The sequence below is a fragment of the Equus asinus genome, chromosome 25 (assembly GCF_041296235.1).
Source record: "Equus asinus isolate D_3611 breed Donkey chromosome 25, EquAss-T2T_v2, whole genome shotgun sequence".
In the NCBI taxonomy this organism is placed as follows: Eukaryota; Metazoa; Chordata; class Mammalia; order Perissodactyla; family Equidae; genus Equus; species Equus asinus.
In genome coordinates, this window is record NC_091814.1 from 7,795,147 (window position 1) to 7,938,467 (window position 143,321).

The following is a 143,321-nucleotide window of genomic DNA, read 5'->3' on the forward strand; positions in this document are numbered from 1 at the left end:
ATGAATCACTTTCATTACCAGAGTTTGAGTAAATACTGTCTTCCCTATCCAGAACAGATACATAGAGAGATAAGAAAAATTTCTTCTTTTCAGCATCCTCCAAGACTGAGGTCATTCTAGCCAATTGTTAACCTGAGACTACATAATGCATACAAAACCCTGAACTCATTTATCTCTAAAAAGACATTTTTACTTATCTTCATCAGTTTAAATACTGCTTCACCTGGTATAATTATATACATCTATCTCTTTAATGATTAGGAGAAATTCATCACAACAGCAGTTGTTTCATTTTTACATCAACAATTTTATTCAAAATAATTCAATACAGAACTTTACTTCCAACACTCTTTTGTGTATGAATCACACTTCAGACATTAACTAAAGATTAGCCTATGAATTGGCAATTTCCATGAATTCTTACTCCACAGTTTTCTCTAAATTATATGTTATTGTTTTGCTGTATTTAATCCAATAACTAAAGGCACCATATCATTATCATACTCATCCAATTCTGTACTATATACTGTTATGAGACTAAGACATTATATAATGACAAAAGGATCAATTTACCAAAGAGATACAATAATTTTAAGTATGACAGACCAAACCTCAGACCTCTCAAATATATGAAGCCAACATTGACAAAATTGAAGGTAGAAATAGTGAACAACATAATAATAGTAGGAACATCAATGCCCCACTTTCCATGATGGATAAAACAACCAAACAGAAGATCAATAAGGAAATAGAGGACTTGAACAAAAGTATAGACTAATTAGACACACCAGACATATACAGAACACCCCACCTAAATGAAGAATATACATTCTTCTCAAGTGCACATGAAACATTTCCTAGAAGAGACCATACATTAGGCCACAAAAGCAGTCTTAAAAAATTCAATATTGAAATCACACAAAGTATATTTCCAATTACAGTGGAATGAAATTAGAAATTAATAGCCAAAAGGAAGCTGAAAATCTACCCATCTGTAGAAATCAATCAACATACCCTAGAACAATCAATGGGTCAAACAAGTCACCATGGAAATTAGAAAATACCTTATGACAAGTGAAAATAAAAAACATAACACCAAAACTTATGGGATGCAGTGAAAGCAGTGCTAAGAGAGAATTTTTTAGCAGTAAGTGAGTACGTTAAAAAATATATCAAATCAACAACCTAACCTTAGACCTCAAGTGATTAGAAAAAGAACAAACTAAATCCAAATAGAAGACAGAAGGATATAATAAAGATTAAAGATTTTTAAAAATGGAGAATAAAGGGGCCGGCCCCATGTCCCAAGTGGTTAAGTTTGAGTGCTCTGCTTTGGCAGCCCAGGGTTTTGCCAGTTCAGATCCTGGGGGTGGACATGGCACCACTTGTCAGGCCATGCTGAGGTGGCATCCCACATGCCACAACTAGAAGGACCCACAACTAAAAATACACAACTATGTACTGGGGGGCTTTGGGGAGAAAAAGGAAAAATAAAATTTTTTTAAAAAGTAGAGAATAGAAAAAAACTGAAAAGATCAACAAAACTAGCAGTTGGTTTTTCTAAAGGATCAACAAAATAGATAGATCCTTGTCTACATTAACTAAGAAAGATTCAAATAAAAATCAGAAATGGGAGCATCACACCTAATACCATGGAAATAAAAATGAGTACAAGAGAATACTACGAACAATTGTGAAACCAAGAATGAAAAAGTTAAAAAATCTCCCCTAGAGCAGAAAACTTTGAGATAAGCTTTGCTAACTCCAGCTTTGCATAATCAACTATTGTTTAAAACTAACCAGATTTTGATGTCCCTCCTTAGTAAAGGAAGGAGCTGTCTTTCCCAGGAACTCAAGACCCAGATGTCAAGATTCAGCTTCATAAGGCCAAATGTAGGCTGAAGATGAAAACTAAACAGAAAAGTCCAGTCAAGGGAAAAGAAATTCAGTCTTCAAGGCCAAATGCAGGCTGATGAGAAGGTACCAACCAGCAATGCATTATGCTCCCGCTACCCCTACTTAACACTCCAGCACATGCTCTCCCTTTCCTACCTAAAACCCCAGATAAAAACCCCTCCCTTTTTCCCTTTAAGGAGGTGAATCTGAGTTCTAACTCCCATGTCCTTGTCTGACTGCCTTTCAATAGTAAACCTCTTTCCTTGCCACAAGCCTGACATTTCGCTTATTGTGCCTACAATGCATCAGGTAAATGAACCTGCATTTGTGTTTCATAACAACTGTATACCAACATATTTGATAACCTAGAAGAAATGGAAAAATTTCTGGAAACACTCAATCTACCAAGACTAAATCATGCAGAAAAAGAAAATCTAAACAGACTAATAACAAGAAGACTGACTCAGTAATCAAAAACCTCCCAGTAAAGAAAAGCCTAGGACAAGATGGCTTCACTGGAGAATTCTACCAAACATTTTGAGAAAAATTAATGCCAATCCTTCTCAAATACTTCCAAAACATTGAAGAGAAGAGAATACTTCCAAACTCATTTTATGAGTTTTACCCTCCATTATCCTGATAACAAAGGTAGACAAAAATATCATAAGAAAACTACAGAACAATATCTCTGATAAATATTGATGCAAAAATCCTTAACAAAATACTAGCAAACCAAATTCAACAGCACATTAAAGTGTTTATACATCATGACCAAGTGGGATTTATACCTGAAATGTAAGGATGGTTTAACATACAAAAATTTCAATGTAACATACCATATTAACAAAAAGCACAAAAACCATATTATCATCTTAATTGATGCAGAAAAAGCACTTGACAATTTTCAACACCCATTCAGGATAAAAACACTCAACAAACTAGGAACAGAAAGAAAGTACCTCAACATAATAAAAGCCATTTTTGAAAGACCCACAGCAAATATAATACTCAGTGGTGAAAGACTGAAAGCCATTCCCAAAGCACTTGCTTGGAGGACTTCACATCCTACAGGCACTGTGATTGAGCCATCATTGCTTTGGAGTCTCTCTGTTGCAGATTTTTGCCTCGAGACAGAGATGGTGATGGGAGCAGTGGACTCCTGGGTCCACCATACATAGTTCAGGAGCCTCTGACAAATGAGTCACATATTATTCATTGAGCACAACACCAAAAGATATAAGACACAGTTGGAGCAGACCACAGAGCCTTCTCTCCTCAGTTAAGGTTCTTCTAAAAAAAAAAAATCAAAGCCAGAACACTGATATTTTGTGATATCTACCTTCTCAAAGAACAAGAGTGTCAAGTCTCTTTCATACCCCAAGCTTGGAAAGTTCCAAGTTATTTTGAATTGCACAGAATATCAAATCATTTGGGAACCAGGGGGGAAAAAATCCCAGGACCACTTCAGCAATTCTTCCAGGATAGCTCTTTAGGTTTGGGAAGGTTTTTTTTTTAACTTTTTACCCTGTTAACTTTTAAACATGCATGAAAAGTAAGAGAGAAGAGAGGAATGAACCTGATGATCAGATCACTGACTCAAATAAATGGCACTACATAGCCAGTCTTATTTCATCCACTCACCTCCTTGACACCCCTTCCCATTACTCTGAAGTGAATCCCAGACATACTGTTTCACCCAAAACTACTTCAATATATATCTCTAAAATATAAGAAATATTTTTTATAATGAGTTCCATATTGTTGGATATTTATTTAGGTTTGTTCTCATTTCTCTTTTTTATTCCAGTTTTATTGAGATACAATTGACAAGATATCCCTTTTAATGTAATCAAAACTTCATTTTCAAATACCTGAGCCTCTCAGAAAGTCCTAGCACCCAATTCCACTGTTCGGCAACCACAAACAATTACATCAGTGACATGAGCTGTCCTCAGCCTACAAACCTGCACTTTTAAAAAATGAAAGCTCAATCCCTCGGAAAGCACTAGTACATAAGGTAGGTTGCCTCTCACCAAAGAAACTCACCGTTGGAAGACATGTTGAATCTCTAGTCCAGGGTCTTTTGGAGTGACAAAGTGATGAGCTCTGGAGCAGCAATAATATACCCCTGAGGTGCCCACCCTAGACACACCTTAGACACAGCCCTAGACATGGCTCCACCCTAGGTGGGGCTCCACCCCAGATACACCCTTGGATCACCTTACCTAATCTACCTCTTCAAAACCTGGCTTCCATTCATTGAGCACCAACTAAATCCAATTTTCTTATTTATCTTTGTAATACCCTGACAAAGTAGGTACTATTTTACCCCCACTTAGACTTAGAGGACACCAGGGACAGAGAGATTTAGACCATAGAGGAAGCCTCTGACCCAGACAGTCTGATCTCTGACCTCATGCTTGTCACTACCATCCTATTATGTTGTAGACTGCAGGATATGTGAGTATGGAAGGCTTGTCAGGCTCACAGAGGATCCACATTGCTTGATATATCATTCGACTAAGGAATACTGAGATTGGGAGCAGAAGAGACCAGAGACTAATATTGAATAAGGATTATAGACATTAGATCATTTGCTAATTCATCTTATCCTTGAAACAGTCCTTGAGATAACCAAACCCTCCATTTTACAGATGAGGAAACTGCAGGCCATTGGAGTTTTCTTCACAATTCTAGGACTTTTTACCTTCCCAAATGTGTGGGAGAAGGTTTTTATATACTCCAGGTCTGAAAAACATAACACATGCTTGACAGTTCTTTCATATTAATTCATCTGAATTCAGAGGGATCCACATGTGCCCCTTTCTATTTAAAAAAATTGTTACAAATTTATGTGACAAACCCAACGAATTGATCTCTCACACATTATATTACTTAAGTCTTGTAATAGCCCTACGTGGATACATATTACTCATACCTGTGATACATATGAGGACACTGAAGCCCAGAGAGATGAGCTAAATTGCCTGAGGTCAAACTCTAAGAAGAGGAAAATGCCTAGAGGAACATAAAGCAGGTGGAAGTAAGGTTTAATTAGGCATGTTAATGGCAGAGGTGCAGGCAGAGGGAAAGCCCGTGTTTCTGACTTGATTTCAACAGAGATCACACCTTACCAACAAATGAAGATAAAGCACAAGGAAGAGACTTGGTGGGCAGATGAAATCATGGGAGGTCATGTTAATGAGTTATGACTGTAGATTGGTCCTCTGCTGTCTGCTTGGGGTCAGAGGCACTGATAGCCAAGCCAGTGCATTTGGGCAGTACCAGGTGCTCTGAGGTAGTTGAGGGGAATATTTTGGGAGCTGGAAGTGTTGGAGGAGTTTGGAGGCTAAGAGAGCAGAGCAAACCAAGATAAGGTTGGACCTAAACTGATTTCTCTGCTTTTTTTTTTCTTCCCAGTAATTCAAAGTTCAAATCAGCTATTCTTGGCTTTATTTTTTCTCTCAGTACCTTGAATTCACACTAGGTGGTGACCTTTCCTGTGCCTCCTCCATCAAGCTGCTTCCAAAATACATTCTGCCAGACACGTTCACTTCCTTGCTTCAGGTTCTTTCCCTAACTCCAGTCAGTCTTGCCTCTGGTCCCATTCCATCATTTAGATGTCACTGACAAAGGTCAACAAATCAGCCTCTAAATTGCCTAATCGTATAGTTAAACTTCCTCCCTAAGGCCTCAAACATCGTTGGCCAATCCTTTTTTTCTTGAAAACTCTCTTACTTCAGATTCTTTATATTGATAAATAAATGGCAAGCAATAGGATATTGGAGTATATGAGGAAGCCATTTGGTGCAAAACTAATTTGGCCTAACCTTGTTTTTTCCCAAAAGGGCCTGAGGTGGCCATTGAGCATACATTGTATATCTGCTTTAAGCATCGGCTATGTCCCAAAGACAAGAAAAAATGCCCTTGAGATAAAGATGCACCTCCTGGTGCATTGGCATTTCCTTAAGGATAAGCATCTCTCCCTAGACTAGGAATTGATTGCTGCACCCACTTGTCACCACCCAGCTCAAGACAACACACCTGCTACTTTCTGTGTCCACCAGTCATGACAGGGCAATCTCATCACTATTGTAAAAGGGGCATTTCAATCATATTGATGTGGATTAAGGCTGCCCCAGCTAGAGAAGCCCAAGGTGACCTGGCCTACATGCCAAACTATACGACCCAGTGGACTTTTTTTATGGTATAAATTAGGACCGCCCCAGGGAGCGAAGCCCAGGGCATCCTCACCTACATGCCGATCTGTATGGCCAGATTCGTATCTAAAGTTATATGACCGCACAATAACCAGACCCCATCTGCACTGAAATCATTTAATGACTTTTTACATCATCTTTTCTTTTCTCCAGTAAAAATAAGTCCCGTACCCATGCCTTAGAAAATTAGCCCTAACCCTCAACTCGGGGCAGCAGCAGGAGCTCTGACCGCCCATGGGTCCTGTCCCCACGCACCAGCTCTGCCTGCCCATGGGTCCTGTCCCCATGCCAGCGGGGGCAGCAGCAGCTGCTCTGCCTGCCCATGGGCCCTGTCCCCATGCCAGCGGGGGCAGCAGAAGCTCTGACTGCCCATGGGTCCTGTCCCCATGCTATTCCACACTATTCTCTAAATAAAAGAGCACTACTGCCAGATCTTGAGAGTCTAAGAAATCTTTCTTTCGACTCCTCAGCTCACCGACCCCGCATCAATATTGATGAGGATTTTTAGGCTGCTTAATTTTAAAACAGTTTATGATGAGGATTTTTAGGCTGGTTACTTTTAAAACTACAGATAAGAAGCAGGCTCCGAGGAGTGGAATTTGTTTGCCCTTTGATCAGAGACAATTGCATTTGCGAAGGAAATCTCCATGCCTCCCTCTCTGCGCCAGGAGGAAGGGGGGATGGCTTTATCTCTGGAAACCCTTAATGGGGAAGGCAAGAACTTAAGTTGTTTACTGTCTGGCAACCTCATGTAACTAACCCCCCACCCCAAAATCCTCCTTTGTCTTTAGCTGAAGATAATATTTGAGCGGTGACTTCTGCCATTTACTCAATCCGGTTTGATTCTTATCTAAAAGTTGTGGGGTCGCCCCATGGCCGGACCCTACCGGCACTGGTACCATTTTAACTTTTTTTCCCTTTGTCTTGTAAAGAGATGACTCACATACCTATGCCTTAAATTTAGCCCTAACCCTCAACTCGGGGCAGCAGCAGCAGCAGGAGCTCTGACTGCCCGTGGGTCCTGTCCCCACGCACCAGCTCTGCCTGCCCATGGGCTCTGTCCCCATGCCAGCAGGGGCAGCAGAAGCGGCAGCAGCAGGAGCTCTGACTGCCCATGGGTCCTGTCCCCATGCTATTCCACACTATTCTCTAAATAAAAGAGCACTACTGCCAGATCTTGAGAGTCTAAGAAATCTTTCTTTCGACTCCTCGGCTCACCGACCCCGCATCAAATATGACACATATTTTCTGGTGGTACACAACCACTCTGTGCACCCCTACTTCTGTGGAGTGCGCCATTCCTTTGTGGAAGGACTCTCCTGGGCTATATGGCCCTCAAATTCTGGCTCATAATAAACTCACCCCAATTTTGATTTATAGATTGGTTACGGATTATTTGCATCAACAATATTAAGCTTGGCTTCAAGGAATATCCACTTGAGTCCTTTATGCTTTTTAAAAATACCTCATAACGTGAGAGCCCAACATAGACCAGGTCCTGTGTATTGAGCCCTGTGACACAGCTGTGCAAAAGCACAAATGCAGTCTCTGCTCTCAGAGAAGCAACATTAGAGTGAACTTTTAGAAGTACTTAACTCCCAATTGTCACCTGCAAGGAAAAGCCAGAACTTACTAGAATGCCTAATAAGGAGTTTCATGACCTGGCCACTACTTCCCTTTCAGCCTCGCCTTTGAGACTCTGTGACTTCCTGCAAACTCTTAGCTCCAACAGGCTAGGCCACTTCCAGGTACTGAGATACTCTCCGCCCTCCTGGCCTGTACATCTTGACAAATAAAAATGGCAAGTAATAGGATATATTGGAGTATATGAGGAAGCCATTTGGTATAAACCTAATTCACCCTGATTTCTTTTTTTTTTCCTCCAAAAGGGCCTGACTGGCTATTGAGCACGCATTGCATATCTGCTTAGACATTTCCTATGGCCAGAACAAAGGCCCTTGAGATAAAGATGCAACTTCCCCCCACATTAGCATTTTTCCTTAGGCTAGGAACTGATTGCTGCACTCACCTCCCAGCTCACCTGTGACCACCCAGCTGGAGACAACAGACTGCCACCTGCTGTGTTCACCTAGACAGAAGACCTACCTGCTATTTCCATCAATCGCTGTGCCAACAGAGCAGTCTCGCGACTATTGTAAAAGGGACATTCCAATCATATGTGAAACATTCTCTTTGAGGGTATATAATGACCCTGTATACCCCCCCCAACTCTTTGGAGTGATCTGTTCCTTTGTGGAAAGACTCTCCCGGGTTATAATCCTCAGATTTAAGCTCAGAATAAACTCACCCAAATTTTCATCTATAGATTGGTTATGGATTATTTTCGTCGACAATCTGCTTCAGGTGCTGCAAAGAAAAGTCCCAGGTGACATTAGAAGAAAATACTTTAACCAAAAGCAAGTTGATCAACATGGCAATTTGATTAAAATAATCATCTGGTTAAAAAGAAAAAGGCAGCAATAACAACAAGTGATTTAAGAATTTGGTGCTCTGTAGAGTAATTTTGTTTTCCTTAAGTGTTTTCCTCTGGGTTTTTCCCTGCCTGCAGAATTTGGGGATGTTTCCTCTACTTTTTGCATCCAGTGAATTTTTAATTTATTTTCCCCATTGTTTTTGTGATGTTAAAATTTAAACCATAAATGCACAAAAATGTGGTTAGTCCTCAGTTTGCCTACTGCAAAAATATAACATTTGCCTTCTACACAGATGTTGGAAACAGAATATTTCGTTCATTCACTTATTAAATAAATATTTCTGAGCCCCTCCTGTGTGCCACAATTGTTCTATTTAGCGATTAGCAATAATGTGTTTGTTATACCAAAGTTTGGGTCATTTTTTCATTGTTTTTATTTAAACAAAGCCTTTGGCTTCACCTTTAAGTGATACTTTTCTTTTTGTTTTTCAATGTACATGCTCAAAGGGAAATTATTCAGCATTGTGGACAGATTTTTGGGACCTCTCTCCGTAGTATAATAGGTAAATCTAGCAAGAAAATTTCATGGGCTTTAAGTCAGTACAATAACGTCTGTGCTGCACTGTGAAACAGCTGTGCAGGCCATCTTCAGCCTGTGTTAAAATGACCTTGCAACCCCACACCTCATGACTGAAGATGCCAGCTGGACAGATCCACAACAGGAAAAGAGAAAGGGGTACCTCACTCTCACATCTCCCAGCTGCATCTTAGAGATTGAGGGAATAATTAATGACCCTGGTCCTTGCCTCCCTCCCCACATAGATAATGTCAGTATCTCTGAACTTGTTTGATATATAATCAAGAAATTCTTGTTTATGTTACCTTTATTATATAATCTAGAGAAAAGCCGCGATGTGCTCTATCCCTTTTGTTAAGATATGTGAACTCTAGTTGTAAGGGGTTTTTTTCCTCTTCCCTGCATGTACACTGTTTGTGAAAGAGACATAAACTGCACTTAATCTCATACCCCTCAGAGCAGTTCCATCAGAGCACTCTCTTGAACAGTTTTCCTGGGGTCTGAACTCCTCATGCTGATTATTGAATAAACTCCTTCTCTAATATCACCTAGACTCTTTATTTCAGGCAACAGTAGTTTCACTTCCTTCCATCCCTTACCCTATGCTGAAATGTTGGTTATTCATGAGGAGAAGTTGATCTCTGTCAAACTGTATGCAATGTGCTACAGTATTCCAAGAGGAAGAGTAAAATTATTCACACAGGCTTAAGGATGCCTGGGAGGGTTAACCACAAGGCCACAAGCCTAGTGGAAGTAAACTGAGAACAGGCCAAATGTCCTGATGGGGTTCAAAGCAGGCTGCCCCAGCATATGCCACTCTGTTATGCAGATTATTTTGAGCTGAAGACAATAAAGATTCAGAAGACTCAGGAAGAACATTTCACCTTCCCCCAAACTGCCTAAAAGGATTTAACATAGAAGGCCTGATCCAGGAAGCAGCTAATACCATGAGATAACTATAGTATAACGGAAAATAGGTGTGATAAGAAAGGCACCAATAAGCTCATCTTATCAAAATTCTGTCTCTTGGGCCACATTCTCTATAGGGGGCCCAGCAAACAGATGTCTAACAAACATTTGCTTTCCATTTCCATGTGAATTGTCTTCCTCCCCTTTGAAGTCCCAAACGGATACCCCCAACATCCTCCTTTGCCTTTAGCTGAAGATGATATTTAAGGTGACACCTTTGGCCATTCTGGCAAGTTGTTCAGTTTTCCTGGGTTTCTCCCATGTACACGTTATTAAACTTTGTTTTACTTCCTCCTGCTAACCTGCCTTTTTAATGTTTTTTAAAAGATTTTATTTTTCCTTTTTCTCCCCAAAGCCCCCTGGTACATAGTTGTATACTTCTAGCTGTGGGTCTTTCTAGTTGTGGCATGTGGGACGCCACCTCAGCATGGCTTTATGAGCAGTGCCACGTCCACATCTAGGATCTGAACCAGAAAACCCTGGACCACCCCAACAGAGCACGCAAACTTAACCACTTGGACAGGGGGCCGGCCCCCTGCCTTTTAAATTTTTTGACCAGCCATAAGAACCAGAGGGAAATGGGTATGGGGGAATTCTCCCTAACCCCCTACGGGCTCTATGGGGACCCCCAAACTGTTACTGGCTACAAACATAGGTTCTTTACCCGCCACACAAGAGGGGACAAATAAAAACTGGAATGCCAGGCTTATGGCAAGGAAAGGATTCTATTTTGGGTGACGTCAAGCTGGGAGTTGAGACTGAGCCCTCAAATTCATCTTGTTTCATCTCATCGCCCCAAAAGATCAGAGGCAAGGGGTTTTTAAAGGTTGCAAGGAATGTGTCTGCTTGTGGATGGGGGGAGTCAGTGGCCTTGCTGGTTGGAGCTTTCTCACCAGCCTGCATTCAGCCTCAGGAAGCTGTTTGCAGGGAGGAGAAAGAGATGATAAGGAATGCAGGTGGCTGTCCTTGGTTGTCTGCCTCAATCAGTGATGGCGGATTCTGGTGCCAGGAAGCCAGGGAGTAAGCAGGGAATAAGTGCTTTGCTTTTAACCCCATATATGCTTGGTTTAATGTAGGGAAACTGATATCAGGGCCAGTATCAAAACTAGCCCTAGAAGTCAACACCTGGATTTGTGGGAGGAAAATAAAAGTCTAAAGCCATATGTAATCCTAACTAGTACAATACGCTATCTGAAAACTTGGCTCAGAAATCCTTAAAAATTCCAAAGTTCAACAAAACAGGAAATTACATGTTAAAAGATTCACAAAATATCAATATAAACAGAAAAGTTACTCCATGACCAAAAGTAAACATGCCTGACAAAGCTATATAACATACCTATTGAAGTATTAAAGCTACACTCCACAAATCTGGTGAATTTGGCAAACTGACAATTCAAATTCGCTTTGAGCACTTTGGGTTTTGTTGAGATGATTTTATGTAAATTGCCCATTCAATGAATTGTATTTTCTCAAACTGAATTTTATCCATTTGCTTGCCTCCTCCTCCCATATCACAGCACTCAGTTCATGGAAGTATAAACAATAGTAAGAACAACAGCTAACATTTATTGAAGATTTACTTTATGCCACTTCTAAACTAACCATTTCCCAAATACACATAATAAATCAGTGTCCTATAGGCCAAAATCCTGCACAAAATCTGATTATCATCATCGTCATCATCAACCATCATCATTATTTGAATTTGAAGATTTTTAGGCAGGACAAACCCACCTTGGTTTCCCCAGAGTTTCACCACACCAAATTGGATCATCCCTATCCCTTTCATTCATTTGTTAATTTAATGCCCTGAGGACATTTCTGTTTGCAACCCATGAATGTAGGATCTCATACCTTAAGGTCAAATGGTCAGTTGTATTAAAATATTAAGTTATGCTGCCTCTAGTAAATCCCTATTGATTTGCCTGTCATCAGAACTACACTGTACCCAACCTGAAGCCTGGACTGTATTTGTCTTATTCACAGCTGTATCTCCAGGACCTAGCACTGCACCTGACACTAAATGAGTCCTCAGAAGGACTGACTGAATATTTGAGTGAATGACATAACCTTTTCTCCATTCACATTATACTTTGTCAACCTTTCATCTTTCCTAGTTTCCCTGATTCCAATTTAACTCCATCCAACGTACACCAGAAATTTTCCCCTCACTGATTAAAAAAATAAAATTGGGGGGCCAGCCCCATGGCGTAGTGATTAAGTTCACTATGCTACACTTCTGCATGCCAGGTTCGCAGGATCCCCAGTGCAGACCTACACCACTTGTCAGGCATGCTGTGGCGGCAACCCACATACAAAATAGAGGAAGACCGGCACAGATGTTAACTCAGGGCTAATCTTCCTTGAGCAAAAAAAAAGAAAAAAAAAGTTTTTACTGACTTACCTTGGCTAAGGGATCAAATCAAAACTACTTAGTTTGATACCTAATGACATTCATGATCAGGACCCTACCCACCTTGTGAGCCTCAACTCCCTTCACTCAACTTCACAATGTTCCCACATTGTTCCTTCTTGCAACAACAAATTGCTCTTAATTCTCTGGACACAATGCTGTATCCAAATTCCCATAAATTTGTTTAGATTGCTCTCCCTTCCTCACTCCCCCATGATCCTGGAAAACTGGGTTGCTATATTAGCACATGCCCATCCTACACTACAGCCATCTCATCAGAAATCCCCTAGGGGTACTATTATCTCTGGACGTCATGATACTGCATTATTGGTATACTTGTGTTGGGGGAGGGTAGAGTTTAAAATATTTTTTCCCAAATAGATAACGAATCATCATAAAATAATTTAATGAATAGTTCATTCTTTCTTCCTTAATTTGAAATGCTACCTTTATCATAAATGCTTGTGTATATGTCAGATCTCTGGAGTATCATTTTCCACTGATTTATTTGATTTACATATCAAATATCAAATGTTTTTAATTATTATAGCTCTTTATAGTGTGTCTCAATACCTGGTAGACCAAGCTTATAGGAAAAAACTATCTTTTTTTGCTTTATTTTGCACATCCCAAATTATCATTAAGGTTGAACGTCTTTTCATGTTTCTTGGCCATTCAAGTCTTCTCTTTAACAGATGTCCAATTCATATCCTTCACTCATTTGCCTATTATATACATTGAAGAATTTCTTCTTCCAGGTCCTTCAATGTTACTTATGGTGCCTTTCATAAGAACAAAGTTTTTAATTTAGATGCAGTTAAATTTTTTTTCTTGCCCTCTATGGCTTTTCATTTTCATATCTTGCTAAATAGTTTCTTTCCCCTCTCTCAAAGGTTGTAAAACTCTTCTCCCATATTTTCTTCATTGTTTTCAATGTTTAGGTCATTAATCCATCCAGAGGGGAAAGAAAGAGATAAAGTGTAAAAGGGTAAGAGATTCCTTTGCCAACCCAGAGGGGATGGCAATATAGGATACAGAATTTAGTTGGGGGGCCAGCCCCATGGCTGAGTGGTTAAGTTCATGTGCTCCACTTCGATGGCCCAGGGTTTCAACAGTTCAGATCCTGGGCATGGACCTAGCACCGCTCATCAAGCCATGCTGAGGCAGCATCCCACACAGCAGAACCAGAAGCACCCACAACAAGAATATACAACTATGTACTGGGAGGACTTTGGGGAGGAAAAAAAAGAAGACTGGCAACAGATGTTAGCTCAGGTGCCAATCTTTAAAAAGAAAACAAAAGAATTTAGCCACCTCTGGCATGTGTGGAGAGGGTAACTTAGGTAGAAGAGAGGAAACCCATCCGAATTTCCAGTTGATTGTGAGTTCCTTGTGGATTGACATAAACTACTCATATCTGAGTAAAGATCTTCTGGTACCTTCTGAATTCCTTATATGTGCATGACAGCCTAACCATAAAAGAGAAATACTGAAAAATAGTCTAAAATTAGAGAAATTCTTGAAAAGTTCTGTTAAAGGCTTAATCAGCAGTGTACTTGAGGAGAGTTACCCTGTCATTTGTAGGACAAATTCGATAAACGGATTGCATGTGGGTTGTTGAAGTGGTAGAACATAGGAAGGAATGACCCAGGGAGGCAACAGAAATTAAACCACAGTTTAATTCAGAGGATGAGATATCATGTTAATCAATAGAACACTTGACAGCAGACTAGATATGAGGGCAGCCCAAGGGGGGAATCTGGGTACCTGGAAGAAGGAAGATGCTATTAAAATAAATAGGGGAGCCTTGGTGAGGACTGACTTGGTGGATAACAACAGTGGACTTGTCTTTGAGGTGTGGTGCGATACTTAGTGAAAGTTACCAGCAGGAAACTGAGAGAGGCTAAGGCTGGAGAGATTGTTATAAAGTTATCCAGATGGAGGTGAAATTGAATCTCAAAGATACTATAAACACAGAGAGAAGACAATAGGGAAAACCTGTATCTAGGGGACAGGTAAAAGGAAAGCTGAGAAAACAGGTATTCAGAGAGGGAGAACCAAGAGGGTGATATGATGAAGAAAGATTACGACTAAGACAAGCTGTTTAGCACTGGTAACCCTGATAGTGACAGGCACTGTGGTTTACCTGGGAAAAGGATTTTGTCACATATTCTGGAAGTCATTAAGACATAACCGAATACACTCATGTAAAAAACAAGGAAACAGAACCTTAGCTGTTTCCATGTCAACTGAAGAAGTTCTGGAAATGTGCCACACCTCATATAGCATGGTCCTTAAGAGGACCAGAGCATTCGGCTACCACTGGCTTCCAATATTCCTACCCACTTGCAGGACTTTAGGCACCTCTCTGTGCTGTCTCCTCTTCTTTCAAATGAAGGACAATAGTCTACTGCATAGAGTTCTTTAACAGTACTTTAAACAATGTCTTGAACGTAGTAAGCACTCAATAAATATGAGCTATTGTTTTCACTCACTTTTAAGGTCCCAGCGAAATGGTCTTCCTCTCATGAAGTCTGAGAACACGCTTCTGTCTGATATGTCTCCCACTGCGCACTGATGACACAGTGCTTAGCACAGGCTCGGCACACACGTCGAAGGCTCAGTAATATTAATAATAACCAAAACTTATAAAGCACTAGGGGCCAAACACTTTTGTGAGTGTAATACACGCATAACTCATTTAATCGACCCAAAGCCCCGGGGTAGAGAAATCAAGGCACAGACAAAAAGTTAATGGCAGAGCCAGGACTTAACCCGGGTGTCTATCCCACAGCCCCTGTTCATAACTGCTGTGCCCTAGGGTTCGATACTTCACTAATGAAGAAGCATGGCATGATTTCTCACCGAGCATGGCAGAGCTGAAGTTCAAAAATTAGACTCATGGTTATTAGAGACGGAAAGCACCATCTATTCCAACATCTTTTTCTTAAACCCAGGAAAGTGACACTGAGAGAGGGGTCTCCCCTGCAAGATGACCAGGGCACCAGACCAGAGCTCTGCAAGATTCGCTCCCCAAGGTTCCGAATCCTTAGACCTTCACCCTCCCGGAGGTCCTGCCTCCAACCTCCAGCGGAGCAGTGTGCCCCGGCAGCGCCTTCCGGGGATGTGCTGCAACGATGGGGAAGGCCGCCGGCGACGAGGCGTACTTCCAGAGGAGCAGTCTGTTCTGGCTCACCGTCATCACCCTCTCCTTTGGCTATTACACCGTAAGGGCAACGGCCTAGCGTAAGATCCGCGCCTGCGGGCGAGGAGAGTCCGCGCAGGCACATTCCGGCTCTCAGGCGCTTTGAGCCAAGTGAAAGGGGTGCAGGCCGACAAGAAGACGCAGGCGCACTCCTCTGCCCCTGCCCGTCGCCGGGGCTCGAGGTCCTGAGAAACCGGCTATTCAGGCTTTCCCTCTATGGGGGCGGGGACGGCTTCCCACCCCATGACTCAGCGTCTAGCTCTTTCAAGATGGTGGTGGCGAAGTCAGAGGGCAGCAGAGCTGCTACGGCCTATTTCCGTACGTCCAGAGCCTTGCCCTCGCTGGTCACGGTCGTGGGGCTGGGATATTTTGCGGTGAGGTATAGGGCGGGACGGGGCATCTATTTTGGCCTGCCAGGCCCTTGTACAGCGGGGGGGAGGGGGACGGGGAAGTTGTGGAAGGGAGGTCTTGCGCTTGCGTGCCCGGTGGTTGCCTAGGTTACTGGCGTAAGCGGAAGTTAGGTTGGCTCTTTGGACGGTTTCTGCTTTAAGAGTGTTCATGCCTTTGCGTCCTCGCACATCCACGGTTGCTAGACTAAACTGAGTGTGAGGAGAGCTGACGGAGGGGGAATCCAAGTTGGCAGACTCCCGTAGGCCTGCCAAGTCAGGATAGGGCTTCCGACGCAGAATGCTTGAGGCAGTTAGAATTGCTTGGAAAATGGGAATAGACCTAAGGGATGGGTAGGATAGTTGTTAAGAAGGGATAGAAAGGATAAAAATGTATGGCATAGATATGGAATCAAGAAGACTGAGGATCTCTACTAGAAGAGGAGCGACTTTTGTCTTGAGTTCCTTTAAAGGATAATGGGATAGATGCCTGGAAAAGTAGGTTGTGGACTAAGTTGGTATAATTTTGAAGGAAGGCAAAGCTATTTGGATATTGCTCAGGAGATTGTGGTGATTGGGGATTAGAAGTGTGTTTGTCCATGTGTGTGGTGATGAATTGAAATTAGTCTTTGGGTGGTGAACATGATGTAAGCTACACAGAAATCGAAATATATGACGATGTACGCTTGAAATTTATATAATGTTATAAATCAGTGTTACTGCAATAAAAAAAGAAAAGGAAAAAAGTAAAAGAAGTGTGTTTGTCGTGTCCACAGTGTTGATTATTGACGAATCTGACCACCTTTGTCCTGATTTCCCCATACGTAAAATGGAGGTATTGAACTGAAAACTCTTGAAGGTGCATTTCTGTTCTGTGATTCTGCATCTCTGACTAGTTAGAATACAGATGGAGGAAAGCTTTGGGGACTTCAAATTGGGATATTTTGGAACTGGCAGGTGCTGCTCCTTCTAGTCCCCTTGCTTTTGGAGGATGCAGTGATTTTTCATGCTTTATTTATATTTTGGATGTGTAACAACATGATAGGAGAGGCAGTACTGCTCCTGGCTGAGATCTGAATGGGACAATAAATTTTGGGCCTGTTGGCACATAATTGTTCTCAGAAAAGCCTAAGCTGGCAGAGATTACAACACAGAGACTGAGGGAAAGCTGATGAGATTACAAAAAGCTTATGTGATTAAGTAGTTGCTATTAGCACTTCACAAACCTGATCTCACTTATTTTCCAACTTTGTGCAGGATCATTCCCAATTTTAGAGGTAGAAAAAGTGAAAGAAGAGAAAGGGATTTTAAATTAAACTGGGGTTTCGGGGGCCGGCCCGGTGGCATAGTGGTTAAGTTAGTGCCCTCCACTTGGCAGCCTAGAAGTTCTCTGGCCCAGATCCCAGGCGAGGACCTACACACCACTCATCAGCGATGCTGTGGCAGCATACCATATACAAAGTAGAGGACGATTGGCATGGATGTTAGCTCAGTGCCAGTCTTCCTCAAGCACAAAGGAAGATTGACGACAGATTTGAACTCAGGGCCAATCTTCCTCACCAAAAAAACCCACAGGCGTTTGGCTCAAGGCATGGTTTCTGCAGTAAAAAAGCTAGCCAGGGCACATAAACTCTTAAAATGTGTTAATAAACTGTATAAAATAATGTTTTTGGTGGAGTTCATTAAGAAGTCATCCAACTTGGACATTGAGTCTGATAACCATATAGTTTCCTGAGCATAAATCTCCCACTAGAATAGTGTTTAGAAAATAGAAGTAGAGAGTGGAAGCCCAGGTGACTTAATTCAGAGTTTCTTTGGTCTATAGTTGTTCTTGTGGAATCAGAATTATTTCCTAGCCTCTCTCAAAAGGGAACATTTGCTGATTTAAGTGACCTAATAGGTATTGTGTGCCTCTGGTTCTTTTTCAGTGGGTTGTCTTCTGGCCTCAGAGTATTCCTTATCAGAACCTAGGGCCCCTGGGCCCCTTCACTCAGTACTTGGTGGACCATCATCACGCCCTCCTGCGTAATGGGTAAGGACAGCTGCGGAAATGGGGTGTGGACACTGCAGCTCCGGTCTCACTGTACGCCAGGAAGGCCTGCAGTTGCCTTTAGATATTTAAGAGTAGTGCTAGTTCACGTTAAAGCACCTTTCTTTTTGAGGTTTCTGTGATAACCATCACCTTAAACTAGGCTGACTTTTGTTTCAGGTATTGGCTTGCCTGGCTGATTCACGTGGGAGAGTCCTTGTGTGCCGTGGTATTATGCAAGTAAGTGTTTTTAATAGGTCTTTGTCGCTTTTCTCTTGGTATCTAAGTTGAGAGTAGCCACATTTAAATAATTCATGCATTTGTAGGCTGAGAGCACTCTCAGGGTAGAGTTGAATCCCCACATCTAATACTGAGCCTAGCTTAGAGGGAGTATTCAGTAAACATTTAATTAATGAATTCATTTCATTTGTGTTAGCTAATCAATTATTTCATTACTTAATTTGATGATTTTTGTATTTTTTTTAAAATTCTCTGTATAGCCCCAACTAGAACAAAAGATTAGGAGGCTACCTTCTAGTTTGAAGAGGGGCTAAATTATTGACTTAGGCTGATGATGCCCCATTCTAGTTTCACAACAGAATCACCTGACGAGCTTTTTCAAAATGCTTATGTCTACATATCTGGTTTCCAGACCCAGAGATCCTAACCTGGTAGGCCTGACTTCGGGCATGAGAATTTGTTATTTTTTCAAGCTTCGCAGATAATTCTGGGTTGCAATGCAAGTTAAAAGCCCCTTGACTAAACCCTACTCAACAGATGTCAGTGTAAGTCAATACTATGTGACAGTAATAGAAAAGATTCTCTTTACATTTGTACTTATGTAAGCATATACAGAAAGTATAATGTAATGAAAGAGATGGCTATAGTAATGCCAGACTGCTTTGCAGTTAACTTTGTTTCTGGTCAAGATTAACTGCCACCTGTGTTATTGTTGTATTACCTCTAAAAGTGGAAAATAAGATACTTTATTACCACTACTTTTTAATAATAGAAATAATATTTATTGGGTGCACCCTATGCCAGACACCACTAAGTGCTTTAAATAGATTATCTTCTGGTTTATTAAACAAGCTGGAGTTTTTGGGAGAGGAGCAGAAAGAAACTTTATTTTTTCTCACTCCTCTCCAAGTAAACTCATTCTGTGGATTATTTTCTGCCTCCCTCCCAGCCCTGCATGAAATCAGAAGCAGCACTATAGATTTTCCAGTCACTATCTGATATTATCCAGTCTAGTACAGTCTATTTATTAAAACTATAAACTTTTATCTAATTCAAAATAGCTCTTCTCATCCAGCTGGGGATCAAGAGCCTGTTGTGGGGAAAACAGTGTAGTTAGTGCCTTCTCTTATTCCACCTTTTTGCCATATTCACTAGCAACAGCTGCTTGTGCCCCTTGGGCTGGTAGGAGCAGTTAAGGGAAACAGGGCACAGTGTGCCTTGTGATCAGCAGTGAGGTGCTGTGGATGTTGCATACCCAGTGTTGGCTCTTTCTCTCCAGAGGGTCCCTGGTGGATCTTTGAAAAACCACCCATCACTGGGGATCTCCTTTGTGCAGTTCCCACGACGATTCCTTCAGGTGCCTCCTCCAGCATGCCAGTCACAGTTTCCTCTCAGGAACTATGATTAGGGGGGAATTTCCCTTTTATTGAGAATTTTTCTGCCGTTCAGTTAGGTCTTTAGGCCCACCCGTTGCCAGCGCCCTTCCACAAGATCTGTATGGCTCACGATAATAGCTTCCTTATCCCTCCAGTGGGATAAAATCTGCAAGTGCATGCGGTTCCCAGTGCATGCACTTTAATTGCCTACCAGCCTTTAATCTTTTGAATCAAATATAAATCCCTTCCCCCAAATTGCAGGGGACTTGTGTCAAGCTCTCCAGTTGGTTCTATTGAAGCTGTTCTTTGGGCTTGATTTGTGATAGGAAATGCCACAGCACTAGCACCTCTTTCCACTGGCCTCTTCAGCCTCTCGGTGAAACCTCAGCTTGGAGGTGTGTGGTCCAGCCACACTGACACTGTCCACTGACAGTGTTGGAGTACTTGACACCTATTTTGTCGTTGGCATTTGAAACCTGTAATGAAAACAGAAAGAATCAAATTTAACATCCTGCCATGCCGTTCTTTGAAGGGTGGAGGGAGAACAGGCATAGAGAGGTTAGGTCACCACTATTTTGTTCATGAAATCATTTGTTTATGGTCTAACATGTTGCAGTGTATCATTGGTCACTATAAATCAGAATAAATATTCCTTCTGAATAATGAATTAATGAGCAAGTGTAAGTGAATGAATCAATATATGAAGACATGCAGGACATTTGTGTAGGACAGTTGGTGAATTCCTTTTAACCAGAGATAAGATTGGACTCTATGTTCTACTTTATAGACACCATAATATGTGTACATATAAATATAAACTCTTCCATAACTTTTTTCTTGTGTCGTACATGCCTATTTTTCCATGTCTAGACCTATAAATTTACTTTATTCATTTTATTAGTGCATAGTATTCTATTCTATGTATATGCCTTAATGTATTTAACAAATCTCCCTCATGATGGACTTTTAAGTCTCTGGTTTTTTTACTGTTATAAATAGTACTGCATAAACATAAATGTCTCATACATCCCGGCCCACTTTGGTATATCATTTTTTTATTGTTTGGTGGTAGAATGTATGAATATAGTCGATTTTTATCTGTTGACCTTACACCCAGTGACCTTGCTAAATTCACTTATTAATTATAATAGTTCATCTATAGATTCTTTTTAATTTTCTAGGTACACAATTGTGTCCAGAAGTAAAGACAGTTTTATTTCTTCTTTTCAATTTTATATACCTTTTATTCCTGTTTCTTCCCTTATTGCCCTGCCCACTACCTCCAGCACAGTGTTGACCAGAAGTGGTGATAGTAGGCATCCTTGCCTTGTTCCTGATCAAAGGGAAAGCTTTCAACATTTTGCATCATGTTTTTTCTAGAATTATGTAGATTTCTTCTATCAGAATGAAGACGTTCTATTCCATTTCTATGTTTGCTGAGAACTTGTGTTAAGAATGGATGTGGAAATTTATCAAATGCTTCTTCTGCTTTTATTAAGATGATCATGTGATTTTTCCCCTTTAATCTGTTAGTGTGGAAAATTATATCATTTTTACATAGATTGTTTTTAAATTTTGTTTTAAATTAAAATTCATCCACATGAGACTTAATTATATACAAATGAGACTGTAGCAAGCCATTTACTTCTTTTGGGATATTTTCTTTTAAGCTTTGTTTTAAGCCGTTTGGTTTGAATGACTGTATAAACAGGTGTTTATTATTACTATGTGCCAGGCCCTTTACTAAGCACTTTGTGTATATTATAAATCATCTCAAAACTTTGGTGAGATAAATACATTATTCCTGTTTTTCAGACAAGGAAACTGATTCTGAGAGAGAGTGAGTGACTTGCCCAAGGTCACAGCTGGTAATTGGCCAGTTACATCTGGTCTATCTTCAAAACACTTGCTCTGAAGCCATATCAGTGCTTTTTGACCCTATCCCCTCATCAGAATCACGTGGGAAGCAGTTCTATAACACCATGCCCTAGGCAGTAGCCAGACTGCTTCTCAGGGAAGAGTGAGTGTACCCTCCTAAATGCACAAGAAAAATGAAAATAAATGAACTAAGTATTCAAGTTAAGAAGCTGGAGGAAAATGGCAAAATAAACCCAGTGAAAGTCGGTAGAAGGAATAACTTTTTAAAAAATAGAAGATAATAACTCCTATGAAACCACAACATTAAAATTCTGGTGGTTAAACTTTTCTTTTTCTTTTTTTAGGTCTAAAGGCATCACAGATGGTCGAGCTCAACTACTCTGGTTCTTACAGACGTTCCTCTTTGGGATAGCATCTCTCTCCATCTTGATTGCTTACAGACCAAAACACCAAAAACAAACTTAAAGAAGATATCCAAAAGCTTTCTCTTCCCTTTGATATTCAACCCCACCTTTTTTAAGGGGTGCTGTGTTTTTCTCAAACTTTCTACTTTCTAGAAAGTTAAGACCCTCTAGTTATTCATTATTCTTTCATACATTCTGGTTGAGCTTGAGCAGATAATAGGAAAAGACTTTAACTTTCCAATTCTGCAGACTGACCTGTTTGGCAGAGGACTTCTAGCTACCTTCTTGAGGTCCTTGGCTGTGTTGGTGCTCTCCCTATCGTCTGGTTTAAGCCAGGCACTAAATTTGCCTGTTGGCATACCTTTGCTCCCACCTTCTGATTAAAACACCTTACCCTTACCAGCACCATCTTTGTTCTCCTTTTGCACAATCTTTTCCACCTTTCTGGAACAAGATAGAGTGATACTTCCACAACACATCAATTCCACATGCTTTACTAGGCACCTGTGAATCAAGATCTTATTCTTGCAAACTTCTATTTCTCACACAACCAAGAAAGATAAGGAAAATAAACAAGTGCCTGGAATGGGGCAGGCTGAGCGATTACATAGAGGCAAAGAGGACCTGCTGAGAACCAGGAGGAGAGGACTGGGGAATGCCTTCCTGATCCTTCCAGCCAGAAGTGATCCTGGCCGCCACATGGCCCCACGGAGACAGTGCTCTGTAGTGTGCAGGGGTCTAATGGCCACCACTAGATTGCTCCTTCAAGTCAGGACCACATCTTAGACAGCTTTATTTTTCTTTTAGCACCTGTCCCGTTGCCTTGCACACAGGTATTCTGTCAGTGTTTATTGAACAAAGGAGGGAAACTCTGATTTCACTTTCCACTTGTTGAGTATCATTCCAATTTGTGTGTGAAAAGTTTAGAACCCATTCAGTGCACCCTCAAAGAAAAGCACAGGACTGCTTTTGACTGTAGTCTCACCATTCTGTGGGTCCCCTGATAGGAAACCTGTGTCTTTCGCACTTTCCTATTCTGGGTCACTTTCTCCAGGCTCTCTAGATGTCTCCCTCCAGCTCTGGCTTACTCAAATACAAACATTCCTTTTCTAAAGATTCTAGCCCATGGCTTATCCAGCTAGTTACTACTACTCCTATTCACCTGGTTGTACCTTATGACTGACTGGTAGGGGCAGGAGGGTCATTGACTGTGTCCCCTGACCCTGGTAGAATGACTCTGTCACCTCTAGAAGCCATTAGGGCTTCTTTCCTGGAGGACTACCTTCTTGTTCTCTAGGCACTAGACCTTATTTTCCTTCCATGATACAGTAGGGCATATTATTTGTTTTAAGCAAGCATTTGTCAGAAACAGCCCTTTCCTCCAAAGAAAGGCCCCAAGTAAAAGCACAACAACAAAAGATTACGGACTAATGAATTGTTTCTGGTGGAGATCAATTTCTGCAAATTAATGTCGGTCTTTCCCTCTGTTTCTCTTATGATTAAGGGGTTGCTTTTTGGTAAAGAAAAAGATTTTTGATCATAGAGTTAAACATCATGGAACTCCAACCCAGATTTTTTAGAAGCAATGGTCCTCTTCAAAGAGAAATAATGAGGATAATATTAATGGTGCCAGAAACAATATGGCAGATTAGTGAGCGAAATGGACTAACTTGAATAAAATGCTGTGAATTTCTTCAGAAATGTTTCTCCAATCAAATGCTTTTTTTGTATGTCAGGTTTGATAGATTGTCACATGCTTGATTGTACTTTTTCTCAAATAGGCTCTATTATGGAACTGTTTGTACAGTTCAGGGATTTTTTTTTTCACTGGTAAGAAATACAGATGCCCTAGTTGTAGGGCATATGTTCCTCATTATGTTTACAGAGACGCCCATAGCGCATTTGACTCCTCCATGCACTGAGTCATGGGTGGACGTGAGTGTCTCCTTTCATTGTAGGATTGTCCTCTTGTTTTATGTTTCACTCAGCATTTGATACAGTCTACACACCAAGTGAGAGTAGTATTCTTTTTTTAAGTGCCAAAAGTATAAAATCCTCTAATCCTGTTTGGAGTATTATGGCTTAGAGCAAAAAAGGATCTTAGTGAGCAAATGGTGCAGGTCATTCATTTTATAGACCCATAAACTGCATCCCATCAAGGTGAGGTAACAACACCACACAAAAATAATTGAGTGTCCTGTTCTCCCCTGCCTCAGCAGAGGAGCTTAGAAGTAAGTCTGTGAAGCAAAAAATAAACAGAAAAATGGTGACATCTTGGCTTTGTGTTGCAGTCATAGTAGTGACATGGGAGAAACATCTTTATGTTGAATTTGGATGAGAAAAGGCCAGAGGCTCTTGGTGGAAGCAACTATGGAGGGCAAACAAACTAAACTTTTCTTACCCACCCCCTACCCCGACCCCGAAATATCAAAAGCATGTATAGTTTTGGTAGGACAAAAAAGAAAGAACCAATTAGGAAAAAAAAAAAGAGAGAATGACCTCACAACCTAGTAACAGGACAGATTTATAAACTATTTCCTGCATTCAACATGTTATGACTTCATGCAATCCAATATGAACATTTTATAAGTCATGGTTTTAAAACAAGTCTTGAGTTTAAGAGGTTATACTCCAGATGTGTAAAGAGGTTCTTTGGCAAAACAACTTGCTATCTGAGAGCCCTTATGTGTTTACATATAGGCTCTGAAAACAGAGAAGTTAGAGAACCTGCCATTGAGGTTAGAGAACAGAGTGCAATCTCATTGTTATCTTTGCATGGGCCCTTGCTGGAGCCTTGTTAATTAAAGCTCTTAGTTTAGCAACCTGGCTTGTAAATATTTATCCTTCCCTTTCTTATCAGCACAGACCAAAAAATGCTAGTAGGACAGCTGAGTAACATATTGTTAAGTCTTTGAGACCCTTCTCTCTACAAGACTCCTTGACCACATCAAATTGGAAATTTTGGTTTCCCTTTCATCAAGGTTGGACAATGAGAGTGTATAATTATCATTTCACATTTCTCTTTATGAAGAGGAGATCTATACTGATTTCACAGTGGACATTTGAAAGTCCTATTTTAAATACTGTGTTTGCAATTTCTATCAACAAACATTTAAGATGGCTCCTAACCTTTTGTAATAGGTTTGAGTATACCCATTGCCTCATTTCTGTTTGTAGTAAGTCATAAAGTTGGATTAGGGAAAATACCTTTGGCATACTAATACTGTTCAGGGAAATAATCGTGAAAGAACTTTTACTTTTCTCTTGTACCAACACGTTGCACAGGATGTTGCTAGTAAATAAAAATTACTCAATAAAAATTGCCACTCTTGACATTGCTGTAAATGAAAGAGAAATGGCATCTATAGTATAAAGCAGTGAAGTGTTCCTTAAACCTCAAGCATGTAGGGCCCACTCATAACTTTAGTCATGTCTACACTGCACCTGAATTCACTTTTTAAAAAACCTTCCTAAGCAAGAATAACTGAAATGCCAGGCTTGGTTTGTTCGTTATATATTCCTCTAATACATATGAGAAGAGAATAAAGCATAATTATTACCTAAAATCACCATGCATACTAATGATATGTTCAGCACGCTACTAGTAATTAGAAAGTATCACAGTACTCACTGAGACTGAAGTGCGGAGTTTAACCTGGCTCTAACTACAGGATTTTTGTCACCGTCCTGGACCTCAGTTTAAACTCATCATTAAAAAGAATATAAGTAATTTTACATTGTGGCTGGGGTAAAAATAGAATGGTAAATTTAAATGAAATCATCTAGGTAAAGCAACTTTTTACACTATAACGCATTAAACAAGAGTATAGTTTTATTGGAAGGCTGGCTGAGGATGCATCCTGCACTTCTTAAACTTGACCATGCAAATGCATCACGTGAGATCTTGTGAAAGTGCAGATTCTGATTCAGTGAGTGTAGAGCATGTCCAAGTTTTCACATGTCTAGTAGGCTCCCTGGTCGTGTTAAAGCTGCTGATCTGCAGATCACTTTGAATAGCAAGATTTTTAGAGAAAATTTAGAACTAGAAATAAAACAATTCAACTCTGATTTCATGAGGCTTTGGGTTGATTTCTATGCATGCCAACATGTTTTTGTAAGAAAAACAGCTAAACACCCTCACTGGGAGCTCAGCACTTGGAGTCCTGACATAATCAGCAAAGAGCACTGTTGCAGTGCTAAAAATGCTGATGAAATTAGCCAATTGGCATGTCTGCATACTCCCCCTCCTTGAGGATAAAAGTTTGGAATTGAGGCCTTTTGAAAATAAAAAACCCAATACTTTTCAAACATTTTGTTCTAGACACTGACATAAAATATGCAAAACCCACAACAATTCTGTGAGGTAACAGTTATGCCCATTTTATAGTTGAAGACCCTGAGGGGATCTCTGCTCAGATGGCTCACTAGCTCAGGCCACTGACTGCGTCTTCCAAGATCAACCCTGAAAAAACAGTCAACGCACAAGAGAAGCATGGATTCCTAAAACCGAGGAAAAATTAGGGAATCTCCCCTAGACAAGACTACTAGAATTGGTGTGGAGTGGGGAGGGGTGGCCATGGCCTTGGGCAACAGGGAGAACTAGCTTGGAGGAGAACTTTTTACCTTCCGTTTCTGTCTCTCCCTCAAGTTGCCTTAAGACAGACAGTCATCTCTCTCTGACCCTTCAGCACAGAAGTAGGTAATAACAGTGCCTATGGCAGTGTCTGTCAATATTAGCAACACAAAACCCTCACTGGGAGACAGGGGAAAGTTCATGAAAATAGACACAGGCATTCACTCCACCATGCTCCCAACCAAATCACCAGGATTGTGGATTATGTTGTTATTTCTTCCTAAAGGTTTAAAAGAGAAAATCTCAGGCAGAAGACTGACTGGTGGAATGGCGTCAGTTTTCATGAAGGGTTCTGTGGTTCCTGGATTCTCATCTTTAAATCTCTGATTCCAATATATAGTTAAGGCCAATTCTAATTGGCTTTAACCCTCCCCCAATGCATAGTAGCAGGCATGCTAGTTGATGCCTGAAGGGAAAATGAGCTCACAAACCAAATAACCAGATAGCTAAGGATGACACATATACACCGAGCCACACATACCATCTGAAACAAAAGCTCTGGAACAGAAAGACCTGGAATCTAAAGATGTTCTTTAAGTAGGAGACAAGGCATTATTAAAAGAAGATATTAGCAACATGAAATAAGAACAAGAAATCATAAAAAAGAAGTAAGTGAAAATATTAGACGTGAAAAATAAAATAGTTGAAATAAAAACATCTAATAAGTGAAAACAGAGTAAGTGAAATAGAATGAATATAGTTGAAGAAAGAATTTGTGGACACAAGATTGTGGAAGTCTCACAGTAGGAAAACACAAAAAATATAAAATATGAAAGAAAAGCTTAGAAATGTGGATGATAAATATAGAAATACCAATGCCTGGGCAATAGTTCCAAATGTAGAGAAAAGTAAAAATGCAGCAGAGAAGATATTTGAGGAAATAGTGGAGATAAATTTCCCCTAAATAACCTTATTCGAAAGGGCTCATAAAGGGGCAGAGAACAGAGATCAGGAAAAATCCATTCCTAGGAATAACAATAAAATTTGAGAATAATGACAAAGAGAAAAGTCTAAAAGCTTCCAGAGAGAAAGAGCAGATCACCTCCAAAGAAATGACAATGAGATGGATATCAAACAGCTACATTGGATGCTAGAAGACAGTGGAATAGTAGTTTAAAAATATTGAGGAAAAATAACTTTGTAGAATTTTATATTCAGCCAAATTATCGTTCAAATAGGAGAAAGTCATAGAAAATTCCCTGTATCCAAGGGCACAGAATGTTTGCCACACAAAGACCCACATTGAAAACACCTTTGAATGAAGTCCTTAAATAATGAAAAAAGTCAGGCAGTGCTGCAAGAGATATGGGGGAGGAAAGGGGAGAGAGTCATGAAAGAAAAATAAAAGGAGATAATGTTTTCAAAATAACCCCAAATTTAAATTATATATGTTCTAGAAAATTTCCATGATAGCATGTGTGTGTGCATGTGTGTATGGGGGAGAGAGGCAGTAGGATGAGTTAACTGGGCATGAGGGTAAGTTGAAACTGACAAGTAGAAATGGCAAGCAATAGGATATATTGGAATATATGAGGAAGTCATTTGGTGTAAACCTAATTCGGCCTGACTTTGAGTTTCCAAAAAGGCCTGACATGGCGATTGAGCATGCATCGTATATCTGCTTTAAACATTTCCTATGGCAAGAACAAACGGCCTTAAGATAAAGGTGCAACTTCCCCCCACATTGGCATTTCCTTAAGGACAAGCATCTTTCCTTAGGCTAGGAACTGACTGCTGCGCCTGCCTGTGACCATCCAGCTTGTCTGTGACCACCCAGCTCGAGACAACAGACCTGCCACCCTGCTGTGTCCATCAATCGCTGTGCTGACTGAGCAGTCTCGTAACTATTGTAAAAGGGACATTTCAGTCATATGTGAAACATCCTCTTTGGGGGTATATAACCACTCTGCACACCCCACTTCACGGTCCTCACATTTTAGCTCAGAATAAACTCTCTCCCAAATTTTCATTTATAGATTGGTTATGGATTATTTTCATCCACTAAACAGTTGCCACCTTAGGAGGAAATATAGATACTAATAAATTTTAAAAAGCAATCAGGATGAACAAACATGAAGTGATGAATTAGGTGTGTGAAAGATGACGTGAGTGGAGCCATATTAAAACAGAGCCAGAGCAGCCATTGCAGAGGAATTGCCTTGCAACACTTGTTTTCTTTATCTTCCAAACTGGACCAAACCACCAACATTCCAAGAAGTGAGTAAGGACAAGAATATCCTGTTTGTAAGGACTGATGAAACTGGATTTTGCTGATGACCAATCATTAACCAAACAAGTCTGGCCTTTTGCCTGATGATCATACCGCAAGCCAATCTCTGAAGTACAAAGCTAGCCTTACCTTATCTAGCACAAATGAACTCTTCTTTAATACAGCTCCTCTCATCCTCCCTTTTCCCCATAAAAACCCTAAGCCCCTCTCCTGTAATTAGGACAGTATTTGGGTTTCTACCTGAATCTGTGCTCCTTGAATTGCAATTCTTTGATCCCAAAATAAACATCTCACTGCCTCTCATTTCGGCTCTTTATTTTTAGGTTAACAGGCGCAACTGCCAAAAGAACAAAAATAGGATATGTAATTGTTTTTATTTGAAAATTTTCAAACATTCAGAAAAGTCACAGAGAAGAGGTTAGAGGACATCCACATACCCTTCACCTCCCAGGTTCACCAGTTAACATTTTGCCACATTTGCCTTATCACTCTCTTTTTCTCTCTCCCTATATAACTTTTTCTTTTTTCCCCCAAATCATTTGAGAGCAGTTGCTGGCACCATGACACTTCATCTTCAGTGTGCATCTCCTAAGAACACAGGTGTTGTGTTACACAACCCCCACATAAGTATTACACTCAGGACATTTAACATTATCTTATACAGTTCAGATTCAAATTTCTCCCATTGTGCTGATAATGTCTTTAGAAGCCTTTGGACTGCAGTAGTGGGGAAGTCCAGGATCCCATCCAGGATCACACACAGCATTTAGTGATCAAGTCTCTTTGGTTTCCTTTAATCTAGAAGGGTTCCCTTGCCTTTTTTGTTTTGGTTTTTACCTTTAATTACTGACATTTTTTAAAAGCCCAGGCCATTTATGTTGCAGAATGGCCCTCAATTTTGTCTGCTTCCTCATGATCAGACTGAAGTTAAACACACTAGTAGGAGTAGAGCCAGATGACGCTATGTCCTTTTCAGTGCATCACATCAAGAGCCACGATGTTTGTCCCATTATTAATGATCCTAAATTTCATCACTTGGTAAGCTGGTGTTCAACAGTTTTCTCCACTTTAAAGGTATCTCCTGAGGCCGGCCCCGGGGCCCAGTGGTTAAGTTCGCGAGCTCCGCGCTGCAGGCAGCCCAGTGTTTCGTCAGTTCGAATCCTGGGCGCAGACATGGCGCCGCTCCTCGAGCCACTCTGAGGCAGCGTCCCACGTGCCACAAACTAGAAGGACCCACAACTAAGAAGATACAACTATATACCGGGGAGCTTTGGGGAGAAAAAGGAAAAAAAAGGATATTAAAAAAAATATTACAGATATCTCCCCTCCCTTTGAATTAATAAGAGATCCGAGGAGTTATACTACAATACCACATGACCACATGTTCCCCACCAATTGTTGAAGCATCCATTGATGATTCTTGTCTCAAACAATTTTTACCACGATGTTTGTAAACTGGTGATTTTCCTATTTCTATCACTTCTTCTACATTTATCAGTTGGCATTTTTCTGCATAGAAGAGTTTTCTTCCTTCTCCTATTTTCATTTATTGGTTTGTTTAGTATTGGAGGTATCATTATGAACTTATGAATTCTTTTTTATTCAATGTGTTATAAATTGTTTCTAAGTTCATTTATTTTGCTGCTAAAATTTGGCCAGTGGGAGCCCCTTCAAGGTGATTTCTGCGTTCTTTTGAAATGCTCTCATCAGTTTTTTAGTATTTTCAACAAGCTGTAATTTTTCTATGCTAGGCCTAGAATCAGCCTATTCTCCAAGCAGTTTGGCTTTCTTGCATTGAAGAAAGGTGTTTAGAAACCAAGATCTGGTTTGTTTCTTGCTGCCAAGGGTGTCCTTGCTTTAGAACCATTCAGTGGACAGAGCTAAGGACATAGATTTTTTTTTTTAATCATGAATTCATACTGATACCTTGTAATTCCAATTCTTTGCAACAGGGTTTTTCCTTTCCTTGTGTCTCCTCCCACAAGGAGAACTCTAGTTCAAATATCAATGTATTTACTTAATCACTCAGTCCTACAACACACACAAAATAGTTTTAGAATAGCTGACTTGTCAGCCAATATTCCTACGAAGAACAAACTTTCTTGGCAGTCCTTTTGATCCGTACAATGTATGTCATAGGAGTTATATTTTTGCCTCCTTGTGAATATGCCATAGTTGGTGTTCAGTTAGGTTTTAAGTTCATTTGCTAATTTGTATTCAATTTTCGGGTTTCCTTTTTCCCCATCCTTGTTAATGTTCTTATGTTCTTTAATATATAAGACAGCAATAGGGTTCAAAAGGCAAAACTATATAAGAAGTATAATTGAAGAAGTCTCATTCCCTCCTCTATCTCTTCCAGCCCAATCCTACCCACTCTCTATAGGTAACTGTAGGAGGAAAAGCTAAAAATAAAATCTCTTGCCAACCCAGAAATCCTTTCCACAAATGGAGAAAAGAAAGAAAGCAGTTTTATTATTTAATAAGCACTAAACCAGACTATGATGTGCCTCCCAGACAATCTTCTAACAAGATTGCAAAGACAGAAAGAAATCTCACCCTTCTAGATAGGCAAGCAGATAAGATCCATTACATACATGTTCTCAAGATAAACGATAACTAGTTTTCACGTAAGGGGACATGACAGCACCAGTTGCTGTACATTTTTTCATAGTTCTTCCTAAATTCACCTAGTAAGTAGGGTGACCATCTGTATTACCTTCATCCTAAGGAAGGATAAAATTTCTCTCTCTAATGACAAGCAGGTAGCTACAGCTTGGTGCAAGGCAGTAGGCTCAATTCTCATGGTGTCAAGGTGATAGGGCCACTGTCTCCCTGGATATTTACATTTCTAAGCAATAGCTCCCAAGCCTTTAAGAAAACATTCCTGGGTGGTAACATCATCAAGAGGCTTATTTAGCTTTTACATAAGGTTTATATACATATCAAAGAGATGGGGAAAGGACTCATAAATATAGTTTACTCATAAATACAGTCATAAATACAATTACATTGTTATATATTATATATTTATTATATTATACATTCATAAATGCAATTACATGTTATATATATAGTTACACATTGTATATTTACTATATTAATTATACACTCATAAATACAGTTTCTCAAGGAAATGCTCCAAGAAAAGAGAAAGAGGAAAAGATCTCCTTCCCTTTGGGCAAGAGGGAAAATTCAATCTTATTTTTATTTAGGCTTATGTAACAAATATCATTAATTCCCAGTTTATCATTTCTGTGTGTAATTTTTCGAATAAAAGTAAAGACATATAAATATTATTATTTCACTTTTTTCCTAGGTTCAAGTCTTGTAATAGATGCCCACCATGGAGTACATTCCCCAGACAAAATGGGCAAAAGTTCTTTCACAACACACCTGCTGTGCTATTTCAGGTGCCTTGGGGCCAGCCCCATGACCAAGTGATTAAGTTTGTGCGCCCCACTTCAGCTGCCCCAGGTTTTACTGGTTCGGATCCTGGGCACAGACATGGCACTGCTTATCAAGCCATGCTGAGGTGGCGTCCCACCTAGCAGAGCCAGAAGGACCTACAACTAGAATATACAACAATGTACTTGGGGGCTCTAGGGCAAAGAAGAAGAAAAAAAGAAGATTGGCACCAGATGTTAGCTCAGGTGCCAATCTTCAAAAAAAAATAAAAAATATATATTTCAGGTGCCCATCTCTGGGATAGTGGTATATCACGTTAAGAACCAAAGTTTGAAGAACTTCCCACTTTCTAACTCTCTAGAGGCCTCTAAAAATCTCTGTGAACTGGAATTATTCACCCTGATACAACCTCAGAAACCCTGAGTTGAATTAATTTACCTTACCTTTCCTGTTACTGGAAGATGAAATCACCCAAAAAAGACAAGATCTGATAAAGACAAAGCTCCCTAAGAGGGAATCTTGCAAGAAGTTTACTTCCAGAGGGAAAAGTAACAGCATAGCAACCCTCTGAGAGAACTGATAAATAACAAGCCGCAATTCAATCTTTTGTTGTTATTGTCGTAGTTTCCACTTAAGAGCAAAAAGGCAGCAGGATGTAGTAGAACAAGGTCCTGGCCTTTTGAGTGACACTGTGTTCAAATTGTTACCCACTGCTTACTAGCTCCATCACCTTGGGTAAATGTCATCATCTCTTTGAGTCTCAGCAACTACTCTCCTCTTGTTTTGTTTGCTTCCTTTTATCCCCCTTCCACTACAGTCCCCCCTCCCAGGCAACAATTCCAATGTGTTTGCTGTGCATGTATTCTTGCACAATGTACATTGTTGTTTTTGTGAGCATGTATTTTTAATTTACATGAATAATATTTTGATATATATGACTTAAAGACCCAATCATGTTGCAATATGTCAATTGCTACTAAACTTTGGCATCTTGAAAAGGATTCCAAGGACAGTGTGAGTTTGGTAACTTAATCTGATTTTCATTTAATTCTTGACAATTTGCCAACAAGAGCTGAGTTGTCCACATTCCATGCTGCTCCCTTGGAGGGGGAAAAACATCTGTCTCTAAGACAGCATGAGAGCCAACTGGAACCCACGAGGTTTATGAACAAGACAGATAACAATAGAAAAAGAAAGTCCAGGCTGGCCAACTAGCATAGCTAATCTTGGACACCTCCACAAATCTATCTTAATTTTGCTCTACTTAGCCAGAATTGCATCAAACTACACAGGATATGAGATGAAACCATGTTCGTGGTTCACTTGTAATCAGAATGCTGAAAGGGACTGCAGAAATCTTAAGATAAACACCCCACACACATACACACCTCTTTACACTGGGAGAAACTGAGCACCTACAAATGAACGTAACCACCAATGTCACACAGCCAGTGTGGTGGCAGACCTAGGTCCCCACCTCCTCAATATTTCACCAAGCTCCCTCTCAGTAGTGTTGCACAAAACATCCAAAGTAATGTTCTCCACAGCATGCTTCACCTCCCAAATATCTTGTAAATATTATCCAAGAATGATGCATTAAGAGTAAGAATAGTTTCCATCGTTGTTAGCTGCCATAAGCCCCTACATCCAGTTCATGTTGCTGGCACCTGCCTTTGACACTGTATCCATAGCAATGCACAAATATTGTAAACACTCTGCAGACTAGGGGTTTTTTTGCCAGGGTTAATCGTGAAGCAATAATACGTTGCACATGTACACAGAATTGGGGTATTTACAGCATTTATGAAGCTTTAACATCTGCACAGCCAGTTTGCCAGGCTTATGTTGTGGGTATTACAAAGTATTTCCTAGGAAACTGAAAATAAATATATTATGAAATTTCAATTTTCAACATGTCAGTAGTGTTGTACTGGCATCCTGTCACACCTGTTGCAAAACACACTGTTGGCCAGAGGCAGGAACTCCTTATGAAATCCCATTACATCCTCTGAATCTGCAGGAATCCCACAGAATGACTTCTATGTTAATGAAAAGAACAAACCTTAACTGAATACTCACTGTGTGCCAGGCATTATGATTAGAGCCTTGCTTGCATCTTTTCATTTAATCCTCACCTTAACCCCTAGGAGGTGGGCACTGCCATTCTATTTTCCCAATTTAAAAATTGAGGCCTAATGAAATTAAGTAGCTTGTTAACAATCAGAGCTAGTGAGTGGTAGAACCAGGAATCAAACCTGTATCCCTGTGACTCTAAAGCCTGTGTTTGTAACGTGTATTCATGGCCTATTGGTTGTAAATTACAGATGTGACCATAGTATAAAATCATTCCCTGGATTCAATATATTCACAGTGAAATACATTGCTCTGTGAAATAGGTATTTAAAACAGACTCCACCATCTAATTCCCTTTATAGAAATTATTCCATTTCTACTTCAAGCAAGGGATTCATTTGAAATGCCTCTTTGAAATGGCATCTATTAAGAAAAGACATTTCCATTTGAACACGAGTCTGAGCAAGGACTGTCCAGAGCAGCCCCCTCTGAAGCCACTGAGGAACTGTGCAGCAGAGACTCAGGCCGGGAAAAGATCCCAGTGATGCCTTCTGATTTCTCACCACAACTAGTTAATTCAAGAGCCATTTGCAACAATATGGATGGACCTTGAGGGTATTATGTTAAGCAAAATAAGCCAGACAGAGAAAGACGAATACTGCATGAATTCACTCACATGTGGAAGATAAACACACACACGGACAAGGAGAACAGATTAGTGGTTACCAGACAGGAAGGGAGTGGGTGGAGGGTGAAGGGGTACGGGGGCTCATATGTATGGTGATGGATAAAACCCAGACTATCCGTGGTAAACACAGTGCAATCTATACAGAAACTGACATACAATAATGTATACCTGAAATTTGCATAATGTTATAAGCCAATATGACCTCAATAAAATAACTTTTTTCAAAAAAGGAGGAGGGGCCAGCTCAGGAACACAGAGCTGGCCATGCTGCCCTCTCTGTGAGGCATCATCCAAGGTCGTGTCAGCAGCACAGAGGGCTTCTGGGGGTGGGCAGGGCCAGGCCCCTCTCCTGAGCATGTACATATGCCATTCTTCCATAGTCACTGTGGGGAAGAGAGCTCCAAGCAATTCAGCTGTAACTCTTTCTCCAGACTAGGTGGAGCGGGTTAGTAAACGGATATCAGCCTTCAGGGGGCCTGTGAGCCCGAGACCAGGCATCTTCAAGCGGGGTCAAGGTGGAGGTTAAGGGGCCACTGGGATTAGAGAAGGCTGGGTTGAGCCCAGGAGCAGAGTAGAGTTGAATCAGCCCTGTGACTGTGGGGTGGAGGAGGAGGATTGTCTTACAGAATGTAGCAAGGAGAATTTGGCCTTCATCACTTAGAAGTTCTAAAATGGAGGTTCTCATCATGGGTTCCACGGATGGGTCAGTGAACCTTCAATATTGTCTGGGATTAGGACTGGCCAGGTGGCATAGTGGTTAAGTTTGGCACTCCACTTTGGTAGCCCGTGGTTCGCAGGTTTGGATCCTGGGTGTGGACCTACACACCACTCATCAAACCATGCTGTGGCCACGTCCCACATACAAAATAGAGGAAGATGGACGCAGATGTTAGCTCAGGGACCATCTTCCTCACCAAAAAAAAAAAAAAGTGTGTGTGTGTGTGTGTGTGTGTGTGTATATATATATATATATATTTTTATATATATATATATATATTTTTATATATATATAATCTGGGATCCAAAGAGGCCCCACAAACAGACAGCCTGGGGCCTCCAGGAACTGTTCTTTGGGGAGTGTGGGGGGCGTTGGTGGATGCAGTACCAAGGCTCTCAGATGCATTAAGGAAAATGGACTTAGTGAGCAAGGGCAGAAGGCAGAAGAGGGTAGCAGCTGCCACTTAACTAGCCATGCAATCTTGAGCAAATCATTCCACCTCTTGAACTTGGGTTTCCTCATGAGGCAGTTACACTTGATGATTTATAAGTTTCCAGCTTTAAAATTCCAAAAAATTCCAGAAGCACTATCTACTAGTGATAGACAATTTACTGGGAGAAGTAGTGAGTTCCCTGTCACTGGAAGTGGGACGCCTGCCACAGCATGGCTTGCCAAGTGGTGCCATATCTGCACCCGGGATCCGAACTGGTGAACCCCGGGCCACTGAGAAGCGGAACGTACGCACTTCACCGCTGTGCCACCGGGCCAGCCCCTACAAACTACATTTATACCTGTGTCAGAAACATGCAAACCCACTCCCCCATTTAAGCTTTACAACATACAAATTTCTCAATATATTTTAAGTTTTTAAGAAATAAAATCTGCAGACTGGTAGGAACACTTTAGAATTCTCCATTCATCTACCCTGTAGTCCTAGGGAATTAAGTTAAAAGCAAAATTGTTCCAGGGCAAAGATACTTGCATAGGCCTTTTTTTTCTTTGTTTCTTTGTTCCTTCTTAGTCAAGTTCAGTGGTTTTCAAATTTGTGCTGCAACATGGTCAATTTAATTGTGATTTGAACGGTGTCCAAGGACTATGTAACTTTAGGCCATACTCAGGGCTCAAGGCACAGTCTGGAGCATGTTCACACTTAAGAGCAAGCTTTGGAGTCCAGGGTGACCTCGGGCAGGTTTCTTATCCATTCTCAATCCCTTTTCTAAAATGGAAGTGATGACAGGGGCTCCTTCACAGAAAACGTTTGAAAGGGGAATTCGTGACCCCTGGGCCTCTCCACCCTGCTCTCTGGCACCCACTACACTTCTCACTTCACCCTCAGCTGTAGTTAGAACTAGTCATCAGCATCATCTCCCATTGGCATCGTGGTCACCTTCACATTCAGGGACTGTGCCTTGTGCTGCAAAGCTGAGTCCCAAAGCCCTGTTCACTTTCTCACTGGACCAGGGACACTCAGAGTTTAGGAGGCAGTGCCAAGCCCCTCCTGCTCCTTATGCTCAGTACATTTTCTATGCGTCTCCCCAGCTGGGCCTCCTCTGCTCACCTATTCTCCCTCTAAGTCCTGCTTCCTCATCGGCTCCCCTCTCCACTTCATTGCTGCTAACCTACTGCCTAAACCTGGGCAAGGCCCTTTCTGTGGGCCTCAATTTCCTTTTCTGGACAAAGATGAGCTTGGCTGCAACAAGAATTACTGTTACTGCTATCACAAATGTATCCTGTGCTTGCTGTGAAACACCAAATAGTTCAACAATGAGAAATGTCTAACATGAAGTTCCCCATTATCCCAGTACCCTCACTCTCAACCTAACCCTTGTGTAGAAAAGCAATTACACTTTAGCAGTTGAATGTGCACTTTTCTAGATATCGGCTATATATATAAAAATAGGTATGAATGAAAGAGTGTATAATATACATGCATACATACTCATAGACATACTTTTGTTTATGAATGGGATTGTATTACACACACTCTTCTGCAACTTGCTTCCTTTATTCAATGATAAGTCTAGCAAGTAATTTCCTGCTGGTATACATAGATATAGTTCATTCATTTTAACATCTGCTTAGTATACCACATACCATTTTTATACACTTGTTTCATTATGTATGGAGTAGATTCTTGGAAGGGAAATTGCAAAGTCAAAGGGCATCACATTGAAAATTATTGTAGACATTGGCAAATGGCCCTCCACAAAGGCTGTACAAACTTACATTCCTACCAACAGTATATGAGACTTAGATCATGGAAAGGTGGAGCAGTCAGGAGAACCAAATTTGAAGTGATAGGTCAGTAGTAGAGCCTGAAAGGAGGAACCTCAGCCCAGAGGACTGGGAGAAAGTCTACTTCTGCAGGCTGAGGATGGGCAGAATAGAGAGCACCCCAGGGTCGCTCACAGTGACATAGTATTGGTTACTTAAGAACCCAAGGTGGGAGGATGCTTCATGCTATTGGGAAGAGAGAACCAGGACCTTTACCTCAATTCTATCACAGGAGGATCACAGCCCTTTGGTTCTTAATCTCTTTTGGATTATGGACCTCTTTTAGGATTTGATAATCCTAAATCCCTGAGTGTGCACACATACTCACACAAATGCACCTGCAATTTTGCGTATAATTTTGAAGAGCTAACTGAAAATCTCAGAGTATTAGACATCATGTACAAAGCCTGGACTAGCCTTCTGAAGGATGAGATACCATGTAGTCATTCTATTCCTCCCAAACAAGGCCATCAAAAGGCTACTAGTCCTAGCTATCCCATCAGCTGATCAGGTTCATAAGTGAGTCCACCTGAGATCAGAGGAGACCAACAGAAAAACCACCCAGCTGAGCCCAGCACAAACTGATAACTTGCAGAATCATGCACTAAATAATAGCTTGTGGTTTAAAACCTTTAGGGGCAGGGCCGGCCAGAGGAGGCAAGCTGTCCCAGGCCACGGTCACCCGCCCCTCTGCTCGCTGCAGCCCTGCGCTCCCACCATGCCCTCCTGGTGCTGCAAGGCGCTGATGGGGAGTCATCTCCATCTGCTCAGGGGGCTGGTTTGGCAGGCAGTGGGCACTGTGGCATCAGGGATGGAGAACGGCACATCACCATCTTTGGGGAAGTCAGCAATTGCTCCTGTGAATCGGATCCAAGTAACGACTTCTGATAATTGTGTGGTAATTTTCTCAAAAATATCTCATTCTTACTGTACAATGGCAAAAAAACTTTTCCATTACACAAATGTTAATTATAAAGTGGTAGAATTGGACATACTTGAATATGGAAGCCAGTTTCAAGATGTTCTTTACAAAATGACTGGTGAAAGAACTGTGCCAAGAATATTTGTCAATGTAACTTTTATTGGAGTTGCAACTGACACTGATAAGCTCCGCAAAGAAGGGAAATTGTGTCCACTAGTTCATCAGTGTTCTTTCTTTTAAAAAAGTAAGAAGAATTTTAGTGTTGTAGATTCTCATAACTTTGCTAGTAAAATGTCAGTTATTTAAAGTGATAATGTCTTTTAAATGTTTTAGGATGTTTTCAATATGTGAATTATCTTCATGAAAAAGTTGTAGAAATAATGAACAATAAATCACTGTAGAAACCTCAAAAAAAAAAAAAAAGCATTAAGTTTGGGGACGGTTTATTATACAGGAAAAGCTAACTGATACAATCTCCATGAAGAAAACTTGGAAATGCTATTGGGGGACACCAAAGAAGACTTGAACAAGTGGAAAGACATACCATGCTCTTGGACAAGAAGAATCAAGATCATGGAGATAGCAATTTTCTCTAAGTTATTTTATAAATTAAATAAGCTGCAAATGAAATACTTTTATAATCAAATGAGCTGATTCTAAAGTTCATATAGATAAATAAAGTCAAGAAGAACCAGGAAAAAAATCAAAAACAGAAGAAGAGGAACTATACCAATCAGATATTACAGCATATTATAAAGCTTCAGTAATGAAAAGAGGATAGAACTGGTCATGAATAACCAACATAACAAATAAACAGAATAGATAGTCCAGAAAAAGACCTAAATATATGGAGGAATTTTGTATGGTTCCTAAGCAAATTTTAAAATCAGTATAGGAAAAAAAAGTTGTGTAATTAATGTTTCTGGGGCAACTAGATAGTCATCTGGAAAAATATAGAATTGGTATGAGTCACATTTACCTCAAGATTCAAATGTAGCCCTTTAGGCTCTCTGAGTAGCACCATGGCAATCAGCAAGAACAAGCACTTTAAGAAAGGTACCAAAAAGGGAGCCAAGAAGAAAGTGGTTGATCCAACTTTTAAGAAAGATTTGTATGATGTGAAAGCACCAGCTATGTTCATATGAGAAATAGTGGGGGCCCAGCCTGAGGGTGCAACCATTCACATGTGCCACTTCAGTGGCCCAGGGTTTGCCAGTTTGGATCCCAGGTGCACACCTAGCACTGCTTGGCAAGCCATGCTGTGGCAGGCGGCCCACATATAAAGTAGAGGAAGGTGGCCACAGATGTTAGCTCAGGGCCAGTCTTCCTCAGCAAAAAGAGGAGGATTGGTGGCAGATGTTAGCTCAGGGCTAATAGTCCTTTAAAAATATACATAAAATATATATATATAAAATAAAATATATATAAATAAATAATAAACAAATATAAAAATATATTTTAAAATATATATATAAGAAATATTAGGAAAACTAGTCATGAGAACTCAAGGGACCAAAATCACACCTGACGGCCTCAAGGGTTGTGTGTTTGAAGTGAGCCCTGTTGATCTGCAGAATGATCAAGTTGCACTTAGAAAATTCAAGCTAATAACTGAGGATGTTCAGGGCAAAAACTGTCTATCTAATTTCCATGGTGTGGATCTTACTTATGACAGAATGTGCTCTATGGTCAAAAAACGGCAGACCATGATTGAAGCTCTCTTGTTGATATCAAGACTACCAATGGTTATTTGCCTCGTCTTCTCTGTGTTGGTTTTACTAAAAAACACAACAATCAGATTCAGTAGACCTCTTATGCTCAGCACCAACAGGCGTGCCAAATCTGGAAGAAGATGATGGAAGTCATGACCCAAGAGGTACAGACAGATGACTTGAAAGAAGTAGTCAGTAAACTGATTCCAGACAGCATTGGAAAGACACAGAAAAGGCTTGCCAATCTATTTATCCACTCCATGATGTCTTAGTTGGAAAAGTAAAAATGCTGAAGAAGCCCAAGTTTGAACTGGGAAAAGTCATGGAGTTTCATGGAGAAGGTTGTGGAAAAGCTACTGGGGATGAGACAGGTGCTAAAGATGAATGCAAGCCACCAGCCCAAGAATCTGTTTAAAATTCAGACTTTTAATGGTGATAAATAAAAAATCCTATTTGTGGAGAAAAAAAGATTCAAATGTTAAAAACCCTGAAAACATGAAGTATTAGAAAAAAATGGGTATATATACTTTTAAACCTTGTAGTAGGAAAGGTTTGTCTACAACATAAAACACAAATGTCATTAAAAAAGTATTAACAGAAATGCTGGTAAATTTTACTACAAAAAATTTAAAATTTATGTTAATAAAAAAATTTATGTTAAAACAATTGTAAGAAGACTGAAAAGACAATCATGAAACTGGAATAAATATATGCAACTCATATCGCAGACAAAAGTGAAGTTCTCTAATATATAAAGAACTTCCACAATTCAATAAGAAAAAGCCTAATAACACAATAGAAAAAAGAGTAAATGATATGAACATCTAGGTTGCAGAAAAGGAAATACAAATAGTTTTTGATATTTTAAAAGATATTAAACCTCACTCATATTAAAAGAAATGCAAATTAAAACAGTACTCAGAGAACAATTTTCCACCTATCATGTTGAGAAAAATATTCAACTTTTCTAACACACTTGGAGCTTGTGTGAGGAAAAAGGCATTTTTATACACTGCTGATGAGTGTATATTAAACCACCTCTGTAAGGCAACTTGTCATTATCAATCAAAATGTAAATGCACATAACCTTTGACCTAGGAATAAAGATATATTCTGATGCATGGAAGTAATGTATGGACAAGATTTTTCATTGCAGCATTATTTGCCATAGCATATAATAAAATTTTATGCAGCTTTAAAAGAAACTGCATGAGGAAGTTCTTTTATGTACTGATATGGAAAGATCTCTAAAATACAAGTAGAAACAAATGAGGAGAACAAATGCTAATATTTGTGATAGAACAGGAGGTGTATGTGTGTGTATATATATCCACATTTATTTGCTTATATGTGAATAAAATAACTCTTGAAACTTGCACATTAATTATTTGTATGATAGGAGTATACATTTTAATTCTACTTTGGTATGCTTTTTCCTAAACTTATGCATGTTTACTGATCAAATAGGCTAGCAGTACTTTTACATATTGTTTAAATTTATAAATGCAAATTTGTTTTAACAAAGTTGAACTGTTATGCTGATGAATTTTATTTCAAAAGTTAATACATTTTGTCGTTTATCAGCTTGAAGATATTTTCCAGGATCTTTAAGTAACTTAAGAGCTTGGACTGATTAATTTAATTGATGGATATTCACTGGGTACTTAATTTTTTTTTTTTTGAGATTAGCACCTGAGCTAACAACTGTTGCCAGTCTTCTGGGGTTTTTCTTCTTCTTCTTCTTCTTCTCCCCAAAGCCCCCCAGTACATAGTTGTTATTCTAGTGGTAGGTCCTTGTGGTTGTATTATGTGGGACGCCACCTCAGCATGGCCTGTTGAGCTATGCCATGTCTGCACCTAGGATCTGACTGGCAAAACCCTGGGCTGCCAAAGTGGACCGTGCAAACTTAAACACTCAGCCACAGCACCAGCCCCTGGATAATTTCTAAGCAAAGTGGAATACTGAAATATGCATACCGAGCATAATTTAACTTTATATACTTTTGCTCCTTTTTTTACGTCTACAGAGAGCCTATATCTCTGGGTCTGTTAATGAACATGTTCATTTTTGTCAAAGAAGTTTTACTATACAGGACACATATAGCTGCAGAAATTTGTGAACTCTGCTAGTCTGCTAAAATGCTAATGGGTGGACAGTTCACAGTCACAAGCATCCATCCTCTGGTTTCTCTGTGAAATAGAGAATTAAATCATGTTTATTTTATAATCACTATTTATAAATCACTTAACACATGTTTATTTTATATCTGTTTGACAGTCATGATTTTATCTTTTTTTTAATGTACCTTTTAATAGCACACAGGACAGAAGCCCTATTCATTATAATTCTTCACAAAAATGGAAGCCTTAGAGTTAATTCTTGCCCTTAATCTTAGATGAGAAAACCTGGAAGGCAGTAACTGGAAGATCAGAGATGGTGTTAACCTTCAACAACCCTAATCTTATCCCTCCTACTCACCCTTCTAGTCGAGTGGGCCTAAATAATCTTTTCCCACCCTACGCCACCAGGTGGGGCTGGATCAAGGGTCCTAGCCCTGGAAGGCTAATACCAAACACGCATAGTCTGGAAGGAACCAGGAGGGTGAGGGGGCCAGATTAGATTATTGAAGGTTAATACCAGTTTACATGATCTTTCAATTAGGATTAAGGGAAAGAATTAAATTCTAATGCCTAAGGTTTAGTGGTGGGTCCTGTTGTATTCAGTTAATGGGTTGCTGCAGCCGCTGAGGGGAAATGAAGATAACATGAAGTTTAGAGCTAGGAGATAGAGATTTTTTTTAAACTTTTTATTGAAGTATAACATGTATACATCTTAAGAATTGAGCACACCTGTGTAACCAGCGCCCAGATCAAATTGCAGAACATTACCAGCATCTGAGAAGCCCCCTCATTTTTCTCAGTCACCACCCACCCGCAGCACACACAAAAGTCACTCAATACTGAGTTCTCACAACATGGATTAATTTTGCCTGTGTTTGTACTTCATATAAATTGAATCACACAGATTTTTTTTGCGAAAATTTCTTTCATTAATTGTATTTTTCCAAGATTCATCCATATTGTTGCATCTAGTGGTAGATCCATTCATTATCTAGTCTGCTGTCAATACGAATTTGGGTAGTTTCCATTTTAGGACTATTATGATAGTACAGCTGTGAACATTCCTGTCCATATCTTCTTATGCCATGCATTTCTCTTAAGTATATACCTGGGAGTGGAATTGCTAGGTCATATTTATTTCTATATCTATCAGTTTGTATATATATATAAAAAACGATGAATTCATGCTGATACCGCTGATTCCAATCTAAGACAACAGGGCTCATTTTACCCTCTCCCCTTTCCTCATTTGCAATTCCTTTCTTCAACAGTGAGAAATGTAGCTCCCATTAAATATAATATATTTTCTTATTTGCACAATCCTAGAATGCCCATAAAAAGAACTGCTAACCCATATTCCCCAGCTCTGTCTGCTGACAGGGCTTAGAAGCAATGACGCCTCAGTGCAATGAACACACTCAGCACCCAGATCTTCATTTCTAGATGTCATTCTCCAAGAAAAGGAACCAGGGTTCCTTGGAGAAATGACTGAGTCTAGGGAGGGGGCAATGAAAATACAAGATGAGCCTGAAACATCTTGTGGTGTCAGAAAGTAAGGAAGTGCTCAAAATAGAATGGGAGTATTTCAAAAGGACGCAGGAGCCAACTTGAAGATGCTCCTAATGACCATATGTGGGACAATTTGAGCAACAAAACAAAAAATGTTAGTAATGGATTATAATCTGTAGAATAAAATAAATATCAATGAGTTAATACTGGAATAAATAACTGAATAAATAAATAGGGAAGGTACAGCTCATCCTTACAACTGAATTTCAATTAATAAATGGAGAAGGAATTATGCAAATAGAAATCACCTTTGGAAAATCAAAGGTAATACATATTGCAGACAAGAATCATCAGTGAATGCTAGAATTAGGTAGTTGAAAGTAATGATAAAAAGATTTGTATAGTCTCAAAGTATCTCCCCAAACAATACTTATTAATTACAAAAAGGAAAGCAGTAATTTTATAGCAGAGAACCCTAGCAGACATCATCTTTACCACATCATCTTTCAAAGTGAACATCACCAGTAATGAGACACAGCAATATCACATGTGCCTTCTGATATGATGCACTGGGAACGACACAACATCACTTTTGTGGGATGCTCACCAAAAATGGATAACTTCAACCTCATCATGAGAAAACATCAGACAAATACAAGTTGAGGGGCACTCTACAAAAATAATTGGCCAGTACTCTTCAAAACTGTCAAGGTCACGAAAGACAAAAATAATTGGCCTGGACTCTTAAAAACTGTCAAAGTTATGAGAGAAAAAAAAAAGACTGAGGAGTTGTTCTACATTAAAGAGTCCTTAAAGAGACATGACAATTGAACGCAGTGTGGGATCCTGGATTACATCCTGGACCAGAAAAAGAACATTAGTGGGAGAACTGGCCACATCTGAATAAAGTCTGTAGATTCTTTAACAGTAGTATATTAATGCTAATTTCCTGACTTCGATAATTCTCCTGTAGTTATGTAAGATGTTATACTTGGGGAAGCTGGTAAAGAGTATTCAAGAACTTGCTGTATTATTTTTGTAAGTCTAAAATTACTTCAAAGAAAAAAGATTTTTAAAAAAGAAGAAGGGGGTGGGGCATGATTGTGTCGTGCTTCAGCCAAAAACCCTGCAAGCACCTCTGCCTACGGCTTAAAGACTGACTCTCCTGAGAGTGGCCTTCAAGGCCCTCAATAACCTGGCCAAACATTCCCCCAGAGCTATTGCCCTTCACTCTCCTATCACCTGCCCACACCCCACCAATCTCCACAGCACGCAGTACACACTGCTTAGAAAAACCCTACTCACGTTCAAAGACCTCCTGCACAGGACCTTGACTCTGCACCAGCTTCAGGAAGCAGAGGGAGCTTCTGGCTCTTCCTGGGTCAGCAGCTGACTTTCCTGACTCCCTGGAAATCTTGAACTCCCTCTAAGGGCCTCTGCAGGCCAGTCAGGCATTGCTGACACCCTTTCTACCCTCAGGAAACTCGCAACCTGCAAATGAATAAGAAAGGAAACAATAGTGACAGGCTCAGGAAAGCTCAAGGAGGCAGGTCAGAGAAAGGCAAGGGAATTCACATCTTCTGCTGTGAAGTAGGTGTTCTTCTTACTCCCTCTTTGCTAGTGAGGGAATTGAAGCTCAGAGAGGTGACCCGCCTAAGGCTACACAACCAGTAAGGTAGAGCCAGGTTTGAACTCAATTCCCTGCTCCCCCCGCTGAGGAATTCAACTCTCAAATGCTTTGAATAGTCAGCCAAGCAGGGTCCTCAGACAGCTTACATTTTACCCCAACTCCAACCTCAAGGAGCAAAATGAGATCTTCCTAGAGAACACTGCAGACAAAGTTCTCAAAGAGCTGAGGGACATGCCAACTGACTCCCTACCCACCAAGCCCACAGAGGATCCTGGAATCACGGATGAACTTGTTCTCAGGAAATGTCAATGGCTTTTACAATGAACTAAATTGACATGAGCTATGTGAATCTGTGCAAAAATATCCCAAAGCTGAGCAGGTGGGATACCTTGCTAGACACCATTTGGCCGGCTTCCTCCACATTTAAATGTGGATTCATCACTTCAAAAGACACTGGTTGGGAAACTGCTATTGCAAAGCTCTGGGTGAACCAGCAAACCCACCTGGTAGAGCGGCAGCGGCGATTAACTGAGCGACAGAGCGTGCTTGACACCAAGTCAGAAGCAACGAATATTGGCTATTAGGACTACAATTATTGATATTATAATTGTTCATATCAAACCTCTACCCTCCCCACACACTTCACTTCTCCCTGTACCCAGCAGGTTTTCCCATCTTCCTATATCTCCCTCCCTACCGGGGAGAATTCGGGACTGCATGCAAGACAGGGAGTATATTTTATTTTTTTAAAAGAAAGCACTTCTTAAATTTCAACTTGTCAAGACCCCTGCCCCACTCAGCTTTCCATCTCCCAACAGAGACCTCCATACCCACACCCCACTGCTTCACTTTCTCTTACCATAACTTACGTGGCCCGGGGCTAGTGGTCCCCCTCCATCTCTGTGGAGAGGAGGTGACCCGGCCCACCCAGCATGGTCTTGCCTGTGCCAAGACAAGAAGAAAAGGAGGCTTTGTGTGGCTCTGACCCCTCTGGCTACTGAGGCCCTTCCAGTTAGGCTGTCACTCTTCCCTGATCTCTACCCCTAAAGAGACGGCCAGCCCCTATTTCTTGTTTCCCTTGGCCCCTTGCCTTAGGCCTGGGCTAGGAAAGCAAGACTCCCCACCATTTGTCCCCTCAGCACAGCTAGGGTGGGAGGCCGGTGTGCATCCTGTAGCATTGCCTGTGGAGGCACAGGCACTCTGGAGGCAAATCTCCACATTTCTGAATGGCATCTGTGTGACCTTGGATCACCTCCTAACTTCACCGAGCCTCACACTGTGTTCAATGTGGATCTTGATGTTACCTGCCAGAGCATTAGACGAAAGAGAAGCTCTGCACATTTCGGTGCTTCATTTATGAGGTGGTTATGGGTGGTCTCCCCCTAGCCGCTCTGAGGACTTGCCACTCTGAGCCCCCAAATACCCCCTTTGCCCTCTTCTCACCTTCACCTCCCTCCAGATTCCCTCACCATCTAGTTACACCTCTGGGGCCTGAGAGTCAAGAGGTCTGATAATGCAAGAGTACGGATTTCAGAAGAACATCTACCTGGTTTTCAAGCTGAGATTCGCCACCCTCTGACCTTGATCAAATACATCTTATTTGACAAATGAGATAAGGATACCTACCAGATAGGTTTATTGACGCAAGGATTAAATGAACAACATGTATATGGCCTTAGCACAATACCAGTTTCAAAGAAGTGTAGCAGTAATAATACATAACAGTGTTTATTGTCATTAGTCCCACCTGGCTGCCAACTTGCTTAGAGGCCTGGCATATGGTTGGCATATTTCCTAGTTCCTGACAATGACACCAGTTTCTCTTATTTTTAATTTCATGGGTCATTTTTAGAGAATGTTGAAAGGAGGACATTAGCAAACTGGGTCCTTATTAACATCTGGAAGTTTTCCTTTACCTGTTTGGGCTGGCTTCTATTGGTATGAGGAAATAAATTGATTTCCAAACACTTATCCTAAATCCAGCCAATTTATGGAGTAATTCAAGTAGTTCTTCTAGTTCTAAGATTTCCTAAGAAAGCAATTTAATCTTCTACTGATAACCATAATTTGTCTCCTTCCCCATAACTCTTCATTTGTGCTTTATTGCATTGATCAGATCATGGATAATGAACAATTGTGATGGTATCATCTTTACTTCATTCCTGGCTTAATGAAGAATGCCTCTCTCTTTTCTCCTGTATGTACATGTGAACTATTTGTTTAAGATAAAGGTAATTATATTGTTAAGGAAACCTCCCTTTATTTCCTTTATTTCTAACTCTTAGAGTTTGTTGTTTTTAAGCAGGTACGGCTGCTTAATTTCATCAGTATTTATTCAAATAAGGTTATTTTATTTTTGTTCTTTGACCTTATGACAGACATGATGGCTAAAGACTTTTCTGGAACTCCACTTGGGAATGAATAGCTAACCAATAATTTATTTTATGTTCAAATTAGTGGATAAAGAATGGACTATGCAACAAGGAGCATTAGAATATTTAGACGTCCACTGGGGGAAAAATTTTGTTTGAACTTTTCCTCTCAATCCCATAAAAAATTCTAGATGGATTAGAGATTATACCATTAAAAAAACTTAAAACTATTTGAAGAAAATATTGGAAAATATTTTTATGGCCTTGATGTGAGAAATCATAAGCAGTGTGTAAAATCTAGAAGCCATAAAAGAAGACATTGAGAGATTTTGCTACCCAAACATCCAAAACTTTTGTACGATGAAAGACACCACAAAGAAAATTAAAGACAATGGAAAAATGAAAGAAAACATTGCCAACATATACAACAAGCATTGGATTACTAATCAGAATATGTAAAGAAAAGAGGAAAAAATATTTGAGTAAAGCTCAACTTCACTCATAATAAATAGCGTGTAAATAAAAACAAGAAAGTAACATTTTTCCTCATCAAATTGTCAAAATTTTAAAAGATAAACACCCAGTGTTGGGGAATGTACATGGCTGCTAGATCTACAACTTCAGGTCTCCCACTCCAGAAGCATTTTATGTAAATAGCACCCCTGCAGGACAACATGGACTACAATGTGATGGGTGTGTCTTGGAGCAGTGCTCTGAGTGCCAGGCCCCTCCTAGGGATTTAGTGAGGTTTTTGTCTACCCAGCAAAACATAAAAGGCTCTCTGACTCAATGATTCCTCTTCCAGGAATCTAGTCTTTCAGAAATACATGAGTATGTAATATGTATATAAAGATATATGCAAAAGGATGTTCATTAAAGCATGCTTTATATTGGAGAAGACAGGAAACAAACTATATGTCCATCAATAGGGGATTGTCTGGACAAATAATGGTGCACACATTCATGAGATATTTTGGAACTCTTAAAAAGAACCAGATGGATTTAAGTGTATTAACATAGAATGATCTTGGAGATTTGATGTTATGACTTGATAAGCATTAATGTGAAAGCAAATCCCAAAAATATCTATTATTCAATCCCAGGTATATACAATTGTGTCTGAATATGTATTAGATAGGGCATGCATAGACAAGGAACTGGAAGAGTCCACCAAGCTGAGGGGACTAGACTGGAATCACTGGGCAGGAGGAGTTAGTGATAGGGAGGAGTTTCATGTTTTACTCTGTTTGCTGTATTACTTTGTGACTCTACCACAATATGAAAGTATTGCATATGTGTTGTGTTTATTGCAAATTCAAAATATTAGGTGGCCTGCTCATTCTGAGCTTCAAGAATCCCTGTGGGTCTGGCTATTCTTTGACAACTTCCCACCTGGGTAAACTACCAAGGACTGTCCTACTACCCAGTGTGAGAAATTCTTTTTTTATTATTATTTTATAGAGGTCGCATTGGCTTATAACATTGTGTAAATTTCAAGAGTACATAACTATATTTCAGTTTCTGTATAGACTGCATTATATTCACCACCAATAGTCTAGTTTTTATCCATCATCACACATGTGTACCCCTTTATCCCTTTCGCCCTCCCCCCTCCTCCTTCCCCTCTGGTAACCACTAATCTGTTCTCCTTATCTATGCATTTGTTTATCTTCCACATATGAGTGAAATCATTTGGTATTTGTCTTTCTCTGTCTGGCTTATTTTGCTTAGCATAATACCCTCAAGGTCCACCCATGTTGTTGCAAATGGCACAATTTTGTCTTATTTATGGCTGAGTACTACTCCATTGTGTATATATACCACATCTTATTTATCCATTCATCCATTGATGGGCACTTGGGTTGCTACCACATCTTGGCTATTGTGAAAAATGCTGTGATGAACATAGGGATGCTTGGCATTCCTGAAATAAACACTTTTTCTGAGCTAGCTCATCTGGGCATCCTAATCTCAATGAGAGCTTTTTAAAAATTTAGATCCAACTTTCTGCCCAAGATCTGCTGACTCAGAACCGGAATTTCTGTGCCCAAGGCTATTACCTGGAGGAGGAAGTGAGAATTTAGGATTACTGGATAGTGTGGTGACTGTACTGGACAATTGCATAGTCACAGTGAGGAACAGAGAAGGCAGAGGGGCAGCCTTAATCTGCCAGGACTCCAGTTAACCTAATGGGGACCCTTGATGGATAAAGACATGCTCGTGGGTTTGCTGGTGAAGACGCTCTGCTTACAGCCAGGTGAGGCACTCAGGCTCTGCAGCACAGACGTCGGGGCTGCAGCTCTTGCTTTTTCTTTTCACTAAAACTTAACTTTTTTTACACTTGTTGGGTGGGGTGTCCCATGGGTGAGGATTCGACTATTGTGTTCTAAACTGGAAGGAGGTGGGGACGATTTGAAGTTCACTGAAAAACCCACCCAGCTCTTCTTCTGATCTTGCTTAGAATGGAAAATACAACCTGGCTCTCAGGGACCTAGTATATATTATTATCTAAGGGCTGGTCTGCAGAGACAGCAAAACTGGATTCAAATCCTGACTCCACATTATACCAGCTGTGTGACTATTGGCAACATTCTTAACATCCCTGAGCCTCAATTTCTTGATCTGCAAAATGGATGTAATGATGTGCCCCTCATGGAGTTGCAGTGAAGATCAGAGAAGTGGTGTATGTAGAAGTAAGTCCATCACAGCTTAGCTACTGTTTATTAATATTATGGTGGCTAATAGACTGTGAGCTCCTGGAGGGCAGACATATGTGAACATGAGAATTATTTCCTTTCCTCCCACCTGCAGAGGTTACCTAACAACTATCTAGTACAGAGATTAAGTATTTGCTGAACACTCTGATTCTGATTCTGATTTAGTTAGGGCCTGGGCCTTTCATTGCCTTTGAGCCATTTTAGAAGTCGGCAAACTGTAATAGCAATGCAACATAATTCTTGTCTATAGATATGCAGATAATTCCTGTTATAGGTTCAATTAATTCTCCTCCCTCCCTGTGTGGAAGAAGCCAGTTTTACCTCCTTTTGCACATTCGTGTCAATATTCCAGCTCTGTCTGTTTGTAGGACTGGTTGTCACCTCTTACTGATTCCCTCATTAATGGTGAGTTAAAATCTTCAGCACATGCTCGTTTTATATCTGAATGAAAGTCATGATTTTACCCTTTTTTTGTAAAGTATCTTTTAACATTACTATTACTCCTTTAGCAAAATAATAAGTTTCTATAGAAGGCAGACACCACTTTTGAGTCTACTGCTCAGGGCCAGGCGCTGTCACAGGCGGACAGAGAGAAAAGCTTCCATGCTCCAAGCAGTCAGTGTTCAGATCCTGTGCCACAGCTGTCGGTGACACAGAGGAAGGCGCTTCTCTCTAAGCTTCAGTCTGCCCATCTATGAAACGGGCTCACAACCAGTACCTGGGCCCCGGGACCCATCGCCTAGAACCCACTCCCTCACCCCTCTCTCTCCCCTTCTGCGCCCCCATCCCGGGAGGCGCGGGGAACTCAGAGGGCGGCTCCCTCCTGTGCAGGCGCCCAGGCTAACACGTTGGCCCCTCCGCCTGCGGGGTGTTTAGGCTCGGCGCTGCCCGCACGTTGCGGAGGGGGCCTCTGGAGGGGGCGGGTTCGCTCAAGCCAGAAAGCCGGGAGCCGCCCAGGAATTTTGGCTAGGACTGAGAGCATTTCCTCCTGGGCGGGCCCGGCGCGATCCTGGGGAGAGCAGCTGGGGGCAGACGCTGCGCTGCGCTCGGCTGGGCCGGCACCATGCGGTCCCTGCTCTGCGCGCTGGCCGGGCTCGCCCTGCTCCGCGCCGCGGGCGCCTTTGTCGGTGAGTGGGACCCGGGTGCCGGGTGAGGGCGAGGGCGAGGGCGAGGGCGAGGGTAGGGGAGAGCTGCGCCTAGCGAGGTAGGATGAGCAAGAGAGATGAAGGGAGGGAGGGTGGAGAGGGGAGAAGATGGAAACAGAGCCAGATGGACAGAAAGCTGGAGAAAGGGATGCAGAGAGGGGGAGAGAGAGAGAGAGAGAAAGAGAAAACAGAAAAAGAAAGAGAAAAAGGCAGATGGGCAGAGAGAGTTAGAGAGAAAGGAGAAAGAGAAGAATAAAGAGAGAAAGGGAGAGGCTGAGAGAAAGAGACTTTGGAAGTAAACAGATGGGTATGAACTATGAAGGAGGAAAGATAGAAAAAGGAGTTTGAGAAGCAAAAGGTACCACCAGGAAAGAAATAGAGGAACTAACCTGGCAAGAAAAAGAAGGGAAGGTGAGGAGAGAGAAGGAGGATATTGAGGAAAAGAGAAAGATTTGAGAGAGACTTAAAGAGAGAGAGTGGAGAAACCCGATGCCCAAGGAGAGAGAGGAAGGGACAAGGATCACAGGGTGGGAGGTCAAGTCTACAGGGTGGGGCAGCCCCCCAGGCCAGCTTCATCCAGAAGGCCTGCAGAGGCGTCCAGGCCTGGTTTTACTGGGCATTGCCAGGGAAGCTACCCAGGCCTGGCCTAGCACAGCCAGCCAGTCAGGAACCAGGCAGGCGGGCCCAGGAGAAAGGCCACTGGGTCACCTGCCAGGAGGCCTAGGGGGGTTCTGCTGTCTGGGGGAGGAGGCAAGTCTCCAGGCTTCCGGAGAGCTTCCCTGAGCCCCTGAGTTGCCTTGGGTGGGTGCGTGGGAACAGGGTACAGGAGAGAGAGGTCCTCTGGGTGCTCCCCTGGCTGGGATCCTTGCCTTGCACTCTCTTCCCTCCCTTCTGCTGACAGCAGTCTTAGTGCTGCCCCTTCACAGGTGAGACTCAGACAGGATGGCTGCAGATGTACTTACGGTACACACAAGTGCTCATTCCACCCCCACCCCCAAGACTCTGCACAGCACTTTAGAGTTTACAAGCCACATTCCCATTTACCCAGCATCTCGTGCAGGCCCCAGCCAGAGACCACTGGTGCTCATCCCAACTGTGCAGGCGAGAGGAAGGCTGAGGTCTCCCCAAGCATCCAGGCCTTCTGCCCTCTCAGTCAGCTCCTTGCCCCCAGCCAGGCTGCCCCCCATCAACCTGGAGTCACCCAGCTGAAGTGTCTATGTTAAGATGGAGCCCCCCTCACCTGTGCCCAGTCCCTTTTGGGGCACAGTGAACTGTGGGAGTAAGCTCTCAGGGAAAGGATTGAGGCCAGTGCTGAGCGACCTTGGATGTCACTTCACTTCTCTGAGGCTGTTTCGTCCTCTGTAAGTTGGGGAGAATAATACTCACCCCACAGGGCTGACTTCAAGGATTGGATGAGAAGGAAAGGGCCCAGCATGGAACACGTCTCAACACATAGCCTCCTTCTCTTGTCCCCTCAGACAGCTCCACTGATCTCTCTGACTCTCAGTTTCTCCACGTGTTAGGGAGGACCAACAACCACTTCCTCACAGCCTGTGAAGAGTAGCTGGGATGATGCCCAGCACAGATCCAGGCCCATAGAGCATGAGCTTCCCTTTTGCTCCCTCTCCCTTACCCTCCTCCTAGAGTCCCCAGCTCCAGGAGCTGAGGGGACAAAGCTTCATCTGTGCTCCCCTAGAGGGAGGAGCTGGCTGCTACCCACAAGTGGCTCTTCGTGGCCCCGTGGCCACAGATGGTATATACACTTTAATTTAAAACTGTTTTTAAACATTTTCTTTCTGATTATGCTTGCTCATTGCTACACATTAAGAAAAAAAAGAGGAAGTATAAACATACTAATGTAATTTCACATTGAGGTCACACATTTTTGTGTATAACCTTTCAGACTTCAGATAATATACCGTTGTTTTTCTTAAATTTTGATTATGAAATCTTTTGGATAGAAGAGCAGAATAGTATAATGAAGCCCCATGTACCTATCACCCCTCTTCAAAAAGGGTCTATTCATCTACAATTCCCACCCTCCCTCCTCTCCCTCAGATTGTTTTAGAGGAAATTCCAGGCATCATATATTTTCATCTATAAATATTTCCTTATGTATCTCTAAAAGATAAATAATCTTTTAATAAGCATAACTGCAGTACCATTATCACACCCTAAAAATGAACAATAATTCCTTAGCATTATCAAATGTGCAATCAGAGTTCAAGTATCCCTGATTGTGTCATATGTTTTTATATTTGGTTTGTTTGATCCAAATAAGGTGCGTGCATTGCTTTTGTTTGATATGTCTAAGTTTCTTTTAATATGTAAGTTCTCTTTCCCCTTTTTTTAAAAAGATTTATTTGTTGAAGAAACTGGGTAATTTGTCCTGTAAAGTTTTCCACAATTAGATTTGAGCTGATTGCATCCCCTAGGTGACATTTAAATGTTCTTCTCTCCCCTGTATTGCTTATAGATCTAGAAGCTTGATCTAATTCCAGTTAGATTTTTTTTTTGCAAGAATGGTCTTTATTGCTTTAATTCGCATTTCTTTGATTATTCCTTAAGTTAGACTTTTCCTTCAAATGCATATTGGTCATTTCTACTAATCTGTGCAAATTGTCTTAGACATTTTAATTTTGGTATTGGGATTTTTCATATTGATTTGCAAAAGCTCTTTATGTATTGCATGAAGCAAACTGTTTTGTGTTACTTGTACAGACTTTTTTTTAAGTTAAGGCTTCAGCTAAGTCCCTTTCCTATTTTGCTGTCAGAGGGATCTGAAGGCCTAGAGCCTTGTCCTTTTAACCAGTGTAACCATTCTCACCCATGCCTTGGGGCCCATCAGGGAAGCTCTCACTGTCCACTGCTGCTGCAAGTCCCCGTGGACGTCTGTCCTGTATTGGAATTCTGTTTTTTTGCTTTGGGTGAAAGGGGAAGATGCTGAAGGGCTGTGATGAGGATCACAGCATTTCTGTTTACAAAAATGGATGTTGTGGGGAATGAACCACCCAAAGATAATTTGACCCAAGGCACACTATTTGGGTTCTTATAGGGCCTCCAGACAGCTGCAAAGGTGTCATGTGTGCAGGTCCCCTTTGCCCATACCTGTCCAGATCCTTATTTACAGAGCAGGCAGCTGAGACCCCAAGATGGGAAGCCCTTAACTTATACAAGTTCACATGATTGCCAGGACACAGTATAGACAGTGTCTAGCAGGTATATTTAAATTCTGTCCCCACCACCTCCTACCTGTGAAATCTTGGGCATGTTACTCAATCTCTTTGATCTTTGGTTTTCTAATCTGTAAAAAAGGAGGTACTGAGCTCACGGATCAAATTAAATGAGATCATGTCAGCACGCAACAAAAAGCCTAGCATGTAATTAGTGATCACAAATCAAAAGTAACTTTGAATATAGAGTATGGTTGTGCCTATTCTCAAGGTGAAGAAACCAAGGATCCAGCAAGTGGGATTGGCTTGTAACAGAGCCCAGAAAGCCAGGTCAGCACTCAGCCCTTTGTGCACTTGTTGCAGGAGCCCCTGCCAAGCGTCCCTTGGATCCCTGCACGGGATTAGTCCTAGAGCAGACACTTCCCCATCTTGGGGAGACCTGATCACAGTGATCTAGCAAGGAGCACTGGCTCCATGTGGAGAGTCGGCACCCTGGGGGCTTTCACTGCCTTGCTCAGTCTTCAGCTCACCTGGTAAATGCTTTCCATGGTGTTTGCACATCACTTGGCAATTCCAAGGCATCTTCAAGGGTAGGATCCCCTTTGATCAGCACAGCAGTCCCTCAAGGTAGACAGGGCAGAGCAGGTCCCTCACAGACGAGGAAGCTGAGTGAGAGGCAGAGAGCACAGTCAGTAAGCAGTGGAGTTGGGACTGCGTCTCCCACTCCCAGTCTTGTGTTCTTTCACAGCACGTGGAGAGAGGTTTATCCTGGATGGCTGTTTAGACCTTCTCAGTATTGTGGAATTTTGGAGTGTTCTAGTAGTACATTTTAACCCAGTGGATTAAAAAAACAGTATTCCAAGATAGAAGGAATCTGGATTCTATACAGACTCAAGGAGCTGCCTGCCAGCCCTGACCACCAGCCAGTCTACCTCTGAACCAATACATGAGAAAGAAATAAAAAACGTCTGTAATCGAGGGGAGTTCTTTGTACAACTGTCTGGTTTGTATCCTAAGCAAAATACTAACTTAACCAGATACTGAATGTATTGGAAGGACATTGGTAAGCTCTCAGACTGGTCAGCTGGGCTCAAATCCACATCTGGAAAATGACGCGAGACTGAGGGAGATAGGACTTGTCTCTAACAGAATGGAACAAAACGAAACAAAAATGTGCCTCAGAATCTGAGCTCTCTCTTTGGGGGCTCGAGGGTCTCTCTCCTGTTTCAGCCAGAGCATTTCCACAGATTGGAGTTCTTCATATAATTGTTTAAAAATAGTATTCTTCTAGTTAAAAAAACAAAAAACAACAAAAAAAAACCACTGATAGTTTTGAATAAATCATAAATTTCAATACAAATATTGAATGTGGTAAAGTTTATTATTCTCTTATATTGAATGTGGTCAAATATAATTAACCCCAAAGTGACAATTGTTCCTGGTGGAATAGATTATGTCTTTGATGATTCAGGAGGCACAGCAGCACGCCTCAGGGTCACCACCGAGAAAGTATTTGTCATCATCCAGCATGGCAGAAATCATTTGAGTTGTAGGCACCTTCTTAGTGTTTGGGTCCCAAATACAAAAGGTCTTCTATGCCTATGAGTGGGAGGGGGCCGTACTTCCCACCTCTGAGGACCAGGACGCAGTGGCCATGTCTCTTTAACTAGAGAAGTTATCCCAGCACCTCCACCTGGGCCTCTGGGCTCTAGCACCTCTGCCTGGGCCTCTGGCTTCCACCAGTAGCCTGCTCTCCCTAGTGCACAATGTTCCACCCATGGCTGCCATCCAGGGTGCACACAGGCCCTGAACGGGAGGCAGGCCAGGGAAAACAACCCAGCATCCAAGAAAGTCCATTTCCCAACTGGCCAGGGCACGGAGGGTGGGAGCAAAGGAAGGAAGGAACACAGAAACCACAGCTTTGGCTGCTCAAGGTTGGTCATGGTAATCCTTCAGCTTTCCCCACTCCTACTATTGTTTGAGCTTTCCAAAAGTCCCGTAAAGCAGGCATTAGTGTGTGTGTGTGTGTGTGTGTGTGACACCCAGGTCTTGCCTTGCTGGAGCTTCTGGCCTAAGAAGAAACTTGTCTTTGACTCATCCCAGTTCTGTCCTTGCAGCTAATTTTTGAGGCCTCTCAGTAGGCTTTGAAAGATAGCAGAATCGTGAACTACATGTGGGTGGCAGTGTCTCGAGCCTACCCCACCCTGTATTACAGAGGAGGCAGCAGAGCCTCAGGGAGAAGGAAGTTTCCACAGGCCTCCACCAATTAGTGGCCAAGCCAGGCTGAGAACAGTGTCTCCAGTGTATTTTCTGCCGTCATGAGTTGAGGTCAATGCCATGAGGATATGTGTAGGGGAGGGAGCAGCTGTGCAGGATGGTTGTGGGGTCCCTGGTCCTGCCCCCAGCTTTCTCTCTCAGATGAGCTTGTCAGGAGGACTGGATGAGCTCATGGACAGTTGTGCAGTGGAGCGCAGGGCACAGTTCTGTCCAGATGTAAAGGATTAGTGCTGTGTGATGTGGAGCGCAACCTCAGCCCAGACTTTTGCCTGGAGGGGTTTTGGAGCCAAGTTAGACCTCATCGAAGAATGTAGAGAACATGATGTTTTGGGCCAATGGAGAGGAGCAGATTCATGTCATTCGTGACTTACAAAGCTGGCAGATCCCCACTTGGCCGGCAAGGTCACATTGCTTGCTCTTGGCCTAAGCTGGGGGAGCTTTGAGGGGAAAAGCGTAGTTTAGAGAGGGTAGTGAGGCTCAGGGGAAAAGTTTGGCCAAAGGCCCCTGGGCGGAGCCTGCAAAGGGTATGTGTGAACACAGATCCATGTTGAGACAGACCCCCATCTTCTCAGACAGCCCTCCCTGTGAGTGAGAACAACTCTTCCTGCCTTCTCCATCTTTCCTCTCCAGGCTGAGCACCCCTGTTCTTTCAGCTGAGAGAAATGAGTCAAAATTTGGAGTCCCTTCACCATGGCACCTCTACACCTGCTCCTGTCTGTCAAAGGCCTTCTCACAATGTATGGCCCAGAATGGAGCACAGCCCTCCAAGTGGGGTCTCTCGGATCACCACCCTCCCTTGTCCTGAACATTTTATATCAATGCATGCAGCCCATGATGACTTCCGCTTTTTGCTAACAATCCTATCAGACAACTGGCTTTTGTTATAGATATTTCAAACCATATATACAAAGATAGAGAGAATAATGATTCCATGTCCCCCATTACCCAATTTTAACAATTACCAATCTTGGCCAATCTTATTTGCTCTATGTACCTACCCATGCCTCCTCCCACTCCCAGGCCTGGATTATTTTGAAGTAAATCCAGGACATCATAGCGTTTCATCTGTAAATATTTTAGTATAGATCTCTAAAAGACTCCCTTTTAAAAAAAAAACCAAAGTGCCATTATAATGTCCCCTTCCTTCCCCAAAGTCAACAAGAAGCCCATTGTCTTTTGAAGAGGCTTTTCTAAGTTCAGTGGAGGGAAATAATGAAAAGGAGAATGTAAAAAAACAAATTGTTCTCCACAAAAGATGCTTAGAGTGGAAGGAAGTTTTGTCCCTGCTCTTGGTTCTCACCCCTGAGTGGAAGAGCTAGGATCTAGAGAATCGCAGGCCAGGGGGACTCTGGCAGAGTTCCAGAAGGCCAGATTGCTCAAGTGAAGTCAGGAGAAGGCCAGGGTGCTTGGGGTCCAGTCATTTACTGATTGTGTGACCTTGGGCAAGTTACTCAACCTCTCAGAGTGACACATCATCACCAGCAAAATGGATCACCATCTCTGTCCTTACCTTAAGACCTGCCACCCTTCTGGGCAACTTTATATGTCACTTTGAGCAAACCAACCAATACCAAGGCCTTACAGTTACAAGAATTTTGCATCTAGAAAGATTGAACCCAATAAGTCTTACCTCCATTCTGCTTCAGATGTCCGCATCCATGGCTACAATCTTGATACTGTAACTATGAGGTTGCTCCATCTCGAAAAGCTAAAACTGCAGTATCCATTACCACTGTTCCTTCTGTTACCTCCATCATCTCATCACTTCTCCCAACTTAGTGGCCCTCCAATTGGCCTCCTTTCCTTCCTTATCCAAGCTAAGCTCCAGAGCTCATCCCCTTAAACCATTGCTGGTCAAATCAATGCTTTTGTGCTCTTACCCTCCACCACACTCATCCTGCAGACTCTCAGGTTTTAGCTCCATCCAGCCATCTGTCTTTGCTGCTCTACACCCAGCCTGCGAAGCTGCTAGGGGAGGAATAGCACTTCCAAAGTTCCTCACTGATGTCAGGTCATCCCGCACAGTCCTATACTGCCTCCTGTTCCCTTCATCCCCTTTTGGAGCCATCTCTTTATTCAAGCCCCCAACCCAGTGGTGTGCTGATAAACTGGCTCTAAAAAAAAAGAAAAAGACACTTGCCAGTTTTTATGGTGTAAATGCTCTCACCAAGACTCCCATTTTAGTGGCTGTATTTAACAACCCACGCACAGAATTTCTGAAAATTTAACAACTAGCTCTCCTCCTTCCTAACTCTCCATGAATTTTCAGCAGATGAAGCCCCTCTTACTTTACAGAGTGAATAGAGGCCATCAGGTGGGAAGTCACTCAACTTTTTGGACCTTAGAGATCTTGGAGCAGAACTTTTTTACCCATTTTTGCTGCATTTTCTCTCTCTTCCTTCCATGTTTTTCCTATACCCCCACCATCATTTCTGGATTCCTTGGCCTCTCATCCCTTCAGGAAATGCATTCCTTCAGTTCTCCAGTCTTCTTCCTGTTCCTCAGGCTATAAGCATGGTTGTGTTTCTTCACTGCTTAAAAAACCAGAAATGACAACAATAAACACTTGTGTGGACCTTGTGATGTGAGCTCCCTTGTTTCACAGCCAAGCTTCATGAAAACATTTTCCTTCTCATCCCACTGCAGTCTAAACTTTGCTTTCTTCCACAACTCCACTAAAAGTGCTGGGGTAGAATTTAGCAGTGACTTTGCTGTTGCTATGTTTTTTGGTCCTTATCTTTCTAGACCTCCCTGCTGCTTTAGGCCGCGTTGGCTGCTTCATCCTCTGTAAAGCTCTTTGCTTCTCTTTGTTTCTGAGACAGCATCCTCCTTCCAAGATTCTTGGAGGTTCTTCAAGGTTCCAGCCAACTCTGATGCCCTGCCAGCATCTCAGAGCCACCAACTCTGAAACCTGAGTTCGGGACCAGGGCTCTAAGACTTCTGGTATGAGGGTTGGTGGTGGCAGGAAGAACCAGGGAAGAACCAACGTAGGGAGAAAAATGATGAGTCAAGAGTTGAACAGGTTGAACTTCAGATTCTCTGCTTACCAGCTGTGTGACTTTGGACATATCATTTCATCCCTCTGTGAATCGATTTCCTTACATGTAAATTGGGGATAATAATAGGCTGTTGTAGAGGTTGACTGAGTTAACACATTTGTTTAGCCCACTATGTGGTACATAGTAAGCACTCATCAAATGTCGATAGTACTAACTGGTCACCAATGTCAATGCTTCTACTAGAATATTTCCTTACTCTCTATTCCTCCTGCTACTGCTTCCTTTCGTCACTTCTTACTTTATTACTGCAGTAACTTTCCTTCTTCAAAGACAAATCCCTCCAATTCACTCCCTGTATTTTAAAAACTCATATATGACTATGTCATTCTTCTGTTAAAATAACCCCCAAAACCAGCATCATGATTGGTTTATTAGGGCCTTTGGCTTCATTTCTAAGACCCACCTCTCCAGTCTCATCTCCCACCCACCCTGTACTTTGCAGCCACTCCAAACTCCCTGAGGGTTTATACACTGAGCCATGCTATTTCATGCCTCCCTATCTTTGCACATGCCATTCTCCCTGGCTGAGACCTTTCCTCCCTTCCTTACCTTACCCAGTTCAGGCAGCAGCTCCTTGAGGAAGCCCACCTGGGTCTCCAGGTGACCATGGCCATAGAGATAAGGGAGTGATTAGGGGAGCCCCACACTCACACCCTGACCCACACTGAGCCTTCCTTTGCTTCTCTTTGTGATGTTTTCAGGACCCACCTCACTTGAGCCCAGTGCTTTACAGGAGTCTCCAGTGTTACAGGGAAACTGAGGGCCCCACAGTGACAAGACTTGTTTTCCCACAGCTGCGGAACCCCTCATCCCCTCCCACGGAGACCTAGCTCGGAGCCCCAGGTGTGACAGACACCTGGCTGTCCACAGCCGTTTACACGTCATAGAGGAGGTAATAAGGGTGACCGGGGAGGACATGCAGCTTTAGGACCACCTGCCAGGCTTCAGGCTTTATAGGGCTGAGGCCAACCTTCCTTTGGAAAATCGGGGAAATCTAGGCCAATCCTGCTTTCTGGCCACCATGTTAACCATCTCCCTGCCCTACCTCGGTTGTTAAGCTGACCAGCCACCAACAGAGCTGCCTCTTCTGGGGCTCTTGCTCATACCAAGCCAGAGATCTCCACACAATTACTGGAGAAGTGGAAATTCATTCCCTTAGTGTTGTTATATAGCCACGGTTTGTAACCTGTGGTCCCCAAACTTGTGCGGGTGAAAATTCCAGTTTATTTCATAAAACTTTAACTGAAATTTAGCATTCCCATTCATTCTAAATGCAGACAACAAACCGTAGTAGTAATTACAGCACCGTGACTTTGTCATTGATAGAAATCAGGTAATTTCTTCCAATTATAGTTTTTACGAATATCTCAACATATCATTCATTCTCATAAGTATGTCAAAATTATGGTGGCTGTTAGATCTGATGCTAGATCATGTTATGTAGTGAGTTAAATTTTTTACCTCAAAAATTTAATTTTGGGATAAAAACTAGACTACTGGTGGTGAACACGATAGTCTATACAGAAACTGAAATATCATAATGTACACCTGAAAGTTACACAATTACAAGCCACTATGACCTCAATAAAATAACTTTTAAATATTTTAACTTTTAATATTTGAATAATACTTTGATGCAATGGCTGTTCTTATAAATCCTATATTTTATTTTTTCAGTTAAAGCATTTTCTGAGAAGGGGTCTGTAGGTTTCATCAGACTGCTAATGGGGTTCATTCACAAAAAAAGTTAAGAACCCCGAATAAAGAAAATTTCCAAATCCCAAACCTGTCATTTGGCAGGGTTGCCACCTGGGTGCAGGGCAACAAAAGGAATGTTAGCTCGCAGTGACAAAGTCCTGAAAGGGAAAAGGGGATCTCAGACTCGCTCCAGGCCAAACCTCTAAAACTGCAGAGTGCCAGAGTGACCTTAGAGAGAGAGCTCCTAGGATTTTTGTCATCGGGGGAACTGGAAGGTAGGTAGGGGCAAAACCTGAATGAGGAGGTCCCAGGTTGCCTGTCACTCAGTTCTGTCCCCCCCACTGCACCCCAGTGGTCCTCCAGGTGCTCCTTAGGATGTGGCTGATTAAGCAGGACTTGGCACCACTCTTGTCCTCCACTCACCCTGCCCCTCCCCCACCCCCACCCGGCTCCCATCTCTCCTTGCTCTAGATGGTGGAGAAGACGGTGGAGCACCTGGAGGCAGAAGTGAAAGGCCTGCTGGGTCAGCTGGAGGAGCTGGCCTGGAACCTGCCCCCAGGACCCTTCAACCTGACCCCTGACCTCTTTGGAGAGGGTGAGCAGCTCAGGTAGCAGAGACTATAGCGTCTGGGGCTGGGCAAGCAGGATAGGGATGGCTGATCCACCACACAGGTGTAGCCCTGACAAGCTAGGAGCGGCTCCAGCTCCACCTGGGACAGAAGTGGGAAAGCATCCACCTCACCTCACCCTAAGTGTTCTCTGCCCCTACCCCCACCCTGGGGGTTGCCACAGCCACAGCTCGGGGCTCCTGGAAGAGCTGGCCCCATTCACCTGAGGGCCACTCTCAGCATCACCCTGACACAGAGCAGCTGTGTCCTCTGCTGGCCCTTTTCATGCCCCAAACCTCCTTGGCTCCTTTCATCTCCCTTCCAAGGAACCAATTCTGTGGCAGCATAACACCCTCTCAGGGAAGACTGGCATCCTCTGATCAGGCAGTGGAGGGATTGCCACCCTGCTCCCTCCTGGAGCCCTGTGTTTCCTGGAACAGGAGTTCCCTGGGGACTGGGAGGGGCAGTAAGGAAGCCTTCAGCACCCTCTGCTTGCCCACTCCAAGGCTACTCCCTTTCTTTCAGATCCCTCCTGGGCACGGGAGGCGGAGGAGCCCGGCAGCTGACGTGATGTACCTGTCAGACAGCTTTCTTCTGAGAACAGAGCCGTGCATTCTGGCCTTCCTTCCTCAGCTTTGTGCACAATAAAAGCTACTTCTTTGGTCCCCTCTGTGTCTCTGTCAGTGACCTCTATAGCTACAGCCCCTTCTCCGTCTACTTTCATGCCCTTAGGCCCACATTCACCTGCAGGCTCAGACCTGGGAGCCCCTGGTGAGTCTGTGCTTCTGCTCTCCTTATTTATAGGAGCTGATGGGGCACAGAGATAAGGCCAAGAATCCTGCTCAAAACATGGCCACAGATGAACAGCAGTGGCATCACCTGGGAGCTTATCAGAAATGCAGAATTCGGGACACACCTTGGCCTCCTGAATCAAAATCTACTTTTTAATGAGATCCCCAGAGGATTCATGGGCACATTAAAGTTTTTTTAAAAAAATTTCTATGTAAAATTCACATAATATAAAATCCAAAATTTTAACCATTTTAAACTACAAATTCAGTCACTTCAAAATGTTGTGCAATCACTACTCTCTAATTCCAGAACATTATCATCATCCCCAAAAGAAACCCTGTACCTATTAAGCAGGTATTTCCCATTCCCTCTCCCACCATCCTTTGGAAACCAGTAGTATTTCTGTCTCTATGGACTTGCCTATTCTGGACATTTCATATAAATTGAATTATACAATATGTGGTCTTTTGTGTCTGACTCTTTTTTCACTTAGCGTAGAGTTTTCAAGGTTCTCTCATGTTGTAATGTGTATCAGTACTCTGTTCCCTTTTATGGCTGAATGATATTCCATTGTATAGATGAACCACATTTTATTCACCTATTCAATTGATGGACATTTGAGTTGTTTGCACTTTTTGGATATTATGAATAATACTGCTATGAACATTTGCATATAAGCTTTTGTGTGGATATACGTTTTCATTTCTCTTGGGTCTATAACTAGGGCTGGAATTGCTGAGTCAACTGATAACTGTGTCTAAGTTTTGGAGGAACCACCAGACTGTTTTTGCACAGCTGCTGTACCACTTTACAGTCCCACCAGCAATGAACACACAGGGTTTCAGTTTTTCCACATCCTCACCAACATCAGTCTTTTTGATTATAGCCATCATACTAGGTGTGAAGTCATATCTCATTGTGGCTTTAAGTTGCATTTACCTAATGACTAGCGATGCTGAGCATCTTTTCATGTGTTTGTTGGCCATTTGTATATATTTGTTGGAGAAATATCTGTTCAAGTCTTTTGCACATTTTTAAAATTGGGTTCTTTTTCTTGGTGAATTGTAAGAGTTCTTTATGTATCATGGATATTAGGCTTCTATCAGAGGATTTGCAAATATTTTCTCTCATTCTGTGGGTTGTGTCTTTACTTTCTTGATAATGTCTTTTGAAACACAGAAGTTTTAATTTTGATGAAGTCCTTTGATGAAGAATTTATCTATTTTTTGTTGTTGCTTGTGCTTTTGGTAGCATATCTAAGAATCCATTGCCAAATCCAAGGTGATAACTATTCCTATGTTTTCTTCTAAGATTTTACTAGTTTTAGCTCTTACATTTAGTTCTTTGATCTATTTTGAGTTAATTTTTGTATATGATGTGAGGTAAGGATCCAACTTTATCCCTTAGTTTGTGGAGATCCAGCTGTCCCTGCACTATTTGTTGAAGAGAAAATTATTTCCCAATTGAATGGTCCTGGCACCCTTGTCAAAAGTCAGTTGAGCATAGATGTTTAGGTTTACTTCTCAATTTTATTCCATGGGTCTATATGTCTGTCTTTATACCAGTATCACAGTTTGAATTACTGTAGCTTTGTTTGTAGTTTTGAAGTAAAGAAGTTTGGGTTCCCTGACTTTTTTGTCTTTTTCTAAGACTCTTTTGGCTATTTGGGGACCAGTCCCTTGCAATTCCATGTGAATTTTAGAATCAGCTTGTCTATACCTGCAAAAAGACAGTTGGAATTTTGATAGGGACTGGATTGAATCTGCAGATCAATTTGCAGAGTACTGCCATCTCAACAATACTAAGTCTTCCAATCCATGAGCAGAAGGTATTTTGTATTTTTCAGTGTATAGGTCTTACACCACCTTGGTTAAATTTATCCTTAAGTATTTTATTCTTTTTGATATTATTATAAATGGGATTGTTTTCTTAATTTCATTTTCAGATTGTTCATTGCTAGTGTATAAATATACAACTGATTTTTGTATGTTGATCATGTATCCCCTCCTGCAACTCTGCTGAATTCATTTATTAGCTCTAATAGTTTTTGTGTGGATATTTTAGAATTTTCTATATGTAAGATAATGTCATCTGTGAATAGAAAGAGTTTTAATCCTTACTTTCCAAGTTGAATGCTTTTCTTTCTTTTTCTTTCCTAACTGCCCTGGCTAGAACTTCCAATACAATGTTGAATAGCAGTGGCAAGAGGAGACATCTTTGTCTTGTTCCTGATACTGGGGGAAAGCTTTTATCCTTCCCCATTAAGTATGTCAGCTGTGGCGTTTCATAGATGCCCTTTATTTCAGATTGATAAATTTCCCTTCTAAATTTCTTAGGAATTTTTTTTTTTTAATCATGGAAGAGAGTTGGGCTTTCTCAAATGCTTTTTCTGCATCAATTGAGATGATTATTAGGTTTTTATCCCCCTTTATTCAATTAATAGTGTGTATTATAGTGATTGATTTTCATGTATCAAATAATCCTTGTATTCCTTTGATAAATCCCACTTGATCATGGTGAATAATCCTTTTAACATGCTGCTAGATTCAGTTTGCTAGTATTTCACTGGGGATTTTTGCACTTTTTTCGTGATGTCTTTGTCTGGCTTTGGTATCAAGGTAACACTGGTGTCATAAAATGAGTTAGGAAATGTTCTTCCTCAATTTGGGGGGAAGCGTTTAAGGATTGGTGTTACTTCTTTAAATGTTTGATAGATTCACCAGTGAAGCCTTCTGGTACGGGTTTTTCTTTGTTGAGAATTTTTTGATTATTGATGTAATCTTATTATAGGTCTATTGAGATTTTCTATTTCTTCTTGAATCAGATGTGGGAATTTGTGTTTCTAGGAATTTTCCCATTTCATCTGGGTTATCTAATATGTTGGCTACAATTGTTAACAGTATTTTCTTATAATCTTCTATTTCCAGAAGATTGTTAGTAATGCCCCCACTTTCATTTCTGATTTTAGTAATTGAGTCTCCTCCCTCTCTCCATCTTCCTGTCAATCTAGCTAAAGGTTTGTCAATTTTGTTGATCTTTTTCAAAGAACCATTTTCTTGTTTTATTGATTCTATTGTTTTTCTATTCTCTATTTTGTTTATCTGCCCTCTAATCTTTATTTTCCTTCCTTCTTGTTGCTTTGAGTTTAGTTTGTTCTTCTTTTTCTAATTCCTTAAAGTGGAAGCTTAGGTTATTGATTTGAGATTTTCTTTCTTTTTCGATGTAGGCATTTACAGCTATAAATTTCCTTCTGAGCACTGTTTTCACTGCATCCCATGTTTTAGTATGTTGTACTTCCATTTTCATTAATCTCAAAGTATTTTCTAATTTCTCTTGTGCTATCTTCTTTAACCCATTGGATTCTGTGTTTTGGTTTTTTTTAAGTATGTTGTTTACTTTCCACATATCTGTAGAATTTCCAGATTTCCTCCTGTTACCCATTTCTAATTCCATTGTGGTAATAGAAAATACAATGTATGGTTTCAGTCTTCTAAAATCTATTTAGATTGTTTTGTGGTCTATCTGGAGAATTTTCCTTGTGCACTTGAGAAGAATGTGTATTGCTGTTGTTGGGTAGACTGTTCCATAGACGTCTCTCACGCCTAGTCGGTTTACAGTGTTGTTCAAGTTCTTGCCTTGTTTATCTTTTGTTTAATTGTTCTATCCAATAGGGAAAGTGGGGTGTTGAAGTTTCCATTTTTGTTGAACTTTTTCTCCCTTCAATTCTGTCAGCTTTTGTTTGAAACTTTCTGGGGCTTTAGGTGTATATGTTTTTAATTGTTATATCTTGATGGATTAACCCTTTTATCAGGATATAATGTCCTTTGCCTTTCAATCTCTGCCTGTTAATTGGAGAGTTTATTCCACTTATATTTAAGGTAATTACTAATAAGTAAAGACTTGTACTGTTTTGCAATTTGTTTTCTATGTCATTTATTTCTATAAATAAATTCCTCCATTATTGCCATATTTTGTGTTAGATAGATGTTTTCAAGTATACTGTTTTGATTCCCTTGTTTCTTTTACTGTTTTATTTTCTGGGATTATAGTAACACCTTAATTTATAACAATCCAATTTGAATTAATAGGACGCTTCAACAGTATATAAAAACGTTTTTCCTATATAGCTCCATCATTGGCCTTTATGTTGTTATTGTCACAAATTATATCTTTATACATTTTGTGCTTATCAACATAGAGTTACAATTATTGTTTGGTGTAGTTGTCTTTTATCAAATAGGAAAAAGAGCTACAAACCAAAAAACACACTAATATTGATGTTTATATTTACCTATGTAATTATCTTTACCAATGTTTTTTACTTCTTCCTCTGTATTTGAGTTACTGTCCAGTATCCTTTCATTTCAGCTTGAAGGACTTTCTTTAGCATTTCTCATAGGGCAGGTCTACTAGCAACAAACCATCTCAGCTTTTGTTCACTGAGGAATACCTCAATTTCTCCTTCATTTTTGAAGACTATTTTGCCAGATATAGGATCCTTGGTTGACTTTTTTTTCTTTCAGCACACTGAATACACCACCCCACTGCCTTCTGGCCTCCATGGTTTCTGACAAGAAATCAAATGTTAATCTTATAGAAGGTCCAGTGAATGTGACGAGTTGGTTCTCTATTGCTGCTTTCAGGATTCCCTCTTTATCTTTTGACCGTTCGGTTATAATGTGTCTCGGTGTGGATCTTTTTATATTATAGTTCACTGAGCTTCTTGGATGTCTAGATTAATGTCTTTCATCAAATTTGGTAAGTTTTCAGCCATTGTTTCTTCATATAATTCTACTTTCTCTCTTCTCTCCTGTGACTCCTATCATGCATATGTTGGTACAGTTGATGGTGCCTGACAGGTCTCCTAGGCTCCGTTAATTTTTTTCTTTTTGCTCCTCAGAATGGGAAATTTCAATTGACCTATTTTGAAGTTTGCCAATTCTTTCTTCTGCCTTCTCAAATCCACTCTTAAACCCCTCCAGTGAATTTTTCATTTGTTATTGTACTTTTCAACTCCAGGATTTCGATTTGGTTCCTTTTCTAATTTCTCTTTATTGATATTCTCTATTTGATGAGACATCACTCTCCTGGTTTCCTTTAGTTCTTTGAGCTTTTTAAAGACAGTTGATTTAAAGTCTTTGTTTGGTAACTCCAATATCTGATCTTTCCTCAGTTTGTATTAACAGATTTCTTGTTTTCCTGTGTATGGATCAAACTTCCTTCTTTGCATGGTTCATAACTTTTGTTGAAAACTGGGCATTTTGACATTATAATGTGACAACTCCAGAAATCAGATTCTTCCCTTCCCCAGAATTTGTTGTAGTTTTAGTGACTTCTAAAGTTGGTATTCTTTGTTAAGGGTGGCCATTGAAGTCTCTGTTCAGTTAGGTAAGTGGTCACTAATGATTCAACAAATTTCCTTAAACTCCTGGAACCAAAAAACCCCCCAAAAATCTCTTTGGTCTTTGCAGATGTGTTGTGTGTGTTGGGCACATCTACTGACAATGAGCCAGGCAGCCTGTGACTCTGCCTTAACTTCCTGTTTGTGCAGAACCTGAAGGTCAGCCACAGGCAAGAGCTTAGGGCTTTCTCAAGGCTTTTCTGAAAAGCATCCACCCAGCCCTGAACATGTGTGTGAGAACCAGGACCAGGATGAACACAGGTGGTCCTCAAGTGTGTAGACCAGGGATCTTAAAGGCTTGCAGGGGCCAAATAGGTAACATGTGCTTGGTGGAAGACAATAGGGAGTGGTGGGGCCTGTGGCAAAATGGAGAGCACACGTCTAAAGGGGACAGCTGCAATCTGGCTCCAGCAGCAACTGCTGTGCAGGAATGCTGGGCCAGTGTTGCCAGAATTTCTGGGTTTTCAAGAGAAACCAGAATTCCAGGTTTTTTAAAATACAAAATCTCTCAATGTTTAAATGTTGACAACAAATCCAAATGTCTAAAAAGACTCTTTGGAGACCAAAGTAAATGCATGTACAGGTTAAATACTGCCTGCTGGACAGCAGTTTGAAACCTATGGTATAGACAACAGGGCAAAGTAATATCACAATACATTTACAGTCACATTAGAGCAGGTTGAATCTAGGCCCTGGCACAGCTCAGGAGGCCTGCCAGTAGCAGCCCGAGTTCATGGCAAGTTGTGCAATGCCAAGCAGTGCATCCCACCATGCAGTTCCCACCTGATGCCCAAGGACAAGGGGTCTGCCCCAGGGGAGGAGCACCTCAGCCAAGCATGCTGGGTCTTGGTCAAGAGGCTCCAGGCATGGAAACTAGGGCAGAGCTGAAGTGATGAGCAGGGCCTGTTATCGATTCCAGTGCCCACATCAGCCTCCTCTGGTGAGGAAGGCAGGTCTAGGTAGGCCAGGTTGGTGTCTAGCTCATGGCTGCTGTATGCCCCTTGCATCATCTCCTCCTCTATGTTCAGGTAGCAGTGAGGAGTCCAGCAGTACCCACAAGCAGATGTCTACTTTGGAGACAAGCCACTCTCTAGGGCCCTGCCAGGGCTCAGCAGGCTTGATCTCAACCCTAGTCTCTAGAGTCTCGCCTTTCTAAACTTTCAACACTGCAGATCACAAAAGGAGTGAGTGGAGACCCCTGACCAGCAAGGCAAGCTCTGGGCTTCTGGACGTGAGATAGTGATTTCTAGAAATGCTTCCCCTTTTGGACTCACCCCCTCCTACCACCACCAACCAAGAGACAAAAGGCTGGGCGGGGACCACACCCAGGAGCACCCTTTCAGACTGAAGGGTCCCTGAGGGAAGGCACTGGTCTTGTGCCTCTCTGAGTTGTCCCCTCTCTCCTCTCTGGCCCCTGGCCATAAGGCCTATCCCAGGAGTCATGCACACCCCCTCTCGCCCATGCCTTTCCTTCAGGACCTGGGTGAAGAGCCACCCTCTTCCTACCTCACCCTCACTGGACTTCAGTGTGCCTACATCTGACTAAATCCCCACACCTTTTCAGTGTCTGGGCCTCCAGAATGGATTTCAGAAACTTCCCTTCTCAGGTCCAAACAACCAGGTCCCTGTAAATTACTTATGCTCAGGGTTTCCTGAGCACAAATTTCTATTTAAAGTCATATAAATTTTCACCAGCTAATAAGCCTGGAGCTACAGGGCAGAATCACGAAGCAGAAAGAAACAAGCTGGCACCAGGGAAACATTTCCAGAACATTCCAGAGCCGGCTGACTTTAATTTAGAAACAGCTTTTGGCTATTGACATTCAGGTTTAAGGCACATTCCAAATTATAAGAAGCCCTGTCAATGGCAGGGAGCTGCCCTTATTCTTGTGGTTTTGCATGGAAGAAGGAACAGATGACTTTCTGGCTTTTTTTCTTTTCTTTTCTAAAAAGGAGTGAGTTTGGCAATAACAAAGCTCATAACACATTCTCACCAGATGCAAAGATTACCCTTAAAAGGTGCTCCCTTTTACTCCTCAGTGAGGACATGGTGTCCCCCCACCCGACCTCTCTCACTCAAAATATGTATGCAGGAAAGAGTCTTGTATGCATCTGTCTGGCAATGACTATAAAAAAAAATGCCTCCAAATAAACATATAAAAACTACATGACTAAAACAAAGCCAAGAGTCTCAGCCACAGGCAAAGGAGAATGATTGCGTGAGTCAGGAAACAAAATGTCTACTTGAGAGAGAAGCAAGAGGCTGTGAGGGGTGAGGAGGAAAGAGATCCTGCGGGAGCTGGAGATCAAGCACGTTATACGGAACAGGAGGAGCACGAGGACAGGGCCAGGGCTCTGTGGACAGTCTGCAGTGGAACACCTGAGGGGCTATTTTGAGGATTTGTTAGAAACAGATGGACATTCCTTTGGCCTTTTCCCGGCACTGCCCTTGCCAGCAGGTGGACAGAAGTGAACCACCAGTCACCGCTCAGTCGTTGCCACCACAGATCTTCAGCAAAATCTTCCGGTAATCCCCTGAAGTGTCTCCCTGGTCACAGAAACAAGGAAGACATCAGTTAAGGGTGGCAGAGCTAGTTCTGGCCTCCTGGGTCTGGATTTCCTTCTGCCTCAAGTGCTCTGACAGAGAGGTAGGCCCATCCCAAGGAAATCCCCCAGCATGCTGGGTGAGGGGCTCACAAACTCAGCGTCACAGCTGGCACAGACCTTGGATAATGCAATTCAGCCTCCCCAACCCTCTGTAAAAAATAGAAGGCTGCACTCACCCCAAGGACTAAAGTTAGAATTTGAAAAATAAAACCAAAAACATATTTAAACAGCCAAAAAAAACCCCTCCCCAGGGCTAACTAACAGTGGTCTTTTCACAGCGCACTGTTGTCGCACTAAATTGGGACTATACCGTAATGTAGTATTATGTCCCGCGCTGGGAATGTAATCTATTGTGAGACGACCTTCCAGCGGAGGGTGCTGTTATTATTTAGGTATCCAAGCTCACACTGATCTCTCCTCCATCTGAGCCCATCGCACTTTAGAAGCACGGCCCACGCTTAGAAAATTTCTAATCATTTCCTTCCTTGAGGGCAAGTCCATGAGTTCTTCAAGATGCCCACACAGAAGACACTTTGTGAATAATTACTAACTCTCTGCTATCAACAGCATCATTTTATAGCCAGGGAAATGGAGATTGGCTTCTCTCAATGATACGTCCAACATCAAACACTAGTGAGTCTGAAATCAGGACCTGGTCATGGTGCCTACAGTTTCCAGGTTCATGTGAGTTCAGAATGTAACTTTCAGACCACCCAGACTGGAATAAATTTTGTCAGACTGGCTCTGGCAGACAGTGATAAAAGAATGGCTAGTGTTTATGAGACACTTATTGTCACACAATATGCTTTACCTGGACTGCCTTGTTCAAGACTCACAATACTCCTTGGGGGAGCTATTAGCAACCTCGTCTTATGGAGGATGAAACTGGGGTTCAGGAAGGTTTAAAGAAGCTGTTTGAGAGCACTCAGTGAGCAAGCAGAAAAGCCAGAACTGGGCTCTGAGCAGGTGACCCCAGAGCCGTCGCCTCTGACTGCCTCTCTATACTGCCTCCATCACAAAGCTCAGTGAAGGAAGCAGTTATCAGTGAGCCAGAGCTGCATTCTAGGGAGTGCTGGGACCCGAGTCTCACTGACAGATCCCAGAATCACAGGGTGGCTGGGACTCTGAAGGCCAGGCCCCAAGGTAGGAGAAGTCCTGCATATTCTCTGATGCAGATGTTTAGAATCTCCTTCCCCACCCATTTCCTGAGCAATGAATGTGCTGCATGCTAGGGATGTAGGGTGGGGGTGACAGCAGGGTCAAGACCCCTCCTGCCCTCCGGAGCTTACAATCTGTTCGGGAGCAACCAGATGAACCAGTGAAAACTGGAGAGCAAGGACAAGGCCCATAAACAAGACGCCCATATGGGGCAGAGACCAAGCCCATGGGAGTTCTGAGGAGGGAGATGTCAAGGAGACAGTGGAGGTGGCCAGGGAGGTCCACAGGCAAGTGGGACACCAAGAGGCAGCCCAGTCAGCCCCGAGAAGGCCCGTACCGAGATGTCGTGGTACAATGACTTGCCATACAGCCGCTTATATTCCATTCTGATGTCCAGAAGGTCAATCTCGCTGCGAGACACCATGATGCGAATCAGGGTCCGGTCCTTTGTTCCTGCTCCCTGAAGAGAGTCCGCCCAAGGGCATGAGCAATGGGCCTCCTCACCATCCCACTGTCCCATCTTCCCCAGGCACTCTGGCCCCCTCTCCACCCATGGGCTCTCTGTCTCCTTGGCTGAGGGGTGGCTCAGCCCATGCCTTCTATGCTGAGCCTTTGGTCCCTGAGACACCCCCACCCAGACCCTGCACATGAGATTTACATACCCTCATGGCCCTGTTGAGCCTTTCAGCAAAGAAGGCTGGGGTATTCTTGAGACATTTCACTAGAAGAGAAAAACAGAATAACTCAATCTGCAGTAAACTCAGTCCAAGTGGGCATAGAGTACACGAGTATCCTCTTAGGAAGTCAGATGTCAAGCACATCACTGCATCCATCTTCTTCTCCCCCATTCTCCAGGTTCAATTATCCATGGTCTTGCTCTATCTCTTTGGAATAGAAATATCCAGAGCCTGGACCAACCCAACCTCTTTCTTGGCAACTCACACGGTAAAAGTTGCTGTGTGGGGAGAAACGTGGACAGTGATGAGGCCCGTGTGCTGCTCAGATGGGAGAGGTGAGCTGGAGACGCAGAGACCCTCATGGAGAAAGGACGGCCAGGAGGAACAAAAGTCTCCCTAGACTTTTTAGGCCACGACACAAACAGTGAGGGACACGCAGAGAAATGAGGAGGATTTTCCCAAATGGGTATAAACCCTCCTGGGGGGCAGGACCTGGCCCATCAGGCCCTGCCTCATAGGGCAGGGCTCAGGCACAGCAAGAAGCCCACCATCATCCTGGGAACTATGCCAGCTCTCCTCAGCAAGGGCCTGTTTTGCTGTTGCAAGGAAAAATCTTTCCATGTGTTTCCATCACAAACATCTGACAACTGCCTGCAGCAATGTACTTTTAGAGGAAACTTGGGAGGATATGAGTCATCTTCCTCCAGGAGAGCAGCTGGTTGCTGGCCCACTAATAACCACACTGCAGCTCCCTTCCCCAGAGCTGCGCCTGAAATATAAACAAGACGCCTCCAGGACAGTTAGGGTACAACTGCACAGGAATCCAGGCAGCACTTTGATTTGCCACCATTTGGGCATGCTAGATTTAGCTATGTTGGATCCTGTGTTTCTTTCACTGCACCACCCTCAACGAGAGGTTGGGTGAGCACCCTGAAAATTACAATACACACCAGTCTCCGGTGGGCAGGCAGGTAGGCAAGGCAAGCCCAAGACACCTACCCACTGCCAGCATGCCCTGCTCCAGGTCCCCAGACATCTCCCGGCAGATGCTCTTCTCAATATCTCAGCCTGTCATTCGCTGATACTCGTTGAAAACTAGTGGGAAGACAGAAGGGACCAGTTATAGACTGAATTCTGTCCCCCCAAAATTCACATGGTGAAATCCTAACTCCTAGTATCTCAGAATGTAACTGTACTTGGAGATAAAGTCTTTAAAGAATTAAGTTAAAATGGGACCCTTAGTGTGGCCCAATCTGACTGGTGTCCTTTTAAGAAGAGATCTGGACACACAGGGAAACGCCAGGGATGTGCACACAGAGGAAAGACCATGTGGGGACATGGCAAGAAGGTGGCCATCTGCAAGCCAGGGAGAGAGGCTTCAGAAGAAACCAAACCTGCTGACACCTTGACCTTGGACTTCCAGCCTCAAGAACTGTGAGAAAATAAATTTCTGTCATTTAAGTCACCTGGTCTGTGGTACTTCATTATGACAGGTAGAGGAAATTAATACAGGACACACAGTGAGGAGACTTCTGCCCCTTCCTCTCTTCCACTTTGCTCCCAGCACCCTGGATAGCCCTATTGACCATACCTTCCCAGCTCTCAATCAGCCAGATGCTTCACCCCCAAGTCGAGTGCACTCCCCTCGAGCTTGTTCATGCGGTCCCGTCCCCTCACCAGGACTGCCCTCACCAGGCTGCTTACCCCATCACACCATAATCCCCTGTTCAGGACCCCTACACACCGATAGCCTGCCCTCTCTTCTCAAATCCCCTACACTTCCAGTCCATGCCATTCCTTCTCCGTTGTCCATGTATCAGCCTTGTCTTTCCCAATCTGACTGAGCTATTGCCCACCCAGCACCCCCAGCTCACCCTAGGACAAGCTGAGCACCACAGGAAGTGGACTGCAGGTTCCTAGAGAGGCAGGCGGCACAATGAGACCTGGGTCCTAACGTTAGCTCTGACCCTGGATATAAATCCTTCTCTAGCCTGGGTCTCAGTTTCTGTCAGTGTTCTCCAAACTTCTGTCATCTGTATATCAGTGTCACGACTTCTGCTATATCTTTATCTGTCTTCATTACTTACTATTTGCTTCAGATCAGCTCGTCTTTTCTCCTAAGTCATAATGTTTGTGAAACCATGGATTTGATGTGCTACTTATATAAGTCTATACTCATTAAAATAAATAATGATTAAAATGAAAATACATTCACTCACGTTCCATCACAGTGTAGTGTAAATGTTAAAAAGCGTGCTGTGGAGCCAGACAGGTGGAGTTGAAACCTGAGCTCGGCCACATTACCAGCTAGATGACCTAATTTCCCGCCCCTGCCCTGGGCCTGCTTTCTCATCCACAGAATGGGAGAACAGCAGCACCTGTCTGCGTGTATGTATTACAAGACCTCGTGCACACACAGAGCAGGTGCCTAGGCTTTCACCTGAGCCACCCACCCTCCCACATTTCTAAGTGTGGTCAGCATTCTCCGTCCTCGCCTGCCTCACACATTAGCTGTTCTGACACTGTTGGCCTCCAGGACTTCCCTTTCTCTGAGTGTTCCTTCTTAAGTCTCCTGCAACGGCCAGGGCCCTGTCCTCTGACTGCTGGTCTCCTCCTGAGAGGACCTCATGCAGTCCCAGAGCCTCAAACACACCTTCAACCCACTCACAGCTTCCAAACCACCACCTCTAGCCTGACCTCTCCTGATCTCCAGACTCATAAACCCAGTTGCCTACCTCATATCTCCAGCCTGAGGCTCCCAATTTCCTTCCCTCCTAAAGCCTGCTCCATCCACAGCTTCCCAATCTCAGTTGAGGGCCACCTCATTCTTCCACCGGCTCAGCGGGAAGGAATCCTTGTGTCCTCCTCAACCCTTCTTTCTCTCATACTCCATGTCCAATTCATCAGCGAACAGGGCCAGAATCCTACCCTTCTCACCACCTGCCCTTGCCACCTGGTGCTAGCCACCATCATTTCTCCACTGGATTATTGCAGCCGCCTCCTAACTGGTTTGCTGTGCTGCCATTGACCCCTTCACTCTTCTCAACACAACAGCCAGTGAACTTGCAAAATCTAAGTCAAATCACATTGTTCCTCCACTCAGAGCCCTCAACGGCTTTCTGTTTTACTCAGGATAAACAATTAGTCCCAACAACTGTCAGCAGGGCCTCCTCCCATCCCTGACCTCACCTCCTACTACTCTCATTCACTCCATCTGCTCCAGCTACACCGACTGCCTTAACCGGTGCTCAGTCACGCTGGGAGCCCCCTGCTCAGGGCCTTTGCACCTGCAAATACTTCATGTTTTTAAAAGAAATGTCATTACCTCGGTGGACTTCCCCAAGCACCCGCCAATCCTCCATCATTCCCTATCCCTGTTTCCAACTTTATTATTTTCTCTAAAGGATTTACCATCTGGTAGGAATTTTATTTTTGTTTACTGCCCATGTCCCCAAACAAGAAGGTGATCCCCATGAGAGCAGGGATGATGTAGTGCTGTTTCCTACAGTCTCCACACCTACTGCAAGACCTGGCACACGGCAGGAGCTCAATTTGTTAAATGAATGAGTTAATAAACGTTAGTCTTATTGTTATGCTCATTTTTTATGCCACATTTTGGATTAGATGCTCTTGCGCTCTCTCAATCCTAACATTCCACATTCTAGCATGTAAAGATACCAGCCAAGAAGGCTCCCAGTTTCCCTTGCCTCTTCCTTTGCTTTCCTCCAGAACTCGATGCTTGCAGAAACTCGGGAAACCTACTGATAACATCTTTTAAATCACCACCAGGGGCTCTTTTAAGGAAGTGAAAGCCCCATGCAGAGCATAACTGCCAAGTGTTCCTGCAAGCTCTGTTTCCCACAATAATTCATCTGCCCTCATATACCTGGCCCCAGGGAGGCCCAGACTGCCTTACCTGCCACTAGGTGGGCCCGGCTCCGGGAGCACAGAACTGCATTGAACTTGGACTCATCTGTTCCCAAGTGGTTCTCCCCAGCTGCATATAGCTCCTGGACAGACAGAGGGGAAGATGGGCATGCGATACAGGCCTCGACCCAGACACAAGGCCCATGTCACCTGGGAGACCTGGGCAGAGTCTCCGGGCCCTGGAGGCCAAGAGGGAAAGGAAATGGGAGCAGCGCCTCGGCTGTGCTCCATTCACTGTGCCAAACTAGACACCATCCGCACTCCCTCACTGGGCAACACAGAGGGTTCTGAGGCTGGGGGGACTCAGGACCAGGAGAACCAAGACCCATTGGGGCCCAGACAAGGAACAGCTTTAACCCAAACAAGGGAGCAGCAGCACAGAGGAAAATGTGAATGAGACGCCTGGGCTTGAGTCCTAGCTCTGCTACCAACTTGCCAGGGGACTCTAGACAGGCCCCTCTAAGCCTCAGTTTCTCATCTCTAAAAGGCAAAAGCTGGATTAGATTTGGGGGTCACAAACCTGAAAGCCCAAGGGGGCCAGCTGGGTAACTTAAATGAGGGAAACAGGCCAGCTATAAGGCCAGGGAGTGGTAGGGACCAAAGCTAGCCACACAGAAGGGCAACTGATTTCTCAGCATCAGCTGAGAACAATGATGGAGGAATGCAGGCTCACAGCTGTCAGATCCATTTCTCATGAGAAGCCAGAAATCCAGATTTCTATGTGAAATTCCCCAATCTTTAAAAAGCAGCTTTCCTATCTAAAAGGAACACGTGAGACAATAACTATCACAATAATTGAAAGATCAGAGTGACAGATGTGGGATTTCATGGGTTAGGCACTTTCCCTGTGTTTCATTGCATATACCATTACATCAGCAAATGGGCAGAATCTGCACTTGCCTATTAAGCTTTTGAAAGTTTCAGCCCAAATGGCTCTAAAGTGCTTTCCAGGCCTCAGATAGCAGCTCTTGATGGAAAGGCACTGATAGGTGAGAGCAGAAGATGGCCATTGGGGGCACAGATCAAGGAGAGGCCGAGCAGGTCCAAACCAAGAAGGCAGAGCAGTAGGCAGGAGACCTTGAAACTGAGGCAACTTCTGCCTCAGCTAGGAAACGGCCTCTATAAGAAATAGGAAAAGCAACACTGGAGCACGAGCCAGAGCCTGGGAGCTTGGGGACTGTCCAGCCCTGAGTTCACAAATGAAAATGGATGTCTCAGGCCAGGGAGATGTTAACTGAGGCAGACCCTGCAGGAGGGGTCTGGGACCAGGGGTCTGTGTGCTGCCTGGGCAGAGAGAACAGAGCCAGGAGTTGGGTGCTTGTCCAGGCTCTGCCTCCAGACTTCCCTGGGCACAATGCTCAACCTTTCTAGCCTCAGTTTCCTCATCTGGAAAGGAAATGGACCAGACCAGAAGAGTAGCTCTCTTCCAGCCCTGACACAGGGCACTCCACAGAGGTCCTCTTCGCCCTGATAGAAAGCAAAGATAAGGAGACCACTGGCGGTGCCTGGTGAATGCCCTGCCACGGGTGGCAGGAGTAATGAAGGGGGAGAGAGAAGTATGGCCAGCTCCCTCCCACCAGGAAGCCATGGCTCTCTCCAGCCAGAACCACTATGGTCTGAATTCATTAGTGGCAAACCCAAACTCCTCTAAAGAGGCACTCAGATGCCTGGACAAAGAGAGGAAATGGCAGGACACTTTTCATCTTTTGTCTGCAATTCACACAAGGCTGGGGACAAGGGCAGAATTCTAAGGCTACACAACTAATGGGACAGGTGGTTTCTAGGCTCAAACCTTCAAAAGTTTAACAGGCAAGTATGAATTCTGCCCATTTGCAAACATAATGGTATATATAAGCAAACCCAAGGAAAGTACCAAGTCACGTGAAATCTCACATCTATAACTATGATTCACCAAGGACTGTAATATTTATTATCTCCCACATAAGGGAACCTCTTATTGGTGGGGAACTATAACCTAGAGTGGTTGGGTAACCTGTTCAAGGCCACATGGTTGATAAGTGGCAGGGACTGTATGAAACGCACAGCATCTGGATACTCCTTATCTGTTGCTCTTTCCATCCCAGAACTCCTCCCTTGTTAAGCAAGAAAGTAGAGGACATCCCCACCCCCCGGCTTAGGAAGCCAGGTGGCGTACCTAGCCTGGCCATCACACTCACCTGGACATCTCTCTGGACAAGCAACATGTCCACATTTGTGCTTTCATCCCGGTTTCCCTGAAAGGAAGCAGCTGTATGGTCAAGCCCACTCCGTGGAGTTGCACACCCCTACCTCCCCATCCCTGTTCCTCACTGCTCCAAGATCCACGCCTCTCTGAGCCCCAAGCTCTATTGTGGGAAAGGTACCTGAGAGAGAGAGATAAGCAGCCGCTGAAAGTGCCCTGATGTGTCACTTCGAATGGCTTCCTCCAGGGTCTTTTTGAATTCTGAAAGGGAGACACAGGGAAGGTCCAGCTTGCAGCCACATGAATGAAGCTGCCCACTGTACATAGTCAACAGTGGGCAGTGGCAAAAGAAGGGCATGGGAGTCCTGGGCATGAAGAGACAGGCAGCCCACACAGCATCCTGGGACATATAGTTAGAGATCCAGGAGGGGCTATGACCTCCAGGCTGACCTGGCCTCTGGCCAGTCTTGGCCCAAACCACACTCAAGATATTTTCCCCAGCTCTCCCTTACCTTAGTCACCTGGCCTGTGTGTAAACAGCAGGCAAGGTTGGGTCCTGGATCAAAGTCCAGTGCTTGATGAGTGGCAGATGAAGAGATAAGAAGGCCAGGAGAATAGAGACCCTGGGAGAGGGTGTGGCCGAGGCCCAGAAAGCACAGGAATCAGCAGAGGGCAGAAGGCCCTGGGGGCCAGTCTGACCTGTTTTGTAGGCTCTGCTCAATTCCCGGATGTGTTCGTTGCTACGGGAGGCGAGGATCTCAATCAGGCAGGCCTCATCGGTGCCAGCCCCCTGTAGTGGCCGAGAACACAACAAGCCACAAGCTTATAATAGCTCCCTCACTGGTGCCCAGGAAAGAGAGCAGGCGCCATGCTGCTGCCCCATCCCCCAGGGCACAAGCCCCAGCAACAGAAGCCCCAAACACAGGGACACCCCCAGAGGGCTGCTGCCACCTGGGTCTGCAGCAGCCAAGCTCTCTCCACAGGCCCAGGCAAGTTCCAGATAATGACAGCAACATGGTGATGAGCAGAGACTACAGGATCATCCCCATTCCACCCACCAGGAAACTGAGAACCAGAAAGGTATAGTGACTTGTCCAAGGCCACACAGTAAATGGTGGGTTGAGATGTGGACCCATATCTGTTTTATTCTAAGTTCAGCCTATGAATGAGATGAGAAAAACTGAGAAACTGGGTTTAACACAAGAGAGCAGACATGTGAACAAACTAGAGTCCTAGAGTGAACTGTGGAGCATCTGGAGACATCCAGGAAAAGGTAGCAACAATGAGGATGCAGAGACGACCATGTCAGGGACAGTGAGAAGGTGGAGGACAAGGTCAGCAGCCAGGCTTCTATGTTGGTTTGAATCTCGGCTCTGCCGCTTACTAGTTGTATGACCTTAGGCACGTTACTTAAGCTCTCTGTGCCTCAGGTTCCTTGTCAATAAATGGCAGTGATCCTAGCACCTACCTCACAGGGAAGTCATGCAGATTAAATGCGTTACATACGTAAAGCACTTAGAACAGTGCCTGTCACACAGGAAGCACAACAGAGGGTTAGCTATTTTTTTGATTACTGCTACCATTAGATTACTTAGGGTTTACAAAGAGCTACCCTTGCTCAGTGTTCACACGTTCCCATTTTACAGATGCTCAAGGATACATAGGTAGTTCGTGACAGCTGCCCCTGTGATTCACCTAGGGCTATAATATTTATTATCTCTCATATATAAGTGAACCTCTTATTGGTGGGAAACTGGAGCCTAGAGTGGTGGGGTGACTTGCTCAAGGCCACACAGTTGATAAGCAACAGGGACTGTATGTTGTTTCCAGCACTCCACAACCACCACCACCTCATGAAGCTGGCTGGGGGTTGGGGCTGGGCAGAGGGCTGGGGGCCACTGCTGGGGTCCCAGGCCATTGCCCTCCCCAAATGCCTCCTGACCTCCTCCCTAGAAGAAAGCACGTAGGTGTGTTTTAGTGGAGTCACAGTGTGCCCACCTATCAGGCCTCAAAGAAAAGGTGGATTCTTTTGGAGCATCTGTTCGATTCACAAGAATTTCCCCTTCTGTGGGAGCTGCCCTCTCCCCATCCGGTGGATACCTGCTGTGGGTCTTGGGAGGCATGAGACTCTCCAGAATGGTCATAATCTGCCCTTGGTCATAACCAGCTGGACTGGGGGAGATAGTGAACCCAAACTAAGCCAATCAGAATCTGCCCCCTGTTTGGAATTTGGAATGAGGGGACAGTGATCTCTTCTGTGGCTGGATCCCTGAAAGGTAAATGGAGAGGGGTCAACAGGGATCCTCTGCCAAGCAGACATAAAAAAAGCAGCAAAGAAGTAGATGAAGAATGAACTGGACACTCAAGAAGAAGCAGAGACAAGAGGCAAACCCTGCCTGGGTCCCATCCCTCTCCACACCAGGCTGCTAGTCTTTATCCCCATAACTGATTCTCCATCTTTGTTCTGCCTACACTACTCAAGAGTGTTTCTGTTATTTGCCAATAACAGAGCCCTAATGAATGAGGATGACATCACCCATGCCTCATACCCCTCTTCTTTTCACTGCACCACTAGCTTCCTCTACAACCCCAGCCTCCACTATGTTTTTAAGATGGAGAGAAACTTAGATGCTCCCTGATGCTGAATGACACCTCATCTGCCTCTTGGGGAAGTCACCAGAAGTTCCCCTTTCTGTAGCACTTAGACTCCAACCCAAAAGGGTCCAGAAGCCACAGTGACAACAGTAGCTAATGAGCAGGCTAAGACACATCATGCCATCCAGGCCTTCTCCTGGGCTGTGTCTACACATGTGAACACAAACACACACACATTACACACCTTGATGGCTTCCTTTATCTCATAAATGTCAAAGAGGATCGGGGTCTTCATCAGAGCCAAGATTGTCTTCTCAAAGTTTCCTGACAGTTCAGATTTCAGATCTTTGATCAAATCCTGATTGGATATGCAAACAAACAAAAAACCCTACTTTGAGAATCCACAGAAGGTGATTAATAGGGACAATATCCCAGATCCGAGGACCCGCAGCATCAACAGAAAAGCCAAACCCAAGGCCCCAGCCCAGACCTGCAGAATCGGAGCCTGCATTTGAACCAGATTCCAGGGGATCTAGGGCACATTAAAGTTGGAGATACTCTGGGCTAGAACACTTGCTTATTCAATATCTACTGTTTTCACCTTTCTAAGATTCAAAAGTTCAAAATACAACCACCTTGCCTTTTCCTTCAAAGCTCTTCTATCAGCTAAACTTCCTGAGGTGGTGGTGAAGAGGGCAGGGAGAGCAGCCTGGGTTCCAGGAGGAGACACACCAGGTGGGAGTGGAGAGGAAATGACTTGCCCCTGGTCTCAGTGAGTCATGGCAGACGCAGGGCTAGAACTCGGATCTCTGGGCACCTCTCATCAAACCTCAAGTATCCTATGGACTGTGAGATTTCTCCCTCAGAGCATCCTTCACCTCTAGAAGACACCATCAGCTGAGAGGCCACTGGCCAGGTGGACAGCAGGAAATACCCTAATACACCTCATGGTCCATTCCAGGAGATGGAAGCCCCCCTCGGCCAAGGAAAAGCAAGAGTGAGTAGGGCTGGCTGGAGACTATGCCTTGATTTGCGAGGGACCACTCCCCTACCCACAAAACACATATACACACAGACTCACCTTTCCATAAGCTGTCTTGAAGGACAAGAGGATCTGCTGTCGCTGCTTATTGGAACGACTCCCCAGGCAGTCAATGATGGCCTGCTCATCAGTCCCTGGAGGAAGAAGAGGTGGGAGTGGGCAGGGCCGGGGGTCGTGGGCATGCTCTGCAGCTGGAGACTTCCCTAGTCTGGGTCCTCCAATTCTCCTGGGCCTCTCAACTATACCCCCATATCCACCTTCTCTTTCACCACCCCTGGTGCCAGGCTGCCTCCACGCAGCAGCCCCAGCCCACAGAGCCATGTGTAACTACTTGGGGAATCAAAGGGAAGTTAGCATTTGAGCCACCCAGGGTCTCTCACCAAAGCCTTTCATAGCCTTCTGCAGGACCTCAGCATCTCGCAAGGGGTCAAAGGCAGGAGCATCTGTGATGGTGCCTCGGTTTCCAAACTGCTCAGACAAACAGACTTAGGTGAGATGCTGCATCCCCCAGATGTGAGATTGCCCTACCCCAGACTCTGGGAATGGCCTTTTCTCTAAAAGTTGGGGTACCAGAAGGAGCCCGCAAGCAACAGTGCAGAGGACTCTACATGGAGTTGGACTAACGTAACCATTATCTGTCCTTGTGTCCTGGTACTGAAGCTTCTGCTTGGCTCTCTTGGCTAGGAGCCCACCTCTAGCTGAGTCCTGACGCTGAAAAACCTGCCCAATGCCCAGGTCCTCCAGGGCTTGACCTGGGTTCCTGATGAAGGGGAGGCCTTGGAAACAAGGGGCACTGGCCTCTCTCAGTGCCTCACCACCACAGCACACGAGAGCACATATCAGGGTCCTTGTAACAGGGCCTGGCTAGTCCATGGAGCACCTTTGTGTGAATTAGAAAAAAGTGCTCCCTCTAGGGGAATGAAGGTGCCCGACCTTCACAATGGTACATGTAGCCCGACTACCTCTTAGACTAGCACTGGTTCCCTGGCACTGTTTTCTAAATTCTGTGACCTGTGTTCCTGCCGGACTTCCTCCTGACACCAACAGCTGCACTCCCCAGCATACCTGAATTTTCCTGCCTAAACTGTGTCCTGGTGGATTATCTTCTGTGGCTAGTACAAACTGGTTATAACACAGTTAAGGAGATAAGCTCAGAGGAAAGATAAGGCAGAAGGCAGGGAGGGAGACAGCAAGCAGGGCAGGGGTGGGAGAATGTGTGGGGGTAGAGGCAGGAAGGAGAGGGGATCCTCTGTCTAAAAATAGTAGTCAAACACATACCACTAGCCTTGGGCTTGGCTGTTTGGCCACATAACCATGACAATGAATTCTAGGCTCTGCAAACATGAATTGCTCTTCAAAATGAGCCAAGAGCAGCTCTGAAAGAACTGCCAACAATCTTCCCTACCCAAAGGAGGTTTGAAGAATCCTCTAAAACAAGCCTGGAAAGGCACATCCAAGGGACTAAAGACTAAGAGCCGTTGGGCATAAAGCCTGGAGACCAGTGGCCCAAACAGTTCTTACAAAACACAGAGCCCAGGCAGCAAATAACACAGGAGGAATGAAGGGTACCCTGGGACGTTCAGACCCAACTTGCACACAGAACATCTAATCAAACTGGGAGAAACCAGGCAGCTCCCTGAGGTCTTCAGAAATACAAACCAGGGGTGAGGAGTCTTTGAGAAAGTGACAGTCTGTTAAAACAAGAGGTTATAGCCGAAGGACTTAGCTCTCCCTTGTACCCTCCCTGGCCTTGCTGATAGAGGACGCTGAGCCACACGTCTCAGGCCTTTGGGGCCCAGGCTAGACTGAGGGTAGGGCAGGGCTGGCACTTACCTGGGCTGGGGACACAGCAGGGGTGACAGTCCCGGACCCTGAGTATCCTGGATAACTTGGCATGGGCTGCTGCTGCTGCCCAGGAGGTGGCATTGGTGGCTGTCCAGGGTAGGTCATCGGTGGCTGCCCAGGGTAGGCCCCTGGGGGCTGCTGCCCAGGGGGCGGCATGGGATGGCCTGGCACAGGAGCCCCTGGATATGGCGGATATGAAGGCATCCCGGAGGGTGGGTTTCCTCCAGGGGGTGGGTACATTCCATATGGAGGCTGCTGGGTGGAAGGGGGTTGCCCAAAACCCCCAGGGGGCACCGGAGGGTAACCACCCCCAGGGGCCCCAGGGTACAGGTTGGGCATGTTGGCTCCTCCGAATGTCCCAGACATGTTGGCTGCCTGAAAGTCCACAAAGCAGAGCCTAAGATTAATGGCCCCTGCTGAGAGAGCCACACTCTGCCATCTGCCCTTCCCTGCCTTGAGCCCTGCAGTGGGCTCTCAGGAGCCACAACCAGAGCTGGAGCAGAGTCTGAGCACCAGTGGCTTCTCAGCAAGGCCCACCTTGACACTGTTCCACATCCCTTCCACCTGTACTGCTGATCTCCTGACTTGCTCTAACACCACACCATTTAATATGGCTACTACCTGTCTCCTCCCAGTGGATAAGTACTCAAGGCTGAGACTTTCATTTGTTTTATCCACATATCCCCAGTGCCTAAAACAGATCTGAACAAATCAGACTATGCACTGATTGCACTGTTTACATAAAGCATACATTTGTTTTCAGATTACAAAATACACTATTTTAAAAGCAAATCAACAAATAAAAGTAGTATGCCTGTCCATGCTACCAGGCACCCGCTCCCAGTCCCAACCAGAATAGCCATCCATACAGACATGCACAGGCATGTGAACATGCATGTACACAGCACATGCACACACATACACATTCTCACCTCCTAATCCTATGCTGAGCTCATACAGAAGGTGCTCAATATATATTTCATGGAGGCATCACCCCTACCCAATCCTCCAGGGCTGAAAGGGACCTGAGAGACCACGCAGCCAAGGCATTCCCCTTGCCCTCATTTTACAGGTGGGAAACGTCAAGATGCAGAGAGGGATAGCAAGCAGGTGAGAGTCCCTGATGAAAACTCTTCTGTCCTAAGATGCAGCTCAATACACTCAGCACCCACAGGTCACACACACACAGACACCTCTGATGCCATGGAAGCTAGCAGCCTCTAGCCATGCAAGTGTGGCCCCAGCGGCAGCCCCAGCAGGAGGGCTGGACTCACCAGTCCTGAGAGGTAGTCCTGGTTGAACTGCCCTGTGTAGTTGGCCACATTATCCAGCCCAATGGGAGGCATGTTGGGCAGGGGGTAGCCAGCACCTCCCCAGGCACCACCACCTGAAAGCAACACCAAGCCCTTTAGCTCCTTGTTGGCCCTCCAACAAGGAAAGGCAGAGCATCAAGCTCCCAGGGGTTCAGAAGGGGAGACTACCCAGGGAGGGCCTTGGGGATGGTGCTACAGACCATACAGAAAACACTCAGTCAAGAAAGTCTAACCCAATCCCACTGCCAGCGGAAGAGAAGAGGGAACCTTCTCCTCCTTCCGGGGAGGAAGGTGAGGTTCAGCAAACACCCCCACGACCCTCTGTGGGGTATTAAGGAGTAGGAGGCCAGGGACAGGCTCTGCTTTTAGGAGCCTAGGGGCTCACCACAGAGAGGGAGCGCAGACACAAGAACAGGACAGTGTCATTTTAGGACACTGTACTGAGCCCATGACAGTGGGGAGCTCAAGGAGCACCAAGAAACCAGAGGCAAAAGCATGGCAGGGGGCAGGTCCTGCCAAGTTGGCTGTTTGCTTTTAGGAGTCTGTAAGAGGCAGGGAGAAGTAGAATGAGAGGATGGAGGGAGATGGGGCTGAGTCACATGTCCTTGTGAGGGGACAGCAGTGAAAAGCCCCAGTTCTGAAACCAGCAAGACAGGGGTATGTGCCCCGGGGCGATGCCCTCAAACCCTCTGGTTCAGTTTCCTCAGCTGACAAGTGGGGATAATAGCTAGCATTTGCCTCAAATTGTTGTGATGAGGACTGAGAGAGCTAATGCCTGTGCAGGGCATAGCTGGGTGCCCAGTGAGTGTTCCTATGTTACAGTTGTCACTGTGACAAGCAGTATGGCAGTGAGCATCATCATGTGAGCTGCTTGCCTATGAGATGCATTCCTGTCCATGGCAGTGAAAAGGCCCAGGGGACCTCGAGTTTGGCTTTTCAGCTCCAGGACTCTGGGACAGTCAGGACAGAGCCTCCTAGGAACCACCTGCCTGCTCCCTGTCTTGCTGCTCAGAGGTAGAATAGCTGTGCTGACAGAGGTGGCAGTGGTAGGACACAGATGGTACGATTCCTACTAGAGAGGGGACTGAGGCTAGTGCTGGCAAATCTGGGCCCAGGCTTGTTCAGAGGGAAATGTCCCAGCTCAACCCCTGATACACCCTGTCACAGTGGCGGAGCTGCACCTCCCCGCTCCACCTGTTCTTCACCTGTTGAATGGAAGGGCGGATCCAAATGGCCTGCAGGGCCATCAGTGCTCAGACTCAAGGACCTCAGTTCTAGGGAAAAGAATGTGCCCAGTGGTCTCATGGGGTGAGGGGTAGCACAGCTCAAGCAACCTCAGGATGACCTGGAATGGTATCTCTTCTCCCCCTTGTCCCAGGAGCCCTCATTATTTCCTTTCCTACTGTGGGGATCAAATCTCATTTCAGGAACCCAGGAGGGGAAAGGGCCAGAGAAGATGCCTTCTAAGTGTGAAGAGAAGCATTGTGGCTGGGGCCGGGATCCAATCGCCTGACCAGCTGGTGCAGCCTCACTACTATTGGCCCACAGCTTCTTGCAGCCTCAGCAGGAACATCTGACTCTTAGCAACTGCCCCCACTTCCTCCCCTCGGCAGGGAGAACCCTGCCACTGCAAAACCATGCACCTTGAGCACAGGGTAGCAGAAGTGACAAAGGGCAATTGTCACCTAACAATGCTTCGGAGGACACCGTGCCAGAGGCTTTACCTGGCTATCTCATTAGTATCCGGGACAGCCCAGGGAGGGAGAGATCCTTGAAGCCATTTGCAAAGGAGAAAACTGAGTCTCAGAGAAGGGAAGCCATTTGCCCACTGCTATCAGCTAGTAAGGCAAGAGACCAGGTCCTGGCCTGGTTCTAGACTTCCAGAAGCAGCTTGAAACTCAGGCCTCTCCTGGCCTCAGCATCCATGCTCTTCTCCAGTCCCAACCTGGCTGTGCTGTGGGAGCATGACAAGAGTGAGGAAATGACTGGAAAGCCCTACTCCTCCTCTACTCTCTACTGCTGGACACTAAGCAGAGAAGGCATTCCCACTCCGGCCCGCCCCAAACCCTCTTACCTGGTGCAGCTGGAGGATAGCCACCTGTGGGCGGGGGAAAGCCAGGGTAGCTCATGGTTAGATCTGAAAAGGAAGAGGAAAGCACGCTCAGGCTTCGCCAGGAGCTCCCACCAGCCTTACTGGCAGCTTCTTTGTAGAACAGCAACACCCACAAACCGGTGCCCCTCTTGTATCAGGTGTGACCTGTGGCAACCCAATTTATCCTCTACCTGCTGGGGCCTTCAGCTAGAAATGGCAACCAAGGTGGGCTCATCTTCAGGGTCAGGCTCACGCCCACACCCCACTATAGGATTCACCACCCACCAGCTGGTGGGTTTCCTTGAAAACCCCTTTCACCCAAGCTTCATTCCCACCGCTGCTGACAAAGGATGCTGTGTTTGTGTGGAGCTGTTCTCCAACTTCAGAAGATAGCCTCATGCTCAGGGGTCCAGGTCTGTTTGGTTTTATCTTCCAGTGTCCATATCACCCTCCATCGAACAGGGAAAGCCAGAGTCCATCTCCCTGTGCCCAACCTATAGACTCCAAGCTATCCAGAGCAGCCTCCAAACTGGATCTGCCCCAAGCTACACTTTTCATTCTCCAACCTCTGGTTCACCGGGCAAGGGAACCTGGTACAGTATGGAGAATCATTACTCCTAGAAGCAAGAAGAGACCTCAGGAGGGTTCATCTGATCTAGGATCCGGAATCATGGCAAGTGAGGCAGTACCATCCCATTTCTACAGATGAACCAGCTGGGGCTCAGAAAGGGTAAGTGACCTGCAGATCACAAGTAAGGGAAGAAGAAAGGCCTGGAACCCCGGGCTCTTGCCTGCTGGTGCTGAGTGGGATACCTGCTCTAACACACTCCCTCTGTATACAAATCCTTCTGCCGTGCCCCATGCCAATTAAACTGCCCAGGACAGCCACAGATCTGCCATGACACCAGTCACTCAGAGACTGTCATGCCACCTGCCTACTCTTGCTAATCAGTGGCTGCTGCAGTTTGCAGAGCCATCCAGTGATAGGTGAGGATATGTGAGGAAACCTGTAGGCCCCCTTAACAATCATACCTGCTGGCCCCAGGTGAGCTGCTCCTCCTTGCATGCTGGGCCCCAACCCAGATTAGACCCATTGCTTCCCACACTGCACTGCACTAAAACCACCTGGAGGGCTTGTTAAACACAATAGTGGGCTCCACCTGCAGAGTCTGAGTCAGCAGATACAAAATTTGCATTTCTAACAAGTTCCCAGGTGATGCTGCTGGTCTAGGGACTCCACTTTGGGAACCACTGCTCTAAAGGCTGCTCTCCACCTACAAGATTCTAGTGGCCCTTCACAGCCACATTCGAGAACTGGGCATGTTGTTTTCAAGAAAGCTGAAGGATTTCCTTAAAGTGGCGCTGGTCCCCACAGGGTAGGCCTAGTTCTCAGCCCTATGGGTGTGGTAATTCGTTTTGGTCAGTGGGTCCAGAGGTGACTATAGGCAAAGCAATATGAGGCCAGATGATGGGCAAGTAACCTTGGAGAAAGCTAGAATTGGCTACCTGCGGTGTGTGCCAAAGCCCCTTCCCCTTGCCCATTGCAGTGAGGTGGTTGAGCTCCCCAGTGGTGCTGCCCTTGTCTGACTCATCTCCCTGTGGCTGGGTGAGCCGTCAGCACAAAGCCCTCCCAGGTCCTGCCCTCAGCCTGACTCTCCTACCAGAACCCTCAGACCTCGCTGATGAAGAAAGAGCCTGGAGATTTAAAGGATGGATGGGCCAGGAACCTTCCGATGGGAGAAAGAGGCACTCCCCTGCAAAGGAACAGGGTGTGCGACAGTTGTTTTCCTACATCTGTCTCTGGAGACCACCACTGCACAGAAGCTTTGGTCACCAAAGCCCCTCCACCCACCCACTTCTCGTCTCCTCCCAGAGCAATGAGGCCAAAAGGCCTATCCACAGCCAGGTGGGGAAAAAAACAAAACCAAACAAAAGCTGGGTACCATCCTGTTCGATGCACCAAAATAAATTTCAGCCAGACCAAAGATTTAAACATAAGAAGTGGTCCCAAACCGCAAAAACATAAAATTAAAGTTCTGCATAAGAAATAAATAAGGAAAACAACTTAAAAAGAAATGACAAATTTAGGAAAAATGTTTTATGATAAAAAGATCAAAAACTACTAGAGAAACTTAAATGATGGGAACAGGTAATTACAGAAAAGGAAGTGAAGCTGTTTACCCTCACTAATACACTGAGAATTGCCAGTCAAAAACACAGACATCAAAATTAAAAATGACACTCTTTGACCCAGAAACTCTACTTCTGGAAATGTTTCCCAGACACACACCTGTGTGAAATGACATACACACATGAATTTTACTGCAGCATTAGCTGTTACAACCACCACCACCCCCTACATATCCACCTGTAAGAGGCTGGTTAAATAAATAACAACAGATCCATACAATGGGTACTCTGAAGCTGTTTTCAGAATTAGCCAGCTCTACATACAGGGACAGGAAATGATCCCCATTATTAATCAAGGTGCAATACTAAGCTGACTTAAAAAAATAAAACAAACACAAACTTAGTGGGGGTGTGTGTGTGTGTGTGTATGTATATATATATATATATATATATATATATATATATACACAGAACCACAGAATCATCCTGGAATAAACAAGAAACTGGGTAAACTGGTTGCCTAGGGAGGAGAAACCTGGGGACAGAAATGAAGCTTACTGTTTATATTTGCATTTTTTGCCACATACATGTATTGCCTGTTAAAAAACAACTTTAAAAAAGGCCCAATTCAGGTGGGGATTTCTGGGCTCACTTGAGGCCATGGCTGTCCTTCTAAGGTTTGAACAACTCACACAGGCTCATTCAGTCCAAGGCAGCGGGCTCTGGGTCTGGGGTTAGCATTGTTACATAAACATACCATGGACTCAGAAATGGAGGCACTGCTAGTATTCCCCGCCCCAGACAGGACCACAGGCCAGCCTCTGCGGCTCACAGGGCAATGGCACTGATTCCCAGGAGCGCTTCACAGAGTTCTCAGCAAGAGTCAAAATCAGTCTCCTGGTGACTCTGGTTTAGCTCTGCCCTGAGTGCCCCACAGGCCGGGACTAATCCCATGTCCAAAGAGCAGTCCTTCATCCCTGGGTCTTCCCCTCTCCCCAAGAGACCACCTCCAGTCTTCCCCTCTCCTGAAAAAAGTCTCATTTTTTTCCACCAGTTCCTGCCTGAAATAGTTTTCAGCCTGCAGCCCACTCCCTTTCTCTTTCTCTGAAAGCTATCTTCAGAACCAAAGGCCCCAGGTGTGGTCTAAAGAGTGCAGGACCAGGTGAAGGGCAGGACCATCAGCCCACTTCTCCCCATGGGTGTGGCTCCCAGCCCCTCTGGCTTGGTAACTCTTGGGTGTTCAGGACAATGAAGACCTGATGCGGATCCTTGTTAAATTTCTCCCTTAAGTTCTGCCCGTTACTCCAGCCTACTGAGATCTCCTGAGATTCTGACTGACATCAAACATCTTTGTGCGCCCTCTCAGCTTTGTTTTATATCTACCAATTTGGTAAGCGTGACATGCGTTCTTCCAAGTAACTGATACAGAAAGGGCCAACGACGGACACACCCCAGCTCGACAACAGCGGGTACAGGCACTCAACCAGCTATCTGGCCACCTAACTCCACCACGACCCAGCGCACATTTCCCCATCTTGTTCACAACAGTATAAAGAGGGCCTCCTCCAAATTAGGATTCTAACACATCTCCCATGCCCAGAGCCCTGCAGTTCATTTGCCTAATAATCCCCAGGAGAAAAGCAAATGCAGCCAAATAACCTGGGGCAACCTTAGGATGCACCATGTTGGCTCCAAGTGCCTACCCAACCCACCCACATCCTAGGGGACTTCAGACATTGCATACAACTCTTTAACTTGCAACAGCTACATTCTTCCCCCCTTTTCAGAAAATTCAGGAATCTGCTGGGCAATTAGACTTTTGGTGATGTAGTCTCTACAGAAGTCAAAATATAATGATGTACACTTGAAATTTATTATAAACCAACGTTACTTCAATTAAAAAAAAAATCTCATCATCCAGTCTTTGGGGAACTTTGGCCTCCACTTTTTCTCAAAAGAGGCCACCATCAGGGCCCGTTGTCTTTGGCAAGCCATTCCCAGCTAGGACAGGAGCTCCAGCAGGCTCCCAGGTGCCCCTCACCTTCCCCTCACAGCCTGTCCAACCCTCACTCTCCAGGACAGAAGGGGACACAGCGAGTTTCAATCCAGCAGATCTGCTTTCTCTCTGGCCTCCATGGTATCACACACGCACCGACCAATGCCTTTCTCCTACTTCTGTCCTTTAGCAAAGAAAAAGGGTGCCTGCATGGGAATGCGTCACACTGCTAATGCGATTCTGACAGGCTGGGAGATATCCCTGTTCTATGCTGGCTCTGGTCACGGCACTGCCACGGGGACTCAATAGTGAGAGCCTCCCGCACACAGCAGGCAGCTGGCCTCCTCAGGGATTACTCCAATTCTTAGAAACTAGCCTCCAGGGAACTTCCAGCCTCTGGTCCTACCTCTCTCAGGGCACACTGCAGCAAAAATAGCACCCTTCCTCACTAGGACCATCTACCAGCAGCTGTGTACCCAATTTCATCCAGCTGTGGCCCTCTCTGGCTAAACTGGTGATTCTCAAACTTCAACCTGCAAAACAATCACCTGCTGGGCTCGTTAAAGCGAGACTGCTGGGTCCCTCCCCTACAGCCTCTGAATCAGTAGATTTGAGATAGGCCCCCAAACCTGCATTTCCAACACACTTCCAGGTGATGCTGATGCTGCCTGACTGTGGACCACACTTTGGCTAGCACTGCTTCATCATGCATGAGAATCACCTAGAGGGTGCGCTCAGAATGCTGAGGCCTGGGCTCCAACCACTCTGGGCCCTTCAACCTGGGATGAGCCCAGGAATCTGAAATTAAAACAAGCGCCCCATCCCCATACCCAGCAATTCTGATGGAACTGATTCTGTGCTCCACACTCTAGGAAACACCAAGGTACTTGGATACTTTCTACTTATACTGTCTAGCCTTTCTTCCCAGCAGAGCGCTGAGGACAAGCACCAAAACCTGGGCATCCCAGGATCCCATCAGAACCAAGCCTCAGAATGCTGGGGGAATGCTGAAATAATACAGCAGGTACACAGCAGGCTTCTCAGGGACTGTAAAAGGGCCTGTCCCCTAAAGCTGTGTATACGTACACCAGAATACCATTACATCACAAGGGCTCCACAAGGGCACTGGCCAGAGTCCCCAAACAGAAGAATCTAGAAATGCTGTGTAGAGAAAAGAGGCAAAATCCCTCAGAACAAGAAGAATCTCACTCACCCCAGCCAGCTACCCCTCTACCATAATGGAGAGCCTTGTTTCCCCACCCCAACAATGGGAGATAGAGATACAGGCTGGGCCACACACTATGCGCATCTTCTGGTGTCCTGCCTGACTTCCAGGGGCACAGAAGAAAAAGAAGGGATGGTGAAACTGGCAGTTAGCCATTGATGATTAAGTAGTTAGTAACTAAAGTTTTTTTTTTCTTTTTTGCAATTACTATTATAGCTTTCAGTTGTTCACCCACCCATTGTTAACCATGCTGTTTAGGACACACGCTATCTGACTCCCACTAGGTTCCTATAGATAACATCTCCCTGGAGCCTGGGTCACCATGGTAACGGGTGTGTGAGCTGTTTGACAAGAATTAGAACTCCTTGTCCACTTCAGGGCGTTTGAGACCACCAACCCATCAACTGGGCCTGCACAGATGTCTAATAAGTGACCTTTTAACATCAAGAGGCTAAAACCCCCACCCCCAGATCATGCTAACAACACCATTTTGTGAACATAGGTCCTATGAAGAGGCATGAAGTTTGACTACACTTGCGCAGATCATCAATTACCTCACCTCTCCTCACCTCCAAACACCTATCTCCACATTTCAGACCATCTTGTCCCTCTACCCCATAAATATCCCTGAGTCCCCATTTCCAGGGAGGTGGATTTGAGACTTGTTCTCCCCTTTCCTCACTTGGCTGCCTTGTGATTAAACTCTCTTTCTGCTGTAATCTTATCGTCTCCGTGCTTGGCTTTCTGGGCAATGGGCAAAAACGAACCTGGTTCAGTAACAATGGGTGGCGGCAGTGCCTTGCCTTGGCACAAGGATACAGAAGTGTCCTCCCCAGAGGACCAGCACAGAGCTCAGGTGGGATGGAGCTTGCAGCAAGCTAACGCTGGGAGGAGGCAGAGGCCTGAAAGCATCATCCTGCAGTGAGAGCTCCCACCCCTTAGAGCCCGGCAGCAAACCATGCAGGCCTGGACTAGACTGGATGCTTTCACAGGGTGACCCCTCCAGTGGCCTTCCCCAGCCTGCAGGCTGGACAATTCATTTGTGTGTTCATTTTTTAATATTAAATCCTCAATCTGTTTTTATGCAAAAATTCAGAGTTTAAATCATGCAGCTCAGACAGTCCCTGCTGATGTATTTTTTAAAATAAAAGGAAGAGAAGACAAGCCACAGACTGGGAAAAATGTTTACAAAATACACATCTGACAAAGAATTGTTATCCAAAATATCAAAAGAACTCTTAAAAACAACAGTAAGAAAACACACAACCCAATTAAAAAATGGGCAAAAGGAGGCCAGCCCCGCGGCCAAGTGGTTAAGTTCACGTGTGCTCCGCTTCAGCACACAAGGGTTTCACCGGTTCAGATCCTGGGCGTGGACAGGGCTGCTCTCAGGCCACGCTGAGGTGGCATCCCACATAGCACAACCAGAAGACCTACAACTCGAATATACAACTAGGTACTGGGGCTGGGGAGAAGAAGAAGAAGGGGGAAAAAAGAGTATATTGGCAATAGATGTTAGCTCAGGTGCCAATCTTAAAAAAAGATTTAAAATAAAAAAAAAAAGGGCAAAAGACCTGAACAGATATATGAAAAGACACTCGACACTATACAACATTAGGGAATTGCAAATTAAAATAACAATGAGATACCACTACACACCTATTAGAAGGGCCAAAATCCAAACCACTGACACCACCAAATACTGGGAAAGATGTGGAGCAACAGGAACTCTCATTCACTGCTGGTGGAAATGCAAAAAGGTACATTTTGTCACTTTGGAAGACAGTCTGAAGTTTCCTACAAAATTAAACATATTCTTACCATATGATCCAGCATTAGTACTCCCTGTTATTTACCCAAATGGGTTCAAAACTTATGTGCACACAAAAACCTGCACACAGATGTTTACAGAAGCTTTATTCATAATTGATAAAACTTGGAAGCAACCAAGATGTCCTTTCAGTAGGTGGATGGATAAATAAACTGTGGTACATCCAGACAATGGAATATTATTCAGTAGTAAAAGAAATGAGTGATCAAGCCATGAAAAGACTTGGAGGAAACTTAAACACATATTACTAAGTGAAAGAAACCAATCTGAAAGGCTACATCCTGTATGATTCCAACTAATATGACATTCTGGAAAAGGCAAAACTATGGAGACAGTAAGTTACCAGGAGTTAGGGAGATGGGCGGGATGAAAGGGCAGAGCACAGAAGAAATTTTAAGGCAGTGAAGCTATTCTATATGGTACTAAAATAGTGGGCACATTAGTCAAAACCCACAGAATGTACAAGGCCAAGAGTGAACCCTAATGTAAACTATGGACTTTGAGTGATAATGATGTGTCAATATAGGTTCATCAACTGAAACAGACGTACCACTGGTGGGGGATGTTGATGGTGTGGCAGGCTCTGCATGGGTGGGGGCAGGGGGTGTATGGAAATCACGTTCCACTCAGTTTGGCTGTGAACCTACAACTGCTCTAAAAAATAAATTACATTTAAAAATAAAAATAAAAGGAATACAAACACATTGTAGAGAAATTTAAATAGAACAGAAAGGCACAAAATAAAAAGGAAAAGTCACTTTCCCCTTTAAGCCCCTACCGAAGGTCACCGCTGAGCAGTTTCTAATGTATAATTCAAAACCAAAAAAAAAAAAAAAAACACATAAATGTATATGCATATATGTATCTATATAGTTTGCTCATATACATATGTATAACTTTTTTAAAACAAGAAAGATTTGCTTGTCGGCAAACTCTCCTCACTCCAGTACAAAACTCAGTTTGGGTGGGCTCAGGAGTAATGAATTATCTACATTCCTACCTGGTGCACCTCCTGGCACTGCTGGGGAGATGAGGAGTTAGTCAGCCCTCAGCTAGTCCAAGAAGCTCCCGGCCTCCATAACACCATCCTGGGAGTGCTGGGCACATTCCTCCCCGGGTCACTGCGCTGGACAACAGGAGGCAACGACCCAGAGCAGGATAAAAATGGGGCCTGAGGCAATACAGAAACGTCTACTTAAGGTAGTCCAGTTCCAAGAATCTCAAATGGAAAAGGATCCCAACCAGTGACCTGAAGCCAGGCCCTCACTTCCTCAACCTCCCTACGCCATGTGCATGACAGGGGGCTTCACCCCTCAGGACTCTTCCTTCCTCTTGGATTTTAGGACTCCTGAAGGGGATACCTCTTTAGATTTTCACCCCAATCCTAGATTTACGGACACCCAAGATGCCACACTGGAAGCGATCTTGAAGATTCTCTAGCTTCCAACCACCTTGCTTTTGGACCTAAAATACATCAGGGACATGGCTTACTCAAGTCACAAATGTATAGGGAAAGGGTCCATGGTAGAACTTAGTCTGCTGAGAGCAGAGCTTGCCTGCCTTCCCCTAACAGTGCCATTGTGCAAACCTGTGACCATTTTAAACCAGGGCTAGGCTGGTTTGTTTGGTGGTCCCAGCTGGTGCTGCCATTGGTGACTTACTTTAAGACTCCTCCAAGGACAGAAGGAAGACAGTGCAGTAACTGTGCTCTGAACCAGGTCAGCCAAGACCATTCCTCATGGCAAGGAGGTTCCAGAAACCCTCAGGTACCTTGGCTCACGCCAATTCCTTCTCCCCATCCTGTGGGGAGGGGACAAGAGAAGCGAGGCACAGCCCCAGCTCTGCTACATACAGTCATTCAAAGTCTTGCTCAGGCCTAACCTGACCCTCCATGTCCAGCTCAGCCTTGCGAAGCACAAACAGGAAGCATGATGTACAGTGCTTCCCGAACCGTGTTCTTGGACACCATCTTAACATTGTGCAAGTTGAGAATTTATCAGGTACCCAGTTAAAAAAAAGAGAGAGAAAGATTGGTTGTCCAAAAGCGTTGGAAAATGCTGCCTGCTACATCCCCTTCCAGGAAAGTGCCAATTCATGATAGCGTAATAAAGGTCCTGAGAAGTCCTATAACAAAAGAGCCTGCTTAACTTTATGCCCAAATTTCAAAAACTCATTAGGCAAAAATAATATTAGTTAACATTTATTGAATACTTATTATGTACTAGGCACTGTTAAGTGCTTTACATGAAAGTTAACTTTACGACAACTCATTAAGACAAATACTAAGATTATGATCCCCATATTAGAGATAAGGAAACCAAGGTATGGAGAGATTATGTAACCTGCCCAAGGTTACAGCTAGTAAATGACTGAGCCAGGATTCAAACCCAGAGAGCCAGGCTCCAAAGCCCAGGACTTTTAACCCCTCTGCTGTACTTCCTCACAGAGCCCGCTGGCCCCAGAAACTAGGATTTCAAAGACGGAAAGTAGAAACACCTGTTTCACCACGATCCCAGGTACTTCATTAAAGGCAGCATAGGGTGTTGGGAAGAACAAACTCTGAAGCCAAACTACCAAGTTCAAATCCAGTTCTGTTCTCTACTAGGTGCGTGATCTTGGGCAGGCTACTTAACTGTTCTGGGCCTCAGTTTGCCACATCTATAAAATGCAGATACTAATAGTTTAATATCAAATATGTTCTCATTATATCATTTAACTTCTCATTATATCAGTTTCCCCAATATAAAATAGCAAAGAGGATTAGAGGGTCCCAGAGGACCCTGGGCCATTTGATAATACTCAGGATGAGAAACGTTGGGGCAGGGAGGGGGTGGGATAGGGGAGGAACAGGAGAGGTGGGGAGAGTCAGGACAGTGTGAATGGCAGGGGAGGGGAGGAGTGGAGCAAAGTGTGCTGGTTCCTTCTCCGAAACCAAGCCCAGCCCTGTAGCAGCAAGTCCTGGGAACGGCTGTGTTGGCTTTTCCAATCTCCCCAAGGAGAAACCACCAACAGGAAATTGGCAATGTTTTCTTTCCATCCCCTCTATAAGCCAGGTGCCCAGGGGCTTGGTTCAAGCACCAGGAATGCTGGGGGGAGGGGGGTGTAAAGACAAGAAGCTGACAGTAGGGGGAGGATGAGGGGGGAGCAACTTTGAAAAGGCCTCTTGGAGAGAAAACCTGCCTGGGAGGAGGGACCTGTGCCTTGGTCTGCACAAAGCCCATCCCTGCAAACAGCCAGCAGTCTGCTGTCAGTACTTCTACTCTGTGCCCCTGCCGGGACAGAAACCATCTCTCTCCTCTCGGGACCTTTCCAGACTAGGTCCTTGGAACCGAGAAGGGGAGGGAGGCAGGAGGGACTATTTAAAGGTACCGGGAGCACACACAGATTGGCAGGTGAGACCTCTCTACCAACTCCTCCACAGCACAGCTCTCTGGCAAACCTGGGTCCTTCCTGTTCATGGGAACAGTCCCCTTTGAGACCTGCCCACACCAAATGGGCTTCCAGGTAAGCCAACACTTAGTCAAATGCCAACCCCAACTCAGGATTTCTGAGGAGTGGAAAGCAGGCCACAGAGGGGGAAGGTGAACCCAGATATGGTGTCATTATCTGGCAACACCCAGGCCCAGAACATGAAGGGGCTCAGGCCATGGTCCTCGTAGGTGCCAAAGTTCTTGTGACAGACACAGTAGCAGCGACAGAAAAAGTCCCCTACCCAAGTCCTAAGTCCAAGGTGTGGTCCGGACCTAAGGAAATACTCCATCCCCCCGGAAAAATAGGGAAATTGTGGGTTGTGTTTCTAAGTACAGTTCAGGCTGGAGAGACACATCTGTGTCTTTGTTTCACCACTTTCACATGGGGGAAGCTGCTCCCAATTACACCACCTAATCAGAAGGGGCTCCTCCCAGGACCAGCCTGAGAAACAAAGTAGGAGGGACCAGCAGATGTCAATCAAGCACAAGTCCCAGAGGCATCTGAGCCCTCCAGGCTGTCTCCCCCCAACCCCCGCTTAGCTCTCAAGGCTCTCCATTTCCTGCAGAATCCAACCCAAGCACCGTTTCCCCAGGATCACCTTGGCCCACAGGGGTGCAGCAGTTACTGACTGCACAACGTGACCCTTCAGTGCTCAGCTGGAAGGGAACTTGGGGAGCTCCTTCTCTGAACTCTTCCCACGTCTGGATGGGAAAAGGTGAGAGTGGCTCATCCCAGGTCACACAGCCTAAGCATCACTGACACTGGGTCTGATAACATCCATCCCCAGATTCTCTACAGGCCCTTTACCACCCCAAATTACTCTCGCCCACACCCTATGCCAGTTCCCCCATCTTCACACAACCCACCCTCCCTCCACTAAGAGCCACAAACATCACAGGATGGTCACAAGAGACTTCTCCGTTCTGCTGAATGAATTTTTACCCATGGTCCACACAGCTCTGACATCATCTTCCAACACAGCTGCTAGGAACAGGGTTTGGAGTCCAATGACAATGATTCCAATTCTAGCTCTACCGCTTTCAGGCTATGTGACCTTGGGCATGTCACTTGACGTCCTTCTGTAAAACTGGGAAAAATACATCCACCTTACTATGTGGCTGTGAGGATCTGATGCACTGATATATACATATATAGCTATCCACCACGTAGTTTATTAGCATATAGGAGGTGCTAGGTTAATTTTAACTTACTCCCTAAGAAGTATTAGCCTGGGAGCTAGGATCTGGGTCCTAATTCCACCATACCTTCACTAGACAATTTAACCTCTCTGAACTTCTAAGCTGTCTGCAAAGATATGATCTGCCCACCTACCTTGGAGTTACTGTGAGGACTAAATGACGTAAGATCAGGAAAGACCTCTGTAAAGTGTGGGCAGTTCTCTTCACTCTGTGACCAACTCACCCAATGTCATTCTCTCCCGAGTGGCCAAACAGGACAAGCTCTGACGTTTAGAGAGGGGAAAAAGGGTCGTCAAAGATCCTAGACATACACCCAAACTTGTTCAGTCTCTACCAGATGTCAGCCCACACACTGAGTGCCATACCTAACCAATTGTTATGGTCACAGGGTACCTCAGGACAATGTGGGGAAGGGGAAGAGCAGAGAGGGGAGGGTTTTTCAAAGCCTGAGATGAAGGCACCATCAGGTAGGTCCTTCAAAACCATCCCAGACAGTCCACACCCTGATCCCTGAGAACCTATGAATATGTTATCTTCCATGGCAAAAGGGACTTTGCAGATGTGATTAAGGTTACCAACTTCTCGATTATCCAGGTGGACCCAATCTAATTACATGAGTCCTTTCCTGAGCAGAGAGCATTTCCTGCCTGGGTTAAGGATGAAAAGAAAGAATAAGGAGAAATAAGGATGAAAAGAAAGAAATAAGAAGCATGAAAGGGTTTCCATCCATGGAGGAAGGGGGCCATGAGCCAAGGAATGTAGATGGCCTCCAGAGGCTGAAAAAGACAAGCAAACAGATTCTCCTCTAGAGCCTCCAGAAAAGATATAACCCTGCCAATAAACACCATGAGACCCATGAGACAAAACTGTAAGATAGAAAAGTCATGTGGTCAAACGGTACAGCCACTGTGGCAAACAGTAGCAGAAGTTCCTCAAAAAATTTAACATCTGATCCAGCAATTCCACTTCTGGCTATATACCCAAAAGAACTGAAAGCAGGCACTCAAACATATTTGTACACCAATGTTCACAACAGTTTTATTCACAAGAGCCAAAAGGTAGAAACAAACCAAATGTCCATCAACAGAAAAATGGATAAACAAAGTGTGGTATAAACATAAAGGAATATTATTTGGCCTGAAAATGGAAGGAAATCCTGTCACATGCTATACCATGGAGGAACCTTGAGGACATTATGAAAGTGAAACAAGCCAGTCACAAAAAGATACATACTATATGATTCTACTTATGTGAGGTACTCAGAGTAGTCAAATTCAGGGACAGAAGTAGAACTGTGGGGGCCAGCCCCGAGGCTGAGTGGTTAAGTGTGCACATTCTGCTTCGGCGGCCCGGGGTTCGCCGGTTCCCGGGTGTGGACATGGCACCACTTGGCAAGCCATGCTGTGGTAGGCATCCCACATATAAAGTGGAGGAAGATGGGCACGGATGTTAGCTCAGGGCCAGTCTTCCTGAGCAAAAAGAGGAGGATTGGCAGCAGATGTTAGCTCAGGGCTGATCTTCCTCAAAAAATAAATAAATAAATAAAAATTTTAAAAAGATATTAAAAAAAAAAAGTAGAACTACGGCTGCCAGGGGCTAGAAGAAGGGGGGACGGGAGTGTTATTGTTTAATAGGGGCAGAGTTTCAGTCTGGAAAGATGAAAAAGTTCTAGAGATGGATGGTGGTGATGGTCGCACAATAATGTGAATGTACTTAACACCACTGAACTGTATACCTTTTAAAAATGACTAAAATGGTAAATTTTATGTTATGTATACTTTACCACCAAAAAAATTGTGTTGTTTTACGTCACTAAGATTATGGTCTTTTATGGCAACAATAGAAAACTAATACATACAGTGACCATTGCTTCTGTCTTTCCCTCCAGATCCTCCCATGATATTCTCTTCAAAAAGGCCTCTGCTTTCTTTAAACAAGAGATCTGTGCACAAGTATACCTAACTCAGAAAACTTTCTTTGACAAAGAAAGCAATAAACCACCAAGATCACAAAAAGACCATTAACCAAGAAGGGAGGGACCAGGTGCTCACCTTTCCTGCATGTCTAGAAATAAGAGCTCAATAAAGCTTTGCTCACTTGTATTATCAGTCAACATGAGTCACCTGTGTGGCCAGGCCAGCCCCACCTAGCCAGCAATGCAAATACTCCAATGGGGGGAGGTTCAGCAGTGTGATCTGCATGGGCGGGGCAATCACACCCAGTCAGCCAGGATCACACAACTGAGATGCCAGAGGTCACTCAGCCCTAGAGATGACTCAGTTCATTCCCACCCACCCCACCTCAGCTCTCATTTCACAAGTGGGGAAACTGACAACCAGAAAGGAGGAAGTGACATGCCAAGGTGACACAGCAAGATCCTAACAGGAATGGCCCAGGACCCCCACCTCCTGCCCCTAAGCCAAGAGCTCACTGTCCAGAAGACAGGATGCCAGCCAATCGCTGGGTTTTTACCAGCATCTAAGGGGGGAGGTCCAGGTTTTGTGGAGCTTATGCAGTTTTAGAGACCTTCTTCAAGAAAAAGAATACACAATATCTCTTTTTTTGCAAATTTTACAATACTGTATGACTTTGTGAGTTCATTGCTAGGGCCCCTCCTAGAGCTTTGGAAGGGCCACTGGGGCATGAGGGGGATGGCTGAAGCTGAGAATGAAATTTCATTAGATTCACAGTAATTCCACTTCTGGGCTCAGAGAGGCACTCAGCGCTGGGCTAGACTCCCCAGGGACAGAAGGGGAAAAGAAGTCCTGGCCTGCACCAGGCTTTCCCTCTAGACGGGGCGATAAACACAAAGAGCAGTCACAGGAAAATACCCACGCCACGTTGAAGAGCCATTCCCCCAGCAAGAATAGAGATGAAGGCTGAGAATCAAGACGTCTGCTCTTTGGGAACTGAGAGGAAGGGTGGGAGGGGTGTCTAGAAAGCTGGCTTCTCTCTGACGGACCTTGGCAAACCTAAGGCTCTCCTGGGCATCTCCCTCCCTCACCTACAAAACAAGTGAACCTGTGAGGGATCTGTGGTTGTCGACTTGTGCTGCCCAGAACCTGGGGCTCTGGGAAGATTTTGTAGTTGACGAACATTCATTTCTTTGTAGGGAGGGGGTAGGTCTGAAAAGAGACTCTCACCTGATTTAAATTTTTTTTAAATGGAAAAATAAGAGATCTGGCAACATGTCCATTTCCATATGGTAGCACACAGCTAGGGCTACAGGAGCTGTCCCCTTCAGCCAGGTGTGCCTGCATCAGCTGCCCACTGTCCCCACTGGGCTGTCCCTGCAGACAGCTGCACTTGTAATCAGAGAAACCAATGTCATCCAGGGCCCTGCTGGTTAAGATGCGATGAGCCATCTCACCTCCATATGAAAGTCACTAACAGATCCTCTCTCACAGTAAATTGGGGGAAGTGGGGTGGCAGATAAAACTAAATAAAGATCTAAAGGCATCAGGGAGAGCCCTGGGCTCTACTAGGGAGACCCTGATACACCACCGCCAAGTTCTTGGAAAGGCTCAGTCCCTTCAGACCCAGAAGACCTGAGAGAGTATCTATTCCAGCTCCATATGGCTGAGGTACCCCTGCCTTACCTAGAAGCCCCTGGAAACCTCTCCTGCAACTACCCATGGCTGCTCTTCTAATGGTGACAAAGGCCCCAGCCAGCCTTGTACAGCTGGAAGCTGAAAAGAAATCCCTACCAGAGCCTATAGATCACATTAGCGGAGAAGATTCTCTCAGATCTCCACTATGGGCTGACCCCTGTGCAGGAGGGAGCCTAAGCTCAGCTAAAGGGCCGTGGGCCAAGAGTTACACTGTGCCATGGCAAGAAAATGGAAGGTTCCCACAGATACATATGTGATGGAAAGAACTGCAGGAAATGCATGTCCGAAGCTCAGCCAAGCCATTATCTCAGCACTTTCCATCTTCATGACTTCTGCTCAGATAGTTCCTCTACCTGGTCTGTCTTCCTTGTCTCCTTTACCCCTTCCTTAAGCCTATGTCAATCCTGGCCTTCCTTTAGGACAGATGGAGCCCTAAATCCTTCAGGAAGCCCACCCTGATCTCCTCACCCACATTATCGCTCTTCCTGGAATTTATCAGCACTTGACCTAAAATGTTTTCTATGTCCTCTAGTGTTCTAATAATACTCCCCTTTTCCCAGTACCTATAATAGGTACATATATTACCTCATTAACCTTCACAGTGTTCCTCCAAGGTAGGTATTATCACCTCAAGGGAACTAGGGTTCAGAGATGATTCTTGACAAGCAAGCGTCACACACCCAACCAGTGCTAGAGCCAGGATTACTTTTTCCTAGGCCTCTCAGTGACAGAGTCCGTGCCCAGGCCATAGGACAGCACTCTCCACCTCCTGCCAGCAGCTAGCACAGGGCTGGGCACAGTGAGGTCCTTGACACACACCAACAGGACACCAGTGGACCCTGATTGATCTCTTCCACCCTGGGTGGCACCTGTTCCAACGACCTCTTTGATCAGAGCTTCTGGGACACGGGCTCCAGGAATTCTAGGGGTAGAGAAGACACATGGAAGACATTCCCCTTTCTCCCTCCCACAGCAAGGCAGGACCTCAAGTGACTTGGGAGGGTGTATGAACATCCCTCACTCTGCTGGGAAGGTGTACATGGCCCTCCCCTCTGCAGGCACTGCAGAGCCCTAGTGCCCTGCCTTCATGGGGCTCTGCCTCACCTCTGAGGTATGGGTCATGAGTGCCAGTAGGCCACAGAAGCAAGCCACAGAGCCTAGGGCAGCATTCCACCAACCCTGACCATATTTTTCCCAGACTGAACAAAAAGCCTAAGGAACGTACTGTTAAACATTCAACTCCCTAGCTACGCGCCATGAATTAAGAATAGCTGGAGCCTATGTCAATCCTTAGCCAGGCAGTGGCTCAGACCCTGCCTCCAAGGGCTGGCACCGGAGCAAAGAAGGCTGGGAGAGTGGCAAGGGGGCAGTGTCCAGGCCTCACCAAGGGGCTGAACTTGAGCCAAGCTGGGTCTGAAAGACACGTCTTAGAAATAAAGTCAATTCCCAGTGCACTGGCATTTGGATCACATAGAAATCCTAGAACGTCAGAAACAGAAGGGGCCTTCATGAGATCATTTGGTTCAACTGGCTTATTTTACTGAGGTGGGAGCCGAGGCCCAGAGAGCAGAAGGGGCCTGCCTGAGGTCTCAGGATCAGCTGGGGGCAGGACACACACTAGAACCATGTTTCTCAGTTTCCAGGCTGATACACCACGGCGCATGATGGCTCCCCTCCAGCCAGCACACCTCAGGGCTCCAATCCACCTTCCTGGGCTGGAGAATGCAGCTTGGGAAATGCAAAGGCTACCCTGGGAAAGAGAGAGTGACACAGTGACTCTGCTGCCTCCCAAATAAAGTCCCATATAATCAAGCCACACAGAAAGCATCATCTGCTCCAGGGAGGCCTCTGTAAAGTTGCTTCTCTCCAGCTTCACCTCCCTGTGAGTTAACAACAGCAGAGAGTAGGGGTCAGCAGACACTTGTTCTGATCTCTCTAGCGTATCAGGAGATGCACGGACCAACAGCCCCAGCTCAGTTCAGGGTTCAAATGCCCTTTGCCCCCAAACTCTCCTGGAAAGTCACTTGTGTGTAATACCTTAAAGTGAGGAAGTCAAGCTGGGAGGAAGAAGCACAGCCAGATACTCTCCAACCTGAAGGTGAGTCTTGGAGGGGCCAACCTAACCCCATAGGGCCTGTAAGATCAGGAGGTGGCTCCAAGTGGCAGAGCGCACAGCTGCCAGACGTGACTATCGGGAACAGCCTGGAAGCTGCTGACTCTCAGAACACAAGCTTGCCTCTTATTCACCAGCCCACAGGATCGAAGCTGCCACGCTTCCACTGCCTGCTGGCTGGCCACTGTTGTGACATACCATTGCCACTTCCTAACTGAGGAATACTGGCTTAACCAATGGCAAGACTGATAAGCACAGCACTGGTTCCAAATTAAGGAGAGCAGTGGGTGGTGTTCCAGAAATGTCTGGTTATCCCCCTCAACCATCTGCCCCCTCTTGCTTCCCTAACAGCCTGGCACATGGCGACCCCAAATAAGGGCTATATTTCCGAGCCTCCCTGGGAGCTAGGCAGGGCCATGCCATGAAAGTCAGCTGTCCTGGGCCACACAGGGTAGGGAAGCACTTAGAGCAGCACTACCCAAAGTGTGGTGCCCAGACTGGTGGCTTCAGCACTGTGTGGGCACCTGTCAGAAATGAGAATTCACAAACCTCACCACAGACCTCATACATGCTCAAGTTTGAAAACTCCAGCCCTGGAGAATGCTGGAAGCAACTCTACCCAAGGAGACTGGTGCCTAGACAACTTCACGGAACAGACACTTACTAACCCTGAACTCCAGTTTCTCAAGAGAGAGCGAGCAGCTCTTCTCCTAATTCATGACCAAATCTGAATCCTAATGCAGGTAGGGTGGGGAAGAGAGATGATGAAAAACTTAACCAAGATAGCAGAAGTCAGGAAAGAAAGAACAACCAAATATATAACAAATAATAAATAGGAAACAAGATGCAGGGCCGGCCCAGTGGCCAAGTGGTTAAGTTTGTGTGCACCACTTCAGCACAGCAGGGTTCACTGGTTCGGATCCTGGGCGCCAACCTAGCACCACTCATCTGGCCATGCTGTGGCGGCATCCCACAGAGAACTACAATGACTTACAACTAGGATATGCCACTACGTGCTGGGGCTTTGGGAAGAAAAAAAAAAGGGAAGAAGACTGGCAACAGATCTTAGCTCAGGGTCAATCTTCCTCACCAAAAAAAATAGAAAAGAAAAAAGAAAAGATGCAAGGAATAAAATCCACACAAGCTGGGAGGCAAACAGTCTGAATTCTCTAGCAAAGACAGAAACTACCAAATCTGTTTTGTTGTTATCATTGCGTTCTGCCATCTTCCCCCTAAACCCCAAGTCATGTGCTGATTACAAGATAGACATTTTTTTTTTTCTGAGGAAGACTGTCCCTGAGCTAACATCTGTACCAGTCTTCCTCTATATGGGATGCCACCACAGCATGGCTTGATGAGCAGTGTATAGGTCTGCCTCCAGTATCCGAACCTGTGAACCCCAGGTCACTGAAGCAGAGGATGCAAACTAAGCCACTATGCCACTGGGCTGGCCCCAATTTTTTTTTTTTTATGAGAGAAAGAAAGGTTAAAAATTAAGGGTTGGCATATAACCCAGCTATCTCACTATTGGATATTTACCCAAAGAACTGGAAATCAACAATTCAAAGAGACTTATGCACCCCTATGTTCATTGCAGCATTATCCACGATAGCCAAGACATGGAAGCAACCCGAGTGCCCATCGACAGATGACTGGATAAAGAAGATGTGGTATATACATGCAATGGAATACTACTCAGCTATGAAAAAAGACAAAATCATCCCATTCGCAACCACATGGATGAACCTTGAGGGCATGATGTAAAGTGAAATAAACCAGACAGAGAAAGACAAACACTGTATGATTTCACTCATATGTGGAATATAAACAAACTTACGGACAAAGAGACTAGTGGTTACCAGGGGAAGGGGGTGGAGGGTAGGCACTAAGGGGTGAAGGGGCATACTTATATGGTGTATGACAAACAATAATGTACAACTGAAATCTCACTATGTTATAAGCTATTATGACCACAATAAAAAAATGAAGAAAAAAAATTTATGTCAACTGGAACCCCAAAAAGATAAAAATAAAATAAAATAAGGGTTGGGTAAAGACATAATAGGTAAAGACAAAGAAAAACAAGAAGTGAAAATATTAATATTAAAAATATTTTGAAGACTTTTCAACAATCCTGCCTCAGTAGGCTGAGAGTTTTTTCCAGCCATTTGCCTTTATCTGGAAATAGGACGTAGAAAACCACTCACTAGGATTTCATGGTACAACAAGGCTTAGCCATTCCAGTCCCCTGAAATAGTTTATGCGACTTAAAATGCAAGCATAGAACAGAGCATAAGACGGGCCCAGTCTTCATACGGCCCTGAAACATTTTTGTGTACTAACTATTTTGTCATATCCCTTGGGGAACAGAGAAAGTCCTTCCTGTGGCCTCAAAAGGGGAAGGAAATGTGTAACAGCAAGTCAGAGCTGTCTATCTCGGACCTACAGGAAGGAGGCAGGAACTGCCAAGGGAGAGAAGCAGTACCCAGGCCTATCCCTGGGGTTTGCAGGCAAATCTCATTTTACCCATCCCTTCTAAAAATCTGGCTATCATGGGGACCATGGGACCACAGGCCATCCACACTGCTAACTTCTCAGGGTGCAATGGGAATAGGAGGATGACTGGTTGAGGAAACAGAAGCAAATACCCCCTCAATGTTGTCCTCCACCAGCATCACCCAATCTTTCTCCTCACCTTCAAAACCGACATTTTCAAAGCTTGTCTACACTCAGTCTCCCCAGATCCTCACCTCTTGCTACTCCTCCACCCATTCATTCCCACCTGGCTTCTGCTCCCATCATCCCACCAAAACAGCCACAACTTAAGGTGTTGAATCTCCTCCACATCACTTCCTGTGGCAGCAATGGCCTCTGCTGACCAATGCCTCCTACTGAAGCAGACTCACCCTGGCTTCTGTGATATGACACAGTCCTGGTTTTCCTTCCCCCTTCTGGCTCCTTTATAGGCTCATCTTCCTTTACTCAGCTGTTCTAGGTGAGTTCCTCAATCTCACCATGCCCTTGACATCAAACACAACCTAGACAAAAATATCTCTCTAGCCTATATCCCTCCTGAGTCCCAGACCCACCTGTCTACTTGGTATCTCAAACGCACCATGTCCAGAACAGAATTCATGATCTACCCCAGCCTGCAGACCTGGTTCTCATCCAGTGTCCGATGTCTCAGGGGAATCCAGGACAACCTAGGGAGGATGGGAGTGGCCTCTGCTTTTGTGCACACAGCACAGGGCTAGGCAAACAGTGGGTATGCTGAGTTCAACAGAAATATGCCTTGTCACCCACTTCCTAAAAAAAGCTGTGACCTTTTAGGTGGACACAACAAGCTCACATCTGCTATCATGAGTCCCCCCAGATACACACCACTTTCCCTCAAAGATGCCACTCCCCAGGCTTAATCTGCCATACTCCCTCTGCCTCCCTGTTAGCAGCCTTGGAGGTCGTCCTCTTCACCCTCCCTCAGACTGCTCTCATCTCACTGCCCTCCAAGCCAGCCTCAACCCATGCTCCAGGTGTAAGAGGCTGGCAGCACCTGACTTCCCTCTCAATTTCAAGAGTGAGTCCTCCCTTTTCCACTAAGGCAACAGGACCTTCAGGAGCACAAGCACACCACTGTGTGACATCAGACCTTTATGTCATGGAGTACAGGGTCAGGATCAGTTGGCCTAACTCGGTATGGTTTCACTGATTATTAGAAAGTTCCACTAATTTCAACAAATCCTTTTAAAAATGCAAATTCCTAACAAGGAAACTTCAGTTTCTTCATTTTCCCTAAGAGCTTTCCTATCTAGGCATCACTCAAATTTCTGGTGTTCTAGGGGCAATGGGGTCAGAAGGTGTTGTAGAGAAAAATGCAGAAAACCCTAAGCCTGTTTGCTTGTCTGTGATTGTGAAGCACACCCACACACAGACTCTCCCGACTGCCCCCATGGGACCAAGTGCCAGGAACAGGCTTTCGGGTGGGGGGGCGGCAGGAGGAGGCAGCGAAGAGAGATGACCACAGCATCTCCCACTGATCTTGGCCTTCTAGCAAAAGCAATCGAAATGGACCCTATCGATCATCCTCAATCTGGCTACATAAAGAAATCAAAAGGGACTCCAACTTGGCCTCTCGACCAGTGTCTACCCTCAGCTCTCAGTCTGGAATAGTTTCTATCTCACTCTCCTCACCGTTTTTTGTTTTGTTTTGTGTTTTTTTTTTGCCTATCTAAACCGAGCCTTCAAGGTCTAATATTTTACCAATAGAGAAATCTTACTCCCCTGGCCTGCCACTGTCACTCAACCAACATCTTCTGAGCACCTACATGAGGCAGGCACCTCGATGGCTCCCATAAGGGCTGTGATTAATAGGCAAAAATGGGGAAAGCAGGGCATTCCACCATGAGCTAAGACAGAGAGACAGGTTAGGAGAGGAGTGGCTCAACTCAGATGGATCTTCAGTTGCATGAAGGGAGTGACAGCTATTATTATTATCATTATATTACTATCGCTGACACTCACAGATCATTAGTTACACACCAGGCCCAGCTGTAAGCTTTACGTCTAATCTGGGTGACATCTACCTGGAACACACAGGTATAGTGTACCAGTCACCACCTGTTCTGACTGTTCTGTAGTGCCTGAGCTGTAAAGTCCTTAAATATAGTAACTCACTGAATCCTCACAATAACCCCAGGAGGCAGGTATTATTAGTACCCGTAGTTTAAAGATGAGGAAACCAAGGCACAGATACTGGTAAGAGACGAGATTAAGGAGGGATGCAGGAGCCCAAGGTAGTGAGCACCCAATGCCAGGGCAACAAACTGCCCTAGCACCTCAGCTGGCCTCTCTTGTCGGGGAACCCCTTGTAGCACAGAGAATGCCTTGAGGGAAGAGGCCATGTTAATCCTCCCAGAATCCCCAACAATGGACTGAAGCAAGGAAGGAATGAAGATCATAATCAGGCCAGTCAGGAGTGAGCAAAGTAGCATGCCCTGCCTGTCCAGCTCCTGGACTCAGCCTGACCCTGCCCTGCAAGCTTCTGTTCCTGTTGTGTGGGCAGGGCAGGGGCTCACCCCTCACGGAGCCACTCCATGCCCAGGTCAGGGCAGCAGGGAGCAAAGGAAGGCTGCGGGGCGACAGCAGAGTGGCTGGCTACCATGGATTTCTAGGGTCTGTCCTAAAACACCCAGTCTCCATAGACAGGTCACTCATCAGAGGGGCGGGGACAGAAACGTCTAGGGCAGACTGCTGCCAGCTTAGGCTAGCACTAGCTAGCTTAACTCCTCTCCAGTCTCTAGATGACGAACTTCACAACTCTCCTTTAAGCCAATAGACGGGTTTCTACCTTTTTAAGCCCTCAGAGGGCTGGGCTGAGCCGAGGGAGAGATAAAAGTCCAAGAATCCTTCCCTGAAAATGTAGTTTAAGATTGGAGAAGAGGGAAAGGCAGAGACGGTAAACACAGGTGAACACAGCACCTGGATGGATCCCACGTTCTCTCAAATAAGGTGCCTTACAAACTCCAGCACTAGCAGCTCCCAGGAATTTGTGTCCTTCCAGTTCCGGAGGAAAGTTCCTGAAGGCAGCCTCCTCTACTCTCTCCTCAGCACAAGTCTTTCCCAGAAGGGCACACATACTCTCGAGAACTCAGCTGGGTCAGAGGGCCCTGGGCCACCGGCCATCCCCCACACCAGCCAGTCGCCTTCTGGTCGCTTGTTCACCCAGTCCCAAGCAGGCCTAGGCCGCACAGGACAATCCCATGGCCCTACACACCAGGGTCCGGCCTGTGCACCGCCCACCCCACAGGGAGGGCACCCCCCGCCGCTTGTCTAGCTGAGCAGGCAGGCCGCGGCAGCCTGTCCGGGACCAGCCCTACACCCGTCCCCGCCCCCATGCTGTGCAACCAGGAAGCCGCAGGGCCAGGCCGGGAGGGGGCGCGGGGCTGTCCGGGCCTCATCTGCGGGGGTCGCGGCACACAGCCGCCGCCCCGTCCTGTGCCCCCGGGCAGCTGGGGACCCTCACTCACCGGGCCACTGGACAACGGGGCGGGGGACGGCGTGGGACGAACGGGGATGTGGGCAGCAGCCGCTCTCTCCGCGGGCGTTCGGGGTGCGGCGCCTTGGCTCAGCCTCAAGCTCCGTCCCACTCCCGCTCTCCAGGGGCACTTGGGACACTCCGGACTCCCGGACGCCGCAGCCGTCTGGGCGGGGCGGGAGGAGAAGCACGCTGTGGGGAAAACTGAGCGGGCGCGGCCGCTCTAAGCGCCCCGGGGCGGGGCGGGGGCGTGGTCTGGGTGCGGCCCCGCCCCCAGGTGAGAGCCCAGGCCAGTGGGTGGGGACCAGCCTCCAAGAGGCGGGGGAAGGAAGCCGTAGGCCTTCCGGCTCCCGAATTGAGGAGGGCACAGCGAGGGTTTGGAGGTCGGCGTGGAGCTTCTACTATCCTCCACCTCCCTCGACGGATCCCGCCCTACACCGCACTAGCGGGGAGGGAATTCCCCAAGCCCTTTCCATCTTCCCGATGTGCCATTGTTAGTGACTCTCTTTAAGGTAAAGAAAACTTTCTGCATTAAGAAGGTCACACACAGTATGCAAATAGGGGTGGGGGTGGGGAGAGTAGAGAAGCCTGACACACTGCCTCAGCCACGTGATCAAGGTCAACGTCAAGTGATCAACCAGCAGTGATAGTATGTACTCCGTTCTGGTCTTCCTCCCAAGAATACATAATTCTAGTCTAATCGTAAGAAAAACATGAGAGAAATCCCAGTTGAGGGATATTCTACAAAATACCTGACCAGTACTCCTCAAAACTGTCACGGTCATCAAAAACAGGGAAAATTTGAGACAAGTACTGTCACAGCCAAGAGAAGCCTAAGAAGATATAAAAACTAAATGTAATGTGGTATCCTGGTAAAAATACATTAGGTAAAGACTAAGGAAATCTGAATAAAGTCTGGATATTGGCTAATAATGCATCAATATTGGCTCATTCATTGTAGCAAAACCACCATGCTAATATGTTAATAACAGAACAGAATAACGCAGTGTTTGTGAGAACTCTGTATTCGCAATTTTTCTGTAAAATCTAAAACTGTTCTAAAAAAAGTTTTTTTTAAAAAAAAGGTCATGCACTTAAGATATAAATATATGGTAATTATAAAAGATTTTTTAAAAACTGAGATTGACTCTTCACTTCCCCAACCCACTTTTCGGTGTGCCCTACCGGATCTTTCTCTTTACAATACAGTCTTTGTGTGTTGTGTATAGTATATTCACGTAGATGTATTGTTTATGTTGGGGAAGTGGGAGAATTCCCCTCACTCTTTCCCTTAAGGTTCTTATGACCGGTCAAATAATTAAAAAGGCAGGTTAGCAGGAGGAAATCAAACAAAGTTTAATAACATGTATATATGGGAGAAACTCAGGAAAGAGTGAGTAACTCAGCCATTTGGCTGAGGCTACCTGTTTAAATATCCTCATCCATAGACAAGGAGGATGTTGGGAGTAGTGATTTGGGATTTCAGAGGAGAGGAAGACAATTTACATGGAGATGGAAATGGAAATGTTTGTCAGACAGCTTTTGCTGGGCCAAAAAATGGGTTTGTTGGTGTCTTTCCATCAACACCTATTTAACATTATACTATAGCTATCATATGGTATGAGCTCCTTCTTGGAACAGGGCTTCTATGTTAAATTCTTTAGGCAGTTTGGGGGAAGGTTGAATGTTCTTCCTAAGTGTTTCTGAGCCTTTATTGTCTTCAGCTCAAAATAATCCACACACATCAGAGTGGAACATCTTGAGGCAGCCTGCCCTGAACCCCATTAGTTACAAAACAGTGGTGCAATTATTTTTCTGCAATGTGATTTTTTTACTCGTATCTTGGAGAGCCTTTCCATGCAAGCGCACCTGGATAAACTTGGTTCTTCCTAACGAATGCACAGTATGCACCATCCTGCGGGGCACCATTCTTTATTACCTAGTTCCTTACTGAAGAATAGTAGGTAGTTGCCTATTTGCGGCTGTTACAAATAAGGCTGCTGGTCCTATTTGCATTTTAACAGGAAATGAAGTGGGAAGGACTGGCAGCTCTAAGCTGAAAAGGAGGCTCTGGCCTCAGCTCTGCCCATGCAGGGGTGTGGGTACCTGACAGAAGCCGTGCCTGGGACAGACTGGCCACTGCCCCACTACAACGCTGGGGACCCAGTCATCTTCTGGCCTCTCCAACATACCCCCTCCCTCAAGTCCTGGCTCTTTTTCCTGCCTGGACTGCATTTTTTGGACATGAATGGGTGGGCGAGGGTGAGACTCAGGCTAAAGGTTCCAGAGTGACTCCGAGGAAACGCTCACTGGAGCAGAAGAGGAGCGGAGGGTATGAGGCACCAGGAGACTCCCAGGAATCATTATTACTCTGGTGGGGGCGCCGCAGCAATGCAGTAGCAGGCGGGACTCGGGGCGTGGGCGTGAAGTCTCCAACCTAGCCGCGGCCTTCCAAGGGGAGCTTCTCTTTCCCTCGCTATCTCTGGGCAGGGGGATTCGTCCTGGAAGGTCACCTGGTGCCGACCCAGCCTCCCCTGCCTGGACACTCTGCGCCAGAGCCCCCGGCCCAGAAAAGGCGAGCTTCTTTGAATGGCTCACTTTTCTCCTAGCTGAGAAAGTGCTTCTTTAAATACCACATTAAAAAATAATAAGTCATTTAGGATGGAATTCCTTCTGTATGTAGCACACACTTTCATGCCTCAGAACTGAACTCTTCAAGTCCAGAATGGTGAATAGCTACCACTGTGCTCACCTTTTCATGATTTTCACCCATTTGTTTTCAACAAACCTGTGTTGATCCCCACCGCGGGGGAAGCACTGTGTGGGGGAAAGGACGCTAGATTTGGTGTTCAAACACCTGGGTTCTAGTTCCGATTCTGACATTTGGAAGTGATGCATTCTCCCAGACTTGGTTTTCTCGCCTATACAATCTTCAAAATTATCTATAAAAATCTGTAAAATAACCCCTGCTTCATTGCTTCTCAGGACTGATAGAAACATCAAATGAAGAAAGTGCTATATGAAAAGGTCACATTCCACGGAGCTCTGAGTAGTGTTACTGCACAGAATTGGAGTTCTCTGCGTGGTGTTGCATAAACAAGCCGATTGATTGTGGCGCCAGCCTTGGGGGAGAGTCAGCTTTGATTCTGCGAGATGGATCTGCAGGGAGACAGGGAGCGTGTGCCCTCAGAGCTGTCTCCCTGATTCAGGATTTGGGGCAAATCGTAAGGGGTTAGGGAGAATAGGCTGGCACGTGGAAGTGCTCCTGGGACAGGCTTTGATTGGTGGGCTTCAAGTATTTATGGTAAGGTTTTAAACATTTATGACAGGCCTCTAAAAATTTATGACGGGGCACTAAACATTTTTGGTGAGGTGGAGGAGGATCTCAGGCCAGTCCGACTCCTCACCCTTTCCAGGTAGGATAGTTTTCCTTTTTCTTGATTTCTTGTCGGCTTCTGACTTGCTCCTCGAACTTTGGAAGGCCTGCTACATTCTCTCTAGACACTGGTTTCTGTCCTGTAAGATTATCCTGGGTTTTACCTCTTACATTTTATGTAGATGGCCAAGTGGGTGGACGTTCCCCAGAGAAAGTCCTGGACTCCCTCCCAAGTTGAAGTTGCCCGGGCAGTCCTCTGACGCGCAATGATCGTGCCATCTCCTAGCACTCTGCCGATTCCACCTTGGCAGGTCCCATGTTTTCCTTCCTTCTTCCTCTGGGGAAGTGTACCAGATGCGTTCATGGATTGTAAAAGCCTCACGGTTCTTTTTCTGGTGCGTATTGATAACGTGACCTCACCATTGCTACTTAGTTTATGATCCCTGTCCGCACCGTACCATGAAATCTGTATGTCCTAACACTGCTAATGTGATCTGCACCCGTGATGTGAAACAGTGAGGCCTGGGCCGGCCAAGCGGAACGTGGGCACTTACCCGCTCCGCCACAGGGCCGGCCCTGAAGTGGACTTTTGGACCAACCTTTTGCCTGAGCTTGGGAACACGTGGGCCTGTTTGGATTATTCGTGAAGGTGATTAGTAGTAACATCCTGGACGGTAACCTTTTCCGTGGGTGCATGGGTTTAGCAGGCAGCATGTTCTGTGGGTAGTATTCCTCTTCATCTATTTGGAAGGGTCTCCCTTTCTGTAGCATCAGTACGCATTTTGAGGTGATTTTCCAGCCTTGGAAGTTCACCTTCTCTAATCTCTTTCAGCCCCAAAGCTTTATGCCGTCATTCTGGACCCCATTTTGGATTCTTTTTGCTTTTAGGTGAATTTATTGCCGCAACCCTGCATTAGAACATCCTATATCTTTCCGATTTGCATCCTCATCGATGTAGACTTCCGTGTGGCTTACATCATCTTCCCCTGCGTAAGCCTAATAGCAGGCCCTCACCACACACTTGTGCCTCATCATCTGTTTCACCCTCTCACACCTCCCCGCTTTGTCTCTGGGAACCCCCAATCAAATGTCCCGTGCCACCTGTTCCTGACCGCTTGTTTTTCCTTCTCCTCTTAAGTGAGGTCCTACGGTACTTGCCTTGCTCCCTGGGGCTTGTTTCACTTCCCTGAAACCCTCACAGCCATTCTGGTGGTCACAAGTGGCTGGATTGCATCCTTGGTTCCGGCTGACTGGTATGCCATTGCGTGGCTATAGCCCATCTTCCTTCTGCACTCGTCCCTTGCTGGGCTCCAGGGAGGCTTCCAAGTCTTGGGTAGTGGGAGCGACGCTGTGGTGAACTCAGCGGTGCACATGTCTTTAGGCAGGAGTGTTTCCGAGTTCTTTGGATCAACACGCCGCAGAGGAATAGCTGGATCATATGGGACATGGATTCTTAAAGTTCTGAGGCAGTTCCACACCGCTTGGCGTAGTGGCTGCACCGGTCTGCACTCCCACCAACGGTGCAGGAGGCTTCCCTTCTCTCCACCTCCTCTCTGACACTTGTGGCTTCCTGTCTGCTTCCTTCTAGCCATTCTGACCACAGTGAGCTGCTGTGCCCTTGCAGTTTGCATTTGCATTGGCCTGAGACTTAATGACGGTGAACAAGTGTTCATGCACCCGTTGGCCCTCTTTCGATCTTCTTGGCAGAAATCTCTGTTTCCATCTTCTGCCCAGGTTTTCATTGGCTTGTTGTTTTTTTTTTTTTCTTGTGGGGACGTGCGAGTTGATTGCATCTTTGGGCTTTTCACCCCTTGTCCGATGTGTGGTTTGCAAACATCCTCCCCCAGTCGTTGTGCTATCTTTGCATTCAGTCGATGGTTTCCTTCACTGGGCAGAAGCGTCCGCATTTGACGTGGTCCCGTTGGTTTCTTGTTGCCTTGGTTGCCCTGGCCCAGTCGGACTTGCTTCTTCCAAACAGGCGGCTCAGACCGATGGCAAAGAGCACTCTGCCTAGGTCTTCTGCTCCAAGGTTCACGGTTTCAAGTCTGCCATTCAAGGCTTTGATCCATTTCAGGTGGTGTGTGTGCCAGGTGTAACATCATGGTGTACTCTCGTTGTGTTCCATGTGGCTGTGCAGGCTTCCCAGCACCGTTTATGGTAGAGACTCTCCTTTCTCCGCTGTCTCCTCTTGGCTCCCTGGTCGAAAATGGGCTGTCCATGTACGTTTGAGTTGGGCTCTGGGTTCTCGATTCTGTTGCATGGGTCTGTGTGCCTGTTTTGGGGCCCAGACTGTGCCGTCTCGGTACCTAGTGCTTCGTCCTATATGTTGAAATCGGAAAGTGTGCCACGTCCTGCTTTTTTCGTTTTCCTGAGGATTCCTTTGCCTAGTCAGGGTCTCTTGTTGCTGGCTAGAAACTTTAGGATGCCCTCTTCTGTCTCTGTGGGAAACATTGCTGCAACTTTGACTGGGATTGCATGGAATCCAGAGATTCCTTGCTCCGGTAGGGACGTTTCCAGTGTGTTGATGCTTCCACTCCTAGATCCTGGAATCTCCTTCTTTCTCCTTGTGTCTTCTTGAACTTCTGTCCCCCAACGTTTGTTAGTGTTCCATTGCCATGGCTTTCACCTGTTTTGCTAAGTTTCTTCATAGAGATCTCATCCTTCTCACTGGCATGCAGTTGTTCACTTTTTCTTTTCAGCTTCAGTTTCTCTATGCTTTGCAACTTTGAATCGGTTTTGTTCTGGCAGAAGTGCATCGCTGAGCTCACATCTGCTGGCAATGCTCCTGTATTTGCTGTGGAAGTCTGGCCCTGTCTAACGTCACTTCCCATCTGCCTCTACACTAGCTCGGACGCCTGCCCCAGAATGCCTGAAGCAGTGGTGAGCAGGCTCACCCGAGGGTCCACCCGGCCCACCCCGGGCCACCGACCCAGAAGGTGCGGACCTCACCGCTGCACCACCGGCCGGCCCCTTTCATGTTCCGTTGGCAACCTGCAGTTGAGGGCAATGGGACTTGAATATGCTACTTGAGCCCAACTCTGGCACTGTGTAGATGAGGCCAGGTTGTTTTTCGGGTCCACTGCGATGTCAGAGGATTGGTCATAATCGTGTCTCTGCTGTCCCGGCAAGCTCCACGGACACACGGTTTCCTGGCCCGCTTGGAGCAGTCTCATAACTCCCCCTTCCCACTTAGCCCAGCCTTGACCTTCGCTGCCGTCTTTTGGCTTGTGAATTTCTCTGCCTTTCAAACGTTCCAGCAGAGTCTGTCTAAAGACGGACATCATCTTTCATTGTGGATTATCCAGGGGTGATTTCTGTTCGCCTTCCATTTTCTGGGAGCTTTGTCTCTTTTCCATAGGAGAATCGTCATGGTATTTCTCGGCTATCCCCCTTAGACATGCTTATCAGTCCGTTCCCCTTCATTCCAAGTGATTCATTTGGCATTTCTGGAATCACCGTATGTTCTCTAGGCCGAGGTGTGAGTGCTTTCGTGACTCTTGGTTGTTGTCTTTGAATTTGCACCGGTCACTTGAAGGAGTCTTTGCTGTCCTAGCCTGGGTCAAACTAAGCACTGGGAACACGTGGTCATCTGGGTTGGTTTGACATCCTGAGGTCAGAAACTCCAAACTCGAGGTGGTCCTGGCATCCCCCTTCACGGACACAATGTTTCCAAGACAAATTAGACGAATCTGATGAATCCCTCTCTCCAGGAAAGATATTTTTCTGTCTCCTTTCCGGATTTGGGAAGTTTCGAACTTCACCCCTGATCCTGGAACGTTCCCCCAGGTGCCGTCTAGATACGGGCTTACTTTATTTCTATAGGCTGTGCCATTTGTTTGCCTTACATCCTCAGCCCTGGCCTGTTTCTTTTTCTTGAAACAGAATTGTAATGTTCTCATTTTCAGCCCACTTCCTTACATGTGGTGTCAAAACACATAATCCATAATCCTTCTACGGCAAGAGGTAGGGGGAGAGAATTTCGATGGAGGCAAACTGAGCACACTAGCCTGGGAGGGCAGCCTTCACGAAGGAACGAAGCCCTGTGGAAAAGGGTGCTTTTCAGCAACCTTGTAGAGCACTTCCAAACAAAGAGACGTAGCCCAAGCGTGACGGGGCTCTATTCCTTCAAGGCTTCCAAGACATCTCTTGGGACACATTAGCATGTACTCGGTGGGCCCCCGTGACGCCAGAGCTATGGGAAGTGAGACTGATCTGCAAAGAATGCCAGGGGCCTAGGAAAGGAGGCATCGAGTCTTCTCTTCATCGTCCTCAGACCTCATTCTTGACTTTGGCTTATGCTTAAGGCAGAAGGACCACGTAGGTCTGATAAGGCCCAAGTCCGGCCTCTTGCTTCCAATCAAGTTGCAAGCTTGAATCAGCATGGCCTCCCCATAGACTTGAATAGATGACAACGTTCTCCTCTCGGGGCTTGTCCCTCTATTCTCGCTTCTTGCCAAGGATTCCTTTCTTACCCCTCGAATCAGCGTCTGTTTTATGTCTTCCAGTTTCTGTGTCCGCTTTCTGTTTCTCAAAGCTGTTTCTGGGTATCCCTCCCTGTAATAGCCTAGCCTAGGCCAATCCTCAGTCTGTAACCGTGCGGCCATCTTGGCGGACGTGATCCTCGTGATGTCATAAACAACCTCAAAATTCGAAGTTGTCCTGACAACCTGCGTGCACACAGAGTTTCAGAGCCATCTCAGGCCAGTCCGACTCCTCACCCTTTCCTGGTAGGATAGTTTTCCTTTTTCTCGATTTCTTGTCGGTTTCTGTCTTGCTCCTCGAACTTTGGAAGGCCTGCTACATTCTCTCTAGACACTGGTTTCTGTCCTGTAAGATTATCCTGGGTTTCACCTCTTACATTTTATGTAGATGGCCAAGTGGGTGGACGTTCCCCAGAGAAAGTCCTGGACTCCCTCCCAAGTTGAAGTTGCCCGGGCAGTCCTCTGACGCGCAATGATCGTGCCATCTCCTAGCACTCTGCCGATTCCACCTTGGCAGGTCCCATGTTTTCCTTCCTTCTTCCTCTGGGGAAGTGTACCAGATGCGTTCATGGATTGTAAAAGCCTCACGGTTCTTTTTCTGGTGCGTATTGATAACGTGACCTCACCATTGCTACTTAGTTTATGATCCCTGTCCGCACCGTACCATGAAATCTGTATGTCCTAACACTGCTAATGTGATCTGCACCCGTGATGTGAAACAGTGAGGCCTGGGCTGGCCAAGTGGAACGTGGGAACTTACCCGCTCCGCCACAGGGCCGGCCCTGAAGTGGACTTTTGGACCAACCTTTTGCCTGAGCTTGGGAACACGTGGGCCTGTTTGGATTATTCGTGAAGGTGATTAGTAGTAACATCCTGGATGGTAACCTTTTCCGTGGGTGCATGGGTTTAGCAGGCAGCATGTTCTGTGGGTAGTATTCCTCTTCATCTATTTGGAAGGGTCTCCCTTTCTGTAGCATCAGTACGCATTTTGAGGTGATTTTCCAGCCTTGGAAGTTCACCTTCTCTAATCTCTTTCAGCCCCAAAGCTTTATGCCGTCATTCTGGACCCCATTTTGGATTCTTTTTGCTTTTAGGTGAATTTATTGCCGCAACCCTGCATTAGAACATCCTATATCTTTCCGATTTGCATCCTCATCGATGTAGACTTCCGTGTGGCTTACATCATCTTCCCCTGCGTAAGCCTAATAGCAGGCCCTCAGCACACACTTGTGCCTCATCATCTGTTTCACCCTCTCACACCTCCCCGCTTTGTCTCTGGGAACCCCCAATCAAATGTCCCGTGCCACCTGTTCCTGACCGCTTGTTTTTCCTTCTCCTCTTAAGTGAGGTCCTACGGTACTTGCCTTGCTCCCTGGGGCTTGTTTCACTTCCCTGAAACCCTCACAGCCATTCTGGTGGTCACAAGTGGCTGGATTGCATCCTTGGTTCCGGCTGACTGGTATGCCATTGCGTGGCTATAGCCCATCTTCCTTCTGCACTCGTCCCTTGCTGGGCTCCAGGGAGGCTTCCAAGTCTTGGGTAGTGGGAGCGACGCTGTGGTGAACTCAGCGGTGCACATGTCTTTAGGCAGGAGTGTTTCCGAGTTCTTTGGATCAACACGCCGCAGAGGAATAGCTGGATCATATGGGACATGGATTCTTAAAGTTCTGAGGCAGTTCCACACCGCTTGGCGTAGTGGCTGCACCGGTCTGCACTCCCACCAACGGTGCAGGAGGCTTCCCTTCTCTCCACCTCCTCTCTGACACTTGTGGCTTCCTGTCTGCTTCCTTCTAGCCATTCTGACCACAGTGAGCTGCTGTGCCCTTGCAGTTTGCATTTGCATTGGCCTGAGACTTAATGACGGTGAACAAGTGTTCATGCACCCGTTGGCCCTCTTTCGATCTTCTTGGCAGAAATCTCTGTTTCCATCTTCTGCCCAGGTTTTCATTGGCTTGTTGTTGTTTTTTTTTCTTGTGGGGACGTGCGAGTTGATTGCATCTTTGGGCTTTTCACCCCTTGTCCGATGTGTGGTTTGCAAACATCCTCCCCCAGTCGTTGTGCTATCTTTGCATTCAGTCGATGGTTTCCTTCACTGGGCAGAAGCGTCCGCATTTGACGTGGTCCCGTTGGTTTCTTGTTGCCTTGGTTGCCCTGGCCCAGTCGGACTTGCTTCTTCCAAACAGGCGGCTCAGACCGATGGCAAAGAGCACTCTGCCTAGGTCTTCTGCTACAAGGTTCACGGTTTCAAGTCTGCCATTCAAGGCTTTGATCCATTTCAGGTGGTGTGTGTGCCAGGTGTAACATCATGGTGTACTCTCGTTGTGTTCCATGTGGCTGTGCAGGCTTCCCAGCACCGTTTATGGTAGAGACTCTCCTTTCTCCGCTGTCTCCTCTTGGCTCCCTGGTCGAAAATGGGCTGTCCATGTACGTTTGAGTTGGGCTCTGGGTTCTCGATTCTGTTGCAGGGGTCTGTGTGCCTGTTTTGGGGCCCAGACTGTGCCGTCTCGGTACCTAGTGCTTCGTCCTATATGTTGAAATCGGAAAGTGTGCCACGTCCTGCTTTTTTCGTTTTCCTGAGGATTCCTTTGCCTAGTCAGGGTCTCTTGTTGCTGGCTAGAAACTTTAGGATGCCCTCTTCTGTCTCTGTGGGAAACATTGCTGCAACTTTGACTGGGATTGCATGGAATCCAGAGATTCCTTGCTCCGGTAGGGACGTTTCCAGTGTGTTGATGCTTCCACTCCTAGATCCTGGAATCTCCTTCTTTCTCCTTGTGTCTTCTTGAACTTCTGTCCCCCAACGTTTGTTAGTGTTCCATTGCCATGGCTTTCACCTGTTTTGCTAAGTTTCTTCATAGAGATCTCATCCTTCTCACTGGCATGCAGTTGTTCACTTTTTCTTTTCAGCTTCAGTTTCTCTATGCTTTGCAACTTTGAATCGGTTTTGTTCTGGCAGAAGTGCATCGCTGAGCTCACATCTGCTGGCAATGCTCCTGTATTTGCTGTGGAAGTCTGGCCCTGTCTAACGTCACTTCCCATCTGCCTCTACACTACCTCGGACGCCTGCCCCAGAATGCCTGAAGCAGTGGTGAGCAGGCTCACCCGAGGGTCCACCCGGCCCACCCCGGGCCACCGACCCAGAAGGTGCGGACCTCACCGCTGCACCACCGGCCGGCCCCTTTCATGTTCCGTTGGCAACCTGCAGTTGAGGGCAATGGGACTTGAATATGCTACTTGAGCCCAACTCTGGCACTGTGTAGATGAGGCCAGGTTGTTTTTCGGGTCCACTGCGATGTCAGAGGATTGGTCATAATCGTGTCTCTGCTGTCCCGGCAAGCTCCACGGACACACGGTTTCCTGGCCCGCTTGGAGCAGTCTCATAACTCCCCCTTCCCACTTAGCCCAGCCTTGACCTTCGCTGCCGTCTTTTGGCTTGTGAATTTCTCTGCCTTTCAAACGTTCCAGCAGAGTCTGTCTAAAGACGGACATCATCTTTCATTGTGGATTATCCAGGGGTGATTTCTGTTCGCCTTCCATTTTCTGGGAGCTTTGTCTCTTTTCCATAGGAGAATCGTCATGGTATTTCTCGGCTATCCCCCTTAGACATGCTTATCAGTCCGTTCCCCTTCATTCCAAGTGATTCATTTGGCATTTCTGGAATCACCGTATGTTCTCTAGGCCGAGGTGTGAGTGCTTTCGTGACTCTTGGTTGTTGTCTTTGAATTTGCACCGGTCACTTGAAGGAGTCTTTGCTGTCCTAGCCTGGGTCAAACTAAGCACTGGGAACACGTGGTCATCTGGGTTGGTTTGACATCCTGAGGTCAGAAACTCCAAACTCGAGGTGGTCCTGGCATCCCCCTTCACGGACACAATGTTTCCAAGACAAATTAGACGAATCTGATGAATCCCTCTCTCCAGGAAAGATATTTTTCTGTCTCCTTTCCGGATTTGGGAAGTTTCGAACTTCACCCCTGATCCTGGAACGTTCCCCCAGGTGCCGTCTAGATACGGGCTTACTTTATTTCTATAGGCTGTGCCATTTGTTTGCCTTACATCCTCAGCCCTGGCCTGTTTCTTTTTCTTGAAACAGAATTGTAATGTTCTCATTTTCAGCCCACTTCCTTACATGTGGTGTCAAAACACATAATCCATAATCCTTCTACGGCAAGAGGTAGGGGGAGAGAATTTCGATGGAGGCAAACTGAGCACACTAGCCTGGGAGGGCAGCCTTCACGAAGGAACGAAGCCCTGTGGAAAAGGGTGCTTTTCAGCAACCTTGTAGAGCACTTCCAAACAAAGAGACGTAGCCCAAGCGTGACGGGGCTCCATTCCTTCAAGGCTTCCAAGACATCTCTTGGGACACATTAGCATGTACCCGGTGGGCCCCCGTGACGCCAGAGCTATGGGAAGTGAGACTGATCTGCAAAGAATGCCAGGGGCCTAGGAAAGGAGGCATCGAGTCTTCTCTTCAACGTCCTCAAGACCTCATTCTTGACTTTGGCTTATGCTTAAGGCAGAAGGACCACGTAGGTCTGATAAGGCCCAAGTCCGGCCTCTTGCTTCCAATCAAGTTGCAAGCTTGAATCAGCATGGCCTCCCCATAGACTTGAATAGATGACAACGTTCTCCTCTCGGGGCTTGTCCCTCTATTCTCGCTTCTTGCCAAGGATTCCTTTCTTACCCCTCGAATCAGCGTCTGTTTTATGTCTTCCAGTTTCTGTGTCCGCTTTCTGTTTCTCAAAGCTGTTTCTGGGTATCCCTCCCTGTAATAGCCTAGCCTAGGCCAATCCTCGGTCTGTAACCGTGCGGCCATCTTGGCGGACGTGATCCTCGTGATGTCATAAACAACCTCAAAATTCGAAGTTGTCCTGACAACCTGCGTGCACACAGAGTTTCAAAGCCATCTCAGGCCAGTCCGACTCCTTACCCTTTCCTGGTAGGATAGTTTTCCTTTTTCTCGATTTCTTGTCGGTTTCTGTCTTGCTCCTCGAACTTTGGAAGGCCTGCTACATTCTCTCTAGACACTGGTTTCTGTCCTGTAAGATTATCCTGGGTTTTACCTCTTACATTTTATGTAGTTGGCCAAGTGGGTGGACGTTCCCCAGAGAAAGTCCTGGACTCCCTCCCAAGTTGAAGTTGCCCGGGCAGTCCTCTGACGCGCAATGATCGTGCCATCTCCTAGCACTCTGCCGATTCCACCTTGGCAGGTCCCATGTTTTCCTTCCTTCTTCCTCTGGGGAAGTGTACCAGATGCGTTCATGGATTGTAAAAGCCTCACGGTTCTTTTTCTGGTGCGTATTGATAACGTGACCTCACCATTGCTACTTAGTTTATGATCCCTGTCCGCACCGTACCATGAAATCTGTATGTCCTAACACTGCTAATGTGATCTGCACCCGTGATGTGAAACAGTGAGGCCTGGGCTGGCCAAGCGGAACGTGGGCACTTACCCGCTCCACCACAGGGCCGGCCCTGAAGTGGACTTTTGGACCAACCTTTTGCCTGAGCTTGGGAACACGTGGGCCTGTTTGGATTATTCGTGAAGGTGATTAGTAGTAACATCCTGGACGGTAACCTTTTCCGTGGGTGCATGGGTTTAGCAGGCAGCATGTTCTGTGGGTAGTATTCCTCTTCATCTATTTGGAAGGGTCTCCCTTTCTGTAGCATCAGTACGCATTTTGAGGTGATTTTCCAGCCTTGGAAGTTCACCTTCTCTAATCTCTTTCAGCCCCAAAGCTTTATGCCGTCATTCTGGACCCCATTTTGGATTTTTTTTGCTTTTAGGTGAATTTATTGCCGCAACCCTGCATTAGAACATCCTATATCTTTCCGATTTGCATCCTCATCGATGTAGACTTCCGTGGGGCTTACATCATCTTCCCCTGCGTAAGCCTAATAGCAGGCCCTCACCACACACTTGTGCCTCATCATCTGTTTCACCCTCTCACACCTCCCCGCTTTGTCTCTGGGAACCCCCAATCAAATGTCCCGTGCCACCTGTTCCTGACCGCTTGTTTTTCCTTCTCCTCTTAAGTGAGGTCCTACGGTACTTGCCTTGCTCCCTGGGGCTTGTTTCACTTCCCTGAAACCCTCACAGCCATTCTGGTGGTCACAAGTGGCTGGATTGCATCCTTGGTTCCGGCTGACTGGTATGCCATTGCGTGGCTATAGCCCATCTTCCTTCTGCACTCGTCCCTTGCTGGGCTCCAGGGAGGCTTCCAAGTCTTGGGTAGTGGGAGCGACGCTGTGGTGAACTCAGCGGTGCACATGTCTTTAGGCAGGAGTGTTTCCGAGTTCTTTGGATCAACACGCCGCAGAGGAATAGCTGGATCATATGGGACATGGATTCTTAAAGTTCTGAGGCAGTTCCACACCGCTTGGCGTAGTGGCTGCACCGGTCTGCACTCCCACCAACGGTGCAGGAGGCTTCCCTTCTCTCCACCTCCTCTCTGACACTTGTGGCTTCCTGTCTGCTTCCTTCTAGCCATTCTGACCACAGTGAGCTGCTGTGCCCTTGCAGTTTGCATTTGCATTGGCCTGAGACTTAATGACGGTGAACAAGTGTTCATGCACCCGTTGGCCCTCTTTCGATCTTCTTGGCAGAAATCTCTGTTTCCATCTTCTGCCCAGGTTTTCATTGGCTTGTTGTTTTTTTTTTTTCTTGTGGGGACGTGCGAGTTGATTGCATCTTTGGGCTTTTCACCCCTTGTCCGATGTGTGGTTTGCAAACATCCTCCCCCAGTCGTTGTGCTATCTTTGCATTCAGTCGATGGTTTCCTTCACTGGGCAGAAGCGTCCGCATTTGACGTGGTCCCGTTGGTTTCTTGTTGCCTTGGTTGCCCTGGCCCAGTCGGACTTGCTTCTTCCAAACAGGCGGCTCAGACCGATGGCAAAGAGCACTCTGCCTAGGTCTTCTGCTCCAAGGTTCACGGTTTCAAGTCTGCCATTCAAGGCTTTGATCCATTTCAGGTGGTGTGTGTGCCAGGTGTAACATCATGGTGTACTCTCGTTGTGTTCCATGTGGCTGTGCAGGCTTCCCAGCACCGTTTATGGTAGAGACTCTCCTTTCTCCGCTGTCTCCTCTTGGCTCCCTGGTCGAAAATGGGCTGTCCATGTACGTTTGAGTTGGGCTCTGGGTTCTCGATTCTGTTGCATGGGTCTGTGTGCCTGTTTTGGGGCCCAGACTGTGCCGTCTCGGTACCTAGTGCTTCGTCCTATATGTTGAAATCGGAAAGTGTGCCACGTCCTGCTTTTTTCGTTTTCCTGAGGATTCCTTTGCCTAGTCAGGGTCTCTTGTTGCTGGCTAGAAACTTTAGGATGCCCTCTTCTGTCTCTGTGGGAAACATTGCTGCAACTTTGACTGGGATTGCATGGAATCCAGAGATTCCTTGCTCCGGTAGGGACGTTTCCAGTGTGTTGATGCTTCCACTCCTAGATCCTGGAATCTCCTTCTTTCTCCTTGTGTCTTCTTGAACTTCTGTCCCCCAACGTTTGTTAGTGTTCCATTGCCATGGCTTTCACCTGTTTTGCTAAGTTTCTTCATAGAGATCTCATCCTTCTCACTGGCATGCAGTTGTTCACTTTTTCTTTTCAGCTTCAGTTTCTCTATGCTTTGCAACTTTGAATCGGTTTTGTTCTGGCAGAAGTGCATCGCTGAGCTCACATCTGCTGGCAATGCTCCTGTATTTGCTGTGGAAGTCTGGCCCTGTCTAACGTCACTTCCCATCTGCCTCTACACTACCTCGGACGCCTGCCCCAGAATGCCTGAAGCAGTGGTGAGCAGGCTCACCCGAGGGTCCACCCGGCCCACCCCGGGCCACCGACCCAGAAGGTGCGGACCTCACCGCTGCACCACCGGCCGGCCCCTTTCATGTTCCGTTGGCAACCTGCAGTTGAGGGCAATGGGACTTGAATATGCTACTTGAGCCCAACTCTGGCACTGTGTAGATGAGGCCAGGTTGTTTTTCGGGTCCACTGCGATGTCAGAGGATTGGTCATAATCGTGTCTCTGCTGTCCCGGCAAGCTCCACGGACACACGGTTTCCTGGCCCGCTTGGAGCAGTCTCATAACTCCCCCTTCCCACTTAGCCCAGCCTTGACCTTCGCTGCCGTCTTTTGGCTTGTGAATTTCTCTGCCTTTCAAACGTTCCAGCAGAGTCTGTCTAAAGACGGACATCATCTTTCATTGTGGATTATCCAGGGGTGATTTCTGTTCGCCTTCCATTTTCTGGGAGCTTTGTCTCTTTTCCATAGGAGAATCGTCATGGTATTTCTCGGCTATCCCCCTTAGACATGCTTATCAGTCCGTTCCCCTTCATTCCAAGTGATTCATTTGGGATTTCTGGAATCACCGTATGTTCTCTAGGCCGAGGTGTGAGTGCTTTCGTGACTCTTGGTTGTTGTCTTTGAATTTGCACCGGTCACTTGAAGGAGTCTTTGCTGTCCTAGCCTGGGTCAAACTAAGCACTGGGAACACGTGGTCATCTGGGTTGGTTTGACATCCTGAGGTCAGAAACTCCAAACTCGAGGTGGTCCTGGCATCCCCCTTCACGGACACAATGTTTCCAAGACAAATTAGACGAATCTGATGAATCCCTCTCTCCAGGAAAGATATTTTTCTGTCTCCTTTCCGGATTTGGGAAGTTTCGAACTTCACCCCTGATCCTGGAACGTTCCCCCAGGTGCCGTCTAGATACGGGCTTACTTTATTTCTATAGGCTGTGCCATTTGTTTGCCTTACATCCTCAGCCCTGGCCTGTTTCTTTTTCTTGCAACAGAATTGTAATGTTCTCATTTTCAGCCCACTTCCTTACATGTGGTGTCAAAACACATAATCCATAATCCTTCTACGGCAAGAGGTAGGGGGAGAGAATTTCGATGGAGGCAAACTGAGCACACTAGCCTGGGAGGGCAGCCTTCACGAAGGAACGAAGCCCTGTGGAAAAGGGTGCTTTTCAGCAACCTTGTAGAGCACTTCCAAACAAAGAGACGTAGCCCAAGCGTGACGGGGCTCCATTCCTTCAAGGCTTCCAAGACATCTCTTGGGACACATTAGCATGTACCCGGTGGGCCCCCGTGACGCCAGAGCTATGGGAAGTGAGACTGATCTGCAAAGAATGCCAGGGGCCTAGGAAAGGAGGCATCGAGTCTTCTCTTCAACGTCCTCAAGACCTCATTCTTGACTTTGGCTTATGCTTAAGGCAGAAGGACCACGTAGGTCTGATAAGGCCCAAGTCCGGCCTCTTGCTTCCAATCAAGTTGCAAGCTTGAATCAGCATGGCCTCCCCATAGACTTGAATAGATGACAACGTTCTCCTCTCGGGGCTTGTCCCTCTATTCTCGCTTCTTGCCAAGGATTCCTTTCTTACCCCTCGAATCAGCGTCTGTTTTATGTCTTCCAGTTTCTGTGTCCGCTTTCTGTTTCTCAAAGCTGTTTCTGGGTATCCCTCCCTGTAATAGCCTAGCCTAGGCCAATCCTCGGTCTGTAACCGTGCGGCCATCTTGGCGGACGTGATCCTCGTGATGTCATAAACAACCTCAAAATTCGAAGTTGTCCTGACAACCTGCGTGCACACAGAGTTTCAGAGCCATCTCAGGCCAGTCCGACTCCTCACCCTTTCCTGGTAGGATAGTTTTCCTTTTTCTCGATTTCTTGTCGGTTTCTGTCTTGCTCCTCGAACTTTGGAAGGCCTGCTACATTCTCTCTAGACACTGGTTTCTGTCCTGTAAGATTATCCTGGGTTTTACCTCTTACATTTTATGTAGATGGCCAAGTGGGTGGACGTTCCCCAGAGAAAGTCCTGGACTCCCTCCCAAGTTGAAGTTGCCCGGGCAGTCCTCTGACGCGCAATGATCGTGCCATCTCCTAGCACTCTGCCGATTCCACCTTGGCAGGTCCCATGTTTTCCTTCCTTCTTCCTCTGGGGAAGTGTACCAGATGCGTTCATGGATTGTAAAAGCCTCACGGTTCTTTTTCTGGTGCGTATTGATAACGTGACCTCACCATTGCTACTTAGTTTATGATCCCTGTCCGCACCGTACCATGAAATCTGTATGTCCTAACACTGCTAATGTGATCTGCACCCGTGATGTGAAACAGTGAGGCCTGGGCCGGCCAAGCGGAACGTGGGCACTTACCCGCTCCGCCACAGGGCCGGCCCTGAAGTGGACTTTTGGACCAACCTTTTGCCTGAGCTTGGGAACACGTGGGCCTGTTTGGATTATTCGTGAAGGTGATTAGTAGTAACATCCTGGACGGTAACCTTTTCCGTGGGTGCATGGGTTTAGCAGGCAGCATGTTCTGTGGGTAGTATTCCTCTTCATCTATTTGGAAGGGTCTCCCTTTCTGTAGCATCAGTACGCATTTTGAGGTGATTTTCCAGCCTTGGAAGTTCACCTTCTCTAATCTCTTTCAGCCCCAAAGCTTTATGCCGTCATTCTGGACCCCATTTTGGATTTTTTTTGCTTTTAGGTGAATTTATTGCCGCAACCCTGCATTAGAACATCCTATATCTTTCGGATTTGCATCCTCATCGATGTAGACTTCCGTGGGGCTTACATCATCTTCCCCTGCGTAAGCCTAATAGCAGGCCCTCACCACACACTTGTGCCTCATCATCTGTTTCACCCTCTCACACCTCCCCGCTTTGTCTCTGGGAACCCCCAATCAAATGTCCCGTGCCACCTGTTCCTGACCGCTTGTTTTTCCTTCTCCTCTTAAGTGAGGTCCTACGGTACTTGCCTTGCTCCCTGGGGCTTGTTTCACTTCCCTGAAACCCTCACAGCCATTCTGGTGGTCACAAGTGGCTGGATTGCATCCTTGGTTCCGGCTGACTGGTATGCCATTGCGTGGCTATAGCCCATCTTCCTTCTGCACTCGTCCCTTGCTGGGCTCCAGGGAGGCTTCCAAGTCTTGGGTAGTGGGAGCGACGCTGTGGTGAACTCAGCGGTGCACATGTCTTTAGGCAGGAGTGTTTCCGAGTTCTTTGGATCAACACGCCGCAGAGGAATAGCTGGATCATATGGGACATGGATTCTTAAAGTTCTGAGGCAGTTCCACACCGCTTGGCGTAGTGGCTGCACCGGTCTGCACTCCCACCAACGGTGCAGGAGGCTTCCCTTCTCTCCACCTCCTCTCTGACACTTGTGGCTTCCTGTCTGCTTCCTTCTAGCCATTCTGACCACAGTGAGCTGCTGTGCCCTTGCAGTTTGCATTTGCATTGGCCTGAGACTTAATGACGGTGAACAAGTGTTCATGCACCCGTTGGCCCTCTTTCGATCTTCTTGGCAGAAATCTCTGTTTCCATCTTCTGCCCAGGTTTTCATTGGCTTGTTGTTTTTTTTTTTTCTTGTGGGGACGTGCGAGTTGATTGCATCTTTGGGCTTTTCACCCCTTGTCCGATGTGTGGTTTGCAAACATCCTCCCCCAGTCGTTGTGCTATCTTTGCATTCAGTCGATGGTTTCCTTCACTGGGCAGAAGCGTCCGCATTTGACGTGGTCCCGTTGGTTTCTTGTTGTCTTGGTTGCCCTGGCCCAGTCGGACTTGCTTCTTCCAAACAGGCGGCTCAGACCGATGGCAAAGAGCACTCTGCCTAGGTCTTCTGCTACAAGGTTCACGGTTTCAAGTCTGCCATTCAAGGCTTTGATCCATTTCAGGTGGTGTGTGTGCCAGGTGTAACATCATGGTGTACTCTCGTTGTGTTCCATGTGGCTGTGCAGGCTTCCCAGCACCGTTTATGGTAGAGACTCTCCTTTCTCCGCTGTCTCCTCTTGGCTCCCTGGTCGAAAATGGGCTGTCCATGTACGTTTGAGTTGGGCTCTGGGTTCTCGATTCTGTTGCATGGGTCTGTGTGCCTGTTTTGGGGCCCAGACTGTGCCGTCTCGGTACCTAGTGCTTCGTCCTATATGTTGAAATCGGAAAGTGTGCCACGTCCTGCTTTTTTCGTTTTCCTGAGGATTCATTTGCCTAGTCAGGGTCTCTTGTTGCTGGCTAGAAACTTTAGGATGCCCTCTTCTGTCTCTGTGGGAAACATTGCTGCAACTTTGACTGGGATTGCATGGAATCCAGAGATTCCTTGCTCCGGTAGGGACGTTTCCAGTGTGTTGATGCTTCCACTCCTAGATCCTGGAATCTCCTTCTTTCTCCTTGTGTCTTCTTGAACTTCTGTCCCCCAACGTTTGTTAGTGTTCCATTGCCATGGCTGTCACCTGTTTTGCTAAGTTTCTTCATAGAGATCTCATCCTTCTCACTGGCATGCAGTTGTTCACTTTTTCTTTTCAGCTTCAGTTTCTCTATGCTTTGCAACTTTGAATCGGTTTTGTTCTGGCAGAAGTGCATCGCTGAGCTCACATCTGCTGGCAATGCTCCTGTATTTGCTGTGGAAGTCTGGCCCTGTCTAACGTCACTTCCCATCTGCCTCTACACTAGCTCGGACGCCTGCCCCAGAATGCCTGAAGCAGTGGTGAGCAGGCTCACCCGAGGGTCCACCCGGCCCACCCCGGGCCACCGACCCAAAAGGTGCGGACCTCACCGCTGCACCACCGGCCGGCCCCTTTCATGTTCCGTTGGCAACCTGCAGTTGAGGGCAATGGGACTTGAATATGCTACTTGAGCCCAACTCTGGCACTGTGTAGATGAGGCCAGGTTGTTTTTCGGGTCCACTGCGATGTCAGAGGATTGGCCATAATCGTGTCTCTGCTGTCCCGGCAAGCTCCACGGACACACGGTTTCCTGGCCCGCTTGGAGCAGTCTCATAACTCCCCCTTCCCACTTAGCCCAGCCTTGACCTTCGCTGCCGTCTTTTGGCTTGTGAATTCCTCTGCCTTTCAAACGTTCCAGCAGAGTCTGTCTAAAGACGGACATCATCTTTCATTGTGGATTATCCATGTGTGATTTCTGTTCGCCTTCCATTTTCTGGGAGCTTTGTCTCTTTTCCATAGGAGAATCGTCATGGTATTTCTCGGCTATCCCCCTTAGACATGCTTATCAGTCCGTTCCCCTTCATTCCAAGTGATTCATTTGGCATTTCTGGAATCACCGTATGTTCTCTAGGCCGAGGTGTGAGTGCTTTCGTGACTCTTGGTTGTTGTCTTTGAATTTGCACCGGTCACTTGAAGGAGTCTTTGCTGTCCTAGCCTGGGTCAAACTAAGCACTGGGAACACGTGGTCATCTGGGTTGGTTTGACATCCTGAGGTCAGAAACTCCAAACTCGAGGTGGTCCTGGCATCCCCCTTCACAGACACAATGTTTCCAAGACAAATTAGACGAATCTGATGAATCCCTCTCTCCAGGAAAGATATTTTTCTGTCTCCTTTCCGGATTTGGGAAGTTTCGAACTTCACCCCTGATCCTGGAACGTTCCCCCAGGTGCCGTCTAGATACGGGCTTACTTTATTTCTATAGGCTGTGCCATTTGTTTGCCTTACATCCTCAGCCCTGGCCTGTTTCTTTTTCTTGAAACAGAATTGTAATGTTCTCATTTTCAGCCCACTTCCTTACATGTGGTGTCAAAACACATAATCCATAATCCTTCTACGGCAAGAGGTAGGGGGAGAGAATTTCGATGGAGGCAAACTGAGCACACTAGCCTGGGAGGGCAGCCTGCACGAAGGAACGAAGCCCTGTGGAAAAGGGTGCTTTTCAGCAGCCTTGTAGAGCACTTCCAAACAAAGAGACGTAGCCCAAGCGTGACGGGGCTCCATTCCTTCAAGGCTTCCAAGACATCTCTTGGGACACATTAGCATGTACCCGGTGGGCCCCCGTGACGCCAGAGCTATGGGAAGTGAGACTGATCTGCAAAGAATGCCAGGGGCCTAGGAAAGGAGGCATCGAGTCTTCTCTTCAACGTCCTCAAGACCTCATTCTTGACTTTGGCTTATGCTTAAGGCAGAAGGACCACGTAGGTCTGATAAGGCCCAAGTCCGGCCTCTTGCTTCCAATCAAGTTGCAAGCTTGAATCAGCATGGCCTCCCCATAGACTTGAATAGATGACAACGTTCTCCTCTCGGGGCTTGTCCCTCTATTCTCGCTTCTTGCCAAGGATTCCTTTCTTACCCCTCGAATCAGCGTCTGTTTTATGTCTTCCAGTTTCTGTGTCCGCTTTCTGTTTCTCAAAGCTGTTTCTGGGTATCCCTCCCTGTAATAGCCTAGCCTAGGCCAATCCTCAGTCTGTAACCGTGCAGCCATCTTGGCGGACGTGATCCTCGTGATGTCATAAACAACCTCAAAATTCGAAGTTGTCCTGACAACCTGCGTGCACACAGAGTTTCAGAGCCATCTCAGGCCAGTCCGACTCCTCACCCTTTCCTGGTAGGATAGTTTTCCTTTTTCTCGATTTCTTGTCGGTTTCTGTCTTGCTCCTCGAACTTTGGAAGGCCTGCTACATTCTCTCTAGACACTGGTTTCTGTCCTGTAAGATTATCCTGGGTTTTACCTCTTACATTTTATGTAGATGGCCAAGTGGGTGGACGTTCCCCAGAGAAAGTCCTGGACTCCCTCCCAAGTTGAAGTTGCCCGGGCAGTCCTCTGACGCGCAATGATCGTGCCATCTCCTAGCACTCTGCCGATTCCACCTTGGCAGGTCCCATGTTTTCCTTCCTTCTTCCTCTGGGGAAGTGTACCAGATGCGTTCATGGATTGTAAAAGCCTCACGGTTCTTTTTCTGGTGCGTATTGATAACGTGACCTCACCATTGCTACTTAGTTTATGATCCCTGTCCGCACCGTACCATGAAATCTGTATGTCCTAACACTGCTAATGTGATCTGCACCCATGATGTGAAACAGTGAGGCCTGGGCCGGCCAAGCGGAACGTGGGCACTTACCCGCTCCGCCACAGGGCCGGCCCTGAAGTGGACTTTTGGACCAACCTTTTGCCTGAGCTTGGGAACACGTGGGCCTGTTTGGATTATTCGTGAAGGTGATTAGTAGTAACATCCTGGACGGTAACCTTTTCCGTGGGTGCATGGGTTTAGCAGGCAGCATGTTCTGTGGGTAGTATTCCTCTTCATCTATTTGGAAGGGTCTCCCTTTCTGTAGCATCAGTACGCATTTTGAGGTGATTTTCCAGCCTTGGAAGTTCACCTTCTCTAATCTCTTTCAGCCCCAAAGCTTTATGCCGTCATTCTGGACCCCATTTTGGATTTTTTTTGCTTTTAGGTGAATTTATTGCCGCAACCCTGCATTAGAACATCCTATATCTTTCCGATTTGCATCCTCATCGATGTAGACTTCCGTGTGGCTTACATCATCTTCCCCTGCGTAAGCCTAATAGCAGGCCCTCACCACACACTTGTGCCTCATCATCTGTTTCACCCTCTCACACCTCCCCGCTTTGTCTCTGGGAACCCCCAATCAAATGTCCCGTGCCACCTGTTCCTGACCGCTTGTTTTTCCTTCTCCTCTTAAGTGAGGTCCTACGGTACTTGCCTTGCTCCCTGGGGCTTGTTTCACTTCCCTGAAACCCTCACAGCCATTCTGGTGGTCACAAGTGGCTGGATTGCATCCTTGGTTCCGGCTGACTGGTATGCCATTGCGTGGCTATAGCCCATCTTCCTTCTGCACTCGTCCCTTGCTGGGCTCCAGGGAGGCTTCCAAGTCTTGGGTAGTGGGAGCGACGCTGTGGTGAACTCAGCGGTGCACATGTCTTTAGGCAGGAGTGTTTCCGAGTTCTTTGGATCAACACGCCGCAGAGGAATAGCTGGATCATATGGGACATGGATTCTTAAAGTTCTGAGGCAGTTCCACACCGCTTGGCGTAGTGGCTGCACCGGTCTGCACTCCCACCAACGGTGCAGGAGGCTTCCCTTCTCTCCACCTCCTCTCTGACACTTGTGGCTTCCTGTCTGCTTCCTTCTAGCCATTCTGACCACAGTGAGCTGCTGTGCCCTTGCAGTTTGCATTTGCATTGGCCTGAGACTTAATGACGGTGAACAAGTGTTCATGCACCCGTTGGCCCTCTTTCGATCTTCTTGGCAGAAATCTCTGTTTCCATCTTCTGCCCAGGTTTTCATTGGCTTGTTGTTGTTTTTTTTTCTTGTGGGGACGTGCGAGTTGATTGCATCTTTGGGCTTTTCACCCCTTGTCCGATGTGTGGTTTGCAAACATCCTCCCCCAGTCGTTGTGCTATCTTTGCATTCAGTCGATGGTTTCCTTCACTGGGCAGAAGCGTCCGCATTTGACGTGGTCCCGTTGGTTTCTTGTTGCCTTGGTTGCCCTGGCCCAGTCGGACTTGCTTCTTCCAAACAGGCGGCTCAGACCGATGGCAAAGAGCACTCTGCCTAGGTCTTCTGCTCCAAGGTTCACGGTTTCAAGTCTGCCATTCAAGGCTTTGATCCATTTCAGGTGGTGTGTGTGCCAGGTGTAACATCATGGTGTACTCTCGTTGTGTTCCATGTGGCTGTGCAGGCTTCCCAGCACCGTTTATGGTAGAGACTCTCCTTTCTCCGCTGTCTCCTCTTGGCTCCCTGGTCGAAAATGGGCTGTCCATGTACGTTTGAGTTGGGCTCTGGGTTCTCGATTCTGTTGCATGGGTCTGTGTGCCTGTTTTGGGGCCCAGACTGTGCCGTCTCGGTACCTAGTGCTTCGTCCTATATGTTGAAATCGGAAAGTGTGCCACGTCCTGCTTTTTTCGTTTTCCTGAGGATTCCTTTGCCTAGTCAGGGTCTCTTGTTGCTGGCTAGAAACTTTAGGATGCCCTCTTCTGTCTCTGTGGGAAACATTGCTGCAACTTTGACTGGGATTGCATGGAATCCAGAGATTCCTTGCTCCGGTAGGGACGTTTCCAGTGTGTTGATGCTTCCACTCCTAGATCCTGGAATCTCCTTCTTTCTCCTTGTGTCTTCTTGAACTTCTGTCCCCCAACGTTTGTTAGTGTTCCATTGCCATGGCTTTCACCTGTTTTGCTAAGTTTCTTCATAGAGATCTCATCCTTCTCACTGGCATGCAGTTGTTCACTTTTTCTTTTCAGCTTCAGTTTCTCTATGCTTTGCAACTTTGAATCGGTTTTGTTCTGGCAGAAGTGCATCGCTGAGCTCACATCTGCTGGCAATGCTCCTGTATTTGCTGTGGAAGTCTGGCCCTGTCTAACGTCACTTCCCATCTGCCTCTACACTAGCTCGGACGCCTGCCCCAGAATGCCTGAAGCAGTGGTGAGCAGGCTCACCCGAGGGTCCACCCGGCCCACCCCGGGCCACCGACCCAGAAGGTGCGGACCTCACCGCTGCACCACCGGCCGGCCCCTTTCATGTTCCGTTGGCAACCTGCAGTTGAGGGCAATGGGACTTGAATATGCTACTTGAGCCCAACTCTGGCACTGTGTAGATGAGGCCAGGTTGTTTTTCGGGTCCACTGCGATGTCAGAGGATTGGTCATAATCGTGTCTCTGCTGTCCCGGCAAGCTCCACGGACACACGGTTTCCTGGCCCGCTTGGAGCAGTCTCATAACTCCCCCTTCCCACTTAGCCCAGCCTTGACCTTCGCTGCCGTCTTTTGGCTTGTGAATTTCTCTGCCTTTCAAACGTTCCAGCAGAGTCTGTCTAAAGACGGACATCATCTTTCATTGTGGATTATCCAGGGGTGATTTCTGTTCGCCTTCCATTTTCTGGGAGCTTTGTCTCTTTTCCATAGGAGAATCGTCATGGTATTTCTCGGCTATCCCCCTTAGACATGCTTATCAGTCCGTTCCCCTTCATTCCAAGTGATTCATTTGGCATTTCTGGAATCACCGTATGTTCTCTAGGCCGAGGTGTGAGTGCTTTCGTGACTCTTGGTTGTTGTCTTTGAATTTGCACCGGTCACTTGAAGGAGTCTTTGCTGTCCTAGCCTGGGTCAAACTCAGCACTGGGAACACGTGGTCATCTGGGTTGGTTTGACATCCTGAGGTCAGAAACTCCAAACTCGAGGTGGTCCTGGCATCCCCCTTCACGGACACAATGTTTCCAAGACAAATTAGACGAATCTGATGAATCCCTCTCTCCAGGAAAGATATTTTTCTGTCTCCTTTCCGGATTTGGGAAGTTTCGAACTTCACCCCTGATCCTGGAACGTTCCCCCAGGTGCCGTCTAGATACGGGCTTACTTTATTTCTATAGGCTGTGCCATTTGTTTGCCTTACATCCTCAGCCCTGGCCTGTTTCTTTTTCTTGCAACAGAATTGTAATGTTCTCATTTTCAGCCCACTTCCTTACATGTGGTGTCAAAACACATAATCCATAATCCTTCTACGGCAAGAGGTAGGGGGAGAGAATTTCGATGGAGGCAAACTGAGCACACTAGCCTGGGAGGGCAGCCTGCACGAAGGAACGAAGCCCTGTGGAAAAGGGTGCTTTTCAGCAGCCTTGTAGAGCACTTCCAAACAAAGAGACGTAGCCCAAGCGTGACGGGGCTCCATTCCTTCAAGGCTTCCAAGACATCTCTTGGGACACATTAGCATGTACCCGGTGGGCCCCCGTGACGCCAGAGCTATGGGAAGTGAGACTGATCTGCAAAGAATGCCAGGGGCCTAGGAAAGGAGGCATCGAGTCTTCTCTTCATCGTCCTCAGACCTCATTCTTGACTTTGGCTTATGCTTAAGGCAGAAGGACCACGTAGGTCTGATAAGGCCCAAGTCCGGCCTCTTGCTTCCAATCAAGTTGCAAGCTTGAATCAGCATGGCCTCCCCATAGACTTGAATAGATGACAACGTTCTCCTCTCGGGGCTTGTCCCTCTATTCTCGCTTCTTGCCAAGGATTCCTTTCTTACCCCTCGAATCAGCGTCTGTTTTATGTCTTCCAGTTTCTGTGTCCGCTTTCTGTTTCTCAAAGCTGTTTCTGGGTATCCCTCCCTGTAATAGCCTAGCCTAGGCCAATCCTCGGTCTGTAACCGTGCGGCCATCTTGGCGGACGTGATCCTCGTGATGTCATAAACAACCTCAAAATTCGAAGTTGTCCTGACAACCTGCGTGCACACAGAGTTTCAGAGCCATCTCAGGCCAGTCCGACTCCTCACCCTTTCCTGGTAGGATAGTTTTCCTTTTTCTCGATTTCTTGTCGGTTTCTGTCTTGCTCCTCGAACTTTGGAAGGCCTGCTACATTCTCTCTAGACACTGGTTTCTGTCCTGTAAGATTATCCTGGGTTTTACCTCTTACATTTTATGTAGATGGCCAAGTGGGTGGACGTTCCCCAGAGAAAGTCCTGGACTCCCTCCCAAGTTGAAGTTGCCCGGGCAGTCCTCTGACGCGCAATGATCGTGCCATCTCCTAGCACTCTGCCGATTCCACCTTGGCAGGTCCCATGTTTTCCTTCCTTCTTCCTCTGGGGAAGTGTACCAGATGCGTTCATGGATTGTAAAAGCCTCACGGTTCTTTTTCTGGTGCGTATTGATAACGTGACCTCACCATTGCTACTTAGTTTATGATCCCTGTCCGCACCGTACCATGAAATCTGTATGTCCTAACACTGCTAATGTGATCTGCACCCGTGATGTGAAACAGTGAGGCCTGGGCCGGCCAAGCGGAACGTGGGCACTTACCCGCTCCGCCACAGGGCCGGCCCTGAAGTGGACTTTTGGACCAACCTTTTGCCTGAGCTTGGGAACACGTGGGCCTGTTTGGATTATTCGTGAAGGTGATTAGTAGTAACATCCTGGACGGTAACCTTTTCCGTGGGTGCATGGGTTTAGCAGGCAGCATGTTCTGTGGGTAGTATTCCTCTTCATCTATTTGGAAGGGTCTCCCTTTCTGTAGCATCAGTACGCATTTTGAGGTGATTTTCCAGCCTTGGAAGTTCACCTTCTCTAATCTCTTTCAGCCCCAAAGCTTTATGCCGTCATTCTGGACCCCATTTTGGATTCTTTTTGCTTTTAGGTGAATTTATTGCCGCAACCCTGCATTAGAACATCCTATATCTTTCCGATTTGCATCCTCATCGATGTAGACTTCCGTGTGGCTTACATCATCTTCCCCTGCGTAAGCCTAATAGCAGGCCCTCACCACACACTTGTGCCTCATCATCTGTTTCACCCTCTCACACCTCCCCGCTTTGTCTCTGGGAACCCCCAATCAAATGTCCCGTGCCACCTGTTCCTGACCGCTTGTTTTTCCTTCTCCTCTTAAGTGAGGTCCTACGGTACTTGCCTTGCTCCCTGGGGCTTGTTTCACTTCCCTGAAACCCTCACAGCCATTCTGGTGGTCACAAGTGGCTGGATTGCATCCTTGGTTCCGGCTGACTGGTATGCCATTGCGTGGCTATAGCCCATCTTCCTTCTGCACTCGTCCCTTGCTGGGCTCCAGGGAGGCTTCCAAGTCTTGGGTAGTGGGAGCGACGCTGTGGTGAACTCAGCGGTGCACATGTCTTTAGGCAGGAGTGTTTCCGAGTTCTTTGGATCAACACGCCGCAGAGGAATAGCTGGATCATATGGGACATGGATTCTTAAAGTTCTGAGGCAGTTCCACACCGCTTGGCGTAGTGGCTGCACCGGTCTGCACTCCCACCAACGGTGCAGGAGGCTTCCCTTCTCTCCACCTCCTCTCTGACACTTGTGGCTTCCTGTCTGCTTCCTTCTAGCCATTCTGACCACAGTGAGCTGCTGTGCCCTTGCAGTTTGCATTTGCATTGGCCTGAGACTTAATGACGGTGAACAAGTGTTCATGCACCCGTTGGCCCTCTTTCGATCTTCTTGGCAGAAATCTCTGTTTCCATCTTCTGCCCAGGTTTTCATTGGCTTGTTGTTTTTTTTTTTTTCTTGTGGGGACGTGCGAGTTGATTGCATCTTTGGGCTTTTCACCCCTTGTCCGATGTGTGGTTTGCAAACATCCTCCCCCAGTCGTTGTGCTATCTTTGCATTCAGTCGATGGTTTCCTTCACTGGGCAGAAGCGTCCGCATTTGACGTGGTCCCGTTGGTTTCTTGTTGCCTTGGTTGCCCTGGCCCAGTCGGACTTGCTTCTTCCAAACAGGCGGCTCAGACCGATGGCAAAGAGCACTCTGCCTAGGTCTTCTGCTCCAAGGTTCACGGTTTCAAGTCTGCCATTCAAGGCTTTGATCCATTTCAGGTGGTGTGTGTGCCAGGTGTAACATCATGGTGTACTCTCGTTGTGTTCCATGTGGCTGTGCAGGCTTCCCAGCACCGTTTATGGTAGAGACTCTCCTTTCTCCGCTGTCTCCTCTTGGCTCCCTGGTCGAAAATGGGCTGTCCATGTACGTTTGAGTTGGGCTCTGGGTTCTCGATTCTGTTGCATGGGTCTGTGTGCCTGTTTTGGGGCCCAGACTGTGCCGTCTCGGTACCTAGTGCTTCGTCCTATATGTTGAAATCGGAAAGTGTGCCACGTCCTGCTTTTTTCGTTTTCCTGAGGATTCCTTTGCCTAGTCAGGGTCTCTTGTTGCTGGCTAGAAACTTTAGGATGCCCTCTTCTGTCTCTGTGGGAAACATTGCTGCAACTTTGACTGGGATTGCATGGAATCCAGAGATTCCTTGCTCCGGTAGGGACGTTTCCAGTGTGTTGATGCTTCCACTCCTAGATCCTGGAATCTCCTTCTTTCTCCTTGTGTCTTCTTGAACTTCTGTCCCCCAACGTTTGTTAGTGTTCCATTGCCATGGCTTTCACCTGTTTTGCTAAGTTTCTTCATAGAGATCTCATCCTTCTCACTGGCATGCAGTTGTTCACTTTTTCTTTTCAGCTTCAGTTTCTCTATGCTTTGCAACTTTGAATCGGTTTTGTTCTGGCAGAAGTGCATCGCTGAGCTCACATCTGCTGGCAATGCTCCTGTATTTGCTGTGGAAGTCTGGCCCTGTCTAACGTCACTTCCCATCTGCCTCTACACTACCTCGGACGCCTGCCCCAGAATGCCTGAAGCAGTGGTGAGCAGGCTCACCCGAGGGTCCACCCGGCCCACCCCGGGCCACCGACCCAGAAGGTGCGGACCTCACCGCTGCACCACCGGCCGGCCCCTTTCATGTTCCGTTGGCAACCTGCAGTTGAGGGCAATGGGACTTGAATATGCTACTTGAGCCCAACTCTGGCACTGTGTAGATGAGGCCAGGTTGTTTTTCGGGTCCACTGCGATGTCAGAGGATTGGCCATAATCGTGTCTCTGCTGTCCCGGCAAGCTCCACGGACACACGGTTTCCTGGCCCGCTTGGAGCAGTCTCATAACTCCCCCTTCCCACTTAGCCCAGCCTTGACCTTCGCTGCCGTCTTTTGGCTTGTGAATTTCTCTGCCTTTCAAACGTTCCAGCAGAGTCTGTCTAAAGACGGACATCATCTTTCATTGTGGATTATCCAGGGGTGATTTCTGTTCGCCTTCCATTTTCTGGGAGCTTTGTCTCTTTTCCATAGGAGAATCGTCATGGTATTTCTCGGCTATCCCCCTTAGACATGCTTATCAGTCCGTTCCCCTTCATTCCAAGTGATTCATTTGGCATTTCTGGAATCACCGTATGTTCTCTAGGCCGAGGTGTGAGTGCTTTCGTGACTCTTGGTTGTTGTCTTTGAATTTGCACCGGTCACTTGAAGGAGTCTTTGCTGTCCTAGCCTGGGTCAAACTAAGCACTGGGAACACGTGGTCATCTGGGTTGGTTTGACATCCTGAGGTCAGAAACTCCAAACTCGAGGTGGTCCTGGCATCCCCCTTCACGGACACAATGTTTCCAAGACAAATTAGACGAATCTGATGAATCCCTCTCTCCAGGAAAGATATTTTTCTGTCTCCTTTCCGGATTTGGGAAGTTTCGAACTTCACCCCTGATCCTGGAACGTTCCCCCAGGTGCCGTCTAGATACGGGCTTACTTTATTTCTATAGGCTGTGCCATTTGTTTGCCTTACATCCTCAGCCCTGGCCTGTTTCTTTTTCTTGAAACAGAATTGTAATGTTCTCATTTTCAGCCCACTTCCTTACATGTGGTGTCAAAACACATAATCCATAATCCTTCTACGGCAAGAGGTAGGGGGAGAGAATTTCGATGGAGGCAAACTGAGCACACTAGCCTGGGAGGGCAGCCTGCACGAAGGAACGAAGCCCTGTGGAAAAGGGTGCTTTTCAGCAGCCTTGTAGAGCACTTCCAAACAAAGAGACGTAGCCCAAGCGTGACGGGGCTCCATTCCTTCAAGGCTTCCAAGACATCTCTTGGGACACATTAGCATGTACCCGGTGGGCCCCCGTGACGCCAGAGCTATGGGAAGTGAGACTGATCTGCAAAGAATGCCAGGGGCCTAGGAAAGGAGGCATCGAGTCTTCTCTTCAACGTCCTCAAGACCTC

The 143,321-nt window shown here is 45.7% G+C and overlaps 3 protein-coding genes, 1 long non-coding RNA gene and 1 pseudogene across 10 annotated transcripts; 3 read left to right on the forward strand and 2 right to left on the reverse strand.

The window, feature by feature from the left end:
- The first annotated feature begins 15,200 nt into the window (after positions 1–15,200).
- Positions 15,201–23,576, forward strand: LOC139042066 (transmembrane protein 254-like). 3 transcript variants are annotated; one of them, XM_070497752.1, is made up of 4 exons: positions 15,201–16,091; positions 18,032–18,135; positions 18,313–18,372; positions 21,971–23,576. In XM_070497752.1, exons 1-4 carry the CDS (start codon positions 15,987–15,989, stop codon positions 22,089–22,091), a joined length of 390 nt encoding a protein of 129 aa, XP_070353853.1. In that variant the 5' UTR covers positions 15,201–15,986; the 3' UTR covers positions 22,092–23,576. The 3 variants fall into 3 exon arrangements, with proteins under 3 accessions (XP_070353853.1, XP_070353854.1, XP_070353855.1); XM_070497753.1 differs by having other exon boundaries at positions 15,551–15,739; XM_070497754.1 differs by having other exon boundaries at positions 15,600–16,035.
- Positions 19,132–61,383, reverse strand: LOC139042068 (uncharacterized). Its single transcript, XR_011498285.1, has 4 exons — positions 55,883–61,383; positions 45,621–45,806; positions 29,134–30,161; positions 19,132–20,224 (listed from the first exon to the last, which is right to left on the reverse strand). It is a non-coding gene; the product is annotated as an uncharacterized lncRNA (long non-coding RNA).
- LOC139042031 (small ribosomal subunit protein eS1-like) lies at positions 39,996–43,543 on the forward strand (annotated as a pseudogene).
- LOC139042067 (placenta-specific protein 9-like) lies at positions 51,883–64,244 on the forward strand. 3 transcript variants are annotated; one of them, XM_070497757.1, is made up of 4 exons: positions 51,883–52,161; positions 61,483–61,580; positions 62,858–62,981; positions 63,799–64,244. In XM_070497757.1, the coding sequence occupies exons 1-4, from the start codon at positions 52,098–52,100 to the stop codon at positions 63,819–63,821; spliced, it is 309 nt and encodes a 102-aa protein (XP_070353858.1). In that variant the 5' UTR covers positions 51,883–52,097; the 3' UTR covers positions 63,822–64,244. The 3 variants fall into 3 exon arrangements, with proteins under 3 accessions (XP_070353858.1, XP_070353856.1, XP_070353857.1); XM_070497755.1 differs by having other exon boundaries at positions 51,897–52,161; positions 62,858–62,994; positions 63,520–64,244; XM_070497756.1 differs by having other exon boundaries at positions 51,913–52,161; positions 63,520–64,244.
- A 9,089-nt stretch (positions 64,245–73,333) lies between these two features.
- Positions 73,334–112,447, reverse strand: LOC139042065 (annexin A11-like). Of its 3 annotated transcripts, XM_070497750.1 has the most exons (15): positions 112,225–112,447; positions 95,636–95,717; positions 88,608–88,670; positions 86,495–86,607; positions 85,209–85,595; positions 83,756–83,843; positions 83,415–83,509; positions 82,578–82,691; positions 80,438–80,528; positions 79,920–79,999; positions 79,734–79,790; positions 77,546–77,639; positions 74,629–74,724; positions 73,615–73,673; positions 73,334–73,412 (listed from the first exon to the last, which is right to left on the reverse strand). In XM_070497750.1, the coding sequence occupies exons 2-13, from the start codon at positions 95,709–95,711 to the stop codon at positions 74,693–74,695; spliced, it is 1,290 nt and encodes a 429-aa protein (XP_070353851.1). In that variant the 5' UTR covers positions 95,712–95,717; positions 112,225–112,447; the 3' UTR covers positions 73,334–73,412; positions 73,615–73,673; positions 74,629–74,692. The 3 variants fall into 3 exon arrangements, with proteins under 3 accessions (XP_070353851.1, XP_070353852.1, XP_070353850.1); XM_070497751.1 differs by lacking the exons at positions 73,334–73,412; positions 77,546–77,639 and having other exon boundaries at positions 73,611–73,673; XM_070497749.1 differs by lacking the exons at positions 73,334–73,412; positions 73,615–73,673; positions 74,629–74,724 and adding an exon at positions 76,867–76,916.
- Positions 112,448–143,321: the final 30,874 nt, after the last annotated feature.

Excerpts from the sequence above, each read along its gene's own strand:
- LOC139042067 (XM_070497755.1), top strand. The coding sequence starts at position 52,098 with ATGCGGTCCCTGCTCTGCGCGCTGGCCGGGCTCGCCCTGCTCCGCGCC. Across the intron at positions 52,162-61,482 it reads CGCCGCGGGCGCCTTTGTCG|CTGCGGAACCCCTCATCCCC; the intron begins GTGAGTGGGACC and ends GTTTTCCCACAG. Across the intron at positions 62,995-63,519 it reads GGAGAGGGTGAGCAGCTCAG|ATCCCTCCTGGGCACGGGAG; the intron begins GTAGCAGAGACT and ends CCTTTCTTTCAG.
- LOC139042066 (XM_070497752.1), top strand. The coding sequence starts at position 15,987 with ATGGTGGTGGCGAAGTCAGAGGGCAGCAGAGCTGCTACGGCCTATTTC. Across the intron at positions 16,092-18,031 it reads TGGGGCTGGGATATTTTGCG|TGGGTTGTCTTCTGGCCTCA; the intron begins GTGAGGTATAGG and ends GTTCTTTTTCAG. Across the intron at positions 18,373-21,970 it reads TGTGCCGTGGTATTATGCAA|GTCTAAAGGCATCACAGATG; the intron begins GTAAGTGTTTTT and ends TTCTTTTTTTAG.
- LOC139042065 (XM_070497749.1), bottom strand. The coding sequence starts at position 95,711 with ATGAGAGTTCCTGTTGCTCCACATCTTTCCCAGTATTTGGTGGTGTCA. Across the intron at positions 88,671-95,635 it reads GATTTTGGCCCTTCTAATAG|ATCTAACCATGAGCTACCCT; the intron begins GTGTGTAGTGGT and ends CTTCCTTTTCAG. Across the intron at positions 86,608-88,607 it reads CTATCCTCCAGCTGCACCAG|GTGGTGGTGCCTGGGGAGGT; the intron begins GTAAGAGGGTTT and ends TGTTGCTTTCAG.